This window comes from Pygocentrus nattereri, chromosome 16 (assembly GCF_015220715.1).
Source record: "Pygocentrus nattereri isolate fPygNat1 chromosome 16, fPygNat1.pri, whole genome shotgun sequence".
NCBI classification, from domain to species: Eukaryota; Metazoa; Chordata; class Actinopteri; order Characiformes; family Serrasalmidae; genus Pygocentrus; species Pygocentrus nattereri.
The window spans coordinates 38,446,999-38,566,998 of NC_051226.1; the positions used below are offsets into that span (position 1 = coordinate 38,446,999).

At 42.9% G+C, this 120,000-nt stretch overlaps 5 protein-coding genes across 10 annotated transcripts; 1 reads left to right on the forward strand and 4 right to left on the reverse strand.

Moving 5' to 3' along the window:
• Positions 1–4,681: 4,681 nt before the first annotated feature.
• On the reverse strand, positions 4,682–7,671 carry LOC108414770. Of its 2 annotated transcripts, none has more exons than XM_017687673.1 (5): positions 7,081–7,671; positions 5,606–5,704; positions 5,459–5,521; positions 5,229–5,303; positions 4,682–4,926 (listed from the first exon to the last, which is right to left on the reverse strand). In XM_017687673.1, the coding sequence occupies exons 1-5, from the start codon at positions 7,642–7,644 to the stop codon at positions 4,873–4,875; spliced, it is 855 nt and encodes a 284-aa protein (XP_017543162.1). In that variant the 5' UTR covers positions 7,645–7,671; the 3' UTR covers positions 4,682–4,872. The 2 variants fall into 2 exon arrangements, with proteins under 2 accessions (XP_017543162.1, XP_017543161.1); XM_017687672.1 differs by having other exon boundaries at positions 5,223–5,303.
• A 16,629-nt stretch (positions 7,672–24,300) lies between these two features.
• On the forward strand, positions 24,301–27,007 carry LOC119265453. Its single transcript, XM_037546300.1, has 3 exons — positions 24,301–24,776; positions 26,306–26,403; positions 26,794–27,007. Exons 1-3 carry the CDS (start codon positions 24,306–24,308, stop codon positions 26,858–26,860), a joined length of 636 nt encoding a protein of 211 aa, XP_037402197.1. The 5' UTR covers positions 24,301–24,305; the 3' UTR covers positions 26,861–27,007.
• Positions 27,008–44,002: 16,995 nt separating this feature from the next.
• On the reverse strand, positions 44,003–51,801 carry LOC108414768 (trypsin-1-like). Its single transcript, XM_017687671.2, has 5 exons — positions 51,466–51,801; positions 48,510–48,738; positions 47,300–47,535; positions 45,716–45,819; positions 44,003–44,616 (listed from the first exon to the last, which is right to left on the reverse strand). Exons 1-5 carry the CDS (start codon positions 51,560–51,562, stop codon positions 44,476–44,478), a joined length of 807 nt encoding a protein of 268 aa, XP_017543160.2. The 5' UTR covers positions 51,563–51,801; the 3' UTR covers positions 44,003–44,475.
• Positions 51,802–53,667: 1,866 nt separating this feature from the next.
• On the reverse strand, positions 53,668–84,739 carry LOC108416091. Of its 5 annotated transcripts, XR_005131600.1 has the most exons (11): positions 80,714–81,253; positions 78,516–78,727; positions 76,639–77,059; positions 74,841–75,035; positions 71,300–71,502; positions 69,968–70,382; positions 68,138–68,353; positions 65,817–66,032; positions 58,427–58,859; positions 55,585–55,709; positions 53,668–53,938 (listed from the first exon to the last, which is right to left on the reverse strand). XR_005131600.1 is itself a non-coding variant. In XM_037545695.1 (9 exons), the coding sequence occupies exons 2-9, from the start codon at positions 80,740–80,742 to the stop codon at positions 58,725–58,727; spliced, it is 1,830 nt and encodes a 609-aa protein (XP_037401592.1). In that variant the 5' UTR covers positions 80,743–80,852; positions 84,671–84,739; the 3' UTR covers positions 58,293–58,724. The 5 variants fall into 5 exon arrangements, 4 of the variants coding, with proteins under 4 accessions (XP_037401592.1, XP_037401590.1, XP_037401591.1 ...); XM_037545695.1 differs by lacking the exons at positions 53,668–53,938; positions 55,585–55,709; positions 78,516–78,727 and adding an exon at positions 84,671–84,739 and having other exon boundaries at positions 58,293–58,859; positions 80,714–80,852; XM_037545693.1 differs by lacking the exons at positions 53,668–53,938; positions 55,585–55,709 and having other exon boundaries at positions 58,293–58,859.
• Positions 84,740–87,644: 2,905 nt separating this feature from the next.
• LOC108414225 (trypsin-2-like) lies at positions 87,645–98,140 on the reverse strand. The gene is made up of 5 exons (XM_017687048.2): positions 98,006–98,140; positions 93,753–93,981; positions 91,196–91,422; positions 89,341–89,465; positions 87,645–87,935 (listed from the first exon to the last, which is right to left on the reverse strand). The coding sequence occupies exons 1-5, from the start codon at positions 98,046–98,048 to the stop codon at positions 87,795–87,797; spliced, it is 765 nt and encodes a 254-aa protein (XP_017542537.1). The 5' UTR covers positions 98,049–98,140; the 3' UTR covers positions 87,645–87,794.
• Positions 98,141–120,000: the final 21,860 nt, after the last annotated feature.

Below are 120,000 nucleotides of genomic sequence, written 5' to 3' on the forward strand. Positions count from 1 at the left end.
AAAACAAGTCAAAATGAGGCTCAGTGTTGTGTGTGGCCTCCACGTGCCTGTATGACCTCCCTACAACGCCTGGGCAGCTCCTGATGAGGTGGAGGATGGTCTCCTGAGGGATCTCCTCCCAGACCTGGACTAAAGCATCCGCCAACTCCTGGACAGTCTGTGGTGTAACGTGGCGTTGGTGGATGGAGCGAGACATGATGTCCCAGATGTGCTCAATCAGATTCAGGTCTGGGGAACGGGCGGGCCAGTCCAGAGCTTCAATGCCTTCATCTTGCAGGAACTGCTGACACACTCCAGCCACATGAGGTCTAGCATTGTCCTGCATTAGGAGGAACCCAGGACCAACCACACCAGCATATGATCTCGCAAGGGGTCTGAGGATCTCATCTCGGTCCCTAATGGCAGTCAGGCTACCTCTGGCGAGCACATGGAGGGCTGTGCGGCCCTCCAAAGAAATGCCACCCCACACCATTACTGATCCACTGCCAAACCGGTCATGCTGAAGGATGTTGTGGTCAGCAGATCGCTCTCCACGGCGTCTCCAGACTCTGTCACGTCCGTCACATGTGCTCAGTGTGAACCTGCTTTCATCTGTGAAGATCACAGGGCGCCAGTGGCCAATTTGCCAATCCTGGTGTTCTCTGGCAAATGCCAAGCGTCCTGCACGGTGTTGGGCTGTAAGCACAACCCCCATCTGTGGACGTCGGGCCCTCATACCATCCTCATGGAGTCGGTTTCTAACCGTTTGTGCAGACACATGCACATTTGTGGCCTGCTGGAGGTCATTCTGCAGGGCTCTGGCAGCTCCTCCTGTTCCTCCTTGCACAAAGACGGAGGCAGCGGTCCTGCTGCTGGGTTGTTGCCCTCCTACGGCCTCCTCCACTGGGCTCCTGGTGTACTGGCCTGTCTCCTGGTAGCGCCTCCAGCCTCTGGACACTACGCTGACAGACACAGCAAACCTTCTTGCCACAGCTCGCATTGATGTGCCATCCTGGATGAGCTGCACTACCTGAGCCACTTGTGTGGGTTGTAGAGTCCGTCTCATGCTACCACGAGTGTGAAAGCACCATCAACATTCAAAAGTGACCAAAACATCAGCCAGAAAGCAGAGAGGTACTGAGAAGTGGTCTGTGGTCCCCACCTGCAGAACCACTCCTTTATTGAGTGTGTCTTGCTAATTGCCAATAATTTCCACCTGTTGTCTGTTCCATTTGCACAACAGCTGTGAAATTGATTGTCAGTCAGTGTTGCTTCCTAAGTGGACAGTTTGATTTCACAGAAGTTTGATTTACTTGGAGTTATATTGTGTTGTTTAAGTGTTCCCTTTATTTTTTTGAGCAGTGTATAAAATTGCAGCCACTTGGGAGTCTGAACTGTGACCGCTGACTTGAATTTACTTCAGATCATTACTACCTTTTAATATTTAATCATTTCAAGAGTGTGTGCAGCTAATAGGTTACAGTTAATTCACATTTAACATAACCAGGTAACAAACAGTAACTAGTTTAGAGAGGATAGTAATAAAATTCCAGCGTGGTACCGTGAGGTGACGCCACCTGTGCAGCAAGTCCAGTCATGAAATTTCCTCACTACTAAATATTCCACAGTCGACTGTCAGTGGGATTATAACAAAGTGGAAGGGATTGGGAATGACAGCAGCTCAGCCACGAAGTGGTCGGACATGTAAAATGACAGAGCGGTCAGCGGATGCTGAGGGGCATAGTGCACAGAGGTCAGCAACTTTCTGCAGAGTCAATCACTACAGATCTCCAAACTTCATGTGGCCTTCAGATCAGCTCAAGAACAGCGTAGAGAGCTTCATGGAATGGGTTTCCATGGGCGAGCAGCTGCATCCAAACCTTATATCACCAAGCGCAATGCAGAGCGTGGAATGCAGTGGCGTAAAGTGACATCAGTGTCTGACCTCACAAATGAGCTTCTGGAAGAACGGTCAGAAATTCCCATAAACACTCCTAACCCTTGTGGAAAGCCTTCCCAGAAGAGCTGAAGCTGTTATAGCTGCAAAGGGTGGGCCGACATCATATTAAACCCTATGGATTAAGAACGGGACGTCACTCAAGTTCATATGCGTGTGAAGCCAGATGACCGAATACTTGACAATAGTTGTGTATCATGACCTTCTACCTCTTCCCACCAGAGAAAATGGGAAGCTTGCCCCTGAATCGCCTCAGTCTGTACGTTTTTAATAAAGGATTTTAATAAAGGAGATTTAAGTGTGTTATTAATGGTATGTCACCTTTATGGGGCGTTTTACAGCGTTTGCAGATGACTCGGCGTCTCAGTGTCGAGTGATGGAGCTGATGTTCAGAGCACTGAGTGGTTCAGGGCTCTTCTTGGACCCAAATCTGATGGTGAAATGAAACTTTGTTGAATGAATGATGAAGAGCCCCAGTCCTGCTGATCACATATCTGGGTTAACCCTTTTTTGGGGGTTTTGAAGAGAACAAATATTAAAGGTTACAGAATGGATGTTGGGCCATGTTTCCCAATCTTATTGGTCATTCTTATTTAGGTTAGGACACATGTTCACTTCCTCGTGTAGGAAATCTACAGTTCTTCTGAGGCCTTTCTTGGTCCAAAAATAAGTAAATAAATTAATAAATGAAAGCACCAAAAAAAGCTCTGTTAAATAATTTGTATCCTACATTTGGCTGATGCTCTGATCCAGAGCGACTTACAGTTTGATCATTTCACACAGGGAGGTGAAGGTGGTGTTAGGAGTCTTGCCCAAGGACTCTTATTGGTGTAGTGTAGGGCACTTGAACCCCAGTCTACAGCATAGAAGGCAGAGGTGTTAACCACTACACCAACCAACCACTACTTTTATTTTGGCAGTATATTTAACAAAAGCAATTGTACAAAAAAAATTTTTTACAAAGTTTACAATGAATGATCATACAGACAAAAATAGAGTAAAATGAAGAGAAAAATAAAACATTTTAAAACAAAAAATAAAACAAAAAATGATTTATTTCATTTTCTTTACAAATCAAATTAACCACAAGTTAGGATCATTTACCTTAGGACGGGGATGTCCAGTCCTGGCTCTGGAGATCTACCACCCTGCAGAGATCCAGCACACCTTCATTACCTGGATCAGGTGGGTTAGATTAGTGTTGGAGCTAAACTCTACAGCGTGGTAGATCTGCAGGACCGTTCGCCAAGGTCCAAACAGTGTAGATGTTCCCTCAAAGCTCCCAGTTGGTTCTAAGGTCTGACTGTGGAGCTTTAATCAGGTTCTCCAGGTAAAAAGTTGGTATTTGTTCCTTTTCATAACCGAATGTTTTAAAACAGAGCAGTAGAGTAAAAGCCTGGAGGCGAGGCAGGGTGTGTGGAGTCAGTCCAGTTTAGAACAGATCATTTCAGTGGATTATGGTTCAGTTATGTTCCCTTACTAAAGGCACTGAAATGGAGCCCCAGTGTCGAGAGGGGAACCGACCCAGAGACGGTTTAGGGCCTTTATTTCTGAGTGGAAGGTGACTGCGTACGATCTTAGGGTTTCAGTCGAAGAGATAAATCTATCAGAGAATGAGCTAATGTCAAAATTTGAGAAGTAAGGTGGAGGGGTATCAAACTACCCCAGATAAATGGTATAAACTGTTGTTTGGAACAATCTCTGCACCGCTGGGGTCTCACGAGACCATCAGCCACCCGATACTGAAATAGAGAAGCCTTTTTTCCCCTCTTTCCCCACATTCAGCGTCTGAAGACGTTCCTTTTTGACATCTTTTGAGAACTTAGAACAGTTTAGTGGAAGTGAAAGTGTTTAGCTGGAATTGAAAGACTTTTTATTGTTTTTTATTGGGCGCTGGGTTGAAGGGGAACAGCCCTTGGTCACGACAACAGACCACAAAAGTTACTAGAAGTAAAAAAAGGGGAAATTATTTGGCAGTCGGCTTCCTTATGACATTACAGCCTGTATAGCAGAAAATAAGAAAATAAAATACAAAAGAACACAAATAAAAAAAACACATCTGCGCATTAAAGGTTTTCTCTCATGCCAAATCTTTAGGTTTCATTTTATCCATCTGCACATCTGCACACCTTACTGTACATGCTGCCCTTTCTGTAGCCACTATCCCGCATCTTGCACATCTGGACACGCCACACCTGGACACTTTATTTTGGTACCAGTATCTGCACATATTTATTCAGTATTGTCACTATATGCGATATACGATGATTTGCAAATACTTTTCAACCTATATTCAATTGAATAGACTACAAAGACGAGATATTTAATGTTCAAACAGATAAACTTTATTGTTTTTTGCAAATATTCACTCATTTTGAATTTGATGCCTGCAACATGTTCCAAAGAAGTTGGGACAGGGGCAACAAAAGACTGGGAAAGTTGAGGAATGCTCAAAAAATACCTGTTTGGAACATTCCACAGGTGAACAGGTTAATTGGAAACAGGTGAGTGTCATGATTGGCTATAAAGGGAGCATCTCTGAAAGGCTCAGTCGTTCACAAGCAAGGACGGGTGAGGTTCACCACTTTGTGAACAACTGCGTGAGCAAATAGTCCAACAGTTTAAGAACAACGTTTCTCAACGGGCAACTGCAAGGAATTTAGGGATTTCATCATCTACAGTCCCTAATATCAAGGATTTGAAAAGGATTTGCAGATCATCGTATTCTGTTTTTATTTATGTTTTACACAACGTCCCGACTTCACTGGAATTGGGGTTGTATTACTGTCCTGTGTTGTGTGACTGATACGTTTCCTTCGGGATCCATCCTGATAAAATGTGATGAACTGCTGCTTCTTGCATGAACTCCTCAGCTCTTTCTTCTGAAAAGCTCCGCAGAGCTGACGTCTCAGCGTCTGAATTTACACGTGTAGATGTCAGTTTTCCTCCGTCGCAGGAAGCTTCACCATGGGAAGTCCTTCTGCTTCAGTCTGTGAAGAGAACAGTTTGATCATGAGGATGTGTAGTTGTTCTCCCTGCAGCGCTGCACTACACTGATGTAGATGTTAACTGTTTTTCTAATGTGTAAACCAGTGTTTATTGCCTCATTAGTCAAAATGAAGTCCAGCGTTAAGGTTTGGGTCAGCATTCTCTGTGGTCTGCTCAGCAGAGCAGTTTATCACAGCGAGCTTTACTGATTATTAATTACAGTGTGATCAGACTCTCACAGCTGAATTGTTACTATAGTTTATCTGTAGTTTATTTATGAATACAGCTTGATGGCTACATTTACACATGTAGATGTCTGCTGTCCACTCCTTTCCTGCGTCCTGGCAGTGTCTTGACAGTTGTCATGCGGTGTCCTCATCTGTGAAGAGAACAGCTTGATCATTAGGAACATCTAGTTGTTCTCCACTGCAGTGCTGCGCTACACTGATGTAGATGTTAACTGTTTTTTTAATGTATAAACCCATGTTTAATGTAGTTTATCTCTGAATGGAGTTTGATGATGGCTAAATTTACATGTGTAGGTGTCCGCTGTCCACTGCTTTCCTGCGCCCCAGTAGTGCCCTGCTCTGCTGCTGTCTGTGAAGGAGATAGTTTGACCATGAGGATGTCTAGTTGTTTCACCACTGCAGATTAAAAACAAGCCTTGGCTGGAGAACTGACCTGTTCACTGGAGACTCCACGTTCTTGACAGTATTTATATATAATATATAATAACAGTATTACGAGTGTGGAGACGAAGAGGGCGACGAAACCTCCAAACTGCAACAAGAAAAACGCAGAACATAGTTATCGTTTCAAAGGTGGGAGGCTGCGTAAAATGTAAATAAAAACCCAAATGCAATGATTTGCAAATCTCAGACCCATATTTTATTCACAGTAGTACATAGAACACGTCTCACTTTCAGCATCTGATATATTTTACCATTTCATGAAAAACATTAACTCATTTAGAGCTTGATGGCAGCAACACACCTCAAAAAAGTTGGGACAGGGGCAACAAAAGGCTGGAAAAGTAAGTGTCACTAATAAAAAAACAGCTGGAGGAGCAACTAAATCACACGACTGAGTATAAAACGAGCAATCAGGCATAGAAGAAGCGAAATGTCAACACAATCCAGAAACACTGCCACCTTCTCTGGGCCAAAGCCCATTTACAATGGACTGAGGTGAAACGGAAAACTTCTGTGGTCAGACGAATCAAAAATTTTCATTCTTTTTGGAAACCACGGACACCGTGTCCTGCAGACGCAAGAGGAGACGGAACTTCCAGCTTATTATCACTGCATAGTTTGAAAGCCTGCATCTCTGATGGACTGGGGTTGCAGACCCCATGCCCTATGGCATGGGCACTTTACACATCTGGAAAGGCTCCATCAATGCTGACCAGTATGGAGAGGTTTTAGAACAACATGCTGCCATCCAGACAGCGTCTCTTTCAGGGAAGGCCTTCATATTTCAGCATCTGATGTGTGTTCCATGTTCTATTGTGAATACAATATGGATCTATGAGATTTGCAAATCATTGCATTCTGTTTTTATTTACATTTATTTACATTTAACACAGCATCCCAATGTTTTTGGAATATGGGGTGTAATTACTAATCTAAGCACATCTTGCTTTATTTGCCCAAAGTTTGAAAAATCTGTAGATTCATGAGACCAAAGACCAAGTTTAACATGAAAGGGAAAACTCAAGCTTCAGCCGTGCAGTTTGAAGGGAAAAATACATTTGTACTAATGCAAGTTCAGAAAAGAAGAAGAACTAAACGGGAACTAAAGTCAGTATTGTCAAATAAGATTAACTTACACAAGAAACACAACTTACACAAGAAACCTGAAACACAACCCTCTGGTGTCTATTTCCAGTAAGACCTTTTCTCCACTACTTGTGTTCAACTGTTCTGCCAGTTCAAATATGGTAGTGACGCCGCCCTAAATGTTCTCTTTGCACTTTCCATCCTCCTGTTTTTACAGCTTAAATCTAAAACATGAGGCCCTGCTACCTTCCAGTGTATCAACATCCCCCATCCAGTCAAGGTAGTCAGGGGCAACAATAAACATCTGTAGATGAAAGTTTTAGGAAGGGGGTTCACTGTGCAGCTAGAATATTTCACATCATCTAGATCTGAGCTTACCTTAGAGTCATTATATGCTCTCTCTGCTATCTTCTGGGCAGCAGTCATGGTTCGGTTTCTGTTACACCATTCCCATGGAGGGAGCGCAGTGCTGTCAGCATCTCCTTCATATGTAGTAAGATAACAAGCCCAATATCTGCCATCACAGAAAAATAAGATCATCCAAAAAAAACTTGGAATAAAACACCAGAAGGTAAAAATGAGCTGTCTCCATTTTCCAGGCAAGATCTTTTTAAATGAACATTCATTTGGTCTTCCGGATATCTGAGCTCCCCTATTAGATTCCAGCACTTGAGTTTCTTCGTTAGATTCCTGCTGTTGATATCCCTTCTTGGATGTCTGCAGCTCAGTCATGATACAATACATGACCGCAAAAACGACGAAGGCAGGTACCAGCAGGTAGGAAAAGAAAATCTTTTTTCTGAAGTTGGATTTGCAAGGGCAGTTAAAATCTTTCCCAATATAGTCTTCTGAAACAACAAGGCTAATTAACATAAAAATCAGAAATCCGTTCTCTTTGTTAACAGTCAGATTAGCTGCCCTTGGTAGGCTTGGCAGTGCCATTCCTAATTCACCAGTACCAGACAGCAGAGAAACTGACCTCTAAATTTTAATCTTAAGTGTGGAAATCAGCTTTGACACTCGTTTATACAGCACCCACCACCAACAGCAGAACACGCCGCTTTCAGTGAGGTAATCAGGAAGTGGCCCCACCACTGGTCTTCCTAGTAAGCAGAGTGCATGTTGAGGTGAAGCAGAGGTTTTCTACTGAACACAACAGTTTAAGAACAAGTGTCTCAACGTGCAGTTGCAAGGAATTTAGGGATTTCATCATCTACAGTGCATAGTATCATCAAAAGGTTCAGAGAATCTGGAGAAATCTCTGCAGGTAAGCGGCAAGACAGAAAACCAGCACTGAATGCCCGTGACCTTCGACCCCTCAGGCGGCACTGCATTAAAAACCCACATCATTCTGTAACGGATATTCCCACATGGGCTCAGGAACACTTCAGAAAACCACTGGCAGTGAACTCAGTTCGATATATAGCCAGTTATATATAATTGGCTATAAAAACGCTCCCACCGAAAGTTTTGTTGTTAAAACTGAGCTACTTTCTGAATCAGCTTTAACAGTTCACCTGTCATTCTGAGGAAGAAGACCCCACCCTCTGACTTGGACGGAGTTTTCCCTGGTCTCACTTCACTCTGAGCCTCGCGCTTCTTGCGTTTTGCATGTGCAGGGACCCGTTTCACTGCGGTGACGGCATGCGTTCTCATGTATTCTGAAGCTTTGCTGACTGCCTGTTTCATGGGACACACACTGTACCACAGCAGGTGTGTGCAACTGTGACACCTCAGCTTGAGATGTTTCACCAACAGATCTTTGAGCAGCACCTGCTTTACTGCTCATCACCTCCTCAGAGGCTGGACAATCAGAATAGCCCCCGATTAGTTGAACTGTTTCAGCACTGCCCTGAGTTTACTGACTTGTGGATCCTTCAGAAGGCCTGGTCTGAACCGCTCTGCCAGGCTCAGAGGCTCATGTTTCCACCATTCTCCTTTGACCGTTCCTGTAGCTGTTTCTATAACAGATCAAGACCAGCTTCATCAGAGCGGCCTTCCCTGTCGCTGGAAGGAGTCGGCTCCTCCTCAAACTGGCTTGAGGAAAGCAAAACCCTGAATAATAAAAGAGGCTCCAACAGAGTCTGCTGTTAGTCTTTTATTGGTTTTAGGCTTTCTGGATTTGTTTGGTTGTAGTGTAGAGGTGGAGTTCTAGACACCATAAAACACCAGAAGGTAAAAACGAGCTGTCTCCATTTTCCAGGCGAGATCTTTTTAAATGAACATTCATTTGGTCTTCCGGATATCTGAGCTCCCCTATTAGATTCCAGCACTTGAGTTTCTTCGTTAGATTCCTGCTGTTGAGGTCCCTTCTTGGATGTCTGCAGCTCAGTCACGATACTATACATGACCGCAAAAACGACGAAGGCAGGTACCAGCAGGTAGGAAAAGAAAATCTTTTTTCTGAAGTTGAATTTGCAAGGGCAGTTAAAATCTTTCCCAATATAGTCTTCTGAAACAACAAGGCTAATTAACATAAAAATCAGAAATCCGTTCTCTTTGTTAACAGTCAGATTGGCTGCCCTTGGTAGGCTTGGCATTGCCATTCCTAATTCACCAGTACCAGACAGCAGAGAAACTGACCTCTAAATTTTAATCTTAAGTGTGGAAATCAGCTTTGACACTCGTTTATACAGCACCCACCACCAACAGCAGAACACGCCACCTTTAGTGAGGTAATCAGGAAGTGGCCCCACCACTGGTCTTCCTAGTAAGCAGAATGCATGTTGAGGTGAATACAACACAATACTACTGAATACAGCAGTTTAAGAAGAACGTGTCTCAACGTGCAGTTGCAAGGAATTTAGGGATTTCATCATCTACAGTGCATAATATCATCAAAAGTTTCAGAGAATCTGGAGAAATCTCTGCAGGTAAGCGGCAAGTCAGAAAACCAGCACTGAATGCCCGTGACCTTCGATCCCTCAGGCGGCACTGCATTAAAAACCCACATCATTCTGTAACGGATATTCCCACATGGGCTCAGGAGCACTTCAGAAAACCACTGTCAGTGAACTCAGTTCGTTATATAGCCAGTTATATATAATTGGCTATAAAAACGCTCCCACAGAACGTTTTGTTGTTAAAACTGAGCTACTTTCTGAATCAGCTTTAACAGTTCACCTGTCAATCTGAGGAAGAAGACCCCACCCACTGACTTGGACGGAGTTTTCCCTGGTCTCACTTCACTCTGAGCCTCACGCTTCTTGCGTTTTGCATGTGCAGGGACCCGTTTCACTGCGGTGACGGCATGCATTCTCATGTATTCTGAAGCTTTGCTGACTGCCTGTTTCATGGGACACACACTGTACCACAGCAGGTATGTGCAACTGTGACACCTCAGCTTGAGATGTTTCACCAACAGATCTTTGAGCAGCACCTGCTTTACTGCTCATCACCTCCTCAGAGGCTGGACAATCAGAATAGCCCCCGATTAGTTGAACTGTTTCAGCACTGCCCTGAGTTTACTGACTTTCTGGATCCTTCTGAAGGCCTGGTCTGAACCGCTCTGCCAGGCTCAGAGGCTCATGTTTCCACCATTCTCCTTTGACCGTTCCTGTAGCTGTTTCTATAACAGATCAAGACCAGCTTCATCAGAGCGGCCTTCTCTGTCGCTGGAAGGAGTTGGCTCCTCCTCAAACTGGCTTGAGGAAAGCAAAACCCTGAATAATAAAAGAGGCTCCAACAGAGTCTGCTGTTAGTCTTTTATTGGTTTTAGGCTTTAGGCTTTCTGGATTTGTTTGGTTGTAGTGTAGAGGTGGAGTTCTAGTCTGAGTCAGTCTGTCAGTCTGTGTCTCTGTAGGTCAGTGAGCACTAGATCTTTAATCAAATCAAATCAAATTTATTTGTGTAGCGCTTTTCATAGCGGATGTTGTCGTAAAGCAGCTTCACAGAATTCCAGAAAAGAAAGAGTTTTAATGAGAAGTGTAAAAACCCCCAGGTGAACAAGCCAGGGGCGACAGTGGCAAGGAAAAACTCCCTCAGGGCTGAGGAAGAAACCTTGGGAGGAACCAGGCTCACCAGGGGGGACCCATCCTCCTCTGGTCAAACTACCTACAAATGGTTATACTAATAATATTAATAGCAGATTTAATGACCTGTGCTTCACCTTCTGTGGGCACCACCTCAAGCATCTCATCTCCTGCTTTACCACGAATAAGCAGAAGCAGTTTGTGATGATTGGTTTGGTTGTAATGTAGAGGTGGAGCTCTAGTCTGAGTCAGTCTGTCCGTCTGTGTCTCTGTAGGTCAGTGAGCACTAGATCTTTAATGACCTGTGCTTCAAATTCTGTGGGCACCACCTCGAGCAGTTTGTGATAATTGGTTTGGTTGTAGTGTAGAGGTGGAGCTCTAGTCTGAGTCAGTCTGTCAGTCTGTGTCTCTGTAGGTCAGTGAGCACTAGATCTTTAATGACCTGTGCTTCACCTTCTGTGGGTTTTTCACTGGTCAATGTGAGGCATCCGGTCTTCTCCCACTCCTCCACTGCCTGTTTCCATTTGACCATTTCTTTTTCTGACCTCTCTCTCTGGTCTCTCTCTCTTCAGGTTCTGCAGAGCGGTCTTCGTGCTGCTGCCAGTTCGGTTCTCTCACTGGCCGTTGATTCCTCTCAGTGCGTGCAGGGGTACACTGAGCGGGATTTCCTCTCTTTCCTCTCTCGCTCACACGTCCTCCGTTGTTTGAAGGAGTTCGTGGAGCCTCCCTCCTCTGGCAACTGGACTCGCTCTGCCAGCCCTGGGCAGCTCCTCTCCCATACTCGCCCATTCGACATCCTCTGTCTCTCGGCTTGTTTGGTGGTCTGGGATGGGTCTTCTGCCTGATGTCAGCTGTTGTGACTCTGAGACACTCTCTACTGTCTGGCTGTGGAGCACTCATTGCCTCAGGAGGGGCTTGTAGGGTCTTCAGAGCATATTTAACCGTCCAGTGGCATGCCTCTCTCCTACCCTCCTTTCTCTGCGCCCTCCTCTGCTGCTGAGGATCAGTGTTAGGTGCTCGTACACAGGTTCTTGGGTTCTCAGGCTGTGTTCATGTTTTTCCAGATGTTAGCTCTCCGTTCATTCTGGAGTTCCTCTGTGGAGCACTCTTTTCCTCGGGAGGGGCTTGTAGGGTCTTCAGAGCATGTCTAACTGTCCAGTGGCATGACTCTCTCGTACCCTCCTTTCTCTGCGCCCTCCTCTGCTCCTGAGGATCAGTGTTAGGTGCTCGTACACAGGTTCTTGGGTTCTCAGGCTGTGTTCATGTTTTTCCAGATGTTAGCTCTCCGTTCATTCTGGAGTTCCTCTGTGGAGCACTCTTTTCCTCGGGAGGGGCTTGTAGGGTCTTCAGAGCATGTCTAACTGTCCAGTGGCATGACTCTCTCCTACCCTCCTTTCTCTGCGCCCTCCTCTGCTCCTGAGGATCCGTTTCCGGTGCTCTATCACAGGGTCCTGAGTTCTCTGACAGAGTTCTTTTCTCTCCAAATTCTTGCTGGTGTCTCAACTGATCGACACCTCCCACTTGGATGCTTCCTTCAGCGTCCTCCAAGAAGTCTGCCCAACTTTTAATGGGCTCGTAATCAGACAACCAGTCTGATTCAGCATCCGGCTTCTCTTCCACATCTGTTCATACAGTAGACAGAATCATTCGTTAAAATCCTGGTGTGAATTTGATATTTTTAACAGTTCAACTCTTATTTTAGTGGTCATTCGCACTACTCACCCAGAAGGTGGTCATTTGGTGTGTCACGTTCTTCCATGTGGGCCGGCATGCTGTTTGTAGAGGCTTCATCCTCTGGATCTGCAGAGTTCCTTACTTTAAAGGCACAGTAAAAGGAAGTTCCGTCAACATTTGATTTAACATCACAGATGATGGTTTAGGTCTGTAGTCATGAATATTAATGAAGTAAGTAATGAAGGGCTGAGTGAATCTACAGGCTGTGGCGAGAGAACAGGCCTTTCTTAGCTGCTGTGGCTGAAGTGACACTTCTTATTTACTTATTATTTACAATATTTTTTCATCAGGACAAACAGGTGAATGGCCTTATTTAAGAAAATGAATTAAGGCATTTCATCATTTTAAAGTGAGGTCTCTGTGATTGTTCATGTTCACGATTCTTACCCAGACAGTCGGTCTCTGTGTCCTGAAGGTCAGTGAGCACTTTATTGACCTGTGCTTCACCTTCTGTGGCCAGCGGTGTTGGCAGATGTTCCTCCACCGGTTCCTCTGCTTCATCCAGGTAAACATCCATGAGTTCCTGGATGACCTGGGCCTCGGCTTCAGCCACCGCCTTCTTCAGCTTCTCGCTGTCTGTTTTCACAGGAATAGATACTGTGAGTCCAGCTGTGTCTTTTACATGATGTAAATTATATAATTAATATGATTATAGTCATTCATTGTCTTTACTCACTCAGAGTGGCGCTGTGTGCCTCAACCTACTGCAGTAAGGCTTCCATCAGTTGTTCAATGGCTTCTGCTTCACTGCTCGTCGTCTGACTCTCTGCAAAGTTTTCAATAACACGATTTAATCATTGACATTTTTAAAGAGCTGCTTTGTGAAATATATTGTTGGTAGTTGATCAACTTTACTGATATTGATAATTGAACGGTCATGTGTATGTTTGGTGGTCAGTGCTGGACCATCTTAGCATTGTTTTTTTATTCTGGCAGATATTAATTTCCATTTCTTACCCAGAGGTTGGTTGTTGTCCGCCTCCTCATCCAGGTCAGTGGACATGATCTCTTTAATGGCCTCGGCCACGGCTTCAGCCTGGAACTGATCCGGCAAATTTCCTGCTGGATCATTGCTGGCTTCAGGAATGGCCTTGGTGGAGTGGAAGTCCTCAAGTAGAGGAGGTTCGACCTTCTCCGGTGAGCCAGCACAGCCTTGTAATCTTGGTTCATCAGGTGAGAATCTCACCTATTATGACATCACTAACCCAGAAAGACAGCGTTCTACACTGTGGCTGCTGCAGGACAATGGATGTGAATGTAGTGAATGCTGTGTTTGTGTTGTGACGCCTGGTTCCCATCACCACCACTGTAAAGAAATCTGAGTCAGTAAATTTCTCTACAATGAGCCGTTTCATTTCAAACTTCTCTGAACGATGTTGTTTACATCTCTGTGACGGAATCCAGCAGACGTTTTGAGAAACTGATGGAGTTCCCCTTTAAATTCTTCAGACGTCTGGTTCCTATCACTACCACTGTGAACAATTCAGATTGAACATGTTTCTCTAAAATTGAGCATTTCACATCTAATCACTCTGGTGGACTTTTTACCAACATTTTTGCCATTTAATTGTGTAGGAAAGAGAAATGAGTGGAATTCCCCTTTAAGTATATTGGACTTCAGCTCCTGCGCCGATACACGCTGGACGCGCATGTAGAAATACTTCCCATGTTAGACCATGAGCTTAGTCTGAGTTATGAAACTGACACATGCGTTTATTTCCTCATGACGTGGCTGCTGTAACTGCTTTACCAATAAAGGTGATCGATCAGTTCCAGTTAGTCCGGAACGCTGCAGCCAGAGGGTGAACCGGACAGCAGCCTATCACACCAGTTCTAGCTTCATCACACTGGCTTCAGGTCTCTTTCAGGACAGGTTTTAATGCACTACTGCTGATTTTCAAAGGGGGACATGGATGAGCGCCATCATCCATAAAGGGCTGCCTGTCTCTGTTCCACATCGTTCGTTAGGCCCAGGCTTGCTTACTGTACCAAAAGTAAACAAGAGAAGAAGTGTGGAGGCAGCCTTTTGTTGTTATGCTCTAAAAAATGGAACGAATTCTCAAAAGAGATCAGACAAGTAACATCAGCGCATCACATTAAGAAGCAGCTGGAAAACAGATTTTACCCACTTTTAAAACTATTAATACTAGTATCCACGCCCGATGACCGCTGGGATAGGGTCCAGCACCCCCCCGTGACCCTGAGGGAGAAAATGTGTGTGTGTGTTTTTATATAGATAGATTTATGCATATTATTATTATTATTATAACAATAATTGCAATAATAACAATCTGTGGGTTTCCTCTCACAGTCCAAGGACATTGTCAAGATTGGCCCCTCCCAGTCCGCGTGTTCTTTGTTTTGGTTTTTTAGTCCAGCCCCCTCGTTTCGTGACTCCACCCCTGATTGTCTCCACCTGTTTCCCACGTGTTATTTAAGCCCTGTGCTTTGCTCTTTGTTTTGTGCTGGTCTTTGTTGTTTGAATCTTTGTTTGATGTCTGAACTGTTTGGTTGTTTGATCTGTTGATTGATTGTGTGATTCTGGTTTGTCTGTCATGTCTTATTTATATATATATATATATATATATATATATATATATATATATATATATATATATATAACAACTAATCACTAAGAACAGCCTGCTTAATGAAAAGGGTTAAAGGGATGTTGGAAAATTTTCATTGAAAAATGAATTCTGACCATTTTTGGTTTATAAAACTACACAAATCTCATAATAAAACACAAGACAAAGGTGGAATGTGGGTCTTTAATAGAACAACAGTTCATTCTGTGTGTCTGAGACATGGCAACAGTTCAGTGTCAAATGTCAAGTCCACAATTTCTTCAAGCCACAACAAAACTTTAAAACACAAAAAAACAGTAAAAGAGCTCTTTATTGACGAGGAGAGGAGAGGAGTGACCGCTACTGTGGCTTTTTCCAGCAGGGCCCTTTGAGCTGCTGTGCTGGTGCTCCCCTTCCTACCTGAGGAACAGCCTCCTCCAGTTTGTGCTGCGTGTCCTCCATCAGCTGCTCCACTTCTTTCAGCATGTCGTTTAAGGAGATCTGACCCCGGGCCACACTGACCCCCAGCCCCAAAGGGTCAGCTGCGCTCACCGAGCCTCTCCATGCTGCCCTGCCTCACAGACCCAGCTTGCACTCGTTTATCTGGAAAGAAGGAGGGAAAAAAGGACTTTTGGCTTCACCCTTAGGTCAGAACGGCCGCGCTGTTAAAGAGACAGAGCAAAATTCCAGACTCTGGCACTGAATCCAACAATCCCGAATGTCCAGCACTGCCCAGTTTGTTTCTACTGGCTTTAGCAGCCGCGCTTATATTACTGCCTCTGAACGTGGTCTCAGTTTTATTATCCTCGTTGTTAATACTCGTTACTATCTGCTCTAAATTGTCTGCAGTTCGAAAGGTGTCGTTACACTCTGACCCCATGTGTTCTGGTGCTTGTTACTGCGCATGTCACAACAATAACATTAAAAAAAGTTCCCAGTCGTGAACGAGACTGATGCCCCAGGCTTCCTTCCTCCGTGAGTTTACTGTCCTAGACCTGGTGGCCCATGCAGATCTCTGGTAACAGGTTATGGCCCAGAAAGCCCCAGAGATAAAGTTTTGAAGAAGTTTGAAGCCGCAGAGAGTCGCAACGTACCGCGTACTTCGGCGAGGACCCGCTAGCTTGATTGCTACACCATGTGCACTGACAGGATGGAACGACCAAGCAGCCGCTGGTCCCGACTCGTTTTTGACGGAGATGAAAAAGGGTGTGAACTGTGGGAGACAAAGTTCTTAGGACATTTACGCTTACAAGGGCTTAAGGACACTATTTTGTTCGACCCTGAGGACGAAGAGGAAGGCGACGTGGAGAAAAAGGCTGTAGCTGATGCCGAGTTGATTCAGGTTTGGATGATAAAAGCGAGTTTGGTCCTGAGAGAAGCGGCCGACGACGAGCGAGAGGCATTGAGACTACGGACAAATTACGCAGGTAAAGGAAAGCCACGTATAATAAGCCTTTACACTGGACTGACCAACCTACAGAAATCAAGCACCGAGAGCGTTACCGAATATGAGATTCGAGCGGAGACTAGTATAACAGCACTGAGAGGTGAAACGATGAGGGATGATCTACTCATAGCAATGGTGCTAAAAGGCCTACCACAGTCATTCAAGCTCACGTGGCCCAAAGTGACGACCCAATACTACTTGCAGATTTCAAAACGAAGTCACGTTGCTTTGAAGACACAGAGAAAATGTAGAACATCCAGGAGGTTTTCAACATAGATGTCAGAACTACATGACTAATGGCAGCATTTCTCACACAGTACCACTTGCACAGTGGACTGGTTCAGTATTTAACCCATTGACCTGATGTAGGCCATAGTGAGGCCTAATGCAGTCACAAGGGGCCCTTTAGGTGTAGAGGTAGAAATGGTGCATTATTTTCAGAAAAATGCAGTAGTACCAAAACCAACTGGTCATCTCTAAATTATTAATAATTCATTAAAGGGAAGTATTTAACACATAAACAAGCAAACTTGGTGTTACTGGTGTTTCAATGATTACACCCACCACAACATATTTGTTTATATACAGTATACATTTATGTGATCATGTGAAAAAAACATGTCTAGGTTTGTCTTTGTTCTTTTTTTAAACTTTGTTTTTTTTTTGTATGTCAGCATGTGCACCAGCCACAGCCACATCCTGCCTGCGTTCACATGTATGCACCCGTTTGTGCCCATGTCTCAAAAGGTTCCCACGGGTAGATTTGTGTAACCTCTGACAGGGGCAGTCATACTATGAATCTCTTCATAAACGCCTTCATGTGCCCACCATTTCTGTATGAATCTTTGACTTGGTATCAACCCTCAACTATTTTCCCCACAACTGACTGTAGTGTGCCACAGAACTGCTCTCTCTATAATGCGAAAGCAGATGTTTAGAAATGAACAAATCCAAGTGCAAATGCAGTATTTTTCTGTTAGGGTCAGCATTGGTTTGTTTCAGCACTGTGCAAAAATTAGAGGTCAATGTACCGTTTATTTAGTTTCCAGTAAAACTGCCATCAAGTACAAGCAAGGATAAAGAACATCAAAGGACAAATAAGTGAATAAAACCCTGAGTCTCTAAATCGGGAGTTCAAAATAAACGATTCAAGGAAAAATGTGACTCCTAATAAATCATATAGATAAAGGAAAGTACAGTACGGACATATACTGGGAATTAACATATCTATGTGTTTGTCAGTGTGACTTTTCATCTTTGTGTGTCCTTTTGTTCATATGGTGTTATTTTCAATGTCAATTTGAGCTAAATATCTACCAAGCTGGTAGGGTGATGGCTTACTGCCAATTCTATCATGTGAGCTAACAGAGCTGGAGGAAACACAGAGAGAGCATCATACTAACAGGCAAAAGGAGAGCATCACACTAAATAGTAGAGAGCAGCACAATGAAAGAGAAAACACCTAGAGAGCATCACACTGAACGACAGAGGGAAAGGGAGCACCCAGAGAGCATCACACTGAACAACAGAGGGAAAGGGAGCACCCAGAGAGCATCACACTGAACAACAGAGGGAAAGGGAGCACCCAGAGAGCATCACACTGAACGACAGAGGGAAAGGGAGCACCCAGAGAGCATCACACTGAACGACAGAGGGAAAGGGAGCACCCAGAGAGCATCACACTGAACGACAGAGGGAAAGGGAGCACCCAGAGAGCATCACACTGAACGGCAGAGGGAAAGGGAGCACCCAGAGAGCGTCACACTGAACGACAGAGGGAAAGGGAGCACCCAGAGAGCATCACACTGAACGACAGAGGGAAAGGGAGCACTCAGAGAGCATCACACTGAGCGACAGAGGGAAAGGGAGCACCCATAGAGCGTCACACTGAACGACAGAGGGAAAGGGAGCACTCAGAGAGCATCACACTGAGCGACAGAGGGAAAGGGAGCACCCAGAGAGCATCACACTGAGCGACAGAGGGAAAGGGAGCACCCAGAGAGCATCACACTGAACAACAGAGGGAAAGGGAGCACCCAGAGAGCATCACACTGAACGACAGAGGGAAAGGGAGCACCCAGAGAGCATCACACTGAACGACAGAGGGAAAGGGAGCACCCAGAGAGCATCACACTGAACGACAGAGGGAAAGGGAGCACCCATAGAGCGTCACACTGAACGACAGAGGGAAAGGGAGCACCCAGAGAGCATCACACTGAGCGACAGAGGGAAAGGGAGCACCCAGAGAGCATCACACTGAACAACAGAGGGAAAGGGAGCACCCAGAGAGCATCACACTGAACGACAGAGGGAAAGGGAGCACCCAGAGAGCATCACACTGAACGACAGAGGGAAAGGGAGCACCCAGAGAGCATCACACTGAACGGCAGAGGGAAAGGGAGCACCCAGAGAGCATCACACTGAACGACAGAGGGAAAGGGAGCACCCAGAGAGCATCACACTGAACGGCAGAGGGAAAGGGAGCACTCAGAGAGCATCACACTGAGCGACAGAGGGAAAGGGAGCACTCAGAGAGCATCACACTGAACGACAGAGGGAAAGGGAGCACCCATAGAGCGTCACACTGAACGACAGAGGGAAAGGGAGCACCCATAGAGCGTCACACTGAACGACAGAGGGAAAGGGAGCACCCAGAGAGCATCACACTGAACGGCAGAGGGAAAGGGAGCACCCAGAGAGCATCACACTGAACGACAGAGGGAAAGGGAGCACCCATAGAGCATCACACTGAATGACAGAGGGAAAGGGAGCACCCAGAGAGCATCACACTGAATGACAGAGGGAAAGGGAGCACCCAGAGAGCATCACACTGAATGACAGAGGGAAAGGGAGCACCCAGAGAGCATCACACTGAACAACAGAGGGAAAGGGAGCACCCAGAGAGCATCACACTGAACGACAGAGGGAAAGGGAGCACCCAGAGAGCATCACACTGAACGACAGAGGGAAAGGGAGCACCCAGAGAGCATCACACTGAACGGCAGAGGGAAAGGGAGCACCCAGAGAGCATCACACTGAACGACAGAGGGAAAGGGAGCACCCAGAGAGCATCACACTGAACGGCAGAGGGAAAGGGAGCACTCAGAGAGCATCACACTGAACGACAGAGGGAAAGGGAGCACTCAGAGAGCATCACACTGAGCGACAGAGGGAAAGGGAGCACCCATAGAGCGTCACACTGAACGACAGAGGGAAAGGGAGCACTCAGAGAGCATCACACTGAACGACAGAGGGAAAGGGAGCACCCAGAGAGCATCACACTGAGCGACAGAGGGAAAGGGAGCACTCAGAGAGCATCACACTGAACGACAGAGGGAAAGGGAGCACCCAGAGAGCATCACACTGAGCGATAGAGGGAAAGGGAGCACCCAGAGAGCATCACACTGAGCGACAGAGGGAAAGGGAGCACCCAGAGAGCATCACACTGAGCGACAGAGGGAAAGGGAGCACCCAGAGAGCGTCACACTGAACGACAGAGGGAAAGGGAGCACCCAGAGAGCATCACACTGAACGACAGAGGGAAAGGGAGCACCCAGAGAGCATCACACTGAACGACAGAGGGAAAGGGAGCACCCATAGAGCGTCACACTGAACGACAGAGGGAAAGGGAGCACCCATAGAGCGTCACACTGAACGACAGAGGGAAAGGGAGCACCCAGAGAGCGTCACACTGAACGACAGAGGGAAAGGGAGCACCCAGAGAGCGTCACACTGAACGACAGAGGGAAAGGGAGCACCCAGAGAGCGTCACACTGAGCGACAGAGGGAAAGGGAGCACCCAGAGAGCATCACACTGAGCGACAGAGGGAAAGGGAGCACCCAGAGAGCATCACACTGAACGACAGAGGGAAAGGGAGCACCCAGAGAGCATCACACTGAACGACAGAGGGAAAGGGAGCACCCAGAGAGCATCACACTGAACGACAGAGGGAAAGGGAGCACCCATAGAGCGTCACACTGAACGACAGAGGGAAAGGGAGCACCCATAGAGCGTCACACTGAACGACAGAGGGAAAGGGAGCACCCAGAGAGCGTCACACTGAACGACAGAGGGAAAGGGAGCACCCAGAGAGCGTCACACTGAACGACAGAGGGAAAGGGAGCACCCAGAGAGCGTCACACTGAACGACAGAGGGAAAGGGAGCACCCAGAGAGCGTCACACTGAACGGCAGAGGGAAAGGGAGCACCCATAGAGCGTCACACTGAACGACAGAGGGAAAGGGAGCACCCAGAGAGCGTCACACTGAACGACAGAGGGAAAGGGAGCACCCAGAGAGCATCACACTGAACGGCAGAGGGAAAGGGAGCACCCAGAGAGCATCACACTGAACGACAGAGGGAAAGGGAGCACCCAGAGAGCATCACACTGAGCGACAGAGGGAAAGGGAGCACCCAGAGAGCGTCACACTGAGCGACAGAGGGAAAGGGAGCACCCAGAGAGCGTCACACTGAGCGACAGAGGGAAAGGGAGCACCCAGAGAGCGTCACACTGAGCGACAGAGGGAAAGGGAGCACCCAGAGAGCGTCACACTGAACGACAGAGGGAAAGGGAGCACCCAGAGAGCGTCACACTGAACGACAGAGGGAAAGGGAGCACCCAGAGAGCGTCACACTGAACGACAGAGGGAAAGGGAGCACCCATAGAGCGTCACACTGAACGACAGAGGGAAAGGGAGCACCCAGAGAGCGTCACACTGAACGACAGAGGGAAAGGGAGCACCCAGAGAGCGTCACACTGAACGACAGAGGGAAAGGGAGCACCCAGAGAGCGTCACACTGAACGACAGAGGGAAAGGGAGCACCCAGATAGCGTCACACTGAACGACAGAGGGAAAGGGAGCACCCATAGAGCGTCACACTGAACGACAGAGGGAAAGGGAGCACCCAGAGAGCGTCACACTGAACGACAGAGGGAAAGGGAGCACCCAGAGAGCGTCACACTGAGCGACAGAGGGAAAGGGAGCACCCATAGAGCGTCACACTGAACGACAGAGGGAAAGGGAGCACCCAGAGAGCGTCACACTGAGCGACAGAGGGAAAGGGAGCACCCATAGAGCGTCACACTGAACGACAGAGGGAAAGGGAGCACCCAGAGAGCGTCACACTGAGCGACAGAGGGAAAGGGAGCACCCAGAGAGCATCACACTGAGCGACAGAGGGAAAGGGAGCACCCAGAGAGCATCACACTGAGCGACAGAGGGAAAGGGAGCACCCAGAGAGCATCACACTGAACGACAGAGGGAAAGGGAGCACCCAGAGAGCGTCACACTGAACGACAGAGGGAAAGGGAGCACTCAGAGAGCATCACACTGAGCGACAGAGGGAAAGGGAGCACCCAGAGAGCGTCACACTGAACGACAGAGGGAAAGGGAGCACCCAGAGAGCATCACACTGAACTATAATGCAGCTATAATGTAATGTAATATTAGCTTAAAGTGGCTAGCAAACAGAAGAAAATCAGTCATTTAAACCGGTGATGTGAACTATCCGTTGGCAGGTTTAGTCAATCTCGTGATGGGGTTTTGTTTTACTCATGGCACACATTAGCAGAGACTGCCAACCAGAGAGAAATATTCTGAATATGCACATCAGTTTGCGAGAAAGTTAACTTGCCACTTACCAAACCTCTTGATAGCCCAGGCTGTTAATGACAGGTTTTCTGTGCTGCTGAGTTCAAATTTTGTCATTAATCTTGTTCAAACTTTCTATTGTGCTGCTCGACAAAGTATCCTCACACCCATGTGGGGGCAGTCATGGGGTGGAGGTTAGGGAACCAGCCTTGTGACCAGAAGGTTGCAGGTTCAATCACCAGAGCCGACAGTCCATGACTGAGGTGCCCTTGAGCAAGACACCTGACCCCCAACTGCTCCCAGGCGATGTGGATAGGGCTGCCCACTGCTCCGGGCAAGTGTGCTCACTGCCCCGTTTCACTGAACGGGTGGGTAAAATACGGAGGTAGTCCCCGTTGTGGGACTAATAAGGGTCACTTAATCTTAATGTGATGATCTTCATCACAGAATCATGCTTTTTTTTTTTAAAGCAGTGTCATCTAAGAGCTCATCGAAGGTCATTCGGTTAGTTTTTGGTCTTGATTTTTATGCACAGAGATTTTTCTGCAACATTCAACATTCCTAGTCTTATGGAACTTTTTTGGAACTTGTTATAGACCTTAATTTCAGAATATTATATAGTATATTTAGAAAAAAAAACAATAAAAAACATTTAATGTTTTTTTTTTCTTTTTTAATATGTTCATTTGTACTTCCTTCATTAAAGGTCATGTCTCTACTTCCACGTAATTCGGTTTGTGTTTAATAAATCTCTGAGTGCAGCCCTGATAGCATGTCATTATCATTACTGTTACCAGTGTCTTGTTTGTATAGCTTCACTTGTTTCTGCTTTTGCTGTGTGTATTTATGCTGTTGTTTTTCCTGTTTCTCAGTGAACCTGCAACTCAGCCCTCTGACACGAATGTCTCCAGCAAATCCGATGCTTAACCTGCTCTATCAAATATCGTCCTCAGTCCACGGATCAACATGGTGTTCAGCCCTCTAATGAATCCCTACACTGCTCAATCTCAATCCCTCCTCCGTTACTGATTCAATTCCCTCCTCTATTACTGATTCAATTCCCTCCTCTGTCACTGATTCAGTTCTGTCCTCTGTCACTGATTCAATTCCCTCCTCTGTCATTGATTCAGGTCCCTCTTCTGTCATTGATTCAGTTCTGTCCTCTGTCACTGATTCAATTCCCTCCTCTATTACTGATTCAGGTCCCTCTTCTGTCACTGATTCAGTTCTGTCCTCTGTCACTGATTCAATTCCCTCCTCTGTCATTGATTCAGGTCCCTCTTCTGTCATTGATTCAGTTCTGTCCTCTGTCACTGATTCAATTCCCTCCTCTATTACTGATTCAGGTCCCTCTTCTGTCACTGATTCAGTTCTGTCCTCTATTACTGATTCAATTCCCTCCTCTGTCATTGATTCAGGTCCCTCTTCTGTCATTGATTCAGTTCTGTCTTCTGTCACTGATTCAGTTCTGTCCTCTGTCACTGATTCAGTTTTGTCCTCTGTCACTGAGAAGCAGTCTGCAGGCCTAGGGGCTCGGCTTTATACACCTGTGGCCATGGAAGTGATTGGATTACAACAAAGTGGAAGTGATTGGGAATGACAGCAACTCGGCCATGAAGTGGTCAGCCACGTAAAATGACAGAGCGGTCAGCGGATGCTGAGGGGCATAGTGCGCAGAGGTCACTGACTTTCTACAGAGTCAATCACTACAGACCTCCAAACTTCATGTGGCCTTCAGATCAGCTCAAGAACAGCGTAGAGAGCTTCATGGAATGGGTTTCCATGGCCGAGCAGCTGCATTCAAGCCTGACATCACCAAGTGCAATGCAAAGAGTCCTGACCTCAACCCCACAGAACACCTTTGGGATGAATTAGAGCGGAGACTGTGAGCCAGGCCTTCTCATCCAACATCAGTGTCTGACCTCACAAATGTGCTTCTGGAAGAACGGTCAAAAATTCCCATAAACACACTCCTAACCCTTGTGGAAAGCCTTCCCAGAAGAGCTGAAGCTGTTATAGCTGCAAAGGGTGAGCCGACACCATATTAAGTTCATATGCGTGTGAAGCCAGATGACTGAATACTTTTGGCAATATAGCGTGTGTATATAAAGCAAGCGTCACCAGCAGCATCTGTCTATGATGACCACAATGCTTCCTGTTGTTTTCTTGTAAGCCAAGCAGTCTTAGCATCTTATTGAAGCAGAGACCTTTGTATGAGCCTTAAAGCTGTTCTCGGGACTAAAGGACTAGTGTCGACTCAGTGTTGGCAGTTTTGTGCTGTATCCATTAGAAATGGCTCTGGTGAGACTGGGTGCATTTTTAAAAAAGCACCCATGGCAAAGTTACATGATGTTCTACCTTGCTCTCATTGTTTTAGAGAAACTTGTCGAGGAAGACTTTGTGTGCCCCTGTAGGCTTGGATTTACCTGGATATTTTTCTCCTTGTACTTGGCGATGCCCCTGCTTATTGCAGCTAACTATGGCGTTTACATGTGGAAGTCCAGCCTCTGCGCTGATTCAGGGCAGCAGAGTGACTGTGAATGCAGCTCTAAATGCTGTGTGAATTTTCTGACTTATACAATTCCATCTGTTTTTTGGCTGGTCCTGTTTTTTGGAGATGGCAGATACGTGGCCTGTTTGATAACTCAACTAAACGAAGACCATGTTGACAGCAGTGAGCTGCCTCCGTGGGAATGGTGTGACAAGCAACGAATACTGACCGTTGATCAGAACCGGGCAAAAGAAGCATTTTACATATCTAAGGTAAGCTACTTCCAGAACGTATTCAATACTGAATCAATCTCTTAATCAATGAGATGTAAACAGTTAGTGAGAGTGGTTTAGTGTGGAGGGACTCTCAACCTCACTGATCACCTTTGGGATGAATTGGAATGGATTGGGAGCTAGACCTTCTCACACAATATCAGTAGCCACGTTTACATGCAACCTAATAATCCATTGAAAACACAAGCACTGCTTACTGCTGCTCATCTCACTCTGACTGGACTCACGTGATGTTTGCTGTCATGGTAGCATCTACATTAAGTAGATGCATTAAGGTGCATAGAGTGTGCATATAAAGACATCCGTCTGAATCTGTCATCGGAATATGTTCAATCGGATCAGCGAAAATCTTTGCATGTAAACACTGACGTAATGGGATGTTGAAGAAGCTTATATAGATGTGCCAGTCATTTGTCCACATACTTTTGGCCATGCAGTGTAGGAACCAGACGTCCACTTCTAAAAGCTCCTTCACAGAAAGTCATTACATGAAATGCTTATGAAGATGTCGGAGATGTCTGACTGTCTCATGATAGTTTTAAGAAGGTTTCGGCCTAAAATGCACATTTTTTAAAAGCCATTTAAGGCGGAGAGATGCGAGATATTATAAGGCAAAAATAGAGCCCAAAGAAAACAAGCTGTTTTATTTCATAGAATTATAAATAGTCAACACTCGTTTTAACCTTGATTTCTGGGGAGGCTGTACAGGTGTGCATGGATTTTTGAAAGTATTTAGACTAACTTGAACTTTAGACGAATTCCTGTTTGCTTTGAGCATTTTATTAAAATGAATGATTGAACAGCACAAAACAATCATAACTCTTCCCAAACCTTACCAACCGTTTCAGTACTGACTGTTTTGGCGATAACAGTTTTAGCTCATTTTGAGCTAAATTGAAAAATTCTAGTCAGTTCACGACCAGCAAGCACAGCTTTGAACAGCTTTCCGCACATCTACTCATATTTTCCATTAAAACTTAATAAAATGTACTCAACTGCAGGAAATATTGATAATAATTAACCTTCCACACTGATTCTCAGACTTTGGGACAGTGTACTTCAAAACCATGGGATCTAGCTGCTGACCACGTGGCCATGAGGGACAGGGATGCAGCCTCACTTCCTGCTCTAAAATACAAAGGCGTGGCTAAAAAACAGACTCCGCCCACAGACCACAACTTTTTGTGGTTCAGTAGTGACATGAAAATGTATTGAATTTTTGAACTGAAGTTCTTTTTATCTAAGAATTAAGCTTATTATTTACTGACTAGCCTAAATCTTTCAATTACTTAATTTCTTTCTAAACTCAAATAAAAACAACAACATTGTCACAAAAATACAAAATATATATTTCCGAGTATAAATTTAGGGCTTAGAGTTTGGGATAGACTCCTACTAATAGAAAGTGCCCTATAATTGATGCTTTTGTGTATATTTTGCTATTTTTTAAATGATTTGAATGATTGTGTTTATACTCTGTAAGACGTTGTGCTCTTTCTTCTTTACAGATCGTGGTTTTTAGTTTCATCTCCTTCATCTTGTTTGTAGCACTGATTTATCAGTGTTGTAAGCAGCAGGGCGCTGTGGCCCAGCCTACAAACAGCAGGTCTGTTCCTGGCTCTGTGGTCATTTGTTTTCAGTCACCATAGCTATATGACCGGTCCAGGAGATCAGGGACCGATTGATAAACTAATGAAATATACAAATATACATAATTCCTGATCATTCAGCACAGCTGGGATTCAATACAGAGTCCACGGCTAACAGGATCGCCATGTTTGTCGTTTGTACTACACGATTCACTTTTAGAATTCACAGGTGTGAACAGAGGAATTTCCACCGCTCTTTTGCCATGTTTGTGTATTCTTTTGTTTTTTTAGTTAAAGAGAAAAATCACATTTTTGAACTTCTTATTTCCTGATTTACATAAGAGGAATATATAGATTTTTATAATTCGTTGTGTGTGTAACGCTGTTATTACTGTTGTGTTTCTCAGTGCAGCTGTCTCTTCATCTATGGCTGCAACTCCGCCTGCTGCAGAGGATGGCAATGCCAACATTTAGCCTTCCACCTTAAACTTCAGCCCAGGAATAAAAGTTTCTCCACCCCCCAGCAAATCCACCTCTCAGCCTCCCGACGAATCCACCGCTTCAGCATCTTGAAGAATCCTCTACTCTGCTGTCACCAAGCCTTCGCCTGACTCTGTCACCCTACGCCAACATGCATGAGTTCCAATCACTGACTTTGGGATTATTTTAGCTTCTGTTACTGAGTCAGTTCCTCTGGTACTGATTCAGTTCCTCTGGTACTGATTCAGTTTCCTCCTATGTTACTGATTCAGTGCCTGTGTTACTGAGTCAGTTCATCTGTTACTGATTCAGTCCTTCTGTTACTGATTCAGTTTCCTCCTATGTTACTGATTCAGTGGCTGTGTTACTGAGTCAGTTCATCTGATACTGATTCAGTTCTTCTGTTACTGATTCAGTTCCTCTGTTACTGCTTTAGTTCCTCTGGTACTGATTCAGTTTCCTCCTATGTTACTGATTCAGTGCCTGTGTTACTGAGTCAGTTCATCTGTTACTGATTCAGTTCTTCTGTTACTGATTCAGTTCCTCTGATACTGATTCAGTTCTTCTGTTACTGATTCAGTTCCTCTGTTACTGTTTTAGTTCCTCTGTTACTGATTCAGTTCTTCTGTTACTGTTTTAGTTCCTTTGTTACTGATTCAGTTCTTCTGCTACTGTTTTAGTTCTTCTGTTACTGTTTTAGTTCTTCTGTTACTGTATGAAATAAAAGAAAGGATCAATTGTGCTAATGTGATGCATGTACAGTGAAGGGAATCAAGTATTCAACTACTTTTGTTATTTAATATACTGCCAGCACCCATATCCACATCAGATTTATGTACATCATGTCTGTAACTTTTCACATATAAATAACAAACAACCATGTGAATTCATAAGTGGTAACAAAGTATTCACATACTGTATTAAACATACATTTATATAAAAGGTTAAAAATTAAACAACATTGCTATCTAGATTACGTAATAAGTAGCAATCACAGTGAAGGTGAAGATTTCTCTCTGACTAATGATAAGGAGTGTAATAAACTTCTCTTAATAAACCATAAAACAAATGAACAAATATATGATAAAACAAATGGAAATGGCCTGGACAGAAATATTGTGTCCATTATTATGCAGATTGCAGAGCATTTCACCTCTTTGCCTTAAAGTCCTGGGTTGTTTTTTGTGATGTACTTCAGGTCATTGTCCATCTGCACTGTGAAGCACTGTCCAATGAGTTTTGAAGCATTTGGCAGAATCTGAGCAGATGATACTGTCCTATACGCTTCACGATTCATCCTGCTGCTCTTGTCCATAGTCACATCATTAATTAATAGAGAGGAACCAGCCATACAGGCCCACAACATAATACTACCTCCACCATCCTGGACAGATGTGGTGGCTTTGGATCATGAGCAGCTCCCATACTCTTCTATGCCCATCATTGTGTCTCATCTGTCTATAAGAGGTTGTTTCACAACTGTAACTGTATTTTTGGCAAACTCTGATGTGGTATCCTTCGGTTTACCAGTGGTGTACATCTTGTGGAAAACAGTTGTTTTCTGTGGTCTCCCAGGCCTTTTAGTAATTCTGAGCTCACCAGTGCATTCTTTATTTTTAAGAAGGTACAAAATAGTTGATGTGGCCCCATCTAATGTTCTTACTCTGTCTCTGATGGGCTTGTTCTGATTTAGCAGTCTATTGATGGCTTGATTCACTGGCAGTGAAGTTCTTTGGACTTCATGTTAAGAATTAAAGTATATACCCTCAAATTAAAGTCTGCACTTTGATGCTCATTATTTAATTTCAACTCCAATGTGAGATGGTAGACAATAATTTATAGGCCTGACTACATGTTTTGGGTGATTATTGTGGTGGAGGATCCATGACCTGTGTCAAAGGCATGGCCTTCTGACACTGGCCTGTACATTTCTCTTCAAAATGCCTTGATAGGTTTCATTTTCATTGTCAATTCATTCGATCAGTTTACCCTTTGTGAGCATTTCCTGGGATGGTGACTAGAGTCCCATGGGCTTTAAACATCTTGATAAGCTCTTTGGAGCCTTTATATTGATCATGCTTTACTTCTATCTTCTTTCTAACCTCCTCAGACAACAACTCTGTGCTTTTCCTTCTCTTTTCTGGTGATTATGGTGATGTAGTACTCAAGCCTAGTCCCAGTCCCAAGCCCTAAAACGAGTCTTAGTCTCATCACAGTCTCGGCATCATTCGGATATGGCCTTGTCTCTGTCTTGTGTCTGGGTTTCATTTTTTATCGTTGTGGTTTCTCTGTATGTGCTAACAGTGCCAGCTGTGTGCCATGTACTAACCACATCCTGTCATGTGTGCAAGCACCTGTTTGGTGACATCTAAAAAGGTTCTAAGGGAAAGGTTTGTGAAGGTTTATATTAAGTCACTGTCAGATTTTCTCAGCATGACAGTGGGAAGAAGAAACAGGGCTATCCTTCTCACCCAGGAAGAGCAATGTAGTACATGTTATGGGAGATTTCTAGGCCACATATTGTTGCGGTACAGAAACCTCAGATAGCTGTGCCTCTCTAGAACCCACAGTATTTCATATTGTGTGTAATTTACAGTGGTTTATATATGTTACAGGAGCAACACTGATGTTGGACAAGAGGGTCTGGCTCACAATCTCCTAGTTCATCCCAAAGGCGTGTGATGGGCTTCAGGTCAAGGTTCTGTGAGGGTCAGTCATGTTCTTCCAAACCAAACTCACCCAGCCAGGCTCTTATGGAGCTGCTTTGGTCACTGGGGCTCAGGTCATGCTGGAACAGAAAAGGTTCTTCCCCAAACTGTTCCCACAAAGTTGGAAGCATAGAATTGTCCAAAATGATTGTCCAAAGATTTCCCTTTACCGGAACTAAGGGTTCTAGGCCGACCCCTGAAAAACAGCCCCATAGCATCATTCCTCCTCCACCAAACTGTTTCTTGGGCTGCATGTTTTGGTTCTCTGGTTGTAGGTTTTGTTTCTGGTTTAGTTATTTCTACTTTTGCTTTGTCTTGCCATGGATTTATCTGTGCTACAGACCGTTCCCGATAGTATCTACAAAGCTTCCACAGTGTATCAGAGAAACAGATGGACTACAGTCTGTGGAGCTGATAAGCAAGCAAGCAAGCAAAATTTATTTATATACGCTTTTTACAACAGGTGTTGTCACAAAGCAGCTTTACAGAGCAATCAGTATTACAGAGAGAAGAGAAAAGAAGAAAGAAAATCCGGGTCCGAGCCCCCATGAGCAAGCCAGCGGCGACGGTGGCAAGGAAAAACTCCCTAAAAGAGGAAGAAACCTTGAGAGGAACCAAGACTCAGAAGGGGAACCCATCCTCCTATGGTCGACACCGGACAGCAAACATTATTAGTATGAAGTATTATAGTAAAGTGGGAAAAGAAAGAGAGAGATCTGAGGGTGAGGACTGCACAGCGCTGTACAGCAAGAAGCTCAGTGGTGGTCAAACCGGTCCAGAAGGCTGGTGAGCAGCGGCACCAATCAAGGCAGTAGAGGCAGACAGCATCAGGCGCACAGGATGGGCAGCTGATCAGATCGGCAGAGAAAGGAGAAGAAAAAAACAGAGTTAGTACTGTAAAGAGTGGCTGACCACAGATTACAGTAAAACAGAGCAGCAGAGACTCCAGCAGGTCTAGACCTGACAGGGAAGACTAGTCACCAAATGCTTGACTGTACAAATAAGTTTTTAGCCTAGACTTAAAGACTGAGGCTGAGTCTGAGTCCCGAACATTAACAGGAAGATTGTTCCAGAGCTGGGGGGCTTTGTATGAGAAAGCTCTCCCCCCTGATGTAGCTTTATTTATTCTAGGTACCCGTAGTAAGCCAGCACCTTGTGATCTAAGTAGGCGTGATGATTCATAGTGGGAGAGGAGCTCACTCAGGTACTGAGGGGCGAGCCCGTTTAGAGCTTTATAGGTCAGTAATAGAATTTTATAATCAATGCGGAATTTAACTGGTAACCAGTGCAGGGCTGATAAAACTGGACTAATATGGTCAAACTTCCTAGTTCTTGTGAGGACTCTGGCTGCAGCGTTCTGGACTAGCTGAAGCTTGTTAAGGCTTTTGCTGTGACATCCAGACAGCAGGGCATTACAATAATCTAGCCTTGAAGTGATAAATGCATGAACTAGCTTTTCTGCATCCTGTAGAGATAATGAATTTCTTAATTTAGCGATATTGCGGAGATGCAGGAAAGCTGTTCTAGTGATATTAGATATATGTGTGTCGAAGGAGAGATCAGCGTCTATCATGACACCAAGATTTTTAACAGATAAGCTTGATGAAACTGAGAGATTGTTAAGTTTTAGTGTTGAGTTAGACAGTCTGTGTCTGGCTAATTTTGGACCAAGAAGCAGGACCTCTGTTTTATCTGAGTTAAGTAACAGAAAATTATTTGACATCCAATCTTTTATGTCTTTTACACAGTCCTCAATCTTGGCAAGTTTAATTTTATCATCCGGTTTACTTGATATATATAACTGGGTGTCATCTGCATAACAGTGGAAATTTATGCCGTGTTTACTGATAATGGTGCCTAGTGGTAGCATATATATTGTAAATAATATAGGTCCTAAAACAGAACCTTGTGGAACACCATAAATTACTTTTGCACGAGCAGATGATTCACCCTTTACATTAACAAACTGATATTGATCGGTGAGGTAGGACCTGAACCAGGAAAGAGCTGTTCCTGTTACCCCTACAAGGTTTTCTAGTCTATCTAGTAGGATAGCGTGGTCTATTGTGTCGAATGCTGCACTAAGGTCAAGGAGGACTAACAACGACACGTTTCCTTGGTCCGTGAATAATAGAAGATCATTTATAATTTTTACTAATGCTGTTTCTGTACTATGATGTGGCCTAAAACCAGACTGAAATTTTTTGTGTAGATTATTCCTATGCAAATAAGGGCTTAATTGTTTTGCTACCACTTTTTCCAGGATCTTAGATATAAAGAGGAGATTTGAGATGGGTCTATAATTTGATAGTTCACAGGGATCGAGGTTAGCTTTCTTAATCAGCGGTCTAATTACTGCAAGTTTAAAAGTTTTTGGGATATATCTGAGGCTAAGAGAGGAGTTTATTATTGACAGAACAGGCTTAGTTATTTCTGGTAAGATTTCCTTGAGTAGACCTGTAGGGATCGGGTCCAGAATACAGGTCGATGGTTTTGCAGAAGAGACTATTTTGATTAGTTCATTTTCTTGGAGTAATGTAAACGATTCCAGCCTATCTGGAGTGACTCTAATATTCTCAGGGTCTAGACTGGAATTATAAGCCACCAGGTTTGTGGAGTTTAACTGTGTGTTCAGAATTTTCTGTCTAATTTTTTCAATTTTATCACTAAAGAAATTCAGAAAATCATTGCTGCTATAGGCTGATGGCATCTGGGGTTCAGTGACTCTTTTGTTCTCTGTTAGTTTAGAAATTGTTCTAAATAGTAATCTGGGATTGTTCTTATTGTTTTCTATGAGAGAGGAGAGACAGGCTGAACGTGCTGCAGTAAGGGCTCTTCTATAGTCTATAGGCTCTCCTTCCAAGCGGACTGGAACACTTCTAATTTAGTCAGACGCCATTTTCGCTCTAGTTGCCTGGCCGTCTGTTTTAGAGTTCGAGTGTGATCATTATACCACGGGGCGAGTTTTTTCTGCCGTACTATTTTGCTTTCTAATGGAGCTACACTGTCTAACGTAGATCGAAGAGTATCCTCTAAGAATTTGGTCATAGTATCTAACTCAGTAGGATCGGATGGACAGCTGACTGAAGTTGATAACTGCGGGAGGTTTCTGATAAAGCTGCCAGCTGTGGAGGAAGTTATAGTCCTCTTAACCTGGTAGCATGGTGTTGAGCGCACATTACCACTAAACTGGATTTTGTATGAGATTAAGTAATGGTCTGAGACGGCTGTGCTCTGGGGGAGAATGGCTAAGTTATCTATGTCTACACCAAAGGTCAGTATTAAGTCTAGAGTGTGGTTGAGGTGGTGTGTGGGCCCTTTTATAATTTGGGTGAATCCCATGGAGTCTATGATAGATATGAATGTCTTACTTAATATGTCGTGAGGGTTGTCGATGTGGATATTAAAATCTCCGACAATTAATATTTTATTTGAAAACGTTATTAGGCTTGATAGAAACTCAGAGAATTCCTGTAAGAACTGAGAATACGGACCGGGTGGCCTGTAAATTGTGATTAATAGAAATGAATGTTTATTTGTTCCTTGCTCAAGTATATTGAGTACAAGAACTTCAAAAGAAGAAAATGTAGGTCCTGCTTTCTGGTTCGCGCCTAAAGCTTTAGCATGGATGGTTGCTATACCTCCACCCCGACCGCTTAAACGAGGGCTGTGTGCATAGCTGTAGCCTGCGGGAGTGGCTTCATTTAGACTAAGGTACTCATCGGGTCTAATCCACGTTTCTGTGAGGCACAGAGCATCAAAACCATGATCTGTAATAATTTCATTTACAATGATGGCTTTAGATGCCAGGGATCTAATATTAAGCAGGCCTAGTTTTAGACCAACGGTGCGGTCGTTGTAAACCAGTGTAACTGGTCTGATATGAATGAGGTTACTAAGGCAAACGCTTCGAGGCTTTTTGATGTGTTGTTTTATTCGGGGAACAGACACGGTCTCAATTGTATTTACACAATAAGCATTTGTAGAAGTGCTAGCAATCGGCTTATTTCTAGCAGTAACACTAGCATGGTGAGCAGTAACATTTCTATTTTTGCCGCTACTTACGTGGCCGCTTTGAAGTCAGCGGATGGCCCTCTCGATGTTCCGTGAGAGGACGACGGACCCCAGAGGACTAGGGTGAAGCCCATCCCTCCGGTAGAGCGCTGGCTGCTCCCAAAACGAAGACCAGTTGTCCACGTAGCCCAACCCGTTGCAGGCGCACCAGCTGCGGAGCCAGGACTGCAGCGCGAAGAGCCTGCTGAACCGCTCGGATCCCCGCCGGTAGGTGGGAAGAGGGCCGGAGATGACGATCCTAGCGTCCGTCTTCTTCCTGGCGGTGTCCAGTAGCGTCTGGTAGTGCTCCTTCAGGACCTCGCTGCGCCGGTCGGAGATGTCGTTGGTCCCGACATGGATAACCACGGTCCCGAAGGCGTCGCGTCTGCGGAGGGCTGAGGGGAGCGGCTTGGCGATATCTAGAACCCGTGCACCTGGAAAACAGGAGACAGTGGCGCAGCTGTTTACACCTCTTACTCTAACATGGCGGACAATAGAGCTACCAATAACATAAACCGAGTCCTGTGCGGAGCGCCGAGGTGCTGGGGCGGGCGACGGGGCCCGAGGCGTAGGTGAAGGCGTAGGCGGTGGGCTGAGGGCGGCGAAACGGTTGCAGGAGGTGAAGACCGGCTGGGGTGGCGGTGAAGGTCTGGAAGGCTGTCTGCGGCGCTGGCGTTCCCAGGGACCAGGTGCGGCTGGGGCTGGCGTGAGAACGGCGTCTCCCGGTGTACGAAGAGACAAGGCTGGCGCGACCACCGAGGGGGAAACTTCCCGGGAGGCTTCGAGCTGCAACTTCCGCTGAAGGAGCTCGTCCTGCCTCTTCAGGAGGGCGGTGATGTGACGATGTGTGATAAAGTGGACAGTGAGTGTAGAAACAAGAAGGTGGTTTAATTGAATGCTATGACTTATGTATTTATGTATGTATTAACTGAGTTGTCAGTTCAGAAAACAAGACTGGGATTTTTGTGCCACTGTGTTTTCCCTGTATGTCGTAACAGTGCCAGCATGTACACCAACCACATCCTCAAGATGTTCCCACAGAAAGGTCTTCACTGACAGTGACTTATAACAATGAAAAGAGGAAACAGGGTCATACTTCTTACCCAGATAGTTGAGGCATGGAAATCTCAGACAGTTGCGCCACTCTGAAGCACCACAGTATTTCTCTTCTTCTTCTTTCGGCTGCTCCCTTTAGGGGTCACCACAGCGGATCATCTGCCTCCATCTTGCCCTATCCACTGCCTCCTCTACTTTCACACCAACCATCTCCATGTCCACCTTCACTACATCCATAAACCTTCTCTGAGGTCTACCTCTTCTCCTTCTACCCGGCAGCTCCATCTCCAACATTCTTTGCCCAATATATCCACTATTCCTCCTCAACACATGACCAAACCATATTTCTCTATTTTGTCATATTGTGTCATACAGTAGTTCACGTATTTTACAGGAATTTCTTTGTTTCTGATCAGAGGTGCTTATAAATAACATAAAATCTTGAGAGGAAATGGATAAGAAAGAGCATCGGTCCTGCCTGTAGATCGTTTGGGACTCTCAGTACTGTCCAAATGGGGTTGCACGACTGTTTCTCTTTTCAGATTTAAGACTCAAGATTCAAAATGTAGCAGTCGTCCTTAATTAAAAAACCAAGATGATCAACTCCAGACATCGAAGAAACATCCAAGTTTGCTGCCAGGGCTAAAGAAGGCATGTCAAACTGGGGGTCTTCCAAGCCAAAGTGCTGCCGAGATCAGCGTTTACCCTCATCTAAGGCTCTGAGTTCAGTTTATGAAGGCATTACTAATTATCCAATGAGCTGATTCAGGTGTGTTTTACGAAGTCTGCAGTGATTTGGCCCACGAGGAGTAGACCTTGACACATGTGAGCTAGAGGCAGACGCTGCATTTATAGACCCATCTGCATTCTCAAAGATTTTTGGGGTTGGTGCTTTGCTGTGTTCACATGCATGTGGCACACAGAAAACACCAAACCAGATATTCCATTTTTTTCAAGTGGCAGCGTTCTGCAGATCGCAGCGGTGAGCAAGATGCTCAGGCTCAGTTCAATGTTTCCAACTCTTTGCCGACTGCAGCAGTGGAATATTCCAGATGTGGATTTTTTGCAGAGTCAAAGACTCCAAACATCTCGTTGTTTAATTCCAGACAAACCCAGTACAGAGCATCATCCTGCCTTTTCCTCATTAAATAAAACACAGAGCCTGCCATTGTTGCTGGCATTGCAGTCACCATTGCATTGTTTACGAAGCTTCATGCTGCTGTTGGCTGTGCAACGACATTTGGTGTGGAATGATGTTTTTACAATGCAAATATGTGAACGCAGCATTAGTCTCGGTCTCTGACACTGTTCACAGACTTGCAGACAGTGTGATGGAAACTGCACGCTAAAATCAACACATTAGAATCTGACCTCCCCCGTTTATATGTGCTTATATGTACCAGGGATGGGAAACAAACATTCTTGAATTTTAATGTATGTGAATGTAAAGATATTTTAGTACAATCTATTTTGCTCCATTTCAGTTCACACAATGTGAAAGGCAGCTGTTATTTATATATGGTCAAAAAATGAAGAGGACACAAGTGGAGATACGAGATCTTATTCTGACAGCGACAAATGTTCAAGCGAGTTTGTTTCTACGCTAAAAATGAGGGTCTGTGATTGGCAGCTCTGCCTGTCAGTTAAATGGTGATTCTCGAAACCATCTGGCCCACGAGGCTGTATCTCACCTTTTTAACCTCAGCCTAACCTGCTGAATCTGCAGATTGCTGTTGTCGGAAGAAAACCTCGTATCTCCAAAATAGTAACTTTACAGGAGAAGGAAAAAACCTACCTTACTTTTAATGTAATTCAATGGAACCAGACGTCTTCACAAGTCATTTTGGGCCGTTTATTTTGGTCAATTCTCCATGAAACTTGCAAACAATATAAAGGTCAACAGGAATTTTCCTCTGAAATGGACTGGTGCACAGTGGAAACGTATTGTGGTCTGACAAGTCAACTTTTCATTTTTCACTTTTATGGAAATCCTCATGTTACCTGAGCAAAACAAGAAAACGATCGTCCAGATTTTTACCAGCATAAAGTTCAGAAGCCAGGGTCTGTCAAGGTGTGGTGTGGAGGGTATCAGTGGGTAATTTACACTTCAGTGAAGGCATCATTAAAGCTGAAATATACCTACACATTTCAGAACAACATACGCTGCCTTGTAGACGTCATGTTTTTCTGGGACGTCCAGGTTTATTTCGGCATGACAACATGCAAGACTGTCCAGCCTGCAGACCACAACTGTCTCCCACTGAAAGCATTAGATGCCCGATATCTGATAATAAACGTCATGCAGCTGAAGACTTACAACATACTTATAACAGAAGACCAACTTTAAAAAACTGGTTGTTCAGTTTCCAGATGAATACTAAGTGCTGCCAGAAGGAAAGCTGATGTAACTCAGTAGTAAATATGCTTCTGTCCAATTTCATTCCACCGTAAAACGTTCTCAGCTTTACACAAACGACAGTCAAGGCATGCGTGGAGACCACCAGAGCGACTCAGTCCTTAGCCTTCTTGCTTCAGTTATCTCTGTCTTCTCCTTGCTGTTCATGACCCCCACCAGGTTTAAGTGCCTGGAAACAACGTGGAGGAGCAGATGGCAGGGATTGTGCAATACGACGGCAGCTCAAGACAGAACAGTCACATGACGTACAAACAAAATGAAATAAAAACTGCAGAGTCATTGGGTGGAATATTCCTACATGAAGCTCTTGGGCTTTCCAAGATATCACAAGCCTTCACAGGAAGCCCTGCAGCTGATTTTATGGACCAAGCGCAACTTATTAGGTACTTGATATGATGTGGTATTTCAGATATTCTGTCCACTGTATGTATTTCTTGGTTGTATTAATAGTAACTGATTTTTTTAAGGGTTCGTAATTCGTTTCGTATTAATTGCCTGCTCCAGCAAGCATCATCACATTTTCTCAGCTGGGGAATTTTCCGTTGCCGTCTTTGCATCATGTCTATGCACATGCCAACCACAACCCATAAAACGTTTCCTTTCCCACGTAAATGTCAGATGTATAGCATCTTCCGCAAATGTTTCCCACAGATATGCTTACACAAACTCTAACAGTAACACAGAACTAGAGCGACAATGTAGTGTAATAAGGGTTTCTTCAGCTTTGGGCACACTTAAATTCCAGTTCATATTAAATCCAGCTTCACTCGAGGACAGAATAATTTATATAGAATAATAATGAATTATATTATATATTTGCACTGGGGCTATGGGCTTTGTGTGTAGGGGGCCAGCGTCAGGATGAAGTGTGTGGCTAGTGGTGACCTCCAGTTTCAGTGCTCTGCATGGGCCATTCTGCTGGTGTGTTTAATAAAGAGCTTTTCTTCATCATCACGGCTTCACCCTGTGTTTCTTCTTCTGCGGGTGCTACAGTTTGATAACGGAGACGGCAGTTTTATACCAAGAATGAGAAAATATCCACTTGTTTCCAATAAAGAATGTATAGTGATGGATGTGAGTGGTCCTTTTTAGATTATCAAGAGGCTTTTTTGGTAATGGTAATTTTGGTCATTTTAAATGGTGCCTAAGGTCCCAGAATGTATATGCAGCAAAATTTTAGGTGGAACAGGACATTTCGAACTAGAAGCTGGCGATTGAGAAGCGACTTCAGCCTGGCAATTCTTTAGTGTTTCTATGTCTCGCAGATTAAACGCATCAGGAAACCAGCTGGACTGATTATAATCACTAATAAGTCCATTCGTCTCCAGATTATCGATGTCCGTCTTAAATCTCTCTCTTTGCCGTTTCGTAGCTACTAGCTGGGCGAGACTGTTGTCTGTGTTGCTATGGTGACCAGCCGTCTGCGCTGATCTTCAGGGTTAAAGGGTGAATCAGCAGTTCTGCATTAACTCCAGCGTTTAAGACCGTTTACTGTTAAACTGTGTTGAAGGATCAGCAGAGCTGATCTGATTCAGCTGGTGGAGCCACAATAGGGCGGTAAAAGAACTGCATGCTACTTTCTGTGCAACATGACCTCATATGTTTTTTGTGGTTATTTCAATTAACTTCACCAAATTTCTAACATGAATTTGATTCAGTTTTCCAACTATTCACTATTGAATATTTACTGCTACTGAGAGTTTATGGATTTTGTGTCATGGGTTTGGTGACCACACAGATTCCTCTTTTCTCTTTCACTTTCTGTTGTATCCATAACTTCCATCTGCTATTTAAGGCACAGTGACCTTTGGTAGAGTGAAAGCTGATCTTGGCACTCACAGGGCTGGTTCAGATTTCATCATACGCTTTAGAAATGGCTCTGATGCATTTAAAGGAATTTTTTAATGGAAATCCTTGGAGCAGTACTTTGATCTTTAACCTGCTTCTCGTTGTTTTAGAAAAACTTGTTGAGAATGACTTTGTGTGCCCCTGTCGGAGTGGATATACAGAGGCCTTTTTTGGGTTATACTTCACGATGCCCATGCTTCTTGCTTTTATGTTTGGAATTTACCTCCTGAACCAGGAATTCTGGTTTCATTTAGAACACCAGAGTCTTGCTCCAGGAAACAAAGGCTGTAGTTTCAAAAAATGTAAAATATGGTTCTTCAAAGGTTTGTGTTTGTTAACTCCACCGATCGTTTGGGTGACTCTGTTCTTTGGCGACGGAAGATACGTGGCTTGTTTGAACACTGAGATAAAGGGAAAATCTGCAGACAGCGCTCAGATGCCCCCCTGGGAATGGTGCAGTAAAGACCGAAATCTGACCAACAGCCAGCGGCATGCACGGGAATCATTTTACATATCTAAGGTAAGCTGCTTATACTTGATATATGGCTAAAATATTTGGGCATGCGTTTCCTAAAGCTTTCACCAACAGATTTTTAGTATTTGATAAGTAGCATTAGCAAGATTCATAGCTTCAAGTCTCAAAATCAAACTGTTTAATATTACATTGAAGTTGTCGAAAGCTCTGTAAATACTAATTTGCAGCAGGATTATAAATGGCTTGAGATAGACACTCTGTTCAAACTATTCAAACTAGTAAAAAATCTGCATGTGTCAACTCCGTTACTGTATAACTGATGAACTTTAAAAAATAAAATAAAGAAAAATAAAAACATTAATAAATATAGATAGTAAGAGTAATTGTGGCATGTGCCAACATTTGGACACCGGTCAATACTACGTACGTCATCTTTGGCAGATATTACAGCTTGCAAATGCTTTTTGCAGCCAGCTTTCCTTTCTATTGTTACTTTAGGAATTTTTGTCCACATTTCCTTGCAGGACACTTCTAGTTCTTCTAGGTCTTGCACACACACATCATATTTAAGATCTGCCCACAGATTTTGATTGGTGTTCTGGTCAGGACACTGTTAGGTCCATTCCAAATGCTTCAGCTTGCATTTCTTGAAGTAGTAGACAGTGGATTTTGGTATGTTTGGGATCATTGTCCTGTTAAACCACACAACATACCATAGAAAGAAGCCGGCAACTATATACACAACTGTCCGAACTGTACAACAACAACACTCTGTGTAAATGAGATTCCGTTAGACGGAATTTTGTGTTTCTACTCAAGTGCTAAAACTGCAGTCATTCCAAAGTTCCTCCACTTCCCAAGAATAGGAGTTAACCTTTGTTTAGATCATGCTGTCTGTTAATGGGAGCATTTGGTTTTTTTTTTTTTGTTCTAAGATGAAATTTGTTGTCTTTTCTTCCAGGTGGCAGGTTTTGGTTCCCTCCTCCTCATCTTCATATTGTTATTAATAGTGTTGCTTTGCAAATGCGGCGATCAACAGGTCAGTTCCAAGCTCTGCAAGACTTTCCCTGCAGTCACAATGGCAATATAAACCAGCAGGTTGTTGGTTTCCAAAAACTGTGGAGCTAATAAACAGATTTTGGTATTCTGCATTATTTTAATGTAATTTTTATGCAGATTTCTTACTGACTAATATGGCATCCCTGCCCTGATCCTGTCTCAGTTGATCCTTCTTTGTGTTTTGTATGTAACTCAGTTGTTTCTTTTGTAGGTTCAGCCTGTGGACAAATGTCAGCGTCCTCTCCTGCTTCACGCACCTCGCTGTGCACTGCTGCGCCGGGCTCTGCATCCCAAGTACTCACGTCAGCTCCAGCTGAAGACTTTGCATCGCTCTGCACGAATGAGGCCTCTGGTTTTGGATTCACGCCGACCTCAGATCCCGCCCTGCCGGGTGGACCTGTACCTGTTAGGTCTTCCACACCCGAAGTCCAGAATGATGTTCCTAAGGAACATTGAATTCTGACACTAAAAGACAAATCAACATTTGGTCCTGCACTAACACCACTGCTGGACCACTGGTGGTCCTTCCCGGCTAAGTTCTTTGAGGATCATGAATCTGTACTCATTTTTTTAAATTCTTGATGTTATCTTTGACTCGACCTTAAAAACTGAAAACACACCGATAAACAATACGGCAAGACCAAATTTCATCATATTAGAGGTATTTGTGAGCTGAAATCTTTCCTCTGAGGAAAGTCTTCATCTCATCCTGGTTTTCGTTTTTATAATTTCTGTACATGGGAATCAGTCAGTGCTGAATTTCACGCCTCCAGCTGGTTCTGAATGCAACTGCAAGGTTCCTGACAGCCACCTCTGTTTCAGCCGCGACACCGGAAGAGTTAATCCTACCCTCACTTCTCTTCCCTTTGTGTTACATTGTTTTTTGTGTTTTTATTCTTTCATGTTTCTGTTTGAGAACTATTTAAGCCTTAATAGTGCAGTATTGTATTTATACATATGGTTTTTGTATAGAATGTTTATTCTAAAGAAAATGTTATTGTTCATGACTGAGGTGTCCTTGAGCAAGACACCTAACCCCCAACTGCTCCCCGGGCGCCGTGGGTAGGGCTGCCTACTGCTCTGGTCAAGTGTGCTCACTGCCCCCTAGTGTGTGTGTTCACTAGTGTGTATGTGGTGTTTCACTTCACGGATGGGTTAAATGCGGAGGTGAAATTTCCCCGTTGTGGGACTAATAAGGGTCTAACAAATGGCTGTTATAAAATAATAATAATAATGATAATGTGGCCATTTCTTTGGTTCCGCAACAGAAAATCAACTGCTTTATGCTTTAATAGTGTCCCAGCTGACCAAAAGCACGAGGGGAAAGAGGCTAAGGTCTGAGCCAGCCAAGGAAAAGTTCTCATATAGCGAGATAACAGGAAAAACATCTCCCCATAATGTCTAGCTCAGAGGTCGCAACCCAAAATGTTGAGAGCCATTTAGTCCTTTCAACAAAAATCAAACCACCTTGGGAGCAACATTATATGTCCATTTTACTAGCTTGGCTCCAAATATGTCTCAGTATGTGTTAATGTACTAGCATAGGTTTCTCGCATCTCCGGCAGGAAACACTCAACTTTTTACGAAGCTGAAGTTGCTTCTCATTCCACCTTAAATGGAGCCTGAGCTGCCAGAATGAAACTGCTGCAGTATATAAGGTGGAACGGGAAAATTCAATCAAGAAGCTGGCGCATGAGAAAATGACTTCAGCTTTGTGCCTTTTTAGTGTTTGACCGTTTCTAACCGCAGATTGAACGAATCAGGAAACCAGCTGGAGTGATTAGAAAAGCAAAGTCCCTTCATCTCCAAATTATCGATGTCCGTCTTAAATATTTCTCTTTACCATTCTTCAGGGTTAAAGGGTGAATTAGCGGTTCTACTTGAACTTTGCATTGCTATTTAAGATGCCTAACTAAACACATGATCCAAGCCTCTGCGAGTGAAGCAACTTTGTAAGCTAAACAAAAACGTTCACATTTCATTTGAACCTGGTTTTTTTAAGCCACCAACTGCAGCCATGAAAATGACTATCTACTGTAAGCATAAATACAGATCATTGAAAAATTGAATGATTGTGGTTGATATCAGTGAATGATATTAGTGGTTTCGGTCTGAGATACACACAGCACCTGCGGTTTCAACAGCTGGAAGTGAAACTGAAATAAAACCGCAGCGGCCAGAGGCTGAGGGAGGAGCATGTGGGAAGAGAAAGTGAAAGTGTTCGGTGTGGTTTGAGTGTGAACGGCTGTGCTGTGCTCTAATTGAAATGATCATATGACTGGCCAAATACAATACTTGTTGGCGCACCCTTTGCAGCTATAACAGCTTCAGCTCTTCTTGGAAGGCTTTCCACAAGGGTTAGGAGTGTTTATGGGAATTTTTGACCGTTCTTCCAGAAGCGCATTTGTGAGGTCAGATGCTGATGTTGGACGAGAAGGCCTGGCTCACAGTCTCCGCTCTAATTCATCCCAAAGGTGTTCTGTGGGGTTGAGGTCAGGACTCTGTGCAGGCCATTCGAGTTCTTCCACACCAAACTGGCTCATCCACGTCTTTATGGACCTGCTTTGTGCACTGGTGCGCAGTCATGTTGGAGCAGGAAGGGGCCGTCCCCAAACTGTTCCCACAAAGTTGGGAGCATGAAATTGTCCAATGTCTCTTGGTGATGAAGCTTTAAGCTTCAACTCCTGAAAAACACCCTCACACCATGATCCCCCCTCCACCAAACAAAAGGAACACATGATGTTGCATTTTGCAGAACTGATTCTAATGCTACAAAATCTATAATGCTTAACAGCTACGTTCACATTACAAGCCTCATCAGTCAGATCTGACTCGGTGGTTCAAACTCGTTTAGGTAAGACATGCAAATTCATCATTAATGTGATGGACCGGCCTGAAATGACCCTCATGAGCTCCTCCTACTCAGTGACGTCATGCGACTGAATCACTTCATCATCAGCGCAAACTAACGAGCAGAACGAGCTTCGCTGAGAAGATCATTAACTCTGATCAGCTCTCATCTTTGTTATTAGAGCCAGACGGAGGAGAAAAAGGTGAGATGAGCTGCTTTTCCACCGTTTACAGGCTTTAACGTCTGTTCAGTGCTGCTGCCATGGTAACGCTGAATGATGGCGCGGTAGAAAAAAGGCACAAGAATTCCGATCTGAGCATCACATTAAGGTCACATGGCCACGAATCGGATACGTATCTGATCTAGGACCACATGTGAAAGGTTACATTACCAGGCTGATGTTTTCAGAGCTGTGTGGACGCAAACCCGTCACTTTCATATGTGGTCCTACCAAAAGATACATATCCGATTAGATTTCCCCAGTGCACCTGTTATCGGATCCATGAGACCGGATCTGAGCAAAAAAATCGGATATGCACAATGAGGCTTGTAATGTGAACGCAGCCAAAGCGCTTCAGTTTGGAACACGCGCGCACACACACACACACACACACACACACACACACACACACACACACACACACACACACACACACACACACACACTCCCTAAACTTTCCATTGCATTCTGTTTATTGATACACATGAATGTAACTCTCGGTTGTACACAGTGAAAGCGCTTTTGCTGCATTTCAGTGAAACGGAGAGTCGATAGAACTCTTTCAGTTAAAAAAGCTAAAGCGAAAACAGCCGGTTTGATATCAGATGTTAAAGATGTTATAAAGTGGTTGCAAGCATGAATTGATTTTGGTCAATAAAACCACACAAATGCCATAAATCCACTGCAGGGAACAGAATAAAAGACGTGTGAAAATGTAGGACATGAGCCTGAATCCCTGGTACAGCTGGACTGGGAGCTGGATTAGAGTGAACGTGAGCGCTGGTTCGAGATCGGCTGGTTTAAGGCATCGTGAGAGCCAGGGAGCAGAAGCAGTACATAGTCCTCAGTGAAATGCAGCGTAATAAGCTCTGTGATGGCATCGTCTGCTGGAGTCGTTCATCAGGGAACCAGATCCAGCTGGTTTAGTCTTCACCGATGGTCTCGCTGATCCACTGCCTGACAGGATCAGCACAGACGTCCATGAACCTGTTGCTAGAGATTTCAACTCCGTATAGAACATCAGCAGAACCTTCTCTCCTCAGAATGGGTCCACCAGTGTCAGTCTTCATGATGTATAGGAGAGAGAGATAGAGAGATGGTAAGATACACCATGAGGTTTATTTGTACTAAAACAAAATAGCAATTAATACAGTGGCGAATAATTCATAATTTTTCCCAAAGTAGGACTGTCGCTAATACAGGCACTGATATTTACACGTAATCTTGTTTTCCTCTAAATGAACCTCATTAGCCTCTAAAGCTGGCCCCACTGATTTTTTATTCCAGCATAATTAAATATTTAAGACGTAAACAGAGCCGTCCACAGCGGTTCGGTGTAAAAACGCTCTGTTCTAGATAAACTCACCAAGTCAGAGCTGCTCACAGTGGTGGTGATGGGAACCAGACGTCCCCCTCTAAAAGCTCCTCACAGAAAGTTCCTACATGAGCTGGTTCTGAATTCACGGCCTGAGAGTTTTAAGATCTAAGATTTAAGGTTTAAAATCTCATGGTGGAGGGATACATGCAGGGTGTTGTGAGGCAAAATAGTCTCAGAAAGAAACAGATATTTTCACGTTTACTGCTGTTACAGGTTCGGCCGCACTACGTATAAACAAACCCAAACTGGCTATGTGTGTGTTGCAGTCATGGTGACCCCTGGTTCCCATCACCACCACTGTAAAGACGTCCGAGTTGGTAAGTTAATCAAGTGTGACGTGCAGGTTGTGGGAACTTCAGGGCTGAGAAACTCTGGGAAACACTGGACTTAACGTTCTACAGTGAAGGCATGTACTAGCTAAAGGTTTCACACCTATTCATTTATAAACTAGAACCTCAAAGAAACAGTCGACCAGGCGTCATTTATAACAGTTAAAGCAAAGCATCAAAGCAGCCGACGCTTCCTTTTTAGGAGGCTGTGCAGAGTAAAAGCACTTTAGCTGCAGGTCACTAGTTTAGAAATAGTTCAGTCTCTTATGAAGCTTTTCCAGACTAATGAAGTGTGTTCAGCTTTGTGTTCAGCAGAAAAATAATATTTCACTATAATCAGCCACTCCAGCCTGACCGGTCCACAGCAGCCCACTGCACCAACTACAGCAGAGGAACTGACCATCACTGCTGAGAAATTAGGGAAACACAGTCCAGTCAAAGTTGGCGATGACTTACTGGACAGGTGAAGAATGGACTGACGCTCATGATGGCTGGGGCGTAGAAGAAAGGTTCAGAAGCTTTAGTGACGTGGCGGTCCACACAAAGTGGACAATTCGTGTCTGAAAAAGAAAACACACACAAACATTTGAGTCTTAAAGCAACAGTTCAGCACAAAAACTGTCTGAACACGTTTTTCCCAAGGTGCACAGAATAAAGGAGCCATGAAACCCGACTGACCCTCACACCGACACACTGAGGATCCCCTTATTCCATCTGACCACCTTTCTCCAGTGACCCCTTTCAGCACGGCAGGTTATGAGCTCAATTCATTTTCTGAGGGTACAAATATAATTTTTTTTTCTTTTGGTTTTTTTTTTGTCTTAAATGTTTTGTATGTTTCTTTTATTTATTATTATTATTCTTTCTTTCTTTTTCTGTTTCCTCCCAATTTCTACCATTTTTTTCCCTCCTTTATTCCCCCTTGTGATTTTTGTTTGCTTGTATGTTTGCAATTTGTTGTCCTCCCTCTACACGATGGCAGCATATACTAAAAGAAATGTGCTATACCAGTAATAAAGAAAAATATGAGGGGGTGGGGATAGGGGCGGGGGCGGGATTAAAAAAAAAAACACAGGAAAGAAAAATAGAGATCGACCTCACGCTGCTACGAAAGGCTGGCAGCGTATCAGAGCTGAATCAGAACACAGACTTCTGGACGAAACCAGTGCTACTGTCCATGCTTATAGAAAACTATGTTAGAAAGTGTCAGAAAGCACTGGGTGATGATTGAGGTTGGCATGATGCCACTTGTGCGAGACCCCCTGCACTGGTTTTGACGCCCCAACTGACCGAGACCATGTGTCTTGTGTCTTATTCTGTGATCCTGTAACTGTTTTCTTTACGACAAACATGAATGTAACTCAAAAGTTGCGACTACCTCACCCTGGACTAACCACAAAGGTTCCAAACCTGAACCCATTTTGTGTCACGTGTATTTTACCTATGAATGTTGTCACGTTCTCTGAATTATGAGGTCGTTATGAAGCTGAAATATGAATTTTCAGACATGCGAGTTGCATACTGAAGACTGGCCTCACCAAAATACCCCACACAAGCCACCAAGCTCTAGCCAGTGAGGTAGTAAGAGCATATTGAGCTGGGGTTGGTAAACCCCATGTAATGTAAATAGCATAAATAAAAGTTTAATAAGCTTATAGTCATGTGACATGAATGCACAGGAGTGGCAGTTTTCCATCAGCATGGATGTATTATTATTCATATTTTTACTCCTTAAAGATCTCCTAATTCACTTACACTCGGTGGAAAAACAACAATATATATCGGGCTCTGAATCTTCTTGCTTACTACAAGATAATCCCATTCATTTTTCCCAAAGAAGTACTGCTGAGACCCTGAGTTCCTAATATGGCCTTTCAGCTTCTATCCTGAGTAGAGAATCTCATAACACCAGACGTTTATTAATAAGTGGGGTTTGATCACAGTTCCCAGGCATATTCTTATATTTTCCAAACATCTGAGCACTCACCATGGCCTTCAGAATAGTCAGATCTGTTGGGGAGAACAAGCACAGCTTCTCACCTCTACCTGAGTAGTACTCCGAGTAATGACAGTTGAGTCCAACGAGCTTCTCTCCAATGTTTGGACGAGTGCAAGATGTTGGAAGCTGGGCAGTGACGATGTTCCTCACAGGCTCAGGAAGTTTAACCAGCATGATGCTTTCAGCATCCGAGTCATATCTGAACATCTTAATGTTGTCATATGGAATCACTTGATGTTCCTGACCACGGGAGATGAATCTGACTTTTAAAGGTTTTCTAGAGAGAGAAGCACAAAACAGACACAGAGTAAAGACGAACACGGATTCTCTTTGAACTGAATAACTATAATTATAAGACGGTTTACTATACATACTTTCAACCTGAGGTGAATAGCTTCAGGTTTACAAAGTACAAGTGTTCCCAAAGATTTTGTTCCAACCACCTGAAATTTGTTAATTAAGTCTGGCCTTTTAGGTAAAACTGTCTAATGACATCAACACAAAAACATGGAAGAACTTTGAGTTTTTGAACCTGTCCACAGAGGAACCAAACATGCCAGCAGCTCAGTGAAGTATGAGAGCTCCACTCAGTACAGAGTGCTTTCAGCTTTCACCCCTAAACCAGTCACTGGACTCTGCACCCTCAGATATCCTTGTTTTAGCTTCAGTTAGCAGGAAACAAGCATGTGCCGAGTCTGGCCTGCTAACTAAGCCGTCATTAGCTTAGTCCCACCACAGAACAGTCGTTCCGAGTCTCCCAGAACTTAATTTCACCTTTCTGTTTTCCCCGTTAACACTAACCAGCAGCTTTCTACTGGTCATCAGTGCTACTTAATATTTTGCAGTTGTTCAGTTTTGAGATATCACAGGGCCAGACGCCCAATCATGAGGCCCAATCGTGAGGCCCAATCGTGAGGCCCAATCGCACACAGCCCAATCTTCATTTCACTTTCCAAGGACTTTCCTCAAGCAGAGTCAGCATCATGCAAGCCATTCTGGTTGACTGCGAAACTTAAAATGTGGCCTGATTCTAAAGTTTAGTCTGCATTGGCCAAATCAGACTTAAAACCAAGCTAAAACTGCCCGGTCTGTGCTGCAAAGTAAAGAGTGAAGCCCTGCAAGCCAGCATGGCTTTGACCAAACTAGGTGGCAGTAAACAAGTATTGGCCTGTACTACTAATGCATTACACCGCATTATACCACATATGTCACTAAACTGAAACAGGAGCGTATGTTTTATGTTTCACCCACACTTTCTGTCCACTGTACCAGAAGTTTGTTGCATAGTAACAGTCTCCAGCACTCAGAACCCATTGTTCATGTACTAGAGTCCCACTGCAGACCCGGAACGACTCAGCAAACCCCAGTAAAGGAAGAATGTCGGGATCATCCAGCAACTGCTGAGCCAAACGCACGTGGTACGGATGATCCGAAATGCCGCACTTCCGGTCAGGATGCTTACACACATAGGACACGGCACCTGGTGAACACATTCAACAGTCAATCACTTTCCTTATTATCTCTATTATTATTTTATACCGTTTTACATTGTTAGACCTATTCATGACAAGTGGAGAATCAGAAATATGACACAGAATAAATTACTAAAGATTATGACTTCAAGCTATTATCTCTATATTTTGGTCTAGTAACTGCTTACTGACACAAAGAGGGAGGCGGCCAGTCAGTAAGCTTAAGTTGGTATCTGATGGCCCATCTTGTTAGCACATAATAATGAGTAATGTTGGCTATTTACTGTGTTGATTGCAGTCGTAACACTTTACTGTAGGGTGCTGTTCATAAAGCTATATGACACCTACAGAAGCTTGTCACGAGAACTGACATAACCCTACGTAAGTGTTTATAAATGCTTATTCCAAAAGGCGCTAATCACTTCAAAGGTTCTATTTGCCAGTTTTGATCAAAGTTAGCTAAAGTAGCTTTTATGACAGATGCTGCCTCTTGGAATAGGCATTTATAAACATCTTATGTAGGGTTATGTCAGATGTCAAGACAAGCTTATGTAGGTGTCATGAACAGCACCCTACAGTAAAGTGTTACCATTGCAGTTTGCAAGTCCAAATCATTGTGTTCATTTAAGTACTTTTAAGTTAATGGATTTAACGAGTGTCAGGGTTTCTGCACTGCTGGACTCCAATGACACACTAGTGGAAAGAAACTTGACTGAGAGTCGTGTCCTTGAGGAACTTCAACAGCAGTGAGAATAAAATACAATTAAAACGTCATTAACAAATTTAACAAACAGCTTTCTTGGAATAAGCTGCACGGAAAACCAAAATTTCCTAACTCTTTAATAAAAGAGTTTAATGTGGTTCTATTTAAACAGTGTTAAAGTTTCTGAACGGTTTGGATTGAGCTTCACTTTCCATACAGTGAAATCTCCTCTTGGCTATCTTAGAACTAGTTTAGGAGAAGTGCTGGACAGTAACTGAGTAACTGAGTAAATGTAATTAGTTTCTGTACTTTAGTATTTTTGGTGTATCTGTACTGAAGTTTCTCCGTTCTGGGCGACTTTTTCCTTTCACTCCACTACATTTCAGAGTCTAATATCCGACTTTTTCCTCCTACATTTTGAGAAATCTGTCGTTCCTTTTGGTTTCTGTGTGTATAAAAACGTAACATGTCAAAACGAAAGAAGCGCGAAGCCAGAGCACCAATCAGGGCCCAGCGGTCACTTTGTTTAGAGCTGGTTTTGACCTGTCGGTCATACCGACCCAGTGCAGCACGCGGTTCAACGTCAGCGCAGCAGCGTAAAACTTTGGGAGAGTCTGTTCAACATAAATGATGAACTAACCTAACTTTGTGTAAATAGAGCTCAATATAGAAATATGTCCACATATGCAGTCGAGACTGACGCGGCTTTTTTCTGAATTTCTACAAACACCATTTCATTTTATAGTAAATGAGTTTGGGCTGGTTGATGTTTATGAACAGACGCCTACAGATCAACATAGTAAAGGAGCTCATCTGTGATCCTGAGTTTAAAGCCCGTTTTTATTCAACTTAAACTTGGAACTAAGTTGTAAATAAATCTGAAACTGAAACTTTGCTTGTGTGTAAAAAGTGATTTCAGAGCCACTCGGTTCTCCCTGATGGAAACTGTTTACCTTCAGTGTTTTGTGCTTCTGATCATTTTAATAGACGTCAGCGTCACTAATTAATGACGTTCTATTAAAAGACTGGTTTACCAAGAGAGACGCTGGAGGACTTTCACCTGAAATGAGTTCATGAAGCCAGTCTGGTTATAAAAATGATAACAGGACATCAGAGCTAGAATTACTCTTTTAGTACTTTTACTTTATACTTAAGTACATTTGAAGGTAAATACTTTAGTACTTTTACTCCAGTGGAGGTCTAAAGTACTTTTACTGGAGTAATATTTCTACTATAACTCAAGTACATGGTTTGTGTACTTCATCCACCACTGTTTAGGAGCTTGTTTTATCAATAAACTAGATTCCAAAAAGTGAAGAACTCTGCTAAGAACATAGCTGTAAATTGAAATGTCTGGACAGAGGAGTTAAAATTGTTCGTGTTTCGTGGATTTGCACTTTATTTTTTACCTCATTGAACATTTAGCATAACATCTAACTAATGCTTACCGCAACAGCTGCTATTATCAAAGTTAATGTTACCAGTGTAAAGTTAGCAAACTCCTCAGACATCTATTTTCTTGGGGGTTTGTCACTATTATAACCACATACGTATGTTGCTCATATGTGAGAAGTAAACAATTTAAAGCACTTCTATGCCTGTTCTCATAATTCAGTAATGCCAGAATATTCATATTTCGCTTTCACTTTTCAGCCCATACATAAATATTAATGTCTGATACATGGGTTTACATGGTACATTATGACAGTTCAGATATAATTGTTCCTATGTCATCTGTGTATGTAACATAACAACTTACTTGGCATATATGGACATGTATGTATGACCTATGTGACTAATATATGTATAATATAAGGAATTCCATATCTGCCAGTGTGTCATATATTTGAAATCCATGCATTGCCAAATATCTGCATGGCACGCAGTTTAAGGAAGCCTGAGAGATGATGATCTCACAAGATCTTTCTCTAAAGAAAATTACAGATCAAACACTTTGAAGATTAATAGAGACTCGGCGCACTAAGCTGTGCCTTTAAAGCGTGTTCTCTATATAATCAGGCAATAATCTCACCTGTTGCCAAAAGCAGAAGATGCAGAAAAGTGAACGTCTCCATTTTGCTCCTCTTGTGTTTTGCTGAAGAAGAAAATGACGCAGGATAAATTCCCATCACGCCTGATTATGAGTAAGTAAAAAAGTCCCTGGCTGGGTTGAGAAGTCAGGGTTGGCTCAGAAGAACAGTTTTCACTTCTGGCTTCTGTAACGGGAAACACTGGAATGAAGCTCTAGGACTGAGATACATTTGCTATGTGTCTAGTATGAGGCTTTTTACTGCTCTGTTGCAGCTCTACAGCTGAGTTAGATCAGTAGATCTCTCTCTCTCTCTCCTATACATCATGAAGACTGACACTGGTGGACCCATTCTGAGGAGAGAAGGTTCTGCTGATGTTCTATACGGAGTTGAAATCTCTAGCAACAGGTTCATGGACGTCTGTGCTGATCCTGTCAGGCAGTGGATCAGCGAGACCATCGGTGAAGCCTAAACCAGCTGGATCTGGTTCCCTGATGAACGACTCCAGCAGACGATGCCATCACAGAGCTTATTACGCTGCATTTCACTGAGGACTGTGTACTGCTTCTGCTCCCTGGCTCTCACGATGCCTTAAACCAGCCGATCTCGAACCAGCTCTCACGTTCACTCTAATCCAGCTCCCAGTCCAGCTGTACCAGGGATTCAGGCTCGTGTCCTACATTTTCACACGTCTTTTATTCTGTTCCCTGCAGTGGATTTATGGCATTTATTAACTAAGAACAGTTGATTCATGATTTATGGAGCTGCTTGGGTCACTGGGTCATGCAGGAACAGTATAGGTTCTTCCCCAAACTGGTTCCACAAAGATGGAAGTGTACAGTTGTCCAAAATGTCTTGGTGCTGAGTCATTAAGATTCCCTTCACTGGAACTAAGGGATCTAGATCAATCCCTGAAAAACAGCTCTATATCATCATCCCTCATCCACCAAACTTTACAGCTGGCACAGTGCAGTCAGGCAGGTGATGTTCTCCTGGCATTCACCAAACCCAGACTCGTCCATCAGACTGACAGATAGATGAACTGATTCATTGCTTCACAGAATATGTTTCCACTGATTCCAGTGGCATGGAAAGTAGGATATTGACCCCTTAATGGTGTTTATACACTACATCAAACTCTTTCAAAAATGCAAGATATGGGCCCTTTAATGTCTTGGTTAGTGTGTTTTAGGAGCTGGGATGGAGCAAACATAAGGAATGTCTGAAGGGCCCTGAGGGCGAGCACAGCTCTGAAGCGACAGTATGATGAAATTTTACAAAAGCATGATGTCATTTTTTCTACTTCTAACTGGTGGATATACACTTTTTATAAACTGTTTCTATGAAAGGCACACTAACTGACCGCTACATTTATGTATATCAATAAACAGAACAAGCTTGGAAAGTTTGGTGAATGGGTTTTGTGTGTATGTGTGTAGTTTGAGGCTTCACTCCTGCTTTGATAAATCAACAAGATATCCATCCATCCATCCATCCATTATCTTCCGCTTTTCCGGGGTTCGGGTCGCGGGGGCAGCATCCTAAGCAATGAAGCCCAGACCTCCCTTTCCCTAGCCACTTCCACCAGCTCTCCAAGGGGGATTCCGAGGCGCTCCCAGGCCAGCTGGGCGATATAGTCGCGCCAGCGTGTCCTGGGTCTTCCCCGGGGTCTCCTCCCAGGTGGACTCGCCTGTGACACCTCCCAAGGGAGGCGTCCAGGAGGCATCCTAACCAGATGCCCGAACCACCTCAGCTGGCTCCTCTCGACGTGAAGAAGCAGCGGCTCTACTCCTAGTCTTAATCTACACATGGCCACTACAACAACATCAAATAATACTTTTAAATATTCAGTGTAGTTTCTGTCCAGCAGATGGCGCTAGGCATCAAATAGTGCTGAATCTTGGGTTGACCATTTTGTAAACTGCTTGCACATTCTGTACTGTGCAAAAGTGAAACCACTCAATTATTCATTCCACATCCAGTTATGTGTTGAAGGACCTGAGGTGCCTGGATGTTAAAGTCCTCAGCAAGGATCGCTGCCCAGACCTGACCGGAGCTTATGAAGACGCTGCCTGATGCCTGAGACACTGTTTTCTGCTCGTTTTGAGATAAAGTTTTGGCCTAAAATGTAAACTGATGTCATTTTGTAATGGGTTTGCAGTGACCGTCCCCAGAGAAAACACATTTTTCTGATTTATCTTTATTATATCATCATCAACTTTCTGTATTCAAACTCAGAAGACATGTAGGTGTAAATATGTAAATGTTCCTCCAGGAGCAGGAAGCCATTATGCCTGTAATGGCATCGTCTTCAAGAGTTCAGATCCAGCTGGTTTATCCTTCATTAATGGTCTCATGAATCCACTGCCAGACAGCATCAGCACAGACGTCCATGAAGTTGTCATCTGAGATCTTCACTCCATATATGACATCAGCAGAGCCTTCTCTCCTCAGAAGGGGTCCACCGGAATCATCCTTTATGACGTGCATAGAGAGAGAGAGAGAGAGAGAGAGAGAGAGAGAGACAGAGAGAGAGAGAGAGAGACAGAGAGAGAGAGAGAGAGAGACAGAGAGAGAGAGAGAGAGAGAGAGAGAGAGAGAGAGAGAGACAGAGAGAGAGAGAAAGAGAGAGAGAGAGAGAGAGAGAGAGAGAGAGAGAGAGAGAGAGACCATAAACAATTTTATAGATGTTTTCCTCTAAATTAACCTGATCAGGCCTTAAGGGCAAAGTCCACTGATATATTTAGTCCTGCATAATTAAATGGTTTAATGTAAACAAAGTCATTCAGAGTAGTTTGGTGTGAAACGCTCTGCTCTATAAAACCGTTTACTGCCCTACAATTTATAGAAAATCTCCCAGAGCTATCAACCCCAGTCTCCACTCCATCAGACCCAATGGAGCTAGATTTACTAACTGATTATTTAGAAAATACCTTTTGATCCACTTTAGAAAACGTGGTGCCACTTAAAATAAAAAGAATAAGGCAGAAAAAGCCCCACGGTACAACGATAAAACCCGGACCTTAGAACAAACAGCTCGGAAATTAGAGCGGAAATGGCGTCAAACCAAGCTGGAAGTGTTCCACTCTGCCTGGAAGGACGGCCTTATAGAGGATAGAAATGCTCTCACTGAAGCTCGCTCAGCATATCTGGCCTCGCTGATCGAGAATAATAAGTATAATCCTAGAGTTCTGTTTAATGTGATTTCCCAAATCACAAAAAATCAGGCAGGTACTGAACCAGAAATCCCAGCAACTCTCACCAGTGAAGTTTTTATGGACTTCTTTAATAATAAAATTGAAAATATTAGACGACAAATTCAACCCACAGTATCAAATCCAGCTTTGCTGCCATCTGACTTGGCTGATACAAAACAAAACACAGCAGTAGAAAAGAGCCTGGAAACCTTTTACTCACTCCCACAGCTGGAGCTAGAGAAGATGCTGTCCTCTACAAACTACACAACCTGCACACTCGATGCAATTCCCTCAAAATTACTCAAAGAAGTACTGCCACTCATTATAAACCCTCTTTTAACTATAATTAACTATAACCATTTCACACCCAAATAATGCAGACATTTGGAATTTCCCTTTAATATGATGTTAGCTTTTTAGCAGTTTACAAAAACTTATCTAACTAATCTGCATTTCTGAGCTGAATCAAGGGTGACGTGCAGGTTGTGGGAACTTCAGGACTGAGAAACTCTGGGAAACACTGGGCTTAACGTTCTACAGTAAAGGCATGTACTAGCTAAAGGTTTCACACCTATTCATTTATAAACTACAACCTCAAAGAAACAGTTGACCAGGCGTCATTTATAACAGTTAAAGCAAAGCGTCAAAGCAGCCGACGCTTCCTTTTTAGGAGGCTGTGCAGAGTAAAAGCACTTTATCTGCAGGTCACTAGTTTAGAACTAGTTCAGTCTCTTATGAAGCTTTTCCAGACTAATGAATTGTGTCCAGCTTTGTGTTCAGCAGAAAAATAATATTTCACTATAATCAGCCACTCCGGCCTGACCGGTCCACAGCAGCCCATTGCACCAACTGCAGCAGAGGAACTGACCATCACTACTGAGAAATTAGGGAAACACAGTCCAGTCAAAGTTGGCGATGACTTACTGGACAGGTGAGGAATGGACTGACGCTCATGATGGCTCTGGCGCAGAAGGAAAGCTGAGAACTTGTCTTCTTTGGATCACCACAAGTAGTGATGTTGCGTTCCACGCAATACAGAGTGACCTTAGCTGAAAAACAAAACATACACAAGCACAAACATTCTACCAACAGTTCAGCACACACCTAATTCACAGACGATGCAGGTCGCTTTCCTGCACTACAACCACAGCGTCTCCGCATGTTTTAACTGTGCACAGATAGAAGGATCCGTAAAAACAGACTACAGGCTGATCCTCACTCTGATAGTCTGAGGACCCTCTTAATCATTACCCAGGGATGTTTCCCCCGTCAAGCACAGCAGTGGTGACACACCACAGAAACCTGCCTAAACCAGAGAAGATAAACATGCTTTTTGCTCAGAAATTAGCCAGCCAGCTATGGTTTAGGTCTGGTTTGGATTGGTTGATCTGGTTGGATTGGTATGATCTGATAGCTCTTGATAGTTTTGGTACAGTTGATAGTTTTGGTGGTATTTGGTCTGGTTTGGTAGTTTGTTCTGAGGTTTGATAGCTATCTGTATGGCTTGGCAATTTCTGGTATGGTCTGGTAGTTCTGGGTGTGGTTTGGTATCTCTTGCTATATTTGGACGTTTTTGCTATGGTTTGGCCGTTCTTGGTACATTTAGTAGTTTTTGGTATGGGTTTGTAGTTTTTGCTATATGAGGTCTTTTTTTTTTGCTATGGTTTGGTACTTCTTACTATACTGGGTATTTTGTATGTTTTGTGTGATCTTCACACCCTGCACTAAACAAGAAGGTTCCAAAGCTAATATGTTCTGTCCTGCATACATTTGCCCTAAGAGTGTTGTAGGATCCTGAATTATGAGGTTGTTAAGAAACTGAAATATGAATTTTTCCCGCATGTGAGCTAAAACTGCCGTGCACTGAAATGACGTCATAAGACTGGCCACACCAAAATACCCCACAATACCCTAGTGTGGTAGTTAGAGCGGGTTTAGAGCTGAGATTGATATCCAATACTGAGCATAGCAGTGGAATGAAATTCCATGGCGACTAATGACATGACCAAGGGGAAGCATGTATGTAGTAAAGAGAATGGGGCCCAGGACTGACCCCTGGGGGACTCCGCAGGTCACAGTGTGTGTCTGGGATCTTGCCTTTCCATATGTTAATTATTCTCTTCTGTCAGTCAGATAAGACTGAAACCAGTTTATGGCTGTTTCCATGAGACCAATGGTGTGATGAAGCCAGTTGAGGAGTATGCCATGGTCAACAGTGTCAAATGCAGCAGACAAATCCAGGAGGATGAGGAGGGAAGGTGAGCCAGCGTCTGCTGCCATCAGAAGGTTATTTGTGACCTTAACCAAAGCTGTTTCTGCGCTGTGAGCAGCGCGGAAACCAGACTGAAAATTTTCATAAAGTTTATTGCATTTAAGATGGTCCTGAAGATGGGCGGAGACTTCCTTTTCCAGTACTTTAGAGAGAAAGGGAAGATTGGGGATGGGCCTATAATTTGCAAAGACTTCCGGATCAAGAGTAGTTTTTTGAGGAGTGGTCTGATTATGGCTGCCGTTAGAGAAGATGGAACAAGCCCAGCCTGGAGAGAGTGGTTTATTAAAGTGGTGATCAGAGGACTTATGGCAGAGATGTTTGCTTTCACCAGAGAGGTAGGAAAGGCATCCAGGGCACAGGGTTTCATCTTCCTGACAGTGCCTTCAATCTCTTGCTGTAAGACTTGTGGAAAACAGTTTAGGGGCTGGGAGACCTCAGACTGTGAGTGCATACCCTGCGCCTGTAGTGTGGAGAAAGTTGAAATAGCAGAACGAATTGAGTGAGTTTTTGTTCTAAAGTAAGTTATGAAGTTGTTGCTATGCTCTTCTGTACTTTCAATGAGTATGGGGGCTTGTGGTTTCAGGAGATGGTTGATAGTGGTGAATAACTGCTTAGAATTCCCCTGACTGTTTTTGATGGTTTCCATAAAACTGTGACCGTGCTTCTGTAATGGATCTTGAGCAGGCTTTTTGATGTTCCCGATATGCTAACTTGTGAACAGTGAGGCCAGAGGCTTTGTAACAACGCTCAAGGGCATACCCGTCTGCCTTCATTTCTCTTAGCTCATCAGTGAACCAGGGGGATGAACAAGAGAAGGTGACTGTTCTGGTTTTAACAGGAACGTGAAGATTCAAGATACCGCTCAGAGTTTTATTGTAGAAATCAACTGCATCATTGACCGATGGCAGGTCTGTATGTAGAAGATTCTTCAAGTCGACTGTCATGATTTCCGGATTGATTTTTTTCAAATCTATATCTATAAAATCATCTTGAGTTTGCTAATGTTCATCTACCTTCTCACTGCCTCATAAGTGCTGATTATCCAGAGCTGCATCTGACAGCTGATTAGACTGTCCTTCCTGAGCTGTCGTTGTTTTTGTTTTGATTTTATTTTGCCATGATCTATGAGGTTAGTCATGAGGACCCACATGGTGGTCATGTCTAAAAATATATTTAGTAAGACTATAAGCTGAAGATCAGCCAAAATCAAGGAATTGGTAGAAAAAATTTTCCTATTATTATTATTATTATTATTGTTGTTGTTGTTGTTGTTAATGTGAAACTGAAAATTATGCAATCTCTGTTAAAGATGCTGCTTTGTGAATGTAAGTGCGAAAATGAGGAATGACAGAAATGAAAATGAGTTCAAAGCATTTAATTTCAAAGCATTTAACATTAACATTCTTTTTTTAACATTTGTCTAAACATAAGCCTTTTATCTGATCAGAAATTAAATCAAAATACGCACAAACACACACACACACACACACACACCTTCTAAGCCGCTTCTCCTTCTGGGTTGTGGGGGTTGCTGGAGCCTATCCCAGCTGACATCAGGCAAAAGGAAATGAACATACAGAAATGATTAATTCAATTTAGAAATAATTTACAACAATATTTTTGGTTAAAAAAAGAACAAGTGTAAGACTGGAGAGTACAAAGCAAAGCACTTCTTGTAAGTCGCTCTGGATAAGAGCATCTGCTAAATGCTGTAAATGTAAATGGATAGAAGTTGGTAAAGCATCAAGAAACAATGCTGAACATGATGTGCAGCGCAGAACACATTTACAATTCAGAATTTAAAAATTTCCATATCTATAAGGTCTTGGTCCCTTCTGGCTGAAAGAAAATTGCTGTCATCTGAGGTAGCAAGTCCTTCATGCTGTAAGAGGCTTCTTCTTTCCTCAACTCTGCTTCCCTGTTGTACCTTATTTTAAAAAGAGTAGAATATTACATGTGTGCTTGACAGCTGTGTGTTAGACGCACATACACATACAGTCAACTCCAAAATTATCAATTTTTCTGGTCTTAGAGCTCCTGTCAGGAATCAGGCTCTGACCCAGTAGAGAGTTATCAACACCTCCCCTTACACAATGGAACAATAAAACATTCTTTCTGGAGACCAGCAGTCTGGCTTAACCAGAATTCTCTGAGTAACAGAAAATCTCATTTCTAAAACTTAGATTAACCTGCCCTGCTGCTCTGGACACTGCAGAATACACCCTCAACGCAAGAATGTCTGAGGACCCATTCTACACTACTGAAGAAGGTCCAGCTCTTGACTCGGAGTAAGACAGTGGTCTCTTTCATGCACTCAGGTGTTGATGCCATTAGCTTATTATGCCATTAGCTTTATTAAAGCATACTCTGTGGGTGAGTTTTCATTACTTCCTGTCCTTGGTTTGGCATAGATGTCTCGGGCTACCCTTGACTCTCATTTGAAGTAAAGTAATTATAAAAAAATCTTATTTCCTCTACTAGAGTGTGATTTATTTAAAGAACAGTGTAAACTTATGAGGCAAAATTACTGGCACCCCAAAAGAATTTTTTAATAAAACCAAGCAAATTGACATCTTTAGGGGGAAAGAAACATTTCTTTATATTGCTCCAGTTCTCCAAGAACTCCAATGTCTGTGACAATTTCCTGTTTCCCTGGGGTATAAAAACTGAGTTACAGTCATAGAAAATCCTGTTATCATCCATCCATCCATCCATCCATCCATCCATCCATCCATTCATCCGTCCATCCGTCCATCCTAAACCGCTTATCCGGGTTCGGGTTGTTGGGAGCCTAAGCAAAGAAGCCCATGCCCCCCTCTCCCCCACCACCTCCTCCAGCTCTTCTGGAGGGATGTTGAGGCGTTCCCAAGACAGTCGAGAGATATAATTATTCCAACGTGTCCTGGGTCTTCCCTGGGGTCTCCTCCCTGTCGGACATGTCTGGAACACCTCCCTAGGGAGGCGTCCAGAGGCCATCCTTACCAGATGTCTGAACCACCTCAACTGGCATCTCTCAACATGGAGGAGTAGCGGCTCTACTCCAAGCCTCTCGCGAATCGCTGGTCTTCTCACCCTATCTCTAAGGGAGAGCCCGGCAACCCTGCGGAGAAAGCTCCTTTTGTCCGCTTGTATTCGCAATCTCGTTCTTTCAGTCACTACCCAAAGCTCGTGACCATAGGTAAGAGTCGGAACGTAGATTGACCGATAAATTGACAGCTTCGCCTTCTGGCTCAGCTCTCTCTTCACCATGACGGACCAGTATAGGATCCGCATTACTGCAGACACCACGCCAATCCACCTGTCAACCTCTCACTCCATCCTTCCTTCACTTGTGAACTAAATCCCAAGATATTTAAACTCCTCCACTTGGGGAAGGATTCACACCCAACCTGGACAGAGCATTCGACCATTTTCCGAATGAGGACCATGGTCTCAGCCGCTTCACACACGGCTGCAAACTGGTCCAGAGAGCCGGAGGTCATCACATCATCCGCAAAAAGCAGATGTGAAATCCTGAGGCCACCATACTGGACACCCTCCGCCATTTGGCTGTTTCGAGAAATTCTGTCCATAAAACTTATGAACAGAATCAGTGACAACGCACAGCCCTGGCGGAGTCCAACCCTAGCTATATGAACCAAGCTCCTGTTCCGTTTGTACAGGGACTGAATGGCCTGTAAAAACGAGCCAATCACGCCGTACTCCCAGAGCACTCCCCACAGGATCCCCTGAGGGATGCGGTCGAATGTCTTTTCCAAATCCACAAAACACATGTGGACTGGTTGGGCGAACTCCCACGCACCCACCAGGACCCTGGTGAGGATAAAAAGCTGGTCCAGTGTTCCACAACCTGGGTGAAACCAGCATTGTTCCTCCTGTAGCTGAGATTCAACTATCGGTCGGACTCTCTTCTCCAGTACCCCTGCATAGACCTTAACACACCCTCTGGTCCTCTTTCTTAAAAAGCGGGACCACCACCCTGGTCTGCCATTCCAGGGGGACCGCCCCAGATGTCCACGGAATGTTGCAGAGGCTTGTCACCCAAGACAGCCCTACAACATCCAGAGACCTCAGGAATTCCGGGCGGATCTCATCCACCCCCGGTGCTCTGCCACCAAGGAGTTTTCCAACCACCTAGGCTACCTTAGCCCGAGTGATGGATGGACCCTCACTCGGCTCTCCAAGCTCTGCCTCCTCTGGGGAAGGATCGTTGGTGGGATTGAGAAGATCCTTGAAGTATTCCTTCCACCATCCAATGACGTCCCCAGTTGAAGTCAGTAGCCCCCCAACCCCACAGTGTACAGTGTTGGTCAGGAACCACTTTCCTCTCCTGAGACACTTGATGGTTTGCCAGAACTTTCTCGGTGCCTGTCGATAGTCTTTCTCCATGGCCTCACCAAACTCTTCCTACACCCGAGTTTTTGCCTCAGAAACTGCAGAAGCCGCGGCCTGCTTTGTCCTTCGGTACCCATCTTTTGCCTCCAGAGTCCCACAAGCCAACCAGGCCCAATAGGACTCTTTCTTCAGCTTGACGGCTTCCTTTACCCGAGGTGTCCACCAGCGGGTTCGGGGATTGCCACCATGACAGGCACCTATGACCTTGCGGCCACAGCTCCGATCCGCTGCATCGACAATGGAGGCACAGAACAGGGCCCACTTGGACTCAATATCACCTGCCTCCCTCGGTATGCTGTTGAATCTCTCTCGGATGTGGGAGTTGGAGATCTTTCTTGTAGGTTCCTCTGCCAGACATTCCCAACAAACCCTCACAACTCATTTGGGTCTGCCAGGTCTGTCTGTGTTTTCACCCGCCATCTGATCCACCTCACGACTAGGTGGTGATCAGTTGACAACTCCGCTCCTTTCTTCACTCGGGTTTCCAAAACACATGGTCGCAAATCCGATGACACAACTACGAAGTCAATCAACGAACTGCGGCCTAAGGTGTCCTGATGCCATGTGCACTTATGTTTGTTATGGACAAACTGGGGCGAGCACAGAACTCCAATAACAAAACATCACTTGGGTTCAGATCGGAGAGGCTGTTCCTCCCAATCACACCCTTCCAGGTCTCACTGTCATTGCCCATGTGAGCGTTGAAGTCACCCGGCAAGACAATGGAGTCCCCACAGGGGGCACTTTTCAGTACCCCCCCAGGGTCTCCAAGAAGGCCGGGTACTCCAAACTGCCATTCGGTGCATGAGCACAGACAAAAGTCAGAGCCCGTTCCCTGACCTGAAGGCACAGGGAAATAACTCTCTCATCCACCAGAGAAAACCCCAACATACAGTCGCTGAGCCGGGGAGCTATGAGTAAGCCCACTCCTGCCCGATGCCTCTCACCCTGGACAACTCCAGAGTGGAATAAAGTCCAACCCCTCTCAAGAGAGTCTGTTTCACAGCCCCTGCCATGTGTTGAGGGGAGCCCAACTATATCTAGTTGGTATCTCTCAGCCTCATACACTAGCTTGGGCTCTTTCTCTGCCAGAGAGGTCACGTTCCATGTTGTGATAGCCAGCTTCAGTAGCCGAGGATCGGAAGGCCAAGGCCCCCACCTTCGGCCGCCACTCGATCCACATTGCACCAGACCCCCATAAGCACCTCTCCCACGAGTGGTGGGTCCATGGGAGAGTGCCCATCCATCCATCCATCCATCCATCCATCCATTATCTTCCGCTTGTCCGGGGTTCCGGTCGCGGGGGCAGCATCCTAAGCAATGAAGCCCAGACCTCCCTTTCCCCAGCCACTTCCACCAGCTCTCCAAGGGGGATTCCGAGGCGCTCCCAGGCCAGCTGGGCGATATAGTCGCGCCAGCGTGTCCTGGGTCTTCCCCGGGGTCTCCTCCCAGGTGGACTCGCCTGTGACACCTCCCGAGGGAGGCGTCCAGGGGGCATCCTAACCAGATGCCCGAACCACCTCAGCTGACTCCTCTCGACGTGAAGAAGCAGCGGCTCTACTCCGAGTCCCTCTCGGATGACTGAACTTCTCACCCTATCTCTAAGGGAGAGTCCAGACACCCTGCGGAGGAAACTCATTTCGGCCGCTTGTATTCCAATCTTATTCTTTCGGTCATTACCCAAAGCTCATGACCATAGGTGAGGGTGGGAACGTAGATCGACCGGTAAATCGAGAGCCTTGCCTTATGGCTCAGCTCTTTCTTTACCACAACAGACCGGTAAAGAGCCCGCATCACTGCTGACCCAGCACCAATCCACCTGTCAATCTCCCGCTCCCTTGTACCATCACTCGTGAACAAGACCCCGAGATACTTGAACTCCTCCACTTGAGGCAAGAGCCTATCCCCGACCCAGAGAGGGCTCTCCACCCTTTTCCGCCTGAGAACCATGGTCTCGGATTTAGAGGTACTGATTCTCATCCCAGCCGCTTCACACTCGGCTGCAAACCGATCCAGCGAAAGCTGAAGTTCGCGGCCTGATGTCCCCAATAGGACCACATCATCTGCAAACAGCAGTGATGTGACCCTGAGGTCACCAAACCGGACACCCTCCATCCCTTGACTGCGCCTAGAAATTCTATCCATAAAAATTATGAATAGAATCGGTGACAAAGGGCAGCCCTGACGGAGTCCAACTCTCACTGGGAACGAGTCTGACTTACTGCCGGCTATGCGAACCAAACTCCAGCTTTGTTTGTACAGGGCCTGAATGGCTCGTAGCAAAGAGCCATGTACCCCGTACTCCCGAAGCACCTCCCACAGAATACCCCGGGGAACACAGTCGAATGCCTTCTCCAGATCCACAAAGCACATGTGGACTGGTTGGGCAAACTCCCATGAACCCTCCAGAATCCTGGAGAGGGTGAAGAGTTGGTCCAGTGTTCCACGACCAGGGCAGAACCCGCACTGTTCCTCCTGGATCCGAGGTTCGACTATAAGCCGGACTCTTCTCCAGTACCCCTGCATAGACCTTGCCAGGGAGGCTGAGGAGTGTGATTCCCCTGTAGTTGGAACACACCCTCCGGTCCCCTTTTTTAACCATGGGAGAGTGGACCCATGTAAATCTTTCGGGTTGAGCCCGGCCGGGACCCATGGGTAAAGGCTCGGCCACCAGGCGCTCACTGAGGAGCCCCTCCCCCAGGCCTGGCTCCAGGGTGAGGCCCCGGTAACCCTAATCTGGGCGAGGGAAACTGGGTCATTGTTCTTTATCATCATGGGGGTTTTTTTGGATCACCCTTTTGTCTGGCCCATCACCTAGGACCTGTTTGCCTTGGGAGACCCTACCAGGAGCTTTCGCCCCTGACAACATAGCTCCTAGGATCATGTAGGCACGCACACCTCTCCAACAGCGTAAGGTGGTGATCCAAGGAGATCCTTATGAAATGAAAAATGATCATCCATCAACATGAGTAAACACAGAGCTGTAAGCTTTAATGAGACAGATGGATATGGACCTGCACAGATTAGGAAATAGTAATAAAAACATGAGTAGTCAGTTAAAATTACTGTGAAACAGAATCAGGAGCATACATTTTTTGAACAGCATAGAACAAAATTCTAAATTTGCCAGGGAAAAAGACAGCATGCAGTGGTGAGCAATGAACTCTTATGAAAGATTAAAGTGACAGCGCAACCATTGTGATTGTTTTGTCCAGTACGTGCTCATCTGTGAAGGTACCATTTATGCTGAATGATATAAACATGTTTTATCAACATCTCCTGCCGTCCAGACGACGTCTTTTTCAGGGAAGGCCTTGATTATTTTAGCAAGACGATGTCAAACTACATTTTGCATGTATTACAGCAGCACTGCTCTGTATTAAAAGAGTCCAGGTGCTAAACTGACCTGCCTGCAGTCCAGACTGGTCACCCACTGCATAACATACATTTGGTGCTTCATGAAATGAAAAATATGATGGAGACCCCAAACTGTTAAGCAGCTGAAATCCTATATATAGTAAGAATGAGAAAACATTTTACTTTCAAAACTACAGCAGCGTCTCCTCAGTTCCCAAACACTTAGAGCGCTGTTAAAGAAGAGGTGATGAAACTCAACGGTAAACAGACCCCATCCCAACTTTTTTTGAAACGATGTTGTAATTTCAGACAAATTAAGACTTTTTAAGGACTCTGAAATGTCTCTAAGTTTTTGAAAGATAAACCAGATTTAGGCCCCTGTTTGTTGCTGTAGCCAAGACTGAACTGAATGGGACACGTAGTTCCTGTCAATCGTCTGTCAGAAGAACTTTATTGCTGTCTTCTGTAGCAAGAGAGCACAATTGTTCTCACTCTGTCTGGATGGGAAGGATGCCCCCCCCCCCCCCCCCCCCCCCAACACTGTGTGATGCTAGCCAATGCAGGTGTGTGTTAGCTGACTTAATGTGACTCAGCCATTGTAGCGCAGGTGTCATTGTTTAATTGGGGTAGTCAAAGCTACTGGGTGGAATTGGATACAACTAAACATGGAAGAAAACACTGGAAAAATTCCCATAAAATATTATGACAACTATTGCTGCTGTATGTTAAATCTTTTTTTCTTTAGTTCTGTGGTAAAATGCACTTTCATCCAGTGATGCAGGTCTGCATTCCTTTTGGATTATTATGTTCAAAATATTTTTTTTTCTTAGTTACAAAAGACACCAGTGGTTTATTTAATGAACTGATTTTAGCTCATTTTCATCAAGTGTCTATAACTCAAGTTGACTCTAAAGGATTGTGTACATAACTGTGTTATGAGCAAAATATTGGAAGGGCCAAATATGAGGAGCTACACACACTGTACAAAATCAAAAAAAAAAAAAAACTGAGTAAAATGATGATTTAAGTAGTTCAGGTATGCAGTTAGAGCTGGAGGACCTGCTTCACAGGAAACCTGGAGTCTGGATTTAGAAGGTACTGATGGAGAGAAAGAAAAGTTCATAATACTCACAGAAATGACTGTGTAGTCAGATGACATCAGTTTTTGTTCCTGTGTGTCGTTTTCCTCCACTTTGACGTGAGTGATCTCAATCATCTGGCCTGTCTCAAGTGGCACAGTTGCTGCATCCTTGTGAAGTGAGAGTGTCTTTGTGACACCAGCCTCCTGGATCTCAACATCTCTCACAGGGGCAAGGATGTCTCCCTCAATCCACTTTGGAGCGCTTAGCTGCAGAGCAACAGAGTGAGTTCAATAATGACTATTAAAAGAGCGGGAGAGAAAGAATACCACTCCTCAAAGATTCAATTAAAAAACAAAATGCACTGATGTGCAAATCATGTAAACCCTATATTTTATTAAAATGGTAGAAAGACAACATTTAAAATGTCAAAATTGAGAAATTTTATTGTTTTTTTGAAAACTACTTACTCATTGTGAATTGGATGCCAACAACACATTCCAAAAAAATTTGGCAACAAAAGGCTGGTAAAGTTGTGTAATGCTAAAAAAACACCGGGTGATTAATTGGAACAATTCAAGAACAACATTTCTTAATGTAAAACAGCAAGCATCAGCTTTTCATCATCTACAGGATATAATATTATTGTAAGATTCAGAGAATCTGGAGAAATCTCTGTCTGTGAGGGACGAGGCTGAACACCAGTATCTGCTGGCCGTGATCTTTGGGCCCTCAGGCAGCACTGCATTAAAAACAGACATGATTCTGTAGTGGAAATCACTGCATGGGCTCAGAAACACTTCTGAAAACCACTGTCTGTGAACACAGTTCATCACTGCATCCACAAACGTTGTTAAACTCTAAAACACAAAGAAGAACCCAAATATAAACAGGATCCAGAAACGCTGCCACCTTCTCTGGGCCTGAGCTCATTTAAAATTGACTGAGGGGAAGTGGAAAAGTGTCCGGCGGTCCGACGAACCAACATTTGAAATTCTTTAGGAAATCATGGACACTGTGTCCTCCGGGCTGAAGACCACTCAGCTTGTTATCAGTGCTCAGTTCTAAAGCCAGTATTCATGATGGTTTAGGGGGGCATTAGTGCTCATGGCCTGGGTGATGTGCCCATCTGTGAAGGCGCCATTAAAGCTGAATGATATAAACATGTTTTATCAACATCTGCTGCCGTCCAGACGACGTCTTTTTCAGGGAAGGTCTTGATTATTTTAGCAAGACGATGTCAAACCACATTCTGCATGTATTACAGCAGCACTGCTCTGTATTAAAAGAGTCCGGGCACTAAACTGACCTGCCTGCAGTCCAGACTGGTCACCCACTGCGTAACATACATTTGGTGCTTCATGAAATGAAAAATATGATGGAGACCCCAAACTGTTAAGCAGCTGAAATGCTATATTAAGTAAGAATGAGAAAACATTTTACTTTCAAAACTACAGCAGCGTCTCCTCAGTTCCCAAACACTTAGAGTGCTGTTAAAGAACAGGTGATGAAACTCAGCGGTAAACAGACCCCATCCCAACTTTTTTGGAAACGATGTTGTAATTTCAGACAAATTAAGACTTTTTAAGGACTCTGAAATGTGTCTAAGTTTTTGAAAGATAAACCAGATTTAGGCCCCTGTTTGTTGCTGTAGCCAAGACTGAACTGAATGGGACACGTAGTTCCTGTCAATCGTCTGTCAGAAGAACTTTATTGCTGTCTTCTGTAGCAAGAGAGCACAATTGTTCTCACTCTGTCTGGATGGGTAAGATGCCTCCCCCCAACACTGTGTGATGCTAGCCAATGCAGGTGTGTGTTAGCTGACTTAATGTGACTCAGCCATTGTAGCGCAGGTGTCATTGTTTAATTGGGGTAGTCAAAGCTACTGGGTGGAATTGGATACAACTAAACATGGAAGAAAACACTGGAAAAATTCCCAGAAAATATTATGAAAACTATTGCTGCTGTATGTTAAATCTTTTTTTCTTTAGTTCTGTGGTAAAATGCACTTTCATCCAGTGACGCAGGTCTGCATTCCTTCTGGATTATTATGTTCAAAATATTTTTTTTTCTTAGTTACAAAAGACACCAGTGGTTTATTTAATGAACTGATTTTAGCTCATTTTCATCAAGTGTCTATAACTCAAGTTGCCTCTAAAGGATTGTGTACATAACTGTGTTATGAGCAAAATATTGGAAGGGCCAAATATGAGGAGCTACACACACTGTACAAAATCAAAAAAAAAAACTGAGTAAAATGATGATTTAAGTAGTTCAGGTATGCAGTTAGAGCTGGAGGACCTGCTTCACAGGAAACCTGGAGTCTGGATTTAGAAGGTACTGATGGAGAGAAAGAAAAGTTCATAATACTCACAGAAATGACTGTGTAGTCAGATGACATCAGTTTTTGTTCCTGTGTGTCGTTTTCCTCCACTTTGACGTGAGTGATCTCAATCATCTGGCCTGTCTCAAGTGGCACAGTTGCTGCATCCTTGTGAAGTGAGAGTGTCTTTGTGACACCAGCCTCCTGGATCTCAACATCTCTCACAGGGGCAAGGATGTCTCCCTCAATCCACTTTGGAGCGCTTAGCTGCAGAGCAACAGAGTGAGTTCAATAATGACTATTAAAAGAGCGGGAGAGAAAGAATACCACTCCTCAAAGATTCAATTAAAAAACAAAATGCACTGATGTGCAAAACATGTAAACCCTATATTTTATTAAAATGGTAGAAAGACAACATTTAAAATGTCGAAATTGAGAAATTTTATTGTTTTTTGAAAACTACTTACTCATTGTGAATTTGATGCCAACAACACATTCCAAAAAATTTGGCAACAAAAGGCTGGTAAAGTTGTGTAATGCTAAAAAAACACCGGGTGATTAATTGGAACAATTCAAGAACAACATTTCTTAATGCAAAACAGCAAACATCAGCTTTTCATCATCTACAGGATATAATATTATTGTAAGACTCAGAGAATCTGGAGAAATCTCTGTCTGTGAGGGACGAGGCTGAACACCAGTATCTGCTGGCTGTGATCTTTGGGCTCTCAGGCAGCACTGCATTAAAAACAGACATGATTCTGTAGTGGAAATCACTGCATGGGCTCAGAAACACTTCTGAAAACCACTGTCTGTGAACACAGTTCATCACTGCATCCACAAACGCTGTTAAACTCTAAAACACAAAGAAGAACCCAAATATAAACAGGATCCAGAAACGCTGCCACCTTCTCTGGGCCTGAGCTCATTTAAAATGGACTGAGGGGAAGTGGAGAAGTGGAAAAGTGTCCGGCGGTCCGACGGATCAACATTTGAAATTCTTATTGGAAATCATGGACACTGTCCTCCGGGCTGAAGACCACTCAGCCTGTTATCAGTGCTCAGTTCTAAAGCCAGTATTCATGATGGTTTAGGGGGCATTAGTGCTCATGGCCTGGGTGACGTGCTCATCTGTGAAGGCGCCATTAAAGCTGAATGATATAAACATGTTTTATCAACATCTGCTGCCGTCCAGATGACGTCTTTTTCAGGGAAGGCCTTGATTATTTCAGCAAGATGATGTCAAACCACATTCTGCATGTATTACAGCAGCATTGCTCCGTAAAAAGAGTCTAGGTGCTAAACTGACCTGCCTGCAGTCCAGACCGGTCAACACTGAAAACATTTGGTGTTTTATATAATGAAAAATACAAGAAAGGAGGCCCCAAACTGTTGAGCTGCTGAAATAAATAAAGAATGGAAAACATTTCACTGTCAGAGCTACAGCAGCGTCTCCTCAGTTCTCAAACACTGACAGAGCGCTGTAAAGAAGAGGTGATGAAACTCAGCGGTAAACACGCCCCCGTCCCAACTTTCTTGGAACGTGTTGTTGGCATCAAATTCAAAATGGGCACTTTTTTTTTAATTTCTGACTTTCAACATTTTGATTGTTGTCTTTTAGTATTTTCCTTTAAAAAAATATGGTTTACATAATTTGCACATCGTTGCATCCTATTTTTATTTACATTCTGCACAGCATCGCAACTTTTTTGGAAATGATGTTGTAATTTCAGCAAATTAAGACTTTTTAAGGACTCTGAAACGTCTAGGTTTTTGAAAGATAAACCAGATTTAGGCCCCTGTTTGTCGCTATAGCCAAGACTGAACCGACCTTGAGGAACATGAACAAACTGATGAACCAGGTGAGATCATAATACTTACTGAAACAACTTCTCCTGTCAGGGTTATGTAGCCCTTTTTCAGGTACAGTGCTGGATCATTCAGAGCTGCTCTCTCTGAAGAAGGATTGATGCTCTCTTGCGCTTTATGCATTAATTTCTCATCCAGCTGCAGTGGATCCATCCGGAACACTTCTGTTTCATTTCCCAGGATCATTTCAGGGACTGGACGGTCCTCCTTCACTGTGGCGTTGTTTATAATGTAAGTCTCTCCCTCCTGTAGTTCAGAGATCTGATCCCCTTTAAGAGTAATCAGATAAACTGCAGTACCATCAGAGACGGAACACAGAGCCACATCTTCTCTCTCCCTGACTCTTACAGAGTCTCTGTAAAAGTCATATTTGCTCGTGCGCTGCACAGTGCGCTTTACCACACAGTGTACTCTGTACACTGAAGATCTGAGGAGACAAAAAAAAGTTAAAAATGAATTTTTACTTAATTGCATATTTACATATAATAATATTTACATATATATTATACATTTTCTATATTTCAGTAGTCGTTTCTATATTGCTTGTGTGGTTATATGAAGAATATTTTCTGTAATTTATTAATGAATTGTAAGATTATTACTATTGTATTTTTTCTCTCTGTTTTGTGAGATTATGGCTGCGATATGCAGTTGAGAATGGAAGTGTCTTTGATTTCTGTTCATAGTGAAGGCAAAGCATGTGTGCTTCCCTGTTTTTGTTAGAGGTCTTTTTCTATCGCTCGGTTTCTAAATTGTTTAATAGCACAGGAATTTAGAAGAATTGGTTGAATTCCCCTTTAACTTGAAGCTTTCACTTTTTTTAGCTTGTCTTTTATTATTGTAGCGTTGGCCTGTTCATTTCTTAGCTAGCTGCTGACCTGCTCAGGCTGTTCTAACAAGGGCAAAATACATCCAGATACAGGAAGAATGAAGTGAAAAGCAGTTTAAATGAGTCTGTTAGCAGCAGCCGGTGATGTTCCACTGACAGTTCATCATCTGGTGTCATTTAATGAGCACAATCAGGATTATAGAAGCATATTAGTAGGAAAATTTAAATAAAAATGTAATTATGCATAATTGAATCTCAAAATAAATAAACACACTGATATTCTTTTCTGACTTTTTTTTAAACTTGAGCCTTTCTTTTCTGATTAGGAATGACATGTTAAATGTTTAATTCATATTTAGAAATCATTTACAAACACATGTTTAGTCAAATGTTTAGTTGTTTAAGAAGAACGTAAAGAAAACATCATTTCAATATTGGAAGTGTGTGATTGGTTAGAAATTGATGAAGCATTAACACAATGTTGAATATTGATGACGTATGCACAGCATATTTACTTTTCAAAAGGAGCCTTTTCCACTTTTGTAACCTTTTGGTCCCATCTGGTTATTTTCAACTCTGCTGGCAGTGTTTGTAGCAGCTGGTCAAGATCTTCATGCCAGACACTGGAGGGGACACTCAGTTCCTTCCATTCTTCTGTCAGAAGAACTTTATTGTCTGTATCATATCCCTTAACCTTTATATGGCTTCCTTCACTATCCTGTAGGACATTATGTGAAAAATAAGTATTGCAAGAAAGTGAAAACTTATTTATATAGAAGTTTTCTAAGATATACTACAAAGTGCTTCACTTTGAAAAGAGAAGTAAATAAAATAGGGTAAAAACATAATATAGATGAACACATCACCCACAAAAACTGAAAAACTACATGTGCCCCTCCATAAAAGCTCGTGCATACAGATGAGGCCTTAAGCCATTTTTCAAAAGCTCCTTAGACCCAGCAAGTCTAATACATAAGGGCCAACTATTCTAGAGCTCTGTGAAGGACTGGAGACCTGGCCATTGTGTTTCCTGTTTTCTGCCCAATGACTGCTGGGATTCTTAAAATGAAGTGTTATTTATTTTAAAATAATTTCTTTCACACCCTTTCACAAAGGTTGGCCAGTTGTTCTGCTGACCACAGAAAGCCTAGCTGCTCTCCCCTTAAAGGCAAAGTAAAAGTGCCCCCCCCCGTTGGTACAGTTGTGATCAGGACAATAACTTAAAAAAATAGAAGTCTTTGAAGAACATGGCACAGTTCAAAATTTCCCAGGAAAAGGACATATAAGCCCAGTGTCCCTGGATAGTGAGGAGGAAACCCAAAGATCCGTTTTAGAAGTGTGCAGTTTAGTTGAATCTTGTGATTTGGTCAAATCAGTCAATTTGTAAAATATTTACATGTTTGGTCATGTACACCATCAGGTTTGACCAAAAAAGAGACTGCATACAATGAAAAGATGAAAAGCACCTGATAACCACTGTCAAAAATGGAGGTGGATCACAGCTTCAGGGCTGTTTTGCTGCTAGTGGTCCAGGAGCACCTTTGAAAGTCAATGAATTCCACTAAATAACAGGCCTCATTTATAAAAGACTCGTGCACTCGGATGTGATCTTAAAATGGTTATATCTGAAAATTCATGGTAAAGTAGTGATTAATAAAACAGAATGTTGAATGGAAAGAGTGTGTAGACTCGCACACGCTTCCAAAATTTGGCAGTCAGTTCGTGTCACAGGACGAGTTACACTCAGGGACAAAGCCGATTACTGAGGGGCACAGCTACCCTCGCCCGTCCACTTGACTTACCTATAAGAAATCTAGCCAACATTAAAAGCTACAAATGTGTTCAGCTGTCATTAACCCTTGTGTGATCTTAACATTCTGTTTACTCCCATTGTCCTATGGGTCCAAAATGACCCGCCCTACCAAAGGGCATTACACATTACAAAGACGATCACCAGTGAACAGTATTACGCTGTCATAAATGTTTACTTTTACACAGTAGAGGTTTATTATTGCTATAATATAAATGTGAAGTAATTACATCTGAATTAATTATATTAAAAGGGAAAAAACAGTCAACTATCTGGAACTTTTTTGTCAACAGTTTATTCTTTTATAATTTTTAGGAAGTGAATTATTAAAATACTTCTCTCATAACACTAATAAAACAAAATTTTACTTGATTTTGTGAACACTTTTCACCATCAACTCTATTTAGCACATGTTGGACAGTATGTGCGAACGTGAGAATGGGCTTTGCAGATGTACTTCTCACATGTGCAGCACACAGATTTTGTCTTGCAGTCCTTCTTCCAGGGGCAGAACTGGCACCTTTTTCTTTTGACTGACCCTGCTGCAACCTCAGGTGGATCAGGACAAGATACAACTCCTTGAACAGCTTCCACAATGGCTGCAGTGGCTTCTGTGCGAGGCAGGCGCTCCCTTTTCTCAATGCACGGGGTGACAAGAGCCTTTACCAACTGCTCAAGGAACATCCTTCTGTATATGTAGCCTCGCCATGGGACCTATATACACCTGCTAATATCAAAAGCCCTATGTAGCCACGCAGGTCAATCTCATCCATATTTTTCCAGTTTTCTCCATATTTCCGGAAACCCTCCAAATTTGTATTCTCCAGGATGATTTTTTCGATGGCTGGTGTGATGAACAGGAGAAAGGTGGATGAAATGTCCTGGACATGGGCAGCCAAATACCTTGTTGGTCCTGGAGTCATCCTTATGATGTTTGATGTTGCAGTTCTTCCCTGGTTGCTGTCTGAATTTGATGAGGACCATGCAATTTTGCCATTCTTTGACCAAAAAGTCTCTCTGTCAGCTTGAGGGATTTCCTCTTCTTCTTCATCTGAAGATGCTTCATCCTCTGGGTTGCACTCCTCCCCATCTTCCTCTTCAGATACATCTTCATCCTCTTGTTCCTCCACAGCTCCTGAAAATATCTCATCCAGGACCTGTTAAGCACTGAGACATCTATTCATGGCTTCAGCAAGGAACGAACTAGGGGTACTTTGATTCAGGGTCTCTTTATATCCTCTATATTGAATTTGTTTTTATTGTTTTACTATGTCTGAGATTGTTGTTTGTTTTGTTTGGGAGCTTGTGTGATGTGAGGGGTTAGCTGCAGATCAAGAGTGTAGGTGCAGGTCAAAAGCAAGTTCAATTCATACATCAATCCAGTTTCTTTGATGAGTGAGTGTGTGTGTTTGTGTGTGTGTGTGTGTGTGTGTGTGCGTAGGTGTGTGTGTGTGTGTATTAGAGAGTTTGTGTGTGGCCTTTGAACTTTTTTTCTGGTGTTTAAATGCTTTTATAATTCACGGGTCAAAAATGACCCGTAAGACAATATTTGTACCCTAGTGGTGTACAGCTCACATGGAAACATAAACAAAAACAAAATATCACTTTTTCTTATGATGGGATCCTTTTAGGAAAAGTCATAAAATTTCAAGTTGGAAAAAGATAGGTTAGGGTATTTTTTCTACAGCTAAACATGGTAGTGGGTCACTTTTGACCCGCAAGACAACACAAGGGTTAATGGCTGACCGTTAGCACATCTTACAATGCGATGCTTCATATCATGTAGCTCTGCTGCAAGGACAGCGTGGGGTGGTGAGCAATGAGCTCATGAAAGATAAACTCTCCCAACAAACATTTCAAGAATGTTCATTTCCTTTGATTGCTTTAAAAGTGTTTTGCTTTTAAAACTATAAGTATAAACAGTAGAAATATAAAATTATGCAGCTTCAATTTTTGTTAAAGCCCAAAATATTACTTATTGCATGGATGGTTTATTTAATATGTTGAGTGTGGTATGACTTGAGTTGACTGTACAGGACTGTGTACATGACTGTTATGAGCAAAACAAATGAAAGGCCCAAATATAGAGAGCTATGCACAGTGTTCAAAATCAAGAAAAAAAAATGAAAGCCTTACTCTGACTAAAATGATGATTTACGTGGTTCAGATGTGCAGTTACAGCCAACAAGACGAGAATCTGCTGAACAGGAAATTTGGAAGGAGGCAGAAAAGTTCATAATACTCACAGAAATAACTGTGTAGTAAGACGCCATCAGTTTTTTTCCAAATATCTTGTTTTTCTTCACTTTGACGTGAGAGATCTCAATCTTCTGGCCTGTCTCAAGTGATACAGTTGCTGGCTTCTTCGTAAGATATACTGTCACTGTGTCACCAGCCTCCTTGATCGTAATATCTTTCACAGGGATGTCTGTCTGAATCGGCTGGGGAGGAAAAAAACAGAGTGAATACAATAATAACTACCAAAAGAGTGCCAGGAAAAGAGTGATACTGTTCAAAGCTTGAATAGTACTTATAATTACAACCCTATTTCCAAAAAAATTGGGAGCCTGTGCAAAACGTAAATAAAAGTTGTGAATTATTTAAACCCTGTATTTAATTGAAAATAGTACAAATACAATAAATTAAATGTTTAAACTGAGAAATTTTATAGTTTTTTGAAAAATATTTGCCCATTTTGAATTTGATGGCAACAACATGTTCTAAAAAAGTTGGGACGGGGCAACAAAAGGCTGGTAAAGTTGTGATTGGGTATAAAGAGCATCTCAAAGAGGCGGAGTCTTTCAGAAGTAAAGAGGAGGAGGGGTCACCACTCTGTGAAAGACTGCACCATCAAATAGAGCAACAACTCAAGAAGAACGTTCCTCAACATAAACCAGCAAAGAGCTTCTGCTTTTCATCGTCTACGGTGCAGAATATAATTAAAGACTCAGAAACGCTGCCACCTTCTCTGGGCCTGAGCTCATTTAAAATGGACTGAGGGGAAGTGGAAAAGTGTCCGGCAGTCCGAAGAACCAACATTTGAAATTCCTTTAGGAAATCATGGACACTGTGTCCTCCGGGCTGAAGACCACTCAGCTTGTTATCAGTGCAGAGTTTAAAAGCCAGTATGATGGTTTAGGGGGCACTGCTCCTTATTAAAGGAGTCTGGGTGCTAAACTGACCTGCCTGCAGTCCAGACCGGTCACCACTGAGTACATTTGGCACATTATGAAACAAAAAAATAAGACAAATAAGCCCCTGAGCTGTTGAGCAGCTGAAATCCTGTTTCAAACAGAACAGAAAAGATTTCACTTTCTAAACTACAACATTGTCTCCTCAGTTCCCAAACACTTAAAGAGTTCTGTTAAAAGAAGAGGCACTTTTTTGGAACATGTTGCTGGCAACAAATTCAAAATGGGCAGATATTTAAAAAAAAAAATAATAACATTTCTCACTTTCAGTATTTGATTTGATTTGTTGTCTTTTAGTATTTAATTTTTAAAATATGGTTTGCATGATTTGCAGTTTATTGCATTGGATTTTTATTTATCCCAACGTTATTGGAAATGTTGGTTATATTATTGAACACTACATTGTGCCTATCCATAACATCACTGCATTAGTTTAATTCTCACATTAATTGAGAAGCATCTGCGTTATTAAAAGTAAGCAATAAAAAGACTGTAAATTAAGTAAATGAATGTAAATAAATGTAAACTAATGTATTCCGTCTGTGTGGATGTTCAGTGCCACACTGCAGTGATGTTTTTTGTGGCCCTAGAATAAAATTTAGTTCTGAAAGCCTTTTAAATATGAAAAATGTAAGTTCACACAAATTAAGACTTTTTAAGGACTCTGGAATGTCTGTGTTTGAGAGTGAATCCAAATTTAGGTCCATCCGTATCGGGATCACCCTGACTTCTCACTACCACCTCCACCCCCACCCCCAAAAAACACACACCTCTTGTTTTGTAGTAGACAAAACTCAACAGCCCTTGAGGAACATGAACAAACTGATGAACCCGGTAAGATCATAATACTTACTGAAACAACTTCTCCTGTCAGGGTTATGTAGCCCTTTTTCAGGTACAGTGCTGGATCATTCAGAGCTGCTCTCTCTGTAGAAGGATCGATGCTCTCTTGCGCTTTACGGATTAATTTCTCATCCAGCTGCAGTGGAGCCGTCCGGAACAACCGTGAGTTTTTTTTCTCCAGGCTCAATTTAGGGACTGGATGGTCGTCCTTCACTGTGGCGTTTTCTATAATGTAAGTCTTTCCCTCCTGTAGTTTAGAGATCTGATCTCCTTTAAGAGTAATCAGATAAACTGTAGTACCATCAGAGACGGAACACAGAGCCACCTTTTCTGCTTCCGTGACTCTGGGACGGTATTTTTTGCTCACAGGCTGCTCAATGCGCTTTTTCACACAGTATACTGTGAGCACTGAAGAGTGTAACGCTTCTGTTCTGGAAACACAAAAAATAAATTAAAAGTAAGGAAGTTTTACGTAGTTCCACATTTAAAATTACGTACATAGGCATTTTTCTGTATTTTGACCATCGTTTCTAAACTGATTCTGTGGTTATTTGAACATTTTTTGTAACTTCTCATATTTGCAATTTTGAGGAGGAATGAGAAGGAGAGAGGGGGATGGGTGCGTGGTTGAGGAGGAGAGAGGGAGAAGGGTGGGTGGTTGAGGAGGAGAGAGGGAGAAGGGAGGGGGATGGGGAAGAGAGAAAAGGGAGGAGGGAGGGTGGTTGGGAGGGGGATGAGGAGGAAAGAGGGAGAAGGGATTTTATATATAAAGCAATATAAAGCAGCTAAACATCTGAGCCCCAGCTCATTACAGGCAATGGCCATTGAGCTTATTCCAAAGTCCATTAGAGGAGGTAACAGATTAAGGCAATTACTCCAGAGGACATTTTGTGATTGGCTTGTCCACTAACCAATCACAATGCACTGCACAGACTTAGACAGCCTAAGTTAGCAAAAGTGCTAAAGGAAATCAAGTCAGCAACTTTCTGGTTAGCACAGTTGCTCATGAGAAAAAATGTGTAGATTTGAAAAGCCACAGCTGTTTGTTCAAACATCCAGTTTGGTGTCTGACAAGCAAAAGAGCGATTAGGGCTGGGGTGCGGGCAAAAATAATAGAAGTGTATGGAACGAACAATGGATGAAAAATGACACATTGTGGATTAGAGGAAGGTGACCTGCTTTGAGTGAGTACATGCAGTTTGGTGGCTGTCAGGGAAAAAATCATGGAGCTTGGGTAGGGGCATAAATGAATATGAGTCTATGGCCTGAGGGATGAAAAACACCACATAGAGGACTCTTGGTCCTCTGTTGAATGTTAGGGTATGGGGAATAAGGGACAACTACACAGAGAGCAGTGTGGGTCAGTATAGCTGTGGACTACAGCTTGGGGACACGCCCTGAGTGAATGCAACCCATTCATGCAGGTGAGAAAAAAGAAATAATAAGGCTTGGGTGGGTGAAAATGAATGTGAGTGGCTATGGATTAGAGCTTGGTCACCTGCCCTGAGTGTATATATATATATATATATATAAAACAAACTGTATAAATGAACACAAGAAATATGAAATTGAAAAAAATAATAGATGGCAAAAGAACAGTTGAAAATAATTCGGCTCACTCTTCACCACTGAAACAGAGCTGAGAGACACGTGCCGATATATTCTTGGATGCATCATCAATTAAATGACCTAGTATGCTGTTTGTTCTAGATTGAATTTAATTGAATTTAAATTGAATGTGATCCAAGTTTATGGTTTAGCATTCTTCTGAATTTACATCGGTTTACTTTTTCATTAATGTATTAATTATTTACTGAACTTCTTGAACTTCTGGATTGCTCCTATAGCTATCAGGACTGGTAACAAATACCATTGAGAGGAACATACTTGCTGACTAGTTTTTCTTCACACCATCCACAACAGCAACCACCACAATGTCTGCTACAGCATCTGATGTAGCATCTGCAACAGCTTTTGATGTAGCATCCATTACAGATTCTGCCACAGTATCTGGCACAGCATCTAGCAAAGCATCTGGCACAGCACTGAAAAATCAGTGCTAGAAGCAGGATGGTGGAGAAGACACTAAAAACTGAAATCTGGAAAAAAAGACAGCACAGTATTGTCAGTACTGATTATATACAGTGCCTTGAAAAAGAGTTCATATCCTTTGAACTTTTCCACATTTTTTCACATTACACCCACAAACTTGAATGTGTTTTATTGGGATTTTGTGTGATAAAACAAGTGAAAAGAACTTTTCTTAAATAAAAAATCTGAAAAGGTGTTGTGCATTTGTACTGAGCCCCCTGTACACTGATACCCCTAAATAAAATCCAGTGGGACCAAATGCCTTTAGAAGTCACCTAATTAGTAAACGGCGTCCACCTGTCTGTAATTTATTCTCAGTATAACTAGAGATGTACTGTGAAGGCCTCAGAGAACATTAGTGATTAAACAGCCTCATGAAAACCAAGGAACACACCAGGTCAGGTCATAGAGTTGTGGAGATGTGTAAAGCAGGGTTAGGTTATAAAAAATACCCAAAGCTATGAACATCTCACGGAGCACTGTTCAATCCATCATCCGAAAATGGAAGGAGTATGGCACAACTGAAAACCGACCAAGACATGGCCATCCACCTAAACTGACAGCCCAGGCAAGGATCTCACTAATTAGAGAAGCAGCCAAGAGGACCCTGGTCACTCTGGAGGAGCTGCAGAGATCCACAGCTCAGGTGGGAGAAACTGTCCATAGGACAACTATTAGTTATGTACCCCCCCAAATCTGGCCTATATGGAAGAGTGGCAAGACGAAAGTCATTTCTAAAGGCAATCCATATGAAGTCCCGTTTGCGGTTTGCCACAAGCCATATAGACACAGCAAACATGTGGACGAAGTGTTCAGGTCAGACGAGACCAAAGTTGAACTTTTTGGCCTAAACGCAAAAACACTATATGTGGCAGAGAACTAAAACCACACATCACCCTGAACACACCACCCCCACCGTGAAACATGGTGGTGGCAGCATGATGCTTCCCTTCAGCAGGGACAGGGAAGCTGGTCAGAGTTGATGGGAAGATGAATGGAGCTAAATACAGGGCAATCCTAGAGGAAATCCTGTTAGAGGCTGCAAAAGACTTAAGACTGGGACGGATGTTCACCTTCCAGCAGGACAACAACCCTAAACATACAGCCCAAGCTACAGTGGAATGGTTTAGATCAAAGCATATTCATGTGTTAGAATGGCCCAGTCAAAGTCTAGACCTAAATCCCATTAAGAATCTATGGCAAGACTTGAAAATTGCAGTTCACAGATGCTGTCCATCCAATCTGACTGAGCTTGAGCCATTTTGCAAAGAGGAATGGGCAAAAAATTCAGCCTCTAGATGCGCAAAGCTGGTAGAGACATACCCCAAAACACTTTGTCCTACAAAGCATTGAATCGATATAATATCCATGCATGCCACACTGATTCATAAAAAAATTTAAAAACTATGTGCAATAGTTTTCACACAGAGCCGGTACTATTTGTGTGGTGGGTCATTCTGAGCACTGCATTAGCACTGATGTGGTGGTGGTGGTGGTGATGTGTTAGGTGTGTTGTGCTGGTATGAGTGGGCATTGGAGGAGTGTGTATAGTTCAGGTATGTTGTAACTTGTACTTTGCTAGTTCTCGCTTTGTGTTCTTTAGTTAGATTCCTTCTGTGAAGTATTTGTGTTTCTCATGGAGCTTCACACTCTCTGTTTCTGCCTGTTTTACAGACAGAATGAACCTTAATAGACAAACCAACTCACAACTGCATCCTGCCTCATTGCCTTTCTCTCAATCAAGAGAGGCTTTTAAAAATGTAGCTTACAGGCCATTTACAACGTACACATGTACATTATGTAGGTTTAGGATGTCTCAGGGAACATATCTGTACCCATTTTGTTTAGTCATGTTCTTTTAGAGGTACTGAACTCTTCAGATGTCCGGTTCCCATCACCACCAATGTGAATAAATGAGAGCATTTCACACAAAAGCACCCTGAAAATTCTGTGGAATTCTCCTTAAAATATATGAAGTATGATAAGAAGCTTACCTTGGATATGTAAAATGATATCTGTACATGATCCTGCTTTTCAGTCAGTGTTCGGTTTCTGTCACACCATTCCCACGGAGGCAGTGCAATGCTGTCAACATGATGTTCTTTTAGTTGAGTGATCAAACAGGCCACAAATCTGCCATCACCGAAAAAAGGACCAGCCAAAAAAAAGATGGAAAAGCACAGGTCAGAAACTTCATAAAGCATTTACACCAGCCTGGGCAACATTTCAGTTGTTCTGGAAGTTCTGAATCAGACCAGCTTTTCCACATGTAAAAGCTGAAGTTCAGAGTTACAAGCAGGGGCATCAACAAGTATAAAGAGAAAAATGCCTCTGTAAACTGAGGTCTACAGGGGCACACGAAGTCGTTCTCTACAAGCTTTTCTAAAGCAACGACAACAAGGTTGACTATTGCATAACTACTCCACGGGTGGTCTTTTAAAAATTCGCTCAGTCTCCCCAGAACCATTTTTAAAGGATACAGCACAAAACTGAACTGAGTCTACACTAGTCCTGCAGCACTGAGATCAGCTTCAAGACTGATACAGACTGCTCTGCTACAGTAAGATAAGATCACATCACCCTCAAGAGAAAAACAGGAAGCTCTCTGGTAACCACCAACAGACACTGCAGGTGATGCTGCAGAATTTGCTGTGATATTTGGCGTTGAGTTATTGATTACAGTAAATGCTGGGGCTGTTCAAGTCCAGAAATTGTGGAGTCGACTCTGATACAGATTTCCCGTTAGAAATTGATATTCCAAGATTTGAATACACAATACACAATAATCTTGAATCCAAAAACCAAGACATGCAGAAACATATCTGCAAAAAACAAAGAGTAGCGTGTTACTTAACTTACCATTTTTAATTTAGCACCTTATGTGTTGCATGTTACCAAATAAAGTATTTCATGTTAGTTAGCCTACATGAAATTTGGGAGGAAAGCGTCTATTTCTGCTATTTAATCCGTTCTTATCTGTTAATCATGTGATTTCTCAGTGCTGCTGTTACACTTATATAAAGAACGTGATCTATCTAGGCCAAACATTATTATTTAAAAAGACGGTGCATCTGATACGGCATACCTGTATACCTAATTGAAAGGATCATAACTCCTAGATTTTTATATTTATCTCAAAGTATTCTAGTTTTAACAGATAATTTGTCTTATATTACAGAAAAAGATACGATTGGGATATGGGCCTGAATGTCACAATAAAGCTCAGAGTAAGTGATGAACAGGAGCCCCTGAAGACATCACACATATAATACATGTAAAACCAGCGACCTCCAACCCACGACTGCCCCAATCTGGTAATTGGTACCAGAAATCATGCAGTTAGTCATAAGATTACTGAGAATGAATTGCTTTCTTGTCTCATAGCTGAAATGGATGTAATGAACAAAGATCTAATCATGAATGAAAACTGGAATAAGAGCAGGGGAGGAACACAAGAAAAGCTGACTGAAGAGCAGACATGATAGATAGATAGATAGATAGATAGATAGATAGATAGATAGATAGATAGATAGATAGATAGATAGATAGATAAGGCTTTATTGTCATTATTGTCAGAGGTGATGAGCAGAGAAGATGAAGAAGATAACTCCTCTGGAGTTTCAGTAGAGAGAAGCAGTCGAGAGGGAGCCAAAGGCCGATCTGAGAACAAACAAAAATGGAAACGGAGGAAAACTCCGCCAGAGGCCCTGAGACGCTATGAACACAGGAGACTCAGACTGATCAGCAGAGTAGGGCAGCAAGTGACCTTTATATATATATGTGCTTGATTGCAGGCATTGTATGGTAAATACACTTAAATAATAAGCCATTTTTATGCACTTCAACACTCGGCGACCCTGCTCTCTGAGTCATGTACCACTTCATGGCTGAGCTGTTGTTGCTCTAAGACACTTCCATTTCACAACAACAGCACTCACACTTGACAGTCCAGCAAAAATAAACTGAAATGAACACATTTGAAGCCGCTGAGCTCTTCAGTGAGACCCACCTGCTGCCCGTGTTTGTCTATCGACAAACTATCTATCTATTTTGTCCACTTGTTGCCAATGAGTGTGACTGACACACCTGAATTCAACAGTTAATAGTAGTCCACATACTTTGGCCATATAGTGTACGTATTTAACATATCACTATCACAGTTACTGTACTGGGTATGAATAGATCATAACATAATCCTAGTAAATATCTATGGTCTGAATACTTAATTTTTTATAGTTGATAGTTTTTTTGATAGTGAATATATAAGCCAAGCTAGATGGTCAGAGAGAAATATGAAGATTGAAATGTAACAGATATATATTTTTATTGCCAAGCTATTTAGTAATGCAAACCAACTTGTGGGAAACTTTTGAAGAGATTGTAAATTGTGGCAGCACGTGAAAGTGCTTAACCCTCGTCTATGACAGGATGCGGTTAGAGTTTATGCACTGCAAGTACAACGACACAAACAGAAAGTGAATAAAACTAAAGATAAGCATGAGAACACTTTGCCCATGGCTCTTGGGTTATTAACAGAGTGATAGATATACACAGTACTGGGCAAAAGTTACATTTTAAAATTAAATATAAAAGCTGTTTAACTGTCTACTTAACCCAACCATAACACACACTTAACCAGACTCTAATTCCAAATACAGGGCAGTGTAAGACTCCACTACACAAAGTGGACACCATAAATGAACAACATTCAGAAACGCTGCTGATATCTTCTTCAGGGATTCCCCAGCTTGTTTTAGCAAGACAAAGATAAACCACATTCTGCATGTGTTACTGTGTGGATTCTTAGAAAGGGACTGCATGTGGTAGACTGGCCTGCCTGCAGTCCACACCTGCCTCTGTTTGAAAATACTCTTCACATCATGAAGAGCTACATACGCTCACCAGCCACTTTATTAGGTACACCTTGCTAGTAAAAGGTTGGACCCCCTTTTTCCTTCAGAACTGCCTTAAATCTTCGTGTCACACTTTCAACAAGGTGTTGGAAACGTTCCTCAGAGATTGGTTCCTCAGAGCATCAGAGCCATAATTACACTTAATACATAAGATACTTAAGTATGTTTGAAGGTAAATACTTTAGTACTTTTACTCCAGTGGAGGTCTAAAGTACTTTTACTGGAGTAATATTTCTACTATAACTCAAGTACATGGTTTGTGTACTTCATCCACCACTGTTTAGGAGCTTGTTTTATCAATAAACTAGATTCCAAAAAGTGAAGAACTCTGCTAAGAACATAGCTGTAAATTGAAATGTCTGGATAGAGGAGTTAAAATTGTTCGTGTTTTGTGGATTTGCACTTTATTTTTTACCTCATTGAACATTTAGCATAACATCTAACTAATGCTTACCGCAACAGCTGCTATTATCAAAGTTAATGTTACCAGTGTAAAGTTAGCAAACTCCTCAGACATCTATTTTCTTGGGGGTTTGTCACTATTATAACCACATACGTATGTTGCTCATATGTGAGAAGTAAACAATTTAAAGCATTTCTATGCCTGTTCTCATAATTCAGTAACGCCAGAATATTCATATTTCGTTTTCACTTTTCAGCCCATACATAAATATTAATGTCTGATACATGGGTTTACATGGTACATTATAACAGTTCAGATATAATTGTTCCTATGTCATCTGTGTATGTAACATAACAACTTACTTGGCATATATGGACATGTATGTATGACCTATGTGACTAATATACGTATAATATAAGGAATTCCATATCTGCCAGTGTGTCATATATTTGAAATCCATGCATTGCCAAATATCTGCATGGCACGCAGTTTAAGGAAGCCTGAGAGATGATGATCTCACAAGATCTTTCTCTAAAGAAAATTACAGATCAAACACTTTGAAGATTAATAGAGACTCGGCGCACTAAGCTGTGCCTTTAAAGCGTGTTCTCTATATAATCAGGCAATAATCTCACCTGTTGCCAAAAGCAGAAGATGCAGAAAAGTGAACGTCTCCATTTTGCTCCTCTTGTGTTTTGCTGAAGAAGAAAATGACGCAGGATAAATTCCCATCACGCCTGATTTCTCGTCAGTCACGTGAAGCTTAGGCTGATGGATTATGAGTAAGTAAAAAAGTCCCTGGCTGGGTTGAGAAGTCAGGGTTGGCTCAGAAGAACAGTTTTCACTTCTGGCTTCTGTAACGGGAAACACTGGAATGAAGCTCTAGGACTGAGATACATTTGCTATGTGTCTAGTATGTGGCTAGTAGATCTCTCTCTCTCTCTTTCTCTCTCTCCTATACATCATGAAGACTGACACTGGTGGACCCATTCTGAGGAGAGAAGGTTCTGCTGATGTTCTATGTGGAGTTCAAATCTCTAGCAACAGGTTCATGGACGTCTGTGCTGATCCTGTCAGGCAGTGGATCAGCGAGACCATCGGTGAAGCCTAAACCAGCTGGATCTGGTTCCCTGATGAACGACTCCAGCAGACGATGCCGCCACAGAGCTTATTACGCTGCATTTCACTGAGGACTGTGTACTGCTTCTGCTCCCTGGCTCTCACGATGCCTTAAACCAGCCAATCTTGAACCAGCTCTCACGTTCACGCTAATCCAGCTCCCAGTCCAGCTGTACCAGGGATTCAGGCTCATGTCCTACATTTTCACACGTCTTTTATTCTGTTCCCTGCAGTGGATTTATGGCATTTATTAACCAAGAACAGTCGATTCATGTTTCCAAGCTCTTCATAACATCTTTAAACAAGCTGTTTTAAGATGACACACTATAGGGACAAAAGTATTGGGACACCTACACATTACTCAAGGAGCCTTTATGAATCCCATTCTAAATCTATATGCATTAATATGGAGTTGGTCCCCCTTTACAGCTCTAACAGCTTCCACTCTTCTGGGAAGCTTCTACAAGATTTCAGAAAGTGTTTGCGGGAATTTGTGTCCATTCATGCGGAAGAGCATTTATGAGGTCGGACACCGATGATGGACTAGAGGGCCTGGCTCACGATCTCCGTTTTAGTTCATCCCAAAGGTTGAGGTCAGGGCTCTGTGAGGGCCAATCAAGTTCTTCCACACCAAACTCACCCAGCCAGGCCTTTATGGAGCTGCTTGGGTCACTGGGTTACGCAGGAACAGTATAGGTTCTTCCCCAGACTGGTCCCACAAAGATGGAAGTGTACAGTTGTCCAAAATGTCTTGGTGCTGAGTCATTAAGATTCCCTTCACTGGAACTAAGGGATCTAGATCAATCCCTGAAAAACAGCTCTATATCATCATCCCTCCTCCACCAAACTTTACAGCTGGCACAGTGCAGTCAGGCAGGTGACGTTCTCCTGGCATTCACCAAACCCAGACTCGTCCATCAGACTGACAGATAGATGAACTGATTCATTGCTTCACAGAATGTTTCCACTGATTCCAGTGGCATGGAAAGTAGGATATTGACCCCTTAATGGTGTTTATACACTACATCAAACTCTTTCAAAAATGCAAGATATGGGCCCTTTAATGTCTTGGTTAGTGTGTTTTAGGAGCTGGGATGGAGCAAACATAAGGAATGTCTGAAGGGCCCTGAGGGCGAGCACAGCTCTGAAGCGACAGTATGATGAAATTTTACAAAAGCATGATGTCATTTTTTCTACTTCTAACTGGTGGATATACACTTTTTATAAACTGTTTCTATGAAAGGCACACTAACTGACCGCTACATTTATGTATATCAATAAACAGAACAAGCTTGGAAAGTGTGGTGAATGTGTTTTGTGTGTAGCTTGAGGCTTCACTCCTGCTTTGATAAATCAGCAAGATATTCCTAGTCTTAATCTACACATGGCCACTACAACAACGTCAAATAATACTTTTAAATATTCAGTGTAGTTTCTGTCTAGCAGATGGCGCTAGGCATCAAATAGTGCTGAATCTTGGGTTGACCATTTTGTAAACTGCTCGCACATTCTGTACTGTGCAAAAGTGAAACCACTCAATTATCCATTCCACATCCAGTTATTCCAGTTATTTATTTTTTAAGCATTAATAAAAAGCTCAGTTTAAGATACTCAGACTGTGAATAATCCAGGTTTAGATACTCAGACTGTGAATAATCCTGTGATTAATCCAGGTTTAGATACTCAGACTGTGATTAATCCAGGTTTAGATACTCAGACTGTGAATAATCCAGTTTTAGATACTCAAACTGTGATTAATCCAGGTTTAGATACTCAGACTCTGATTAATCCAGGTTTGGATACTCAGACTGTCTTTAATGCCAGTTTAGATATTCAGACTGAGATTAATCCAGATTTAGATACTCAGATTGTGATCAAACCAGATTTAGATACTCAGACTGTGATTAATCCAGGTTTAGATACTCAGACTGTGATTAATCCAGGTTGAGATACTCAGACTCTGATTAATCCAGGTTTAGAGTCTGTAATTAATCCTTGTGTGCGTTCAAATGAATGTATGACATACAGCCATCATGTGAACAAAGTATGAACTGATCAGCTAACAGCTTGAGAAAAGTAGCATCATGCTGACATTCCTCATTAAAGACTGCGGTCAAACCAGCCGCCTGTCATTACAACACAGTTAAAGAAGCTCCATGAGGTGGAGAACACAAGCTGTATGACTCTAATGTGAAACACTGCCAGCCTGCCGGAACAACCAGTCAGTAGAACCATGTTTATAATCTGCTGCGAGATTCTTACAGTACTTTTAAATGTGTATGGCAGGTCCGGGTGTTGAAGGACCTGAGGTGTCTGGATGTTAAAGTCCTCAGCAAGGATCGCTGCCCAGACCTGACCGGAGCTTATGAAGACGCTGCCTGATGCCTGAGACACTGTTTTCTGCTCGTTTTGAGATAAAGTTTTGGCCTAAAATGTAAACTGATGTCATTTTGTAATGGGTTTGCAGTGACCGTCCCCAGAGAAAACACATTTTTCTGATTTATCTTTATTACACCATCATCAACTTTCCGTATTCAAACTCAGAAGACATGTAGGTGTAAATATGTAAATGTTCCTCCAGGAGCAGGAAGCCATTATGCCTGTAATGGCATCGTCTTCAAGAGTTCAGATCCAGCTGGTTTATCCTTCATTAATGGTCTCATGAATCCACTGCCTGACAGCATCAGCACAGACGTCCATGAAGTTGTCATCTGAGATCTTCACTCCATATACAACATCAGCAGAGCCTTCTCTCCTCAGAAGGGGTCCACCAGAATCATCCTTTATGACGTGCATAAGAGAGAGAGAGAGAGAGAGAGAGAGAGAGAGAGAGAGAGAGAGAGAGAGAGAGAGAGAGAGAGACAGAGAGAGAGAGAGAGAGAGAGAGAGACCATAAACAATTTTATAGATGTTTTCCTCTAAATTAACCTGATCAGGCCTTAAGGGCAAAGTCCACTGATATATTTAGTCCTGCATAATTAAATGGTTTAATGTAAACAAAGTCATTCAGAGTAGTTTGGTGTGAAACGCTCTGCTCTATAAAACCGTTTACTGCCCTACAATTTATAGAAAATCTCCCAGAGCTATCAACCCCAGTCTCCACTCCATCAGACCCAATGGAGCTAGATTTACTAACCGATTATTTAGAAAATACCTTTTGATCCACTTTAGAAAACGTGGTGCCACTTAAAATAAAAAGAATAAGGCAGAAAAAGCCCCACGGTACAACGATAAAACCCGGACCTTAAAACAAACAGCTCGGAAATTAGAGCGGAAATGGCGTCAAACCAAGCTGGAAGTGTTCCACTCTGCCTGGAAGGACGGCCTTATAGAGGATAGAAATGCTCTCACTGAAGCTCGCTCAGCATATCTGGCCTCGCTGATCGAGAATAATAAGTATAATCCTAGAGTTCTGTTTAATGTGATTTCCCAAATCACACAAAATCAGACAGGTACTGAACCAGAAATCCCAGCAACTCTCACCAGTGAAGTTTTTATGGACTTCTTTAATAATAAAATTGAAAATATTAGACGACAAATTCAACCCACAGTATCAAATCCAGCTTGGCTGTCATCTGACTTGGCTGATACAAAACAAAACACAGCAGTAGAAAAGAGCCTGGAAACCTTTTACTCACTCCCACAGCTGGAGCTAGAGAAGATGCTGTCCTCTACAAACTACACAACCTTGCAGTTTACAAAAACTTATCTAACTAATCTGCATTTCTGAGCTGAATCAAGTGTGACGTGCAGGTTGTGGGAACTTCAGGACTGAGAAACTCTGGGAAACACTGGGCTTAACGTTCTACAGTGAAGGCATGTACTAGCTAAAGGTTTCACACCTATTCATTTATAAACTACAACCTCAAAGAAACAGTTGACCAGGCGTCATTTATAACAGTTAAAGCAAAGCGTCAAAGCAGCCGACGCTTCCTTTTTAGGAGGCTGTGCACAGTAAAAGCACTTTAGCTGCAGGTCACTAGTTTAGAACTAGTTCAGTCTCTTATGAAGCTTTTCCAGACTAATGAAGTGTGTTTAGCTTTGTGTTCAGCAGAAAAATAATATTTCACTATAATCAGCCACTCCGGTCCACAGCAGCCCACTGCACCAACTACAGCAGAGGAACTGACCATCACTGCTGAGAAATTAGGGAAACACAGTCCAGTCAAAGTTGGCGATGACTTACTGGACAGGTGAGGAATGGACTAATGCTCATGATGGCTCTGGCGCAGAAGGAAAGCTGAGAACTTGTCTTCTTTGGATCACCACAAGTAGTGATGTTGCGTTCCACGCAATACAGAGTGACCTTAGCTGAAAAACAAAACATACACAAGCACAAACATTCTACCAACAGTTCAGCACACACCTAATTCACAGACGATGCAGGTCGATTTTCTGCACTACAACCACAGCGCCTCCGCATGTTTTAACTGTGTACAGATAGAAGGATCCGTAAAAACAGACTACAGGCTGATCCTCACTCTGATAGCCTGAGGACCCTCTTAATCATTACCCGGGGATGTTTCCCCCGTCAAGCACAGCAGTGGTGACACACCACAGAAACCTGCCTAAACCAGAGAAGATAAACATGCTTTCTGCTCAGAAACTAGCCAGCCAGCTATGGTTTAGGTCTGGTTTGGATTGGTTGATCTGGTTGGATTGGTATGATCTGATAGCTCTTGATAGTTTTGGTACAGTTTTGGTGGTATTTGGTCTGGTTTGGTAGTTTGTTCTGAGGTTTGATAGCTATCTGTATGGCTTGGCAGTTTCTGGTATGGTCTGGTAGTTCTGGGTGTGGTTTGGTATCTCTTGCTATGGTTTGGCCGTTCTTGGTACATTTAGTAGTTTTTGGTATGGGTTTGTAGTTTTGTGCTATATTAGGTCTTTTTTTTTTTGCTATGGTTTGGTACTTCTTACTATACTGGGTATTTTGTATGTTTTGTGTGATCTTCACACCCTGCACTAAACAAGAAGGTTCCAAAGCTAATATGTTCTGTCCTGCATACATTTGCCCTAAGAGTGTTGTAGGATCTTGAATTATGAGGTTGTTAAGAAGCTGAAATATGAATTTTTCCCGCATGTGAGCTAAAACTGCTGTGCACTGAAATGACGTCATAAGACTGGCCTCACCAAAATACCCCACACAAACCAGCAGGCCTTGTCCAGTGTGGTAGTTAGAGCGGGTTTAGAGCTGAGATTGATATCTAATACTGTAAATACAAGTTTGACTCCTCAACATCCCAGACTTATTACATACAAAGGTTCATTATTCAGGGACTTCAATGCAAACTGGTTGAGCTGTTCTCAAGCGTGTAATAGAACTTAAGGGCTCTACAGATGTTATTATCATGCAACATCAGTGCACAGGTGTGGTAGCTTGCTATTAGCATTCATATTCATATTTCAGGTCCTTAAGAATGATGTAAGTCAGTTACACTCAGTGGAAAAATATGACAAAACATCGCGTTCTGAGTCTTTTTGTTTACCACAGACTGTAATAGCAGTGATTTTCAGAAATCTGATTCATTTGCCCCAAAGACAAAATCCGACTTTGGTCCGACTCTGAAGATCAGACACGTCTGGCGAATGGTGTTGGGTTCATTTCTGGCTGATCCCAGGTTGTTCAGCTGTTCTTCCGTCACAGCTGCCGACTGAAAAGCTGCTCAGTGGAGACGACAGTTTGGGAATTTAGTGTCGTCTCATCTTCAGAGTCGAACCAAATCGGCTGTCGGTGAAATATGATCTTAACAGTGTCCGTTTTCTGTTTGTGTGCAAAGTAAGCAGCACAAACTCTCGTCTCAGCAGAGGGATACAGTGTTTGTGGAAAACCTGTGATATAATGGGGAAATAACAGCACCGTTAGAACGCTTCTCAACCAATCAGCAGGAACTACCTGTTGTATAATAACAAATAACTGGGTTTTGATCACTTATGATGACCCCAGGCATATTCTCATATTTTCCTGACATCTGAATGCCAGACAGTCATGAAGGGCTTGATAGTCATCAGATCTGTGGAGTAGAAGAAGCACAGTTTCTCACCTGTATCTGAGTCATACGCTGTGCAATGACAACTGAGTCCAAGGAGCGTCTCTCCAATCTTTGGATGAGTGCAAGATGTTGGAAGCTGTGCAGTGACGATGTTCCTCACAGTCTCAGGAAGTTTAACCAGCATGATGTTTGAATCGCTGCTGAACTTCCTGATGTTTTCGTGTGGAATCACTTGATTTTCGCCAGGTCGGGAGCCGAATCTCACCCTTAAAGGTTTTCTAGAGAGAGATGCACAAAACAGACACAGAGTAAAGACAAACACTGATTCTCTTTGACCTGTATAACTATAAGAGTGCTTATTACCAAAATATATAATCAATCATTTTATCAATGTTAAATAATATTAATGCTAGAGCGGGATTAAGCTCCTATAACTTGAGTTTAAAAGCTCTTAAAAACATAACAGCGGTGTTAAAATGTTTTACGCTGTTCAGGAAATGAATGTATTATTTTACATTAAAAATGTTTAAGCACTGATAAACTATGATTTTGCTCAAATGCTCCATATCAACCCATTCATTTTGGACTCATTCGGGAGCCTAGCGTTTGAGAAAACCGGAAGACACTGCAGAGTGGGAATTCTCCTCTCTACAAGCTCTCTGGTAAAACAATCTAGTGACATCAACTAGGTGACTAGGTTGTACTTTTTGAATTGGTCCACTTTTGTTTCCAACAATTAAATAGAAAAACATATCAGCTCTAAATCAGATCCACCCGATTCCTCCGTTCAGACGCTCCTGAAGGCCTGATCAACTAAAGGTAATTGAGTAATTAAAAACTGCTCAATGTAAGGCTCTGTTATCAACAAAGACAGTGAACATCGTTTACATGTTACACAATAAAAAACGCTACAGCTGCTTTGGGAGCTTGTGCCACACTGTAGTGACATACATGGTAAGACAACACAGCAGAGGCAGACCGCAGTCCGAGTCCAGACCCAGATGCTGTCCTATGCGGACCTGGGTCGGCGTAACTTTCCTAGCCTTTACGGTAGCTTTAGCAGCCAGACTCCCAGACCAATCACATGCACTGTAATTATCACACGTCACGCTACTCAGCCAATCAGATCTGTGCATTATGATGAGCTCTGAGACTCGAGTGAGTGACGCCACACAGGGGAGGGACGAGGAGAGAAACAGCAGTCAGAGAAGAAAGTGAGTCAGAGGGAAGTTATTCCACATGACGTGATCTAAAAAGAGAAAACTGGACTTTATTTGATCTGATGTTCAGTAAATGTTGTTGAAATCTGACCCAACTGGACTTTATTTGATCTGATGTTCAGTAAATGTTGTTGAAATCTGACCCAACTGGACTTTATTTGATCTGATGTTCAGTAAATGTTGTTGAAATCTGACTGAACTGGACTTTATTTGATCTGATGTTCAGTAAATGTTGTTGAAATCTGACCCAACTGGACTTTATTTGATCTGATGTTCAGTAAATGTTGTTGAAATCTGACCCAACTGGACTTTATTTGATCTGATGTTCAGTAAATGTTGTTGAAATCTGACCCAACTGGACTTTATTTGATCTGATGTTCAGTAAATGTTGTTGAAATCTGACTGAACTGGACTTTATTTGATCTGATGTTCAGTAAATGTTGTTGAAATCTGACCCAACTGGACTTTATTTGATCTGATGTTCAGTAAATGTTGTTGAAATCTGACCCAACTGGACTTTATTTGATCTGATGTTCAGTAAATGTTGTTGAAATCTGACTGAACTGGACTTTATTTGATCTGATATTCAGCTGTTGACTGTATAAGATGCTGATATTCCTACTCGGCTACTTCAGTAAACAGTGTATGGTACTGAGCCATGATGCAGATTAGACGGTATGATGCTCTGGTCCTCTACTTTAGGAATTTTTCTTTGACTGGTCATTACTGAATTTTAATGAAAGACCTCTGCAATACAATATCTCTACAGTCTATTTCACAAGACCCGTTTTTAAAAAAAAAATCGCTGTACTACCTTTTATACCTCGCAATTCCATTCAGTGAAACTGAGCAAAGTCGACTTTGTTATTGCAAATGACAACTTTTTGTCTCTACTTTGATACGTATGTTCAGTGTAGAGCAACATTACACGAAAAAAGTATTTCTGTGATTTCTGTGCAGCTTTCAGAGAAACCGATTGCCGAGATCTGCTCAAACGGCAAGACAAGCAACTAAAATTTCAGACATGAAATCCATCCGATTGCCTGACTGCTAAACCAGAGCCCATTTGGGAAGATAATGGGCATTGATCCCCCCCTCAAACTGCATGTCACATGACGGCCAGTGGAGCTGAATTTTGGCCCAATTCTCAAGTTTAGTCAGCAATGACCAAATCAGACTTAAAAACAAGGGAAAAGTGCACAGTGTATGCAGGATTAAGAGTGAATCCCTGCAGATCAATGCAATACGGTCAAACTAGGGGGCAGTAAACATGTGACAGACTGGCTCATCAGAGCATTACACCATATCACTACATTAAAATGGAAGCTATCTTGGCTGTAGGTCTTATAGACCCAGTCAAAAACTGCAAATCGGTGGTTTTCACCCACACTTTCTGTCCAATGTACGCGGCGTTTGGCTCATAGTAACAGTCTCCAGCACTCAGAACCCATCGTTCATGAATTAGAGTCCCGCTGCAGATCAAGAACGGCTGGATTAACCCGACTAGTGGAAGAATGTCGGGATCATCCAGCAACTGCTGAACCAAACGCACGTGGTACGGATGATCCACAATGCTGCACTGCAGGCCAGGATCCTTACATGCATAGGCCGATGCACCTGGTAAACACATTCAACAGTCAATCACTTTCCAAAACATCTTGTCATTTATTATTATTATTACTTATTATTATTATTTTACAACCCCAATTAAAAAAAAAAGCTGTGTAAAATGTAAATAAATAAGACATTTTACCCTTTCATAATAAACATGGAATTTAAAAGCTCCCTCACAGAAAGTTATGACATGAAATGGCTGTGAAAATGCTGCCTGATGTCTGACATGTTGTTTTATGATTGTTTTGTGACTAATTTTAGGCCTAAAATGCATTTTAATCCATTAATTTTAATCTATCCATTGCTGAGGGGTATGTGCACGGCATATGAGGGCAGTCGTGGGCTGAAGGTTGCCGGTTCGATCACCAGCGCCAACAGTCCATGACTGAGGTGTCCTTGAGCAAGACACCTAACCCCCAACTGCTCCCCGGGCGCCGTGGATAGGGCTGCCCACCGCTCCGGGCAAGTGTGCTCAGTTCTCACTAGTGTGTGTGTATTCAATAGTGTGTATGTGGTGTTTCACTTTACGGATGGGTTAAATGCGGAGGTGGAATTTCCCCGTTTGTGGGATTTAAAAAACTATCGCTTGACTTAATTGTAAAGCAAAAGTCCCCAAAGAAAATGTTATGTTTGGGATATGACTACTTCACCTTCAATGTTACATATAAAACTCAGAAGACCCAGCTTTTCTACAATGAACCCTTCACATCAAACCACTCTGACTTCACATCTTAAAGTCTGAATTGTTAAGAATGTAGGAAAAATGGGTAAATTTCCCCTTTAACAGGTTTGCCTCCAGCTTCACTTCTCATAGGGTAAACGCCCCTATTAAGCTCACCCAAATCTAAAATTTGACGTATTTAAAGCAAAAGTCATTCTGTTTAGCAGGAGATGTTAAGTTAAAATGAAATATTAATCTCTCATGTAGCAATGTTAATTTTAACGTTATTAGTTTTATAATTTATAATAAAGTTATTAAAGTTTAAAAGTCAAAAGTCTGAGGTGTGCTTAATGGGTACATTCTGGAACCCCTGTTCCAATTAAGCTCACAAGAATATTGTACATTTAAAATTATTGTTAATGTAAATAATTTAAATTATTTTTATTTTAAATTGAATTTAGACATGGAAAGTTGTTTGATCTCACTGAAAACTTATGCAAAAGTGACTTGATTATATTCTGGAAAACCACAACAATAATAATATGAGAGGAAAGTTATTGTGAATGAAATATTTTTTATGAAAATTCATGTAACCATAACCAGATGCCCTAAAAGATATAAGCCAACACACGAAAACGTTAGTACCCTTAGTACACTCACTAAAATGACCACTCACACTCCCTTTGCTTTTAACTGTGCCTTGAACATTTTTTTCAAATTCCTCAAAGTTCCTTAAGTTGAGGGGCCCAGCACCACCTAATTGTGCCCTGCACAGGAAGAATCTCTTCTCAACATTTTCAATTCTGTCTCTAACTGGCAGCACGTATGTATTGTTTGGGCCCCTGCTCAGAAATTTCACAACATACTGTTCTCCATCAGGAGGTGCAGAGACATTCATGGGCCGCCCAATGTAATAGGCTGGTGGAGAGGTGAACATAATGGCATAGTACACATCTGGCTCTATAACTAAGGATGGCTCAGGTGGAACATTTTCTGTGTTTGTCAACTTCCTTTTCTTTGTTTTCTTTCCATCTGTTTCAGCTTTCCTTTTCTTGTTTTCCTTCTTTCCATCTTTGGATTGTTCCGTTTCCTTCCGCTTTTCATTCTCCTCTAGCCTGGCCATGACTTCTGGAGAGGGTAAGGATTCTCCATACTTTAATGTGCTTATTCTCTGTTTTTTGATGGTCTGCTTTTTGTTTGGAGTTATGTTCCGGATCGTACCCTCTTTATATAGGCGACATGCCTCCTTCATCTTTGGGCAGGAGCTGTAGTTCCGTCTTGGTTTTGTCATCTTAACTTTGTAAAAATAAGATATTGCTAATTATTTTACCTTAATTTACACAGAAAACTGACAATGATTGTTTTTAGACCATTAATGAACTATTCAGATAGGCAGTCTATGTAAGTGAGCTTAAAGGGAGCACCCTGAGCTTAATGGGGACAGCAATACTTTCGCATTTAAAATATAATGGACTTTATTTTAACATCAGTATTTTGTCACAAAAATGTTCTTTACCATGTATATAATCATATACTGTTTGTAGTCAAGCTAGAAATACTGATTATATGTTTATACTTAAGCTTTTTTCCAATGTGCTCACATTAATGCACTCCAGTTTTTATGCTGCTGTAGCCTTTAAGCTCATGTAAAAATAAAATACAATACAAAAATACAAAATCTTTAAAAAATCCTGCAATCTACAAATATTATTTCTCATCCATTTGGAAATAAATAATAGTTAAACACAAGAAATTATCATGTGTGATTTAATATATTGGTGTCTGCAGCAATCTCGTATGACTAGCATGCTAACAAGGAATTGCGGCATTTGCTAAAACCCTATAAAACTGTCTTTTGAATTTACTGTAACTTTCTCCTACATCCAAGTTCTAACTTGTGCTAGGTTGTGTTAAAACCATTAATATCTTAAATTTGTAAAAATTTGTCATACTTACCCAAATTAAAAGTTGCTGTATATTAAAATTTTCTAAATCTGAGGGGTCTCTCCAGATCACAGTTTTCATGTGGCTTTCAAAATGACCGCCGAGAAGAGGGAACATTGACAGGATGTTGTCAGAATATGCAGCAGTATGACTGGCTTTAAATTGCATGGAATATTTTAAAAAACAACTACACGTCTTGATTTAGTTATCAAGCAGGATAATAACTATTTTGTATTAGCATAATTTGTGTTCAAAGTTGCAAGTGTGCTTAATGGGTAAGTGAGCTTAATAGGGGCGTTTACCGTACTTCCTCTCAGATTTCCTCTTGGGTGGCCTTAAAACTGGTTTTGGGGCTTGTTTTTACTAATAAAGAAGCTTCAAGAAGTGAAAACTAGGCTAAAACAAACAAGTAAACTGAAATATCTGGATTCTCACCTCAGAGAACGGTTAGCACAACGGCTAACGGTTATTGTTATCGGGGTAGCGTTAGCGGCGCTAGCTAACTCAAAACATCGATTTCCTCAGAGGCTGGTCACTAATATAATCACATATTTGCTGTGCCTCTGAGATCTAAACCATTTAAAGCGTTTCTTTATAGGTGTGTATGCATTTTAACGCCCAAACACTGATATTTCACCATGATTTCAGAGAACTCCGGGACTGAAGTGCCGTTAGCTACCTGGCTAACGTACAGAATGTTTTACCTCAGTGAACGGTTAGCACAGCGGCTAACGGTTACTGTTAGCGGCGTTAGTTAACGCCACAAAACGTCAAGTTCCTTGGAGGTTGTTCACTATTATAACCACCTATTTTGCTTGGATATAAACAATTTTTGTGTATATTTATGCATCTTAAGGCAAAAACAGATATGTTACTGTCTTTTCAGAGGAACGTTAACTCAGGGCCTGAAGTTGCTAACTAGCTAAGCCACAGAAGAGCTGAGGGGAAACGTCTCTATCCTCGATTATTAGTAAGTCAGAAACTGCTTTTTATATATTATTCTCTGTCTAATATACTATTGTCTGACATTAACACTTGCTGCCAACGTGTGTATATATATATATATATATATATATATATATATATATATATATATATATATATATATAACATTATGCGTGTAAACCGCCGCTTCGTGTTTTGCTTTTTATCTGTTCGTATTGAATTTCCCAGTTCCACCTTAAATGGCGCAGCAGCCTCAGGCGACAGACTTGACCCTGCCGCTCGATTTAAGGTGGAACGGGAAAATTCGAACAAGAAGTTGTCGAAAACGTCAATTTAAGCCTGGTCGAGATGACTGGGTGACGAGCATTCTTCCAAAGAGAATTACAGAAAAAAATGAAGACTGATAAGAGTATTAGATTATTAAGCTGCACATTCAAAGCGTGTTCAGTACTTAATGAGGCAATAATCTTAACCTACCTGTTGCCAAAAGCAGAAGATGCAGAAAAGCAAACGTCTCCATTTGGCTCCTTCTGCTGAAGAAGAAAATGTCTGAGTAACATTACTGCACAGGATAAATTTCCATCATGCCTAATCTCTCCTCAGCCACGTGAAGCTTAGGTTGCTCGATTAACAGTGTGTTTGTTTGTTTGTTTGTTTGTTTTGTTGTTCATGAAAGAAAAAAAACTCATTTTTGAGATGCTGCCAGGGTTTGAAGTTCAGGAATGATTCAAATGGGCAGTGCTTTCTGTCCTACAGTAAGTTTCTCCTTTTTAAATCTCACAGCCTTCCACATCTCCACCTTCTGTCCTCACTAAAGGACTGGTGTACCTGAGCTGATGGAGTAATCCAGGTGTGATACTAACAGCTAAACACTGGATTTTGCTCTGTGTCATTTTAAACTGTTGCCTTCTACTCTGAAATGTTGTCCGCCCTGCTGAAAAACCAGCACAGACCAGCAAGCATTTCATGCTGGTCTCACCTGGTATCCTGGTATCTGGCTCTGGTTTAGGTGGCCACCCTAGCATGGTCATGCAGGTAGCTGGCATACCAGCATCGAAACACAGCTGGTTTTGGTGGTGATCAGCCTTGCTGGTCTGTGCTAGATGTTCTAGCAGGACAATAACATCATACGTTTTAAGGATGCGTGCTTGATTTTTTTTTGAGTCCTGCCACCGATGTATTTATTGGTAATTATTATACCAAGTGTTTCACATGAAAGTTATTTCGTCCCAGAATATGAAGATGTCATTTTAATTATATGTGTCTTTCCTAGGTGGCGTGGTAGGTAGCGCTGTCACCTCACAGCAGGGAGGGCCTGGGTTCGAGTCCCCGGCCGGGCGACCAGGGTCCGTTCTGTGTGGAGTCTGCATGTCCTCCCTGTGCCTGCGTGGGGTTCCTCCGGGTTCTCCGTTTTCCCCCAACAGTCCAAAGACATGCAGTCAGGCTGTTTAGACGTGCTAAATTGGCCCCTAGGTGGGAGTGAATGTGTCTGTCTGCCCTGCGCTGGACTGGTGACCTGTCCAGGGTCTATCTTGCCTTCCACTCGATGACCGCTGGGATAGGCTCCAGCATCCCCCGCGACCCAGAAGGAGAAGCGGCTTAGAAGGTGTGTGTATGTCTTTCCTGTTGTTGGTTCAGTTTTTTTACCTGTCTGCTTCGCTGCAAGTGTACGCGGTTCTAGAGACACTTACGGACTTCAATTTCTTTACAGCGGGAATTATAGGAACCAGGGATCGTGACGTCTACAATCTGAAACCACCAGTGGACCTACACGTTTTGAGGTTTCCTATGTAGTGTTGACGATGGTAAAACTATGTCAAAACCTTCTCAAACTATCGTAAAATACTGTCTCAGCCATCAGGCAGTGAATTCTTAACCATCTCATGTAGGAACTTTCTGTGAAGAGCTTTTAGAGGGGGACGTTTGGTTCCTAACACCACCACTGTGAACAGCTCTGATTCGGTAAGTTTATCTAGAACAAAGCGTTTCACACTAAACCATTCAGAATGACTCTGTTCACATCTTAACCATTTAATTTTGCAGAAATGTTGAGAAACTGGTGGAATTCCAGTTTATGTAGGTCTGTATCATGCAATTGTTCGGCCGAGAGTTGGAATTCTCAAGCAAGCGGCAAGCAGAACGTTTGGTGTGTCTCGGTTTAGTGCAGCAGAGCCCGCTATGTGTAAAACGGATCTTGGAAGATGCGTCTAGTCACAGATTCCGGGTTTGCTCTCTGTCTGAGTTTAGTCTGAGCTTTCGCTTGGAATGCAAGAGCATTTAGTGGTTTGAGTGAAATGGGACTGATATGTGGCATAGTGCTGGTGCCGTTGCATTGAGGGTAATGATTAAATCCAGCAAGACATAGCTGTGCACAGATGTCTGCCATGTAAAGGGCTCATACCTTGGAAGAAAAAGGATTTGGAATAAGTGATTTTTGCATATCTGCGATGGACTGGCGACCTGTCCAGGGTGTATCCTGCCTTGCGCCCAAAGACTGCTGGGATAGGCTCCAGCTTCCCCCCGCGACCCTGACGGAGAAGCGGCTTAGAAAATGGATGGATGGATGGATGGATTTTTGCATATTATGTAATTATGGTTATAGTTTCAGAAACAGTTAATGGAAGTGTAAAATCAGACCATTTTGAATTAATTGTATTTGTGATGTCGCCAAAACCAACACGCTAACACAGACCCACCTATTCAGTCTATAGCAGACTGCTTTTGGGATGTGGTACAATGCAGGACAACCAATCAACAGAGTTCATTTACATATACCAGTCTTAGAGGCAAAGTAACAAAGGAGACTGGAGAATGATCCTGTAAAAATACATGTTGGTTATTTTTGATGCATAAAACCACACAAACCTCATAATAAATGGCTATACGACACACGCGATAAGATTCTGTGTTTGGTGTGACAAAAATACTTTCACATCTCACAATGTCATATTTATAATAACGACAGTACATGTTTCTTTACATGAACATCATCCGTTTTTTTTTATTTAAGAAACAAGAGAATAATACAGTTGTTTATCATTAAATTTACAAATAAATACTTGTGTATTTACAGTTAGGTTGCCGTCATCATATATTTCATGTATATCTTTCATAATCTGCATGTTATTCTTTATTTCAGCATGCCAGTGTCACCAAATGTCTTCTACTTTTTCCCCATTAGATGGCAGCCCAGCTCCATTTAAAACCCTATGGAAGCTCTGCTGATCCAATGGTTTCCGTTCCCATTCCCGATGAGGTACTGATGCATTTTACTAGCCTTAAGGAAGAGGCTTTTCAGACTTTATCCATCTGTGTTTGTGTCCTTCTCTGTTGGCCAGTATGTCTGAGATACTTTGAAGAAGTAGTGATGGCTGAGTATTGAAAACACCACCCTAACACGTATTTAGTAAGCAATTCCATTACCATACATAAAAAAGGTAACAAATTGAGAGCACTTCTTAGAAAGGCACACTTTAATAACCGATCACATTGATTTATCAGTCTACTCAGGCTTTAGCAGAGCTCAGTAACGCTGAGATTAATAACTGATCACATTGATTTATCTGTCTACTCAGACTTTAGCAGAGCTCAGTAACACTGAGATTAATAACTGATCACATTGATTTATCAGTCTACTCAGGCTTTAGCAGAGCTCAGTAACACTGAGATTAATAACTGATCACATTGATTTATCAGTCTACTCAGGCTTTAGCAGAGCTCAGTAACGCTGAGATTAATAACTGATCACATTGATTTATCTGTCTACTCAGACTTTAGCAGAGCTCAGTAACGCTGAGATTAATTACTGATCACATTGATTTATCAGTCTACTCAGGCTTTAGCAGAGCTCAGTAACACTGAGATTAATAACCGATCACATTGATTTATCAGTCTATTCAGACTTTAGCAGAGCTCAGTAACGCTGAGATTAATAACCGATCACATTGATTTATCAGTCTACTCAGGCTTTAGCAGAGCTCAGTAACGCTGAGATTAATAACTGAACACATTGATTTATCAGTCTACTCAGACTTTAGCAGAGCTCAGTAACGCTGAGATTAATAACCGATCACATTGATTTATCAGTCTACTCAGGCTTTAGCAGAGCTCAGTAACGCTGAGATTAATAACCGATCACATTGATTTATCAGTCTACTCAGACTTTAGCAGAGCTCAGTAACGCTGACATTAATAACTGATCACATTGATTTATCAGTGTACTCAGACTTTAGCAGAGCTCAGTAAAGCTGAGATTAATAACTGATCACATTGATTTATCAGTCTACTCAGGCTTTAGCAGAGCTCAGTAACACTAATTTAGTTGGTAAGTATTCTAAAAGTATTCCCCATAAAATGTACACCGTAGCTTTATTCTGAAAAATGTAACTTGAGCTGAATACAGATACTTTAATTTCTGTATTGTGAATACATATCCCCTGTGTTTGTATTCCATCATTACATCCCAACCATGCTGAGATGGTGAGAGAGTTTACAGGGCTGTTTGAGAGATTAGGGGCCCCAAAAGTGAAATCTGACCCCATACCACCCCCGCCCAACGCACTCACCTAGGATTCACAGCCTTTGTTTTTCCGGCTCTCACAGACACTGAGCCCTGTGAATGAGAATGAGTCATGCTTTACTATAATAAGGAATTTTTACAAGTCGATGATATTTGCTATAGTATAACACTATAACACTATAGCAGTTCATCCATAAACGCTTCGTACTTGCTGTTTTGTGGAGATTGGATCAGTCAGACAATACTTGTGCACCAACTACTCGTGTATTAGGCTATTGAAGGAATTCTCCTAACTAGCTGTGTTTAAGGCTTGTCTTATAGGCTGACCTACATGATTGTACACAATATTAATGGTGGAAGAGTGGAGCCAGTGAGTATAAACTTAGACAAAGTACACGTTTTGTTGACTTTCCAGAGGAAAGAGTGTTTACATTTTAACATACAGTTTCTATTCATTTGCTGAGAATATATTACAAAAAATAAAATATAGTTAAAAATTAGTTCAGTTCAGTCAAAAAAGCAGTAAGAAAAATCAAAACACACAGTTGGACCAGCTATGCAGACAAGTACATTTCCCCGTGGAGAAGCTAATGATGGTGCAAAACGAAGAAGGCACTATTGCAATAACAGCAAAATTGCCAGCACTAAAATTAGTTCTAGCTGGTTTTGCATGCAGTTATTTGCATTTGTATACTTGTAAAACGTTGACAGTATTGCAGCAAACGACACTTTACTACTGCTGTACAGGGTACAGTTATCACAGTGCATCCAACAATAAAGGTAGCATGGAGTTAATTTTACACAGTGGCTCACAGAAAGTAAAGGCCTAATCTATTTTACTATGACCAGTGTGGACATGCACACTCACCAGCTGCTCTGGGGGGAGTCCAAGGAGAACCAGAGTCTCGGAATGGATTGCAGTACTTGAGTGTTAAGGAAAACTAGAAATCTGTTACCAGTCAGTATTATAGGCTATTGGAACCCGCATGCCTCTGAGCTGCAAATTTGTTCTTGTCTGTGTAGTTTATAGCGTTCAGCTCATCAATCGATTATTACATTCAGTCCTACATGTTGGAGCAAGGACTTCACCCCGAACAAACACACTTTAGAGCCCAAAGTTTCGACAGCACAATCTGTTCCTCATCCATCGCACCAAAAAACCGAGAACACAGGCTACACGCCACGAGAGCGGCCAACGAGCTTTACGTCACCTCCACATGTGTGTGAGTCACGGTGAAAAATGATACACACAGCCCCTTTGGACTGTGTATGCGAGAGTCAGGTCAAGTGTGTTTTAAAAACTGTTTGAAAAGGAGTCCCACCAGCCAGGAAGAGTTTTAGCAACCAAGTGAAAGGAGATTTTGACGAGGAGAAAGAAGACAATTTTTGCTTTACACCGTAATTATTTGGTCTACAGTTTTATGTACTTTTAGAGGAAGTGATTTTTTTGGGTCAAATGTGTGTATCTGAGTGTTAAGAGGGTGGGGTGGGGGTGCTTATGGCTGCAGGCTAGGTGCCTGAGGTTTGTATAAACTCTTAATTTTCACTTTCACCTCAACTAAACCACCTCCGCCTACAGGCTCCACTCAGCACTCTTTCATTTGCTGCTGCTAATTAGAGAGAGGGGACCAGTGACGGAGGGAGAGCACGCTTGTGTTACGTCTGCTTTACCAGGGGACAGAATCATGGGCATAATCTTTGTGGACATGCAGATCAAGTTCATTTTTTGCCAGATATTTATATACATTTATTTATTCTTTGCCCTTTACGTTCCCAGGCTTTTGGGGTTTGAGGGCCTATTATTTAGTGACTTTATGGAAAACAATGCAGACTGGCTGAGTTATTGACAGCCTCTATTTTTCTTGTGTTTTCTTACACTTGGTAAAATTGGTTACTGCTCTGTGGCTCTTCTTCCCTCCTCTCAGCTGACATCCTAGCCGCTTTCGGCTACAGCGCCATTAGAGCGAGTAGACCTGGTAGAACTGACCCCAGCAGCGTCAAAGCCCATCCTACCTGGCTTTCAGCGCAGACAAACGGCAGAGTAACCAGCGTTAGTTTTCTCTGACAAAGCGAGGAAGGTGTACAGTAAACTGTTGACTTACCTGACATTTTATCACTGGTGACACTGGCGTCTGCATGTGGTTGGAATATATTTAGTGGCGACGCAGTATTATTATGTTACTTCACGCTGTCCAAAATTCTGCAGATTTCTTGAGGGAAATTAAATGGTTTTTTTTTCAGATTTGACGTATTACCTGTTTTGGAAGCCACTTCCTTAAGGTGCTCGTTGCACCTGGAACTGTTCCCAGTAACGTTCTTGTAGTAGAGCCAGAGTTTCGACGTCTTCGACGTATTCAGCCATGCTCTCTGTGTTTCTGTGCGTCAGGGAGCCAGTCGTATTTTTTGTTTTTTGCATTAGTAGTAAGGTTACTCCAATAACCCTTTCTGATTTGCATTTAATGACTTTTCGGTACTCTGTAATATCGAGATGATTCGGTCGGTGCCTTTTGGTCTAGAATTTCAGTGCCCAGCCCTAATTATAACACTGATTTTGTCTTCTAAAATCAACCATCATTCACGTTTACATGATCACTTTTCCAACCTCTCTTTATTCTTTAGAATTAGGCTGCTCTTATTACTGGGCCCTTAAGTGATACTTTTAAAAAAAAAATTTTTTTTAATCCCACAACCGGGGAAATTCCCCCTCCGCATTTAACCCATCCGTGAAGTGGAACACCACATGCACTCTAGTGAAGACACACACACTAGGGGGCAGTGAGCACACTTGCCCGGAGTGGTGGGCAGCCCTATCCACGGCGCCCGGGGAGCAGTTGGGGGTCAGGTTTAATAATGTTTTAATGTTTTAGAAATAATGTTTTTTTGCAGTTTAGTTTCCATATATGGACTGTGTGAATGAATGCACACATGCACAGCTGACCTTTGTGGAGAAGAATAAGTCTGACCGGATTCCATTAGTGCTGACCGGCAGTCTGGTCAGACAGGCTTAGTCTAACTGTTAGGCAGTGTTGTGTCTTAAATGGTTTGAACTGAAAGCTTGGAAATGAAGATGTGATGTAGAGATATATTGAGCTATGAAGACTCAAGCAAAAGCTGACAAGGCTCCCATTGTGCATTGGCCTGGTTATGGTTTGTTCCATAGATTTTTGTCATGTGAAATGTTTTCCACAAGACTTTGTGTGTGTGTGAGAGAGAGGGGGGGTATATGAGGACCAACTTTCCACTGCATTTTTCTGGCATTTTCTCCAGGACTCCGTGCCAAACGCTGAATGAAGTGGACTCTCACCATGACCCACAGAGACGCTGATGGGGGTCGAATACCACTCCACTTTCTGCAACATGTTTGATGGTGTGAAATGACTTTCATATGGCTGTTGATTGAGTAGTATCCTGCTCACAGGACACAGTCTAGTTACAACGCTGGAGCTTGGTCAGCCTGCACTTGGTAACTGCTAGAATACCACTGCGTGGTGGTCACGTGTCGGACTTGGGAAAGACCCAAAACTGGGACAAACGCAGGGAAAAATACACACATTCACATATTCTTGTATTCCTGCCAGTAGGAATGCCTGACTGAATCACATGACGCGCTGCAAAATGTTTTGACATTTGAATTTATACACATTAGAATAATCAAATATTCCACACAATGTTTAGCATTGTGGTCATCGGTCAAATGTGGTCATTATTCCTTTCCAGTACTGCGCTGATTTGTTGCATAGGTAACTGAATCAGACAGGTAACTGAATGAGGTTTTCAGACATTCCTAACCATATTATGACACTGGAAGTTAGTGCCTCAGGCATTGCTTTGCTAAGTAGGGCATAGTTCTTGGTACTGCTGATCTTTCACTTTTGAGGGAATGGGCCTCTGTCCAGGCACGATGACATGGTGTGCTTCTTTTCATCCTGTTTTGGACGGGCAGTTAAGGCTAACAAGAGCATCCAGAAAGGAGTGGCACTGAACTTGCTTTTAAACGCCTTATTTTTAGGTGACTTATAGTTATGCTTATAGTACCAAAAGTATCATGTTCTATTAGATTCAGCCATTGCTAACACGAGCACTTTCACGGCTTGTGTACTCTTCATAGAAAAGCACTGACCAGTAGAACGGGACAATGCCAAGTGTAGGCTAGAGGGGTATAAAGCCCACCACCACTGGGCTGTTGAGCAGTGGAACGGCGTTCTCTGGAGTGATGCATCTCCATCCAGTGCCTTTGGGATGAGTTAATCCAACACCAGTACCTGACCTCACTAGTGCTTGTGCGGGTGAATGCAATCAGATCCTCACAGCAAAGTTGCAAAATCTAGTGTAGAGCCTTCCCAAAGGAGATGCTGAAGGTGTCCCCAAACTTTTAGAGCTTTTAGGTGCAATATTACATGCATTCTCCTATCAATTAATTATTTTCTCCACAGTGTATGCAGATGTAAAACTCTCTGTTGCAGTGGCTCCACCCTTAAGCTACGTTCACATTACAAGCCTTGTTGCTCAGATCCGATTATTTGCGCAGATCCGATCTCTCTGACCTGATGGTTCATACTCGTTTAGGTAAATGACTCAAATCTGTCGTTAATGTGACGACCCAGCTCCTGAACTGACCCTCATGAGCTCCTCCTACTCAGTGATGTCACGTGACTGAATCACTGCATCATCAGCACAAACTAACGAGCAGAACGAGCTTCGCTGAGAAGATCATTAACTCTGATCAGCTCTCAGCTTCATTATTAGAGCCGGACGGAGGAGAAAAAGGTGAGATGAGCTGCTTTTTCACCGTTTACAGGCTTTAACGTCTGTTCAATGTTCATGAATTCTGATCTGAGCGTCACATTAAGGTCACATGGCCACGAATCAGATAAGTATCCGATCTAGGACCACATAAGAAAGTGATTCAGGTCGGATTTGAAAAGATCAGATTTGTGATTTGTGTCCCAGATCTGAGTCACGTTAGCGCAAAAAATCAGATACAGACTACAGTAGGGATGAGTCAGCATTTTTGAACAGCCATAGAAGGAAAAGCGTAATAAAATGATCAGGGACGTTTAAATAATTTAACTATCCACTGGGACACTGAATCTGCACAACCACCACTGCACATTTCACTCAGTAAGTCACAAACAGCAGACACAGAGGGGAATTTACTCTACAAGAGCTTTTAAAGCCCCCATTATTACTCAGTGTTTTAAGAGTAATAGTGAATAAACCATTATGTGTACAGGGGGTCCTCGGGGTACGACGTTGATCCGTTCCTACGTCGCGTGGTAATTTCGATTTTCGGTGTAAGTCGGAACATGCGTACATACTGTACGTAAATACTGTAAGCACTTATCCTATCCTATCTTTTATAATCGTAGCAGCAGTCGAACGACTAAGTCCAAGCGACCGGCCAGTGTTTGTCGCCGTTTCCCCCTTATCGGACCGCTTAACGGTTTCTAATTTCACTTCCATGGTGATGGCTTTCCTCTTCTTCGATGCACTGCCATCAGGAGAGTCTGCCTTACGCTTGGGAGCGTGCAATGCAACAGTTTCCCCATTATCTGATTACTCAAGAGCACGTAAAAATGTTGATCAGATTACTGACCAAATCTGATTTTCTTATCGGATTAATACGTGTATGTAAACGCACTCAATGTCTCCGGCGTCAGGCAGCGTATTTGTAAGAACCTATAACATAGTTTCTTTTAATAGCTTTGTGTGAGAGAGCTTTTAGAGGCATTAAGCTGTTGAGTCTGGCCATCACCACCACTGTGGACAATTTGGACGCCGTATGTTTCTCTAAAATGGGGAATTTCACACCAAACACTCTTAATGACTTTGTTTACGTCTTACATCTCAGCTATGTAGAACAAAAAATATAGTGTCCCTTTTAAGAATCATATAGAGGTTATTTTTCAAATTTGTATATCAAATTTGACCGTAGTGCCCCTAAAGTATAGCATATACACTTCACTGTGCTGTTGTCATTTGTAACTGTACAAACACACTGACTGTTGGTTGCTTCCATAACCATATATAACAGCCAATGCCAGACTGTGTGATTTGAGACAACTACATTTCCCAGAACACAGTCGACCCTTTGTTTGCTGGCTTTGTGCTTATTGGGTGTTTTTAGAACATTTCCTCTTATAAAGACAGACTAATCCTGCCCGTTTATAATGCCTCTGTCTGACTCTTGTGTTCAGGAACAGTGGGACACGTCTGAGGCAGAGTTCCAGAAATGTCTCCATCCCTCCTCCTCCTCCTCCTCCTCCAGCAGATTTATTTCAATTCTCCGTCTGTAATGGTAAAAGTGGTGTCTGTGTGCGGGTCTGTGCCCGACCGCAGTAGCAGGATCGGCTCTTCATTCGGAGACAGAAAAACCACCTTTGACATACTGGTCAGTCCAGACTCATGACGGCACTTCTCTCTTTTTCTTTTTTTTCTCCCTCTCTTTCTTTCTCTCTCCGAGGGATGGAGTGATGGATGGAAAGCGTGCATACTGTACCATCCCCCCCATTAAACATTAGTCCAAAGATGTACAATTTCCTGCCCTGAGACTCCTCCTTAATGTACACGTGGAACTGCTATCATCTGCTCCTTCTCTCTCTCTCTCTCTCTCTCTCTCTCTCTCTCTCTCTCTCCTTCAAACTGTAATTCTTCCTTGCTCTATAATTCTCTCATTCTCTCTCTAATTCTCCAGCTTTCCATCTCTGTCCTTTTTTGCATCCTCTCTCATTTTCCCTTATGCTTGTATGCCCTCTTCTCTGAATAACGCCTTTCATGAGTTCACCAGCACTTTGTCTTAAGTGGGTCAGCGTCATGTGTGACCGACTGTTGAAGTCTGCATTCTGTAAAGGTTAGAACAGGTTGCCAAGTCAGAACTCTTTCGCATGTCCCTCTGTGTGCAGCGGTAGAAGTAGCTTAATGGTGTTCAGCAGACATGGCCACATTCTCATGGGTTATTAATTTCAGCATCATAAGCGAAGGAGTAATAAACGCAAGCAAATATGCTTAAAGCAGTAGTTTAAAGGCAATACTATAAAAATGTATTAATGCAGTTTTACCTCGGATGTAGTTAAAAGCAAAGATATTTATTGATTTTCTTGAATACAAAGTATTTCCAGGATATCACATTTTAAAACAGCACAGTGCATAACAGATATACACTCATTAAGCACTTAATTAGGACTACTATACTAGTACAGGTAGGACCTCCCTTTGCTCTCAAGACACCCTCAGTTTTTCATGGCATGGATTCCAGAAGATGCTGAAAACATTCCTTTGAGATTTGGATCCATGTTGACAGGGTTGCATCTTGCAATTCCTGCAGATCAGGAGCACTTCCACGCTTTTGATCCGGTAACTGGGAAGGCCACCTTTTCCAACTTGCTTTGTGACATGGTGCATTACTGTGCAGGACGTAGCCATTAGAAGATGGTAAATTGTGTACGTGAATCAATGCACATGGTCAGCAGCAATACTCAGATTCAAGCGATGATTGATTGGCACTAACAGGCCCAAAGTGTGCCAAGAAAACACCCCCACCCCATTACACCACCATTATGAGCCTGGATTGTTCACACAAGACAGGTCGGGTCTATGGATTCATGCCGTTGGTGCCAAATTCCGACCCTCCCGTCTGTGTGCCTCAGTAGAAATCGAGATTCATCAGACCAGGCTGTCCAGACTGTCCAGTTTGTGCCCACTGCAGCCTCAGCTTTCAGTTCTGGGATGACAAAAGTGGAACCCAACAAGGTCCTCTGCTGTTGTAGCCCATCCACCTCAGGGTTGGACATGTTGTGCAGTCTGAGATACCTTTCTGCTCATTACAATTGTTCAAACTGATTTTCTATTTACTGTAGCTCTGTCAGCTCAAACCGTCTGCCCATTCTCCACTGACTTCTCTCTTCAACAAGGCCACAGAACTGCTGCGCAGTTGATTTTCTTTATTGCAATATTCTGAAGAACTTGAGGCTGTTGTGTGTGAAAATGTCAGGAGACCAGCAGTTATAGAAATACTCTAACTAGCCTGACTGGCACCAACATAATCAAAATCATGGAGGTCCCATTTTTTCCCATTCTGACAGTTGATATAAACATTACCTGAAGCTCCTGACCTGTATCCGCATGATTTTAGTCACTGCACTGCCGCCACTGGACTGGCTAATCATACAATTGGTTGAATTAGAAGGTAAAGGTGTGCCTAATGTAGTGCCTGTCAAGTGTACAATTGGGTTAAAAGAAAATAAGATACATGAAATAAATGCACTTAAAAATATTTAGTAATGAAAATGTGTTCTGCAGAGATATATATGAAGCATTAATTCAAGCCGTGGTGCTATTTCAGGTTATAGCATGCTTTAGATACACACAAACGTTCTAGGTTGCTGGCTTTCTAAAAAATGACAGACGTGCCTCCAAAATTTCTGAAAACTTTTGTGGTGCTTTGAATGGCAAAACAATGAGAAAGAGACTTCAACCACTGACCAGCTGTCGGCACTTTTCCACCAACAAGAAATGCTGTGTTTAAAGAGAAAAGGGCACCAGTTTTTTAAAGGAGTGGGCCAGGGATCCATTTATATGTACATTTATATTTATGGCTTTTGACCGATGCACTTTTTTTGCCAAACTGTCACTTTAGAGTTTTATAAACATGTACTAAGATGTACAGAATAGACTAAGCTGTGTGCATTGGAATTATGACTGTAGCACAGTGTAATGGCATCATAAGACAGAGTGAGTATCAAAGTGAATACTGTCTTGCCTTGTAATTATGGTTGTTATACTGTAAAGGTTTCATGTCTTGACATAGCATGAATGCAAGTCATGCAGTCCCACCCAGCAGTCAACAACGTGTTCGACAAGCCTTAAAGCCCAGTGACATTTCTCTGGGAAAGAAACTTGTTGCCTGAGAAAAATAGAGTAAATTAAGTGGATGTGACAATTTCGAAGAGTTGCAGATGATGTTGAAACTTGCTGGATTTGGCAGACTTGCAGATGCCTTTGCATGGGTCGCACGTCTGTTATTGCCCAGCTGCTGAAGCTGTGAAGTTTGGTGCCGGTGTCGTTGCTTACTGGAGCTCTCTGTTTGAAATGACATGAGAAGAAATTTAAGTCATATACACCCTTTTTCTCCCTCTCTCCTGACAATGACAGCAGCTAATTTAGTCTCCCTCCTCCAATATGTAGAAAGGATTCAAAAGAACAAAAGAATCTTTGCTAATTAAATAGAGAAAAATAAAGAAAATGAAAGTTGTCGGCCAGCACCTACGATGTGTGTCCCATTTTACCTAAGACTCTGTCCCATCTGATCTGCACCCATCATACGGTTTCCTGTTTAACTCCATGGAGCCACCAGTGGTTCCAAGACGCACTTCATCATGTTCTTCATAACTTTCACATTTCATAAGCTCCATTCAGAAGCTGGGTGTCGTATGAGGCTGTAACTCTTCTCTCCAGTCTAATAGACGATGATGTCATTTTAAACCCTCATAATAAAAGAAGCTGAACTCAGTTTGTTTTTCTACTGAAAGTCGACCCGTTTTTCCCCAAATTTGGGCTCTAAACTATAAACAGACGGCGTCTCTTCAGTGATCTGCTCTGGAAACATCACTTTTAGAAAATAACGCAAAGAGCGTCTGAGATTTCTGGTTTTCAGCAGTAAATTGTAAGCATACAGTGATATGTGGAGATCATAAAACACATGTTCTGCTCATTTGAGGGGCTTTTAGGCTGCAGGCCCTGATGGAGTGCCCCCTGGGTGCTTCAAGTCTGTGCCTCCCAGCTTTGTGGAGTACTGCAACATATCTTCAACATGAGCCTGAGTCTCCAGAGGGTCCATATGATGTGGAAGAAGTCCTGCATTGTTCCTGTTCCAAAGTCGCTGCGACCCAGTGACGCCAAGGACTACAGGCCAGTGGCACTGACGTCTCATGTCATGAAGACCATGGAGAGCCTTGTCTTAGATCAGCTCCGACCCCATAGTCCAGCCTGTTCTGGACCCACTTGAGTTTGCCTATCAGCCCCGCCTGGGAGTTGAATATGCCATCATCTACCTGCTCAACCGAGTACGCTCACCTGGATAAGCCAGCCAGCTCTGTGAGGGTCATGTTTTTTGACTTCTCCAGCACGTTTAACACCGTCTGGCCCGCTCTTCTGGGTGATAAGCTCACAGTGATGCAGGTAGATGCCCCCCTGTCCTGGACTGTTGACTACCTGACTGGCAGACCACAGTATATACGAGTGGTCAGCAACACTGGAGTCCCACAAGGAACTGTCCTCTCTCCCTTCCTCTTCACCCTCTACACCACGGACTTCAGCTACTGCACAGAGACTTGCCACCTTCAGAAGTTTTCTGATGACTCTGCAATAGTTGGATGTATCAGCAAGGATGATGAGGAAGAGTACAGGGCAACGGTGAAGTACTTTGTCGCATGGTGCAAGCGGAACCACCTGCAGCTCAATGTGACAAAGACAAAGGAACTGGTGGTGGACCTGAGGAGGGACAAGGCACCGGTGACCCCTGTGTCCATCAGGGGGGTCAGTGTGGACACTGTGGAGGATTACAGACATCTGGGTGTGTATATTGACAATAAACTGGACTGGGCTAAGAACACTGACGCCCTCTACAGGAAGGGCCAAAGTCGTCTCTATTTTCTGGGGCGCCTGAGTTCCTTCAACATCTGCCGGACTATGCTCAGGATCTTCAACGAGTCTGTGCTGGCGAGTGCTGTCCTCTATGCTGTTGCATGCTGGGGAAGCAGGCTGAGGCCGGCAGACGCCAACAGACTCAACAAACTGATCCGCAAGGCCGGTGATGCTGTGGGTGTGGAGCTGGACTCGCTGACGGCCGTGTCGGTGAGGAGGACGCTGTCTGAGCTGCAGGCCATTATGGACAATGGCTCCCACCCACTCTACGACATGGTGATGAGACACAGGAGCTCATTCAGTGCAAGACTCACTCTACCGAAATGACCACAGAGCGCCACAGGAGGTCATTCTTTCCTGTGGCCATCAAACTCTATAACTCCTCCCTCAGTGTATATACTACGGTTCATCTGGTCAAAACTCAATACCGGACAGTTCATATGTGTAATAATAATAACGTGTGCAATAACTCAATAATTTGATCATGTGATCATGTGGTCAATAATGTGACCTGCTTTATACTAGATGTTTAATATTTATTATCACAGTCACGCTACTTTACTGTATTCATAAGAACTTAAATCTCGTGTACATACTGCAACTTTCTCTTGATCTTTGTTTTAAATTATTAAAGTGTTTACTCTTTTACATGAGTGGTTGCAACTGTAACAACTGCAATTTTCCTCTGGGATCAATAAAAGATTCTGATTCTGGTTCTGATTACCAAAAAATAAATGAATCAAAATTTACATTTATTTAATGCAGTTACTGAAAAAATGTGCCTTACGATTTGGTTATGGAAATTCAGATGAAAAAAACTAAATATACTCTGGGGAATAAGAGGTTAGGGGTTATTTCACTAAGCATGGATTACCATACTACTGTATTTTAGTGTTCTTTTAGTATTTGAACAGGGTTCAACAGTGATGATAAAGCCTGAAAGCCTGGGGCAAGTAAGACGAGATGTCGGGACAGCAGCATGAAAAAAGTTCATGTTGGGGTGGGGGTGGTAATGTGTTAACAGCAAAGAGAGTCCACAGCTTCGTTGATGGAAGACCGTGGTCTCATTTTGACCCCTCTGTACCCGAGATGGTCTCTCAGATGGTGTGGTTGGTTAGTGTAGTGGTTAACACCTTTGCCTTCTATGCTGTAGACTAGGGTTCAATCCCCCACCAAGGCAAGCACCCTACACTATACCAATAAGGGTCCTTGGGCAAGACTCCTAACACCACCTTGGCCTCCCTGTGTAAAATGATCAAATTGTAAGTCTTTCTGGATAAGAGCGTCAGCCAAATGCCATAAATGTAAATGTAAAGTTTGTAGGGAAAGTCCTAACAAGGCAAATAAAAGTGGTTCTTTTTTTGGTGGAACTACAACTTTTAGAAAATTCACGACAGGTCTCTCCGTCGTGTTGGATGTGTGGCAGCGTAAGAAGCCCTCGACATGCACAAATGACGAACGAACGGTGAAGCGGATTCCAAGTTAACCATATCATAAGACCTTCCACCGAATACCCACATAAAACAGACCTTCAGATGAAAAATGGACTGGTAGCCAGTATTGAACCGACATGGCTTACAGAACATAAGGTAACCCAAGCATGCAAAGGCTAATGGAAAGATTATTTATGACTTGACTGAATTTATGATAAAATAAAAATACAAATCAGTGGTAGGGATTCGAATTAATCACCTTAACTAAATACTGTATGTTAATTGATGTGTGCTTATTTGTAACACCACAAAATAGAGATTTGTTCGGGACGGAAGGAATTTGGTTCGGACAGTGAATTTTCAGGTCGCTCACCCGACTGGGTAAGTGGGAAGAAAAGGCCCTGATTTGAAGTTACCTTCATCATCAACCAGTGCATCTTCCATTTGACCCTAGTACATTTGTCTCGCACCTTGTTTCTTTGATGAGTTCGTAACTTGGAAGAGAAGCCATCGCTGGTTCATTTCACATCACAACATGTTTGTCTTCTGGTCTTTTACCTTATTAAATATGAAGAATATTTGTTGTTTTTGCACTACAGTGTACGACACTACGGCGCTCCCTTGTTTCCACTTGCTCTGGATTTAATGCTTTCTTGTGGTTGTGCTGAGCTGTGGTTGGCGCGCTCCTTATGTGAAGCTTTTATTGGGCCTTTATAAAGCTCTAATGAAGTATGTATATTTTGTTTGCAGCTGGATCATTTTAGCCATGGTATCTGCCCTCTCTTTCTGTTTAAGGAAAACCTGGCAGCGCAGTTTTACTGGTTACATCAGAAAGATAGCCGGTTTAGGCAATACCGCTGTGCCTCCTTAAAAACGAGGTCAGTGCAGGCGTCGTCTTCTTAAAGCAATACCTTGGCGAAAAATCAAATTTTCCAGTTTCCCCCTTCATGCCAAATGTAGTTGATCAGCCAAGATGTTTGAGGTCTGAAGATCTTTAGTTTCGGAGCTGCAGGACTAATGTAGATGATACGAAAGGCATGTTTATGCACTGAAAGCATGGAGCTAACCACGTGTGTTGAGCTGTGTGGAGTTGAGTGATCTCTAAGTGATCGTTGCTGTTGGAAAAAAAAATCTACAAAAAATATATATATTTTCTTAACTTTTAATGTAAGTTAATGTCCATAAAAACCTTTAGAGGGTGGTAATGAGTAATGTTTGTTTATTTGATATTTGTTAACACCTCTAGAGGGCGGTAATGAGTAATGTTTGTTTATTTGATATTTGTTAACACCTCTAGAGGGCGGTAATGAGTAATGTTTGTTTATTTGATATTTGTTAACACCTCTAGAGGGCGGTAATGAGTAATGTTTGTTTATTTGATATTTGATATTTGTTAACACCTCTAGAGGGCGGTAATGAGTAATGTTTGTTTATTTGATATTTGTTAACACCTCTAGAGGGCGGTAATGAGTAATGTTTATTTATTTGATATTTGTTAACACCTCTAGAGGGTGGTAAGGAGTGGTTTGTTCATTTAGCATTTGCTAACATCACCTTTAGAGGGTGATGTTGTGTAATGTTTGTTTATTTGATATTTGCTAGCATGCCCTTTAGAGGGCGGTATTGAGTAATGTTTGTTTATTTGCGCTCAGGCTGTGTTTTCACTTGGATTGATGCATCTAAATAAAAAAGCATAGACCGCATGAAGCGAGACGCGTAAGCTTCTCACAAAGTAACAATAGTTTTAACTTCTGACGTGGTGCATTAACACCTTTAGAGGGCAGCGGTGAGCAGTATTTGACCTAGGAATCACGATAGCTAATCAGCTCATTTGCCCACTCTATTATTTTTATAGTTACATGCAGTGAAAAAAAATGACACATTATTAATTGTAGTTATATTTCTTTTATAAAAATCATTTTGAAACACTCCTGTCGTTTTACAGCACAGGCTTTTATTACCCCCACAATCCTTCAGTCGTGATGACACAATGCCGATAACAAATAATCCCGGAAAGCAACTTAAACAAGCAGCTTTTGTTCAGCATGAAATACAGTGTCATTAAAGCCGAAGTTAGGAAATTTGACGATTTCGGGAGTGCGGCACTGTCAGAGAAGAGAGCGAGAGGAAGAAAGAGTGCGTTTTAAACAGGCAGCGTTGGACAGGCATTCGCGCTCTATTGATATTGGCCGAAGCGTCTTTCACTCCCAGGTCCAAACGATTGTCCGCTTCTGTCTTTAGATGTTTTCCTTTCATTTGTCTTGTCTAAAAATACAAGCTGACATCCCCGTCTGAGAATCAGAGCAACTGTCAGAGGGTTCCAGCGCATTTTTGAAGTGACGTTACTTTGAAAGCTTGTTCTCAGTTCAGCCGATGTTTGTGTGTGAGTTTGACCAAAATGTGCTGACTGGACATGACGACGATCTCTGTCTAGGCACCGTCACGGACAGAGGTCACCCTGTTTTACACACAGCTGACCATCTGAAAATGGGGAGAGATGATCTTTTTAATCTGAAATGTTATCCAGGAGTGAGTTTGTGTGTCTGTGTGTATTAAAGGTCCTGTGTAAAATTCAGAGACCAAGTTTTGTTTATTTCATTTCAGTCCGTCAAAGCGGCAGTTAAGTACAAGTTATTCATTTTGCGGCACGGTGGCGTGGTGGGTAGCACTGTCGCCTCACAGCAAGAAGGACTTGGGTTCAGTTCCCCGGCCGGGTGACCAGGGTCCTTTCTGTGGAGTTTGCATGTTCTCCCTGTGTCTGCGTGTGCTTCCTCTGGGTTCTCCGGTTTCCTCCCACAGTCCAAAGACATGCAGTCAGGCCAACTGGACACGCTACATTGCATCTAGGTGTGAATGTGTGTGTGTGTGTGTGTGAATGTCTGTCTTGTCTTGCCCTGCGATGGACTGGCGACCTGTCCAGGGTGTATCCTGCCTTTCGCCCAGCGAGTGCGGGGGTGGGCTCCAGCACCCCCCATGACCCAGAAGGAGAAGCGGCTTAGAAAATGTGTGTGTGTATTAATTTTGCAGTGTAGGGAAAACATTTCACAGAAGCCTCAACATCTAAATATGATAACAGTTTTTCAGCATTTATGCCAGAAACATACTTCGTGCAAGTAACGCAACTCCAGGCCAAAGCATTGCAAGTGCATTGTCCTGCTGTTCAAACCCAGCATGCGTTCAAAATGGGAGATTCCCCCCTTAAAGGTTTCACATAGGGGGTTAATACACTTTGAGGGGAGGGGTTACTACTCGTGAGCTTAACTATAGGTCTGACCTTGTCCTGTTCTTTTTGAAAGCTTTTTGAAAGAAGGACACTTCTCTCTTTCATGAATATAACCAGATGACCAAATTTTGAATTAGTCTATTTGTTTTCTGCTATAAAGTAGGCAGGGTCTGGGTTCGATTCCCTGGCCGGGTACCGAGCATCCTTTCTGTGTGGAGTTTGCATGTTCTCCCCATGTCTGTGTGGGTTTCCTCCAGGTTCTCCGGTTTCTTCCCACAGTCCAAAGACATGCAGTCAGAACGACTGGACACACTAACTTGCCCCTAGGTGTGAGTGACTGTGTCTGTCTGTCTGCCCTGTGATGGACTGCCGACCTGTCCAGGGTGTATCCTGCCTTCCGCCCAATGACAGCAGGGATAGGCTCCAGCTCCCCCTGCGACCCAGATGGATAAGCAGCTTAGAAGATGTGTCTGTGTGTGTCTTCTGCTATAAAGTAGGTGGTTTTGAGAAGCCCCTTCGTTTCATCCTCACACTGCAACTGTGCAACTTCAGTAGCTTTAGGTATCGCATTATTTGCCAAATCTGCTTTCTTTTCAAGGCTGCGGCATGAGAAATGGCATCTGAGCAACGCCTTAAAGTTGGCGTTTTTGTGACATGGGCCGCTAAAAGGCTCAGCACCGCACATTTTACAAACCGAGCGGCTCATTTCTGTGTTGTTAAGTTGGAGCCGCAGAGATATTCTGAGCCAGTTAGTCTGAAACTTGTGCTGCTGCTTCACCTCACTAACGTTACTGCTGCTTGTCTGAGGATCCTTTGTGCCGTTTCAGGTTCCGGTGTTTTTTCTCAGCGGGTTCCACTTCACATGATGTGGATTCACAGTTTAGCAAGTTGTCCACGTTTCCAGGCCTTTACATTTACGGCATTTGACTGACGCTCTTATCCAGAGCGACTTACAATTTGATTATTTTACACAGGGAGGTGAAGGTGGTATTAGGAGTCTTGCCCAAGGACTCTTATTGGTATAGTGTAGGGGGCTTGCCCTGGTGAGGGCTTGAACCCCAGTCTACAAGGCAGAGGTGTTAACCACTACACTAACCAACCACTCACCACATCATTGAAATCCACCAGTAAATGTTACTGAGAGGGCACACGTAGGCTCAAGTCCATTCAGCCAGTCGTCGGGATGTTCCCGCATCGTGTTAGATTGGCAGGAATCAATGAAATTATGTGCAGTACCCACAATCCTGCACTGAAATTCAGCCACTGATCTTGTCCAACTGCTGGTTTGCTATAACGGTTTAAAAGATGAAAGCGCAAGCTTGCCTGTTGCTATAGCGCCCCCTGCGGCTTGTGCTTGCGTTAAAATGCAACAACGCACAAAATAGTTTTGGTGTAGCTTGAAGCATCTGCGTTTGCATACTTGTGCCTTAGCGTGTCCACTTTACCTTCATTCCACCTTCCGTTCTTCTCAGGATCCTCACTTTCAGCACCTCAAAGAACCTGCAGACACACCTCCAAAGCTCAATCTGAGAAGCAGGTTGATGATCAAAACCCATTCAGTGGTGCTGAGGCCTGGACTCTGGGGTGGTCAGTCCATCGTCCAGCTTCTTTGTTTGATGTGTCCGTCTCCTTTTCTCAGTGAGGTTCTTCTTGATCAGCTACGAATCCTTTCAGACCCACAGCGCTGAGTGGTCTTCTCACAGTGGAAGGATGAACACATGCTTCATATCTGAAGCAGCTTGATTTTCTCCTCTCTTTTTTATCTAATCTCCTCAGAAATAGCTCCTAAAAACGCATCATTCAGTAGTTGTTAAATAAATGTGTTATAAATAAAAGTGGTCTGTGAGCTTTCCTCAGAAGTCTGTCTGTGTGTGTGTGTGTGTGTGTGTGTGTGTGTGTAGTGTATCCATTCTCTCTGTGGTTTATTTGTATGTTGCATAGCAACAACCCAAACAATGTCCCTCCCCATAAACCCCCAACCCATCCCTCCTCACTCATATAAACGTGCCATCTGCAGATGACCCATTTAAACACACACACACACACACACATCTGGGCCAAAGAGGCTGCATGCCTTTGGGATGTCCAGGTGCTGTTGGTAGTTTGGGAACTGAGAGAGAAGCCGAGGGAGGAGGCCGTAAGCATGTGTTTGTAATCTTCTTTGTGGCTTTTGACACGTCTTGGTGACGGAGCTCGTCTGATCAATGGAAATGTGACACAGTAAATGCTGAGTTTCTGTGGGTCTGTGTTTGTTGGGCGCTGCTTTTGGTTGCAGTTGATGTAAGCTGTTAAACAAGTTACAAGCAGAAAACACACACACACACACACACACACACACTTCTAAACAAGATGATGTGCCCTGACTTTGAAAAGCAGGGCTAACCTACAAGACAAAGTGTTTCTAAAGTGTTTCATTTCTGAAACTAAAAGGAAAATCATTGGTTTTGCTTGAGTGCACTGTGATTCGGATTACTCCTCTGAAATTCTTATTATATGTAGATACTTCTATGTAGAACATCTGGGACATTATTATTGCAGGTTGGGTCCAAAAGATTTCAAACTGTGCAGTTTTTTACAACCCCATTTCCAAAAAAGTTGGGACGCTGTGAAGAATGCAAATAAAAACAGGATGCAGTGATGTGTAAATCATGTGAAC

What these genes read in the sequence shown, in the direction of transcription:
- LOC119265453 (XM_037546300.1), top strand. Translation starts at nt 24,306, where the DNA reads ATGGCTCTGGTGAGACTGGGTGCATTTTTAAAAAAGCACCCATGGCAA. An exon ending in AAGCATTTTACATATCTAAG is followed by an intron (nt 24,777 to 26,305) that starts GTAAGCTACTTC and finishes TCTTCTTTACAG; the next exon opens with ATCGTGGTTTTTAGTTTCAT. An exon ending in GCCCAGCCTACAAACAGCAG is followed by an intron (nt 26,404 to 26,793) that starts GTCTGTTCCTGG and finishes TGTGTTTCTCAG; the next exon opens with TGCAGCTGTCTCTTCATCTA.
- LOC108416091 (XM_037545693.1), bottom strand. Translation starts at nt 80,923, where the DNA reads ATGCTTTATGAAGTTTCTGACCTGTGCTTTTCCATCTTTTTTTTGGCT. An exon ending in TGACAGGAGAAGTTGTTTCA is followed by an intron (nt 68,354 to 69,967) that starts GTAAGTATTATG and finishes GTTGCTCTGCAG; the next exon opens with CTAAGCGCTCCAAAGTGGAT. An exon ending in CTGACTACACAGTCATTTCT is followed by an intron (nt 66,033 to 68,137) that starts GTGAGTATTATG and finishes GTTGCTCTGCAG; the next exon opens with CTAAGCGCTCCAAAGTGGAT.
- LOC108414768 (XM_017687671.2), bottom strand. Translation starts at nt 51,562, where the DNA reads ATGGGAATTTATCCTGCGTCATTTTCTTCTTCAGCAAAACACAAGAGG. An exon ending in GGAGTACTACTCAGGTAGAG is followed by an intron (nt 45,820 to 47,299) that starts GTGAGAAGCTGT and finishes TTTCTTTTTCAG; the next exon opens with ACACGAATTGTCCACTTTGT. An exon ending in GTCCATTCTTCACCTGTCCA is followed by an intron (nt 44,617 to 45,715) that starts GTAAGTCATCGC and finishes TACATCATGAAG; the next exon opens with ACTGACACTGGTGGACCCAT.
- LOC108414225 (XM_017687048.2), bottom strand. Translation starts at nt 98,048, where the DNA reads ATGGAGACGTTTGCTTTTCTGCATCTTCTGCTTTTGGCAACAG. An exon ending in AGCGTATGACTCAGATACAG is followed by an intron (nt 89,466 to 91,195) that starts GTGAGAAACTGT and finishes TTTGTTTTTCAG; the next exon opens with CTAAGGTCACTCTGTATTGC. An exon ending in GTCCATTCCTCACCTGTCCA is followed by an intron (nt 87,936 to 89,340) that starts GTAAGTCATCGC and finishes CACGTCATAAAG; the next exon opens with GATGATTCTGGTGGACCCCT.
- LOC108414770 (XM_017687672.1), bottom strand. Translation starts at nt 7,644, where the DNA reads ATGGCACTGCCAAGCCTACCAAGGGCAGCTAATCTGACTGTTAACAAA. An exon ending in GAGCATATAATGACTCTAAG is followed by an intron (nt 5,705 to 7,080) that starts GTAAGCTCAGAT and finishes TTCTTGTTGCAG; the next exon opens with TTTGGAGGTTTCGTCGCCCT. An exon ending in AGACATCTACATGTGTAAAT is followed by an intron (nt 4,927 to 5,222) that starts GTAGCCATCAAG and finishes TTCTCTTCACAG; the next exon opens with ACTGAAGCAGAAGGACTTCC.